Below are 143,191 nucleotides of genomic sequence, written 5' to 3' on the forward strand. Positions count from 1 at the left end.
AGGGTTATCAAAAAAGGACTGAAGATTTTATACATAAAACACTAAAACAGTGCCTAGTCCCCAAGAGGCCCGCATAGTAGAGCATCAAACCTTTATTAAGGCAGATTTGACTTACTACTCTTCATTAATACTTCAGATTAGTTATTTAAGTAGCTCTCCTGTTTGTTATTTTTTGGTGTATCTTTTTGTGCCAGTGATAAGTAAGCCTTAATTTAAAATGAGGCTTTAATATGGACGCTTGCTATGATCAAATTTTTTTTCTAAAGTTTTCATTTCACTTGGCTTAAAGTATTCAAGAGGAGAAAAGTCTCTGGAGTTCAGGCTACTAAAGAAGTTACTGAGCATGTTTTGCGTGCGGCTGACTGTCACTTCGGTGGGTAAGATTTCACGTAAGTGAAAAAATGTTTTCAGACTAGGGTAATAAATACCTCACTAAGATGTTTTATTCCCAGTAAATGTGGATGATTGAAGACATTGGGGTCAACAAAGCATTGTCTGCTTTTGAAATGTTCTGTTAAATGAGTAACGGAAAATGACTTAGTCCAGTATTAGGGAACAACAGAAAATAGATCCCCAGACCAAACTGGAAATATCATATAAAGACTACAGATAAACTTAGGCAGGGCAATTTTTTTTTTTTATTTTTTTTTTTTTTAGGGCTGCACGTGCAACATATGGAAATTCCCAGGCTAGGGGATGAATTGGAGCTACAGCTGCCGGCCTAAGCCACAGCTCACAATGCCAGATCGTTAACCCACTGATCAAGGCCAGGGATCGAACCCGCATCTTCATGGATCTTAGTTGGGTTCGTTACCACTGAGTCACAACGGGAATTCCAGCAGGGCAATTCTTTTTTTTTTTTTTTTTTTTTTTTTTTTTTTGTCTTTTTGCCTTTTCCAGGGCTGCTTCCGCCGCATATGGAGGTTCCCAGGCTAGAGGTCGAATCGGAGCTGTAGCCACCAGCCTACACCAGAGCCACAGCAACGCAGGATCCAAGCCGCATCTGCAATCTTCACCACAGCTCACAGCAACGCCGGGTCCTTAACCCACTGAGCAAAGCCAGGGATCGAACCCTCAACCTCATGGTTCCTAGTCGGATTCGTTAACCACTGCACCACAACGGGAACTCCAGCAGCAGGGCAATTCTTGAAGGATAATTATCTTTTTTGGGAAAACTTAAGTACAAAGAAATGGGGCTCTTTCTGGTTTTTGGCTTATTTAATGAAAGCCATGTTCCTTATTCAGCTTCCAACCTGTAATTTTATTGCAAACTGCTGTTTTTCCAGTCTGGGGTTGAATACCTGCCTAGCACTCAAACAAAGTGTGATATCCTCAGCTGCCCCATCCTCCATATGAAGCCCTGCAGTGGCTATAAGTGAGCAGGTGACTGATGTTTAGAAACAGTGAGGAATCTCTTCCAGTGATTCAGCAGTCACGGAGTTCTGTGTCCTTGGCAAGAATGGCAAAACCTGCCCAGGAAGCTTGTAAATGTTTTCATACAGCTGGGTAATGTGGAAATTGTCCATCCCCTCCCTGGTCAGTCCTGCAGTTCCTTGCAGAGGCCTATCCCCAAGGCTGAAGGCACAGATCAGGTCGGCCAGTCCCCTATTAGAACGAAGAGTCCCCAACATCAAGTAGAAGCAAGACATTTTGCTGTGATTTAGCAATGTGTCAATGCACACAAATGACAGAGCCCTTTTCTCCACAGGATTTCATCTCCAAACTCAGAGTGTTTCGTACATTTAGTAAATTTGTGACTTGTGCAGGGTCACATAAGAATGGCAGAGCATGAGCTCTTAAAATCTAGAACTCTTTCCAGAGCACTCTTAACATCTAAAGGTCACTCCAGGAGTTCCCGTTGTGGCTCAGTGGTAACAAACCCGACTAGGACTCATGAGGATGCAAGTTCCATCCCTGGCCTCACTCAGTGGGTCAGGAATCCGGTGCTGCCATGAGCTGTGGTGTAGGCCAGCAGCTGCAGATCCAATTCAGTCCCTAGCCCGGGGACTTCCGTATGCCTCAGTTGTGGCCCTGAAAAATACCCCAAAAAAAGAAAACTCCTTTTAACATAGCATTGTAAATCAACTATACGTCAATAGAATTCTAAAAAGAAATACTTTAAAGGTCACTCCGTAGCTGAAACAGGCATCCACAAATTCTGACCACTCTGGAATCCAGGACTTCATGTGGTGGCCAGAGGGGGATAATGGTTCTGTGAATGGAAACAAAAGGCCTCGATAGGCTTGGCTTAAGAATCTGAGGGCTCACACCGAAAAGCTAAAAAGCACAGACAGAGAAAACAAACTTGTGTTACCAAAGGGAAAGAGGGAAGAAAGGGTAAATTAGTGTAGTTAGCAGATACAAATTCCTGTATGTGAAATACATAAACAAGGTCCTACTATATATAGCACAGGGAACCATATTCACTATCTATTCAACATCCTGTAATAAACCATAATGGAAAAGCATGTATTTTATATATTAATATACAATATATACTTAATTTATATGTCTGTTGAATTAATATATATCGTATATAATATATATTCAATTTTTATATATTGTAAATATATATATTCTATATATATATAAACTGAATCACTTTGCTGTATACCAGAAACTAATGCAACATTGTAAAATCAACTATGTTTCAGTTCAAAACGAAACAAAGAAAACTGGTATCTGCTAAGCTAAGCTAAGGTCTGTCTTTTTTTTTTGTCTTTTGCCATTTCTTGGCCAGCTCTCCGGGCATATGGAATGGCTAGGGGTCGAATTGCAACCATAGCTGGTGGCCTACACCAGAGCAATAGCAATGGGGGGTGGGGCGGAATCCAAGCCGCATCTGCAACCTACACCACAGTTCACGGCTCACGGCAACGCCAGATCCTTAACCCACTGAGCAAGGCCAGGGATTAAACCCGCAACCTCATGGTCAAATTCGTTAACCACTGAGCCAGGACGGGAACTCCTAAGCTAGGCTCTTTTGATGAGACCATAGTCTTAGTCATAGTCTTAAAAAGTCATAGATCACTTTTGAATCAGTTGTATTCTTTGTTTCCACAAGAGGGCAGCAGCTTCAAACAGCCAGACCCTGGCTGACCGCAGCTCCAGAAGTGGAGACACTTTTCATCTGCAGAAGGGCAATCAGGATTCACTGCGTCAAAGGGTGGGTCTTTTGGAGCCACATGTTCACCTGGAGACTGTAAAGGACCATGCTGTAATATGCTAAGTAGACCAAAACAAACCAAAGTTGGTCCAAAGAGTCCTGGACTGTAGAATCCAGAGATCTGGGTTAGCAGGATTATAGACATTATCTAGCCCAACTCTCCTGATAACTAAAGGCCCTTTTAAACATCTGAAATAGTGAGATCCAGCTTCAGGTGGCTCTGGACCTGTCTCAGAGGCAGTCCACTCCAGGGATGGACCTCTGAGGGTTGGAATGTTCTTCCTAAATCAAGGTAAGACTCATCCCCCTGTAACATCCTGTGGCAGCATCCTTGGCCTCTTCCCCGAGGGCTCTTCCACGTGATAACCCTCCACCACTTTGAAGGTAGTTGCCACTTCTTCTAAGTCTTAAGTCTAAATATTTCCAGTTCCCTTAACCATCCTTCTTTTATGGGTGGTGGGATTATCTACCCCTTCAGCAACTGAATAGGACCAGGACGCAGATCTAACCTTCCAGAGCAGCGATCTAACCTTCTAGAGCAGTTCGTAGCTTTATGCTGTCCATAGACGAAGGTCTCTAAAACATAGAGCTTAGCCCATGGAAATCAAGTTCTCTCCCAAGCAGGGAGCTGGACCTGAGGTCAAGGAAACATTGTACGAGGTCTGCAGGAGGCCAGGACTGTGACTCAAGCTTGGGTTCCTAGAAACCTCAACGTGCTCAGAGCTAAGACATCCTGTGCTCTGGCTCTGTTGTACTTGTCCCCAGAATCTGCTCTTCAGTAGCAGTCAGATGTAATCCTAGCACTAAGGAAATTTCACTCATGGTTTACTTAATAAACACAATTCTCATTGTACAGATAAGTACAAAGAAATAATCCCATAATCCTATTGCTCAGGAAACTTAACATTTTTGTCGTATAGAATCCCTTGACAATCACGGCTTTGCCAACTGTGACTTTGCCCACTCATTAAGCCAAAGCCCACGGCAATTGTGACTTCTCCCTCCCACTGACCATGTATACAAAATTGGACTCAGGTCAACAAGAGATGTGCTTAAGCTATAAGCTCAGTACAGGAGTTCCCGTTGTGGCTCAGTGGTTAGCAAACTCGACTAGCATCCATGAGGACACGGGTTCGATCCCTGGCCTCACTGAGTAGGTTAAGGATCCGGCGTTGCCATGAGCTGTGGTGTGGGTTGCAGACTTGGCTCGGATCTGTCGTTGCTGTGGCTGTGGCATAGGCTGGCAGCTACAGCTCTGATTCAGCCCCTAGCCTGGGAACCTCCATATGCCTTGGGTGTGGCCCTAAAACGACAAAAAATTAAAAATAAATTTTAAAAATAAATAAACTCTCAATACATACACTTGGAAAACAGTGAGCCTTGTGGTTAAATCAAACTGCTGTCAGAGTTAACACTGCTCATGAATTTTTTGAACAACCATGAAGGGAATTAGGGTCTCCTAGCAGTATTTTCTTTTTTTTTTTTTTTTTTTTGGCAGTGCTCATGGCATCCTGGGCCAGGGATTGAACCTACGCCACAGCAGCAGCCTGAGCCACAGCAGTGACAATGCCAGATCCTTAACCCACTGAGCCACCAGGGAACTCCTAGCAGTACTTCTTAAAAACCCCTTATCAGCGGACCAGTTCTGCGTCTCCTTCAACTGCTTTGATCAAAACCTCAGAGAGGGTTGAGGAAATCATTGTCCATCATGCCTCTGCTGTGTTTCCCTTTCTTTTGCCATCATGAGACCTCAGAAACCGGAGTGGGAGGGTGAATGTTAGGGGAAGGGCAAGGAGATCAGGCTGAGGTTATCAGGAGATCTAGCCAAGCTAGAAACCACCCACATCCCCACTTGAAGGCAGGGTTAGGGTAAAGGCTGAAAAGTTTGTGTGTTCATTTCCGGGCCATCAAGAGAGACCCTTGGCCTGGAAGGTGTAACCCTAAGTGCTTCAACAGCCTGTGGGAAATACCAGGCACAGTTATCTGTGCTTTATGCCAAGGGTTCCTTTTTTTTGTTTTGTTTTTTGTTTTTTGTTTTTTTAGGGTCACACCCAAGGCATATGGAGGTTCCGAGGCTAGGGGTCAAATTGGAGCTGCAGCTGCCGGCCTACACCACAGCTTATGGCAATGCCAGATCTTTAACCTACTGAGCAAGGCCAGGAATCAAACCCACGTCCTCATGGATGCCAGACAGATTCCTTTCTGCTGAGCCATGACAGGAACTCCTTGCCAAGGATTCTGAAAGATCCAAGAACATGAATGCGAGAGATGTTTTAAGCCAGTAAGGACTGACATGGAGAAATGTAATCACAGCTCAGTCCTCGTGCCATGGTTTCCAGGAGAATCTGCTTGACAAATGATGACCAGAAGCACTCAGGGTGCCCTGGAGCATGGCAGCAGGTCTTACAAGAGAGCAGTTACTACTGTGTAGATTTCTTAAAAACAGCGGCTTTATTGAGATATCATTTATATGCCATACAATTCATCCATTTAAAATGTGCCTTTCTGGAGTTCCCGTTATGGCTCAGTGGTTAACGAATCCGACTAGGAACCATGAGGTTGTGGTTCAATCCCTGGCCTTGCTCAGTGGGTTAAGGATCTGGCGTTGCGGTGAGCTGTGGTGTAGGTCACAGATGCAGCTTCGATTCCACGTTGCTGTGGCTGTGGCGTAGGCCAGCGGCTACAGCTCCGATTAGACCCCTAGCCTGGGAAACTCCATATGCCATAGGAAGTGTCCCTAGAAAAGGCAAAAAGACAAATAAATAAATAAATAAAATGTGCTTTTGTTGTTTTTTGGTATAGTTATGGAGTTGTGTACCCATCACCACCATCAATTGTAGGTTGTTTTGATATCCCCTTCCCCCCCAAAAAAAATCCTGTACCCATTAGAAATGACTCCCCATTTTATTCCTAGGCAACCACTAACCTCTCTGTCCCTCTGATTTGCCAATTCTGGACATTTCATATAAACGGAATCATATAATAGGTGGTCCTCTGGCTGCTTCTTAAACTTAGCCTAACGTTTTCAAGGTTTATCCATGTCAAAGCATGTATCAGTATATCACTTCTTTGTATTACCAAACAATATTCCATTGTATGGATATACCATTATTTATCCATTCATTGGGTGTTAGACACGTGTGGTTTTCATTTTGGAGCTATTATGAATATTACTGCTAGGGACATTAGCGTACAGGTGTTTTTTTTTTCATGTACAAATTTTTATATGAGCATATGTTTTTATTTCTCTTGGGCATATACTTAGGAGTGGAACTGCCAGGCCATATGGTAGTCTATGTGTAACCTTTTGAGGACCCTCCAAACTTCCAAAGCAGTTGTATCATTTTTACATTCCCATCAGCAGTATGTGAGGGTGGGAATTTTATTGCCAAAGAATTTAGTTTGCTTGGGAAACAAGATACTTCTAGAACTATTTTTTTTTTGTTTTGTTTTTTTGTTTTTTTGGTTTTTTTTTTTTGCTTCTTAGGGCCTCACTTGAGGTATATGGAGGTTCCCGGGCTAGGGGTCCAATTGGAGCTGTAGCCACCAGCCTATGCCACAGCCACAACAACGCCAGATCCGAGCCACGTCTGCAACCCATACCACAGCTCACAGCAACGCCAGATCCTTAACCCACTGAGCAAGGCCAAAGATCAAACCTGAAACCTCATGGTTCCTAGTCAGACTCACCTCTGCTGCACCACGACAGGAGCTCCTCACTTCTAGAACTCTCCATCACAGTGATTTAAAATTTTAGATAGTCTTGGAATTCCTATTGTGGTGCAGCAGAATCCGAGTAGTATCCATGAGGATGTGTGTTCAATCCCTGGCCTCGCTCAGTGGGTTAAGGATCTGGCATTGCCATGAGGTATGGTGTAGGTTGCAGACATGGCTTGGGTCCCACGTTGCTGTGGCTGTGGTGTAAGCCGGCAGCTGCAGCTCTGATTTGACCCCTAGCCTGGGAACCTCCATATGCTGTGGGTATGGCCCTAAAAAAATAAAGCAAAAAAAAAAAAAAAAAAACCAACAACAACAAAAAACTTGTGACTACTTATGGCACCCCCGCTCAGTATATGAGCGTTCATTTCACTGTGGCTTCTCTAGCCCGGGGTGTTCTTATTAAAAAAACAATCAAAACCAAAACCTTAATTTTAAGAAAACTGTAACATAGAAAATTACACAAAGCATTAATGTCTATACAGCTTGATGAGTTTTCTCAAAGTGAAGACACCTGTATAAATAGACCCAGCAGACAGGACACGTCAGCACCTCAGAAGTTACCCTCATGCCACTTCCAGGAACCAAATGTCTTCACCCTGCCCCAGGGAAGCCACTGGCCCAACTCTTACCTTATGGGGAAAAGGGCTGATAATATAATGCATGAAAATGTTGAAGTTCCCATCGTGGCACAGGGGTTAAAGAATCCGACTAGGAACCATGAGGTTGCGGGTTCAATCCCTGCCCTTGCTCGGAGGGTTAACGATCCGGCGTTGACATGAGCTGTGGTGTAGGTTGCAGACGCGGCTCAGATCCCACGCTGCTGTGGCTCTGGTATAGGCTCCAGCTCCGATTGGACCCCTAGCCTGGGAACCTCCATATGCCACGGGAGCGGCCCTAGAAAAAGCAAAAAGACGAAAAATAAATAAAAAAGAAAATGTATATTATGTTAGGCGTACCCGTTGTGGCTCAGAGAATTAAAAACCCAACTAGGATCCATGAGGATCCCCGCCCTCACCCAGTGTGGCCACAGCTGTGGCGCAGGTCATGGATGCGGCTCGGATCTGGTGTGGCTGTGGCTGGCCACCATGGCTCCCATTCGACCCCTAGCCGAGGAACCTCCATATGCAGTGCGGCCCTGAACACACACACACACACAAAGGATTATGTTAAAGTAAACCAAGTTACCACAACATTCCTAACCCTTTTTGCAGTTTGTTTATTTTGGTAATCCAGGGCCTATACTTTGCCAAAATAGGTTTATTTCAGGGTCCCCAGCTGGTAGGAAAAGAGGGAACTCACATGATTTCTAATCCCAGGGTCTCAGATTTGACCCAGCCATTGGCCAGGCTTGTGCCCAGTCTGCATTTTGGGAATCCATGAGACTTCTTCCTTACTGTCTTGTGTAGGTAACAGGGCTTTTTTCCGCCCCTCCTAAATGATCAAACCAAACCCCAGAGGATGCCACTGTAGGATCCTACGGCAGCAACAGAACTTTCACACTGTGAGTGAACAGTTTTACTCAAGGGAAGACTGATGCTACACCCACGGCTCTACTATTGATCCACTTTTCTCTTGGAGGTGAGATCCGTTTCTAGAACAGGAGAGAACAAGTACCTTAGGAAGCCGTCATGCTTTCCCCACACACCTGGCAGAAGCCTGGAATGGGGAAATTCTTGTTTTCCTAGGTCTGGTGCACAGGGCACTTCTCTTCAGCCTGTTCCCTGGTCTTCCCCTTACACTGAAACCTGAGAACCTACATATGGGAAGCAATGTCACTGCAAATTCAGGGAGCTTTGGGTCTCTGCTGCCACGTAAACAGAAGAAATGTGGGACAGAGTCTCTTGGAAGATATCAGCTGTATCATTGTTCTCAACCTATCCCCCAAACTCACCTCAGCTCACCACATGATACTGTTGCCTACAAAAATCCCAAGGTAGGGCAGGGTCATGCTCAACCTTTTACCGGAGAATCATGGCGGTCAAGTAATTGCCCTGGATCTGATGGCAGAACTGGGGTTGGAACGTGGGGATTCTGACATCGAGTTGAGCGCCTTTTTGTCACTCTGTACCTCTGCTGTGGGTAGAAGTCTTCCGACTGTGGTGCCTAGTGGGGAAAATCATGGGCTTCAGCGAACCACAGGCCTCAGGTGAAGTCTACACTTTAACCACTAAATGACAAGAATTCAGACAAGCGATTTACCAACTCTGAATCTGCTTATCCTACACATGGAGACAATATCTGCTCCAAACTATTAAAAATTAGGTGAAAACACTACAAAATACCTAGCAGAATAGATGGGTTTGAACCCTGACATTGCCTCTTTCTGATTGTAGGAAAAATGGCTTAAGCTCTGGATCTCCATTTCTATATTTGTAATAATGTATCTTTTTAAAAAATCCTTATTTTACTGATGATAAACTGATCCACAGTTTATCCACATTTTTTCTCTATGAAAAAGTCCCATGCCTGCACCTCGATGACTGAGCCATTTAACCTTTGTTTTCTCATCTGTAAAACAGTCTGAGCAGAGATCACCATTAACCTGAAAGGTGGTGAGAGAAATCAAAAGTTGTGGAAGACCATTTTAACCTGGGAACTTCCACATGTGGCCCTAAAAAGACAGACAGACAGACACACACACACACCCTCCTTGTGATTCTTACTGCGTTTCCAGTATTCACCACAAGGTGGCAGTGGGCTACAGGAAAAGAAGGTCCTCTTTGTAGCCCATCTGTCTGGGAGGAGGGGCCCTCCTTTGCATCTTCTTCCCCCTCCTCTCATGGGAATCATCCCAGGCATCTCCTTTCCCATCCCAGCCCTCCTTCCCCCTGCTTCTCACCACAGTTCCAAAGGTTCTCACCCAGAGCTCCCTTCTGTGTTCTTTCAAGGATGCATGCTGGGACCGACCGGGTAGCAATGGGTGGAATTTATGTATTTCCTATGTGCCAGGCAGAGTTCTAAACATTTACATGAATCATTTGATTTAATTATCAAAACAACACGATGACGCAGGCACAAGTCACCCTGTTGTGCAGATGAAGTGGGCGAACGGAGATTAAGAGCAGCTTTCTTAGTCACGTGGCTCAAAAGCCCTAAGCACAGGCTTTACCTGAGGCAGGTTCCTCAGAGAACAAGCCCCAGTCACGTGGTAATCCACCTCTGCTGGTGTCCTCTTAAGTCACAGCAAACCTCCCAGGAGTTCCCAGTTACCACAAAACAAAGCCCAAACGCAGGTTGGCTCCCCATCCCTTCCAAGGTGGCAGATGGGCAGAGTGACCCTGACTGTTCTGGAAGCAGCCTCCTTCCCACATTCCAGGCCTCGGGACCCAAGCCCTCAAATTTCCTTACCTTTTCCCAAATGGGATACCTCCAGGCTCTCTTGTCTTGGCTTTTACCATAATACATGGGGATGACGCTTAACTGGTCCAAAGCTTCTGCCCTCCAGTCCTATTATGGGATGAAGGCCATCCACTCAAAAATTCATAGATTGAAATGCTAACCCCCAGAGCCTCACTGTGTGACCTTATTTGGAAATGGGGTCATTGCAGATGTAATCGGTTAAGATGAGGTCATACTGGAGTGGGGGCTGGGCCCTCATCCAATATGACTGGTTCTTATAAAAAGACGGCCCTGTGAAGACAGGGACACAAGGGCATGTCACAGGACGACGGCAGTGAGGCAGCTACAAGCCAAGGAATGCCAAAGATGGCATCAGACCACCAGGATCTCGGAGAGATACAGGACACGGATGCTCCCACACTGCCCGCAGAGGCAACCAACCTTGCAAACACCTTGATTTGGGACTCGATTTTGACAGATTGCGTTTCAGACCTCCAGAACAGTGAGGCAATACATGTCTGTCATTTAAGATACACAGCTTGTAGCCCCTTGTTACGGCAGGCCTGAGGGAGTTAATACGAAACCCAGTTCTGAGGCTTCCTCTTGAGAGCCTGCAGGGGCTTCTCCATTGTGTGGTCAGGACTAAGGCCTCTGGGACCCAGGAAGGCCAGAAGCAGGAATTAGCTCTGGGCAGCCTTTACCCTGCAGGCTCCAGAGTCTCAGTGGCACAGCCCTGTCCCCTCCAAGAGAGGTGCCCTACAAGGGGACACCTTGGCGGCACCCCCAGGTAGCAGCTGGGCACACCCATGAGAGGGACCCCCCCTCCCCGCCAGCTTCCCAGCTCTGGCTGGGTCCTTAGACTCCAGGCCAGCCAAGCTGCTCGTGGTTTGGTCATTGGTGATGTCGAATGTCGAGGGCCTTGCATTTCAGCTGACGCCTGTCTACTTTTGGGCTGAGAACTATTCAAGCTCAGTGTCCTGTTAACCTCAATCAAAACAGATCCAGACTGGGGACCTGAATGAGGCAGGGGAACTTGTGAAGTGGTAACATGAGCAAGGCCAGGCCAACAATGTCATGGAAGGAGGAAGAAGGATAAGCAATCTTTCCTCGCTTGGTCTCACACTGAGGATCGCCCTGGAGCCGCACTCCTGCTGTTCCCCTCTTCTCACTTACCCACCTTCCAGGGAGCCGTGCTGAAACATAACTGTTCCTGAGGCCCCTCAGGTTCTAATGGGAAAAGAGCCTGTTAAAAATGATTAATCTGAGCTTTGTGGAGTTCCCGTTTCGGCTCAGCGGGTTAAGAACCCGACTAGAGTCCATGAGTTTGATGCCCGGCCTTGCTCAGTGGGTTAAGGATTCCTCGCTGCCATGGGCTTAAATGTGGGTCAGACGTGGCTCAGATCCCAAGTTGCTGTGCCTGTGGTGTAGACTGGCAACTGCAGCTCCAATTCGACCCCTAGCCTGGGAACTTCTATATGCCTCAGATGTGGCCCTAAAAAGGAAAACATTTGAGCTTTACATACACATTCTTATGCCCACCCCCGAATGCCTCCCTATTCAGGAAGCATTGTGATCTCCATTTTACAGATGAGAAAACTGAGGCTTGCATCTCATAACTTAGCCAAAGTCTCAGGGAGGCTGAGCACCAGCAGCAGTGACCCCATCTGCTCCGATTGTTAAATCCTGGCTTTTGGAGAATTCCCCTTGTGTTGAGTGTAGGCTGTGGTCCCGAGGTGGGGGGGGGGCGGTTTGAGGTGCAGCCACACGTTGTCCCAGGAGTAGCCAGCTGGGACCCCTTCTGCCACACAGGAGCTCTGAGCCGCCTTATCACCAAGCTCACTCAATGATTCTCATCAAAACCACCAAAGGCCCCGTCCCAGTCTTGTGACGAGCCCAAAAGCCCCCAGGGCGGCCTGGAAGTCAGCTGCCTTGAAACAAAGGGCCACTCGTGCAGTCCTCCCCTCCCCCATCACAGCCCCGCGGGGACAGCAGGTATTTCAGCAAATGGGCAGCTGCCGCCCAGCACGGGCAACTCGCAGTTTTCTTAATTCCCTTTCCCGCTAAGTGGTGATTACGGCGACTGCCTGGGGCCTGAGTCTTTCAGCCACCTGACTTCAGCCAGGAGGTCTCAGGGACAGCGGGACGGCGGGAGCAGCTGGCGGGGCGCACTTCCGGCGGGGCGGACCCGCCGCAGCAGATGCCGGGCCCTGATTATTGCGGGAGGGGCCGCATTTGCACTTCAAAGGGGGTCGGGCCATCCCCCCCCTCTCTTGGGACCCGGGTCTATTCAGGGGAAAATCAAGTTGCTTGGAGTGAATTACCCACCCGGGTCCACCCGCTTCTTAACGCGAGGGCGGGTGTAAACAAGCCGAGGAGTTGCCGCCCCTCTCAGGGACCCGCCTTCCAGCCGCTCCCCATCGGGTGAGGTCTGTTCCAGGCTGAGGGGCTCTAGACTTTAGCCCTTTCATCTCTGTCCTCCCAACACCCTTCTTTTTAAAGTTTTTTAATTAAAATTTTTTTTAACTTTTTTCTTTCCTTTTTTGGCTGCCCCTGGGCATATGGAGGGAACTATGCCCCAGGCAAAATCCTTAACCCATCCTGCCCAGCTGGGGATCGAACCGGCATCCCAGGGGCTCCAGAGACACTGCGGATCCCATTGCACTACAGTGGGAACTCCCACTTTTTTTTTTCCTTTCTAATTTTATGGCCGCATCCACAGCGTATAGAAATTCCTAGGGCTGAATCTGATCCGCAGCTTCAACTTACACCACAGCTGTGGTAACGCCCGGATTCCTTAACCCACTGTGCCCAGGGAGAATCAAACCCACACCTCTGCAGCCACCTGAGTTGCCACAGTTGGATTCTTAACCCACTGTGCCACAGCAGGAACTCCTTTTTTTTTTTTTTTTTTTTGGTCTTTTTGCTATTTCTTGGGCCGCTCCCGCGGCATATGGAGGTTCCCAGGCTAGGGGTTGAATTGGAGCCATAGACACCGGCCTACGCCAGAGCCACAGCAACGCGGGATCCGAGCCGCGTCTGCAACCTACACCACAGCTCACGGCAACGCCGGATCGTTAACCCACTGAGCAAGGGCAGGGACGGAACCCGCAACCTCATGGTTCCTAGTCGGATTCGTTAACCACTGCGCCACGACGGGAACTCCTTTTTTTTTAACTTTTTAAATTGAAGTATAGTTAGTTTACAAAGCCATGTTAGTTTCAGGTGTACGGCAAAGTGATTCAGTTGTGCATACACATATCTACTTTTTTTTTGGATTATTTTCCCTGATGGGTTATTACAAAATACTGAGTATGATTCTCTGTTCCCAACACCCCTCTTTATGGGGTGAAAGGAATCGTGTCCCCCAAAGAGCTATGTTAATGTCCTAACCCCCAGGACCTCAGCACAGGAACTTCCATGGACACAGGATCACCTTAGATGGAATTTGTTAAGACGAGACAGACCTCCGATCCAGTCTGACTGGTGTCTCTACCAGAAGAGGAGAGAGACCAAGAGATGCCAGGTGAAGGCCCAGAGACATGGGAGAGAAGACACCAGGGCAGGGGCGGGCAGGCCGGTGGGGGAAGGTGTGGGCAGAGGTGAGAGGGAGGCTGCTGTAAGTCAGGGGACCCCTTGGGGCCAGCAGAAGCTGGGGAGGTCAGGCGCAGGTCCCCTAGAGCCTTCAGAGGAAGCCCCATCTTGCCAACGCCCTGATGTCGGGCTTCTAGCCTCCAGGGCTCTGAGATCATAGATTCCTGCCCTAGGCCACCTCTGTTTGTGGCACTTGTCAGGTGGCCCTAGGACACTAAGAGACCCCTGAAAAGTAGCGGGGGGGTTATCCCTATTTAGCTAAAGAGGAAACAGGCCTGGAGAAGAGCAGTTCACAACCCACATTTCTTGGCGGAGGGTTAGGAGACCCTGGCTGCAGCACCGGAGTGGTGGGCTGTGGCTGGGGAAGCCCAGCCCAGGTCCCCCCCCTCCTTCCCCCAGACCAAGTCCTGAAGTAATTGAGGTGTGACCAGAACCCTGAAACCACACGAGGAAATGGAGAGAAGCCTGGGCCAGGTGCAGAATCAGCCCTCCTGCATCCCGGTCCATTTTCCCTCCCGAGGCTCCTGGGCTGTTTGCACAGCCAGCCTGGTCATTACTCACGTGTGTCTCTCCTTGGCTGGGAACAGGGTGTGTCAGTAAGTGTGACTAGCTTTGGCTTCTCCTGTTCTGGATAGTGGGTGGGGGTTGGAAGGAATCAGTGCCCTCAAGGGGCTCAGGGGCTGGAGAAAACTGTGGGGGAGGGTGTGTCCAACTCCTTCCAGGCCTGTGGGCAGCAGGGACACTGCAGTGCCAAGCCCTGGCCTGGCCCAGACCCTAGGCTCCATTCTGTCCCCACTGCAAAAAAGCTGCTGGGCTGGTTAGCCTTTGTGAGATGGGGCTGGGACAGCCAGGCCCACCTTGGGTGTGGGGGTCTTTACATGCTGTAAATGCTGCTATAGGCAGATGAAATGGGGAGGGGAGAGCAGAGAAAGAGAACCAGGCATGGCTTTCTTGACATAAGAGAAGCCACTTGAGGGGTTCCTGTTGTGGCTCGGCGGGTTAAGAATCCAACTGGCAACCATGAAGATGCCGGTTCGATCTCTGGCCTCGATCAGTGGGTTAAGGATTTGGTGTTGCCTCAAACCGCAATGTAGATCACAGATGTGGCTTGGATCTGGTGTTGCTGTGGCAGATGGAGTTCTGACTGGACCCTTGGCCCGGGAACTTCCATGTCCTGGGGGTGCAGCCCTAAAAAGAAAAAGAGAGAGAGAAAGAAGCCATTTGATCTCAGCCTGGCCATGACACTGCTCTTGAATCGGTCTCAGTAATTAAAGAGCTGAAGGAAAGTGGGAGTTCCCATCGTGGCCCAGTAGTTAATGAATCTGACTAGAAACCTTGAGGTCGTGGGTTCGATCATTGGCCTTGCTCAGTGGGTTGAGGATCCGGCGTTGCCGTGAGCTGTGGTGTAGGTTGCGGATGTGGCTCGGATCTGGTATTGCTGTGGCTGTGGTGTAGGCTGGTGGCTACAGCTCTGATTAGACCCCTAGCCTGGGAATCTCCGTGTGCCGCAGATGCGTCTCTAGAAAAATACAAAAAATTAAATTAAATTAAATTAAATTTAATTTAATTTAAAAAAAAAAAAAAGAGCTTAAGGAAAGTGAAGGAACGCAGGGACTGAGAAAAGGCCACCAAACCGTAGTGCAGTAGTAGCACAGACAGTCCAAGCTCCTCCTTGAAGACTGTTCATACCAGTCTGACACCTGTCTCAGTTCTGCAGGAATCGAGGCCCCCACCCAGACGGAGGACGGAATGATGAGGTTGACCTTTCGACTTCAATCAACCACAGCCTGGACTCTGTCGACATTTGCCCCAATTCCACGCTGAATTCTCTGCTCAAGCCTCTTCCTGAATATGCTGTAGGAGAAACTGTCCTGATAAAAAGGTAGAAAGGAGAGACCCCGGCCATGATGACTAAGCAAAGTCCAGCCAACGGCCCCACCACCCCTCCCCACACATCCGCTTCTGTAAATTTGTTTCCGCATCTACTCCCTTGCCTGACCCCACTCCGGTCTGACCAGCCAAGCACGGACCCAGCAGAGGTAGCCCATAGAAGCCTTGGGAAACCCTTCTTTGGGGCTCAGACTCTGGAGCGCGATCTCTTCTGAGCCCACCTGCGTAATAAACCTGAGTTCTCCAACTCTCCGAGGGCTGGCTTGGTTCCTCGCCGGGTGAAAGAGCTGGTACACTGCAGGCACAGAGCTGCTGGAGCTGGTACACTACTGCCACAGGGCTGTCACTAGAGCTGATACACTGTGGCGCAGGGCTGCTGGGCAGCTGCTGTAACATGCACGTACCCTTAGTGTAAAACTTCCCCGCTTTTGCTGTCCAGGGAGACACTGCCTTGGGAAGAGTCCCCAGTGTTCTTACCTGCCATTGGTAATAAGTCCTTCCTTCTTCTGCTCGTGGCCTTGGTTGTCTTTGAACTTGACTCCTTGGCAAGAGGCGAATGCAGTTTTTGGGTAACACTGTGTCCTGGAAGAGCCCACCCCATCCTGGCAGGGGGTGACCTAACCGGTGGGGAGGTAACCCCACCCACGACCCAGGCCCCCAAGTCACGACAGGACTGCCCTCCTCCTGGTCCTCCCATTCCAGAGACCCTGGCCATCAGCTTTCCAGGGAATGGATGGTCCAGCTGTCCTCGGTCTCACCAAGGCTGGCAGATGCTGCTGGCACCTTAGTGGGGAGGGGAGACTGTAGCGGTGACGCTTCTCCTTGGGTCCCAGTGGCCTCAGGAGGTGCACATCAGAGTGGTGGTGGTGGTGGGGGGGTGGACAGCCAGGTGACAACCAAGGGAAAGCATTGTTCCAACAGTCAATCAGGGTGAAGGTGACCCTTGGCAAGTGTCCTGGTGGTTCAGGGTGCCCATGAAGTGGGAAAGCTTGTCTCCCAGAGCAGGGTCGCTGTGGATCCTGGGGGACAAGTCCTGCAGCCAGATAACCTGTGTGCTTTCTCCACAGGGTCTGGAGTAATCGGCCTCCTGCCTCTCATGGCGGAGGGAAAGGACGGCCAGTCACTGTGCACACCCTTAGGGGGACATAAAGCTGGGTGGGGGCGCCCCAGCCACCTTCGTGATCTCTGCTCGCCTCACTAGGCTGTAGAACGGACTGCCTCAGCGCTCCCAGGCCAGCGTCCCCATTGTCTGGCCATTTGGCTCCTGGCCTTCTCCCTCTCCTCTGTGGACAGCACAATAGACTGGAAGTGGCCACTTCCTCTGTCATTTACTGCCTGGGCTGGCAGCCCAAGGGGGAGGGCCTTCGCCAAGGACCCTCCTGGTCACTGTGGCCGTGGGGGTGGGGGACCCGGACCCTTGGAGTTAAGGGGTTTGCTCAAGGTCACCTGGTGAGAAGTATGACCGCCACCCAGAGCCCTCACTGAGCACTCACCGTGGCCAAGGGGGTGCCTGGCCAGCTTCAGGAGCTGGCCCAGAGGTCACCTATAGCTGAACTGCCTGGTGGGCTGGCTTCTGGGCAACCCTGAGAGCAGCACGGCACAGTGTGCCCCCAGCCCCTTCTGTTGCTGGCCCCGATCCTCCACGTACCTGAAGTCCCGCCACCGGCAAGCCCAGCAGTCCTACCAGTGGCCTTCACCAGGTACATGGCACCTCTTCACCAGCCTGCCTTCTCTTCTCTGTAATTGGCCCAAATCCATGAACAAATGTGGTTCTTGGCAGTGGACTCACGGAGCATCTGCACAGTCGTACTTCGGAGGCAGGAAGAGAGGAGCTGTGGATGTAACCTGCGCCTGCGCTCTGCCCAGGATGCTGGGCTTGATCTCGGTGGCACCCCTGAGGGCGTGGAGGCTGCGGTAGCGAGAACTAGGATGGAGGCCCCGTCCATCAGGCTCTGATTGGTGGAGGAGGGCTCAGAGGTGCTGAGGGCGGGCACTGATGAGGATGCAGAGGGGAGGGGAGGAGAGAGTAGGGAGGTGGTGACAAGGTGGACGCCACGGTGGGTGACCCAGGCCCCCCCTCCAGAAGGAGACTCATCCTCCCACCTGTCTGGAGGGGAGTGGCTGCAACTCTCAGCCGAGTCCTCCTCTGAGTCTTGTCCCCTGGTCCGCAGACATACCTGGTTCCAGGTGTGGAAACAGGTGTAACAGTCCAGCCCCCCCCCTCCCCCGCCCCCCCCATCAGTGGAGCCTCAGGGTGAAATCCTTCCTTTAGGCAACCTGGCGGGTCGGTGTCCTTCCCTGCTGCATGGTCAGGAGATTCCTCCAGAGAGGCCTGTCTTAGGGGCGGCCTCCTGGGGAGCCTCACCTGCATCAGAGGCCCTTTCTGGAAGTTGTCCTGTGCCCTAATGAGGAGGAGGGGGGAGATGGAAGAAATGCACTGCCTCAGCCCACATCCACAGACACATCTCTTGGCCCAATTTTTTTTTTTTTTTTGCTTTTTAGGGCCGCATCCGTGGCATATAGAGGTTCCCAGGCTAGGGGTTGAATCAGAGCTACAGCTGCCAGCCCACACCACAGCCGTAGCAACACTAGATCCAAGCTGTATCTGAGACCTAGGCTGCAGTTTGTGGCAACACCAGATCTTCACCCACTGAGTGGGGCCAGGAATCGAACCTGTGTCCTCACAGATACCAGTTGGGTTTGTTTCTGCTAAGCCACGACAGGAACCCCTTGACTGGTTCTTGCAGGCGGGAAGGTGGGCACAGCAGAGCAGGCCATGTGATGGGGACCGGGGTGTGGTGAGCACGCCAGGAAGGAAGTCATGCGTTACAGGGCTGGGAGCCTGACGACTCCATCGCTGCATCAGCCCTCACTCCATCAGTGCATTTTATGTACCAAGTAGCTGTGGCTCAGAGAAGCCAGGCCCCCAGTTCGTGAGGCCTGACTGTGGCCACTGCCGGGTTCTCCCTCTGACACGAGGCTGCCTCTTTCTTCCACCCTCTGACAGGCCCCAGATCCCACGGTCAGGTCCAGGTGGCTGACAAGCCATAAAAGGCTGTGTTCTGAGCTCCTCTCCCCACCTCCCCACAGGCTGAGAGGCCCCACCTCCCCTCCACCGGGCCCTTCCCTCAGAGTTCTGAAATTCCACCGTGAGCAATGCCCGTCCTAAGGCTGAGCTTCCAGAAGCATGAATATTCTGGGAGAGGTGACCCATGAGGAAGGGAGTTGCTTTCTGAAGTATTTCCCAAACTGGAGAAAAGTGGGGTCACGTGAGATTGCTGGGCTCCAGAGAAGGGGGAGCCGGCCGTGGGTACAAGGGAGTCAGCTGCTTAAGGCCACCTCGTCTTTCCCCCAACTCCAGTCTGAGTGACTCAAATTCCGGGGGGCCGCCTGTCCCCCAGTCCCTGAAATGACCTTCTGACCAGCCTGGACTTGGCCTGCTATGGTCCCTGCTGTGGTCGCCACCAGACTGGGGGAGAAGGCGGCCCCCCCAGAGGCCTGGGAGGTGCCTCAGGACCCTCCATCCAAGCCCTTCACTTCCAGAGAGGGGGCCTGAGGGTGCCAGGCCCACCCTCGGAAAAAAGAAACAGGAGGGGTCTGAACAGCTTTGCCTGCCCTCCAATCTCCCCAGCCCCCTGCACTAGCCTCCCCAGCCCGGCCCCTGAGAGAGCAAATGCTTTCCAGGGAAATTCTGGCTCCGGCTCCCATCTGGCTGGGCCTCAAAGACTATACTTAGAAAGCAGGAGGGGCCACGGCGATGCCAACTGGCCAGCTCCAAGTGAGGGCTGGCACCACGGAAAGACACGGCTTTGGGAAAACCAAAGTAAAATGCCCCAGCCCTAAGCCTGTCTTTCCCAATCTGGTGATCACCTTCCTCCGCCTGCTTCCTGGGCGAGAAAAGCAGAACAAGCCTGAGAAAAGCAAAACGTTCTCAGGCTCGATCTCACGCTGCCATCTTTAAAATACCTTCGTTCCATAGGGTATCTCTACCTACAGACTCCCAGAGGGCAAAACTCTATCAGAAGAGGAAAAAGTCTGTTAAACTAATGTACTTTTCTCTCTCTCTTACACACACACACACACACACACACACACACAGAAGGTAACCCAGCAAAACCAGACTGTGCTCCTTTTCTCTAGTTTCTAGATGTTTTCGAGCTCGATGTTGAAAATTTAGGGTCAGGATGGCTCAGCAGGTTAAGAACCCAACGTAGTGTCCATGACGATGCAGATTCAATCCCTGGCCTGGCTCAGTGCATGAAGAATCCAGTGCTGCTGTGAGGTGTGATGAATGTCGCATGCTCGGCTTGGATCCAGTGTTGCTCTGACATTGGCTGAGGCCAGAAGTTTCAGCTCTGATTTGACCCCTAGCCCTGGAATTTCCATATGCTACAGCTGCAGCCCTAAAAACAAAACAAAACAAAAAAACCCAAAACAAATAAACAAAAACAAAACAACAACAAAAATAATTTTTTTTTTTAAAAAAAGAAAGAGTTCCCGTTGTGGCTCAACAGGTTAGGAACCTGACTAGTATCCATGGGGATGTGGGTTCTTGTCACAGGCAGGCTCAGGCCCAGGCCCAGGTTTGTTCCATCACACCCCCTAGAAAATCCGTCTTTGTCCCTTTCTTCCTCCAGTTGCACTTTCACTCCGAAGGGCTCCCCGCCTAAGCCAGCCTTCAGAGTTGAGATCTGGGGACAAAAAGCTGGGGTTGGTGGGGAGACAGCAGACCAGAATAAAGTCAGCTGTTCCCCGAGGAGGGGGAGCTTTGCTGAGACTGCTGGAGCCTGGACACCACTGCAGTTTATCACAGCTTGAAGCAGTGACACTGTGTTCACAAATAATAATAATTATGGCAGCGATAAACTGTGATAGCAGTAATAAAAATAACACCAACACTTGAGTTAACTTCCATTGGGCATTGTCTCTTTTAATTGTCAAAACTACCCTCCGAAGCACTGGTCCAACATCATACAGCTCAGCAGCATGGGAGGCTGGAGGTGAACTTGGCTGGATGAGTCTGCACTTGACCCTTTGCTGCGCTGCTCATATGTCTCAGGGCAAACACAGGGCTGAGCAGCAGAGTCGGTTTTCTTGTATAAAGACTGTGACTGGGGGAGTTCCCATTGTGGCGCAGTGGTTAACGAATCCAACTAGGAACCATGAGGTTTCGGGTTCGATCCCTGGCCTTGCTCAGTGGGTTAAGGATCCGGCATTGCTGTGGCTGTGGTATAGACTGGTGGCTACAGCTCTGCTTAGACCCCTAGCCTGGGAACCTCCATATGCCGCAGAAGTGGCCCTAGAAAAGGCAAAAAGACAAAAAAAAAAAAAAAAAAAAAGACTGTGACAGAAGAGAGGAATGTCTTTATGTTTATTGAGCTTAGTTGATGGTAGTTGTGATGTTTTAGGGACCATGTTTGACACCTAGTTAGAGTCAGGTTTGCTGAAGTAGGTACTGGAACCAAAAAACCAGCTAAGGGGATGGAACTTTATTCTGAAGTTAGTGGCAGGGGCCACTGAAGGTTTTGAGCAAGAGAAGGGCATGGAGGGAGCAGAAAGGGGTCGGACGTAAACCTGAATATTGTGTCAAAGAAACCAGTGGGGGATTTCCCTTTGTGGCGCAGTGGAAACGAATCCTACGAGGAACCATGAGGTTGTGGGTTCGATCCCCAGCCTCCCTCAACGGGTTAAGGATCCAGCATTGCCGTGAGCTGTGGTGTAGGTCACAGACACGGCTCAGATACTGCCTTGCTGTGGCCGTGGCATAGGCTGGCAACTGTAGCTCCAATCTGACCCCTAGCCTGGTAACCTCCATATGCCATGTGTATGGCCCTAAAAAGACCAAAAAAAAAAAAAAAAAAGGTGCCTAAAATGTTATGGACATTCTATGAGTTTTAGGAGGACCTCACCTGGGCCAGTAGACGTTGGAAGAAAAGAGGATGGAGGGAGGACTTTAAGGAGTGGATTCTAGGAGTTCCCATCGTGGCTCAGTGGTTAATGAATCTGACTAGGAACCATGAGGTTGCGGGTTCGATCCCTGGCCTCGCTCAGTAGGTTAAGGATCCAGCGCTGCCATGAGCTGTGGTGTAGGTTGCAGACTCGGCTCGGATCCCGCGTTGCTGTGGCTCTGGTATAGGCCGGTGGCTACAGCTCTGCTTAGATCCCCAGCCTGAGAACCTCCATATGCCCAGGGAGCAGCCCAAGAAGTGACAAAAAGACAAAAAAAAAAAAAAAAAAAAAGGAGTGGATTCTACAGGATCTAGAATCTGATTTGCTAGACAGGGTGATGGACTGGCTGGTGGGGGCAGGAATGATGGCTGGATAGGGACACAGTGGGAAAACAGTCTGGATTAGGCCGTAGACTGAGAGGATAATCTTCTCCCTGGGGACCCAGTAAGGCAGACCCCTCCCACCAAAAACAAAAACAAAAACAAAAATATATGGAAGGATAAGTTCTTTAAAGCTGAACTTTTCTCTATCAAGTAATTTGGAAGGATGCTATTTTACCTTTAGCATCTATATAAGGATTGTGCCGTTTCGCCCCATGTGGAAGAACAGTGTTTGAAGCTTCATGCTTCTCAAGGGTCTTCATGGGAATAGCTGGACAGAATTGTTTTTGAGGGAGAGGAAGGTGAGGTTATAGGTGGCTCAGGGCTGCCGCAGGGGATGTGCAGGGAGGGGGTTGGGGGGGCGGGGGGGACAGATAATAACAAGAGATGCTGAGGTTACAGGAGCTGGAGCCACATCTGCCAAGAAAAGATCTGCTGAGACACCCAGGCAAGGTGAGATTTCCAGGAGAGAGAACTTGGGGTGGAGAGGAGTCCAATTTATTTTATTCATTTTATTTTACCTTATTTTGCTTTTTTAGGGCCTGTGGCATATGGAGGTTCCCAGGTTAGGGGTTGAGTTGGAGCTACAGCTGCCGGCCTATGCCACAGCTATAGATAGCCACGCTGGATCCAAGCTGCGTCTTCGACTTACACCACAGCTCATGGCAATGCTGGATCCTTAACCCACTGAGTGAGGCCAGGGATTGAACCTGCAACCTCATGGTTCCTAGTCGGATTTGTTTCCATCGTGCCATGATGGGAACGCCACAACACCAGATTCCTAACACACTGAGCGAGGCCAAGGATCCAACCTGTGTCTTCGTGGATACTGGTCAGGCTCATTACCACTGAGTCACAACAGGAACTTCCAGGAGTCCCATTTAGGCAAGGACAATGACAGGCATGGTCTCCCCAGATGTTGAAATAAGACGGCAGTTTGGTCCTCTGAACTTCCTTCCCTGAACCCAATCCCCCGACTTCCAGATACCGCCCAGCCCGTGGCCCGCCAGCTACACCATCCTGTAGCTGGCGGGCCGCTCAGAATGGAAAACCGTCGGATTTGTTCGTCTAGTTCAGCATGTAAGTTCCATCAGGAGAAAGAGCCTTGACTGGTTCACCTCTGTACTGATTCTAGTACAGGCTCGGCATATAGCAGGGCCTTGGTCAGAATGTGAACAGATCTGTGCATGGGCAAATGAGTAAAGGCAGGGTGGGTATTTCAGGCCTTGAGGAGTCCGGGCTGGGGAGAAATCTGGGGAGCAGGACCTTCCTCATACAACTTGGAAAGCACCTGCTGCGAGGGGCCTGGGGACCAGCTCTGGGCTGCCCCCCTCCTGATGGGCACAGCACGCAGTCCACCTGTGTCTCCATGAGACACCCTGCAAAACTATGTATGTATATATATATATGTATACATGTATATATATGTATATACACAGCTTTTTGTTCTATTTTTTTCCAAAATAAAAAGCAGGTTTGGGGCACTCAAGGAAGGATAGAGGCCTCACAGCCCTTCAGAGTGGGTAGGGTGGGGAAAGCCTTTGCCCCCCACTTTACTGCCCCTCCTGCTGCTGAAGCAGTCTTCCCAAGGCCCCACCTGTTTCCAGGCACCCTGCTTTTCTAGTACCCCTGGACTTGTGGCTGGAGAGAGGCTCATTGGGGCGGAAAGTGTAGGGGTTGCTGCAGGGCTTTTGGGTTTTTCGCTACGCCACATAAAACTCACCCTGGATTTATTAAGTGGCTTAAAACCACTGCCATTTAGGAGTTCCTATTGTGGCTCAGTGGGTTAAGACCCTGACATAGTGTCCATGAGGATGCGGGTTTGATCCCTGACCTTGTTCACTGGGTTATGGATCTGGTATTGCTGCAAGCTGTGGCCAAGGTTGCAGAAGCAGCTCAGATCTGGTGTAGCTGTGGTGTAGGCCGGCAGCTGCAGCTCTGATTTGACCCTTAGCCAGGGAACCTCCATATGCTGCAGGTGCAGCTGTCAAAAGGAAAAAACAAGCAAACAAAAAAACTCAACCCACTGCCATTTAATGTGCTCATGGTCAAGATTCTGGAAGGGCAGAATGAGGGGAGCAAACCTCGGTTCCAAGGGCGTTGGCTGGATCCTCGCTTAGCTGGAGCCTTGGTGGGACAGCAGGACACCCCCTGCTCCATGGGGTCTCTCCAGCAGACTTGAGGGGCTTCCTCTTTCTTTCCCCCCTTTTTAGGGCCACACTGCGGCATATGGAGGTTCCCAGGCTAGGGGTCGAATTGGAGCTGTAGCCAATGGCCTACACCACAGCCACAGCAACGCCGGATCTGAGCTGCATCTGCAACCTAGGCCACAGCTCAGGGCAATGCCAGATCCTTAACCCACTGAGCAAGGCCAGGGATCAAAGCTTCATCCTTGGAGTTTCCGTTGTGACCCAGCAGAAACGAATCCAACTAGGAAACATGAAGTTGCAGGTTCGATCTCTGGCCTCGATCAGTGGGTTAAGGATCCAGTGTTGCCGTGAGCTGTGGTGTAGGTGGCAGATGCGACTCGATCTGGCATTGCTGTGGCTGTGGTGTAGGCCAGTGGCTACAGCTCCAATTCAACCCCTAGCCTGGGAACCTCCATAGGCTGCGGGTGCGGCCCTTAAAAGCAAATTAAAAAAACAAAACAAAACAAAAAACCCCTGCATGCTCATGGACACTATGTCGGATTCATCACTGCTGATCCACAATGATGAGAACTCTGCGCCTCACATTTTTAATTCCCTCTTTACGTGTCCCTCCTCTCCTGCAACCCGAGCAGAAAACCCCTTTGAGCCTCGGATCTGAGCCCAGAGCGGTAGGGAACGCTTGTTGGGGTGAATGAGGAAGGCTGGCACCAAGAAGTCTGGACAGATGGCCCCTGTGGTGACTGTACCTTCCCAGCTGGGAGGCCCCGGGTGGTGGCAACAATGGCCACTCTGGTCTCCTGCCAGAGACCATATGCAATAGGCCACGAAGTGGGCTGGTGAGGTGAGCAGCTGGAGAAGTGAGGCAGAGGGGCCTGAGTTTGGGGGGGGTTGGGGACAGGTCACTTCGGGAGGGGGACCTTCTGCCTTTGCAGAGGGCCATGCACTTTGGGCTCCTTCACAGATAAGGTCACAGGGTGAATGATGGGCAGGGACCAGCTGGGGGTCTATCTGAGGCCAAGGCCCCTGCTTTCCTACAAGCCAATAATACCCTCCCTCATCCAGGCTGTCCCTGTGTCTTTCGCTGGTGGGAAGGCCATCACTTCTCTTGCTCCAAGTGCAGAGGCCCTGGGGAGCTGCCAAGCCACAGCCAGGGGAAAGAGGGTTGCTTGGGAGGGCGTGAGAAATGGCATTCTTTATTCATAAATAAAAACATAAAATTACCAGAAATAGTTTACATGGCCAAAAGAGGGCATCAAAAATAAATCAAAGCTGTCAAAAGCAGAGCAAACCAAACAACAAAACATAACCAAGAGAAAAACAACTCTGTACACATTCTTCCAAAGGCCAGCCCATCCACAGCCAGCCAGGGGCCGGGGTTCCCGCTCTGTCCCCAGAGGCAGCATGAGGGCGACCACGGGAGCGGTGACGGGGTCACAGCATCTATGTGCACAGGGGCACAGCTTCCTTCCACAGCCAGATGCTGAGGCTCAGCAGGTGCTTTCAGGGGTGGGAAGGCTCCCCAGTTCCCACGGAGCTCAGTGTCCACTGGGGCTGAGTGTGTCAGGCAGGAGTTACTGGGGATACAGCGGCTGGAGGGGAAACCCAGGGCAGGCGCCTCGTGAGAGTCTGGTCATTCCAGGGCCCAGTGGCAGAGTCCTCTCTTGGCGAGGTGGTACTGGATGCTGTCTCTGCAGACAGGGGAGCATTTCTTCATCTCCAGGGAGCCAAAGTGTTGGCTTTGACCCTGCAAGGAGCAGGCTCGCCAGCAGCCGTGCTCAGAGGGAGGGGCGGTGAGCTCCCGCTGGCCTGGGGCCAGACCGCCTGCTCTGAGGTCCTCGTGGCCGACTTCCCCAGTCCCTGCTGAGCCTCTGCTGCTCAGAGCCTCCTTCTGGATTGGGCAAAGTCCAGGAACAGCAGGGAGGTTTTTATGCAGGTAAGGGAAGAAAAACCATATGGCGGTGAGGTCGCTCTGTTACAGGACACTTGTACTCTGGTGCAAGGGGTGCCACTGTGGGCCGCCCTGGGGCCTTGAGCTGGCAGCAGCCCAGGGAGGTCATCCACGGTTGGCCTGAGGCAGGGATGCGATGGTGCCCCTTTGCCCCTGAGCGCCCTCTCCCAGGCTTAGCAGCTACCTCTTGGCAGGCGTGGTCTTGAGGGCAGAGCAATGAGCTTTGGGCTGCTCTTTGGGCAGAGGGGTCTCCAGCCTGGGGAGGCGGCAGCAGCCCCTTTCTTTATTCCTTGGGGGCGGTCTCACTGGGAGGAAGGACTCGAACAAGACAGAGCCTGGTGGAGATGGAGGGACCAGAGACTGTGGTACCAGGAATGAGACCTCTTGGACTTGGGGGTTTGCACGTGCCCAGCAGAGGGGACTGGCCTCCAGGCCTGGAGGGGGCTCTTGGCCTCTTGATTCCAGGTTTAAATCGAGCCTAAGAGCAATGGCTTGAAATTCCAGAAAAGCTCCTCTGTCACATAAAGGCAGGACAGGTGCGGCTTAATGCAGGACTGAAGGCAGTGCCAACAGCAGAGGAGGTGGTGGCTTTGCTCTCAGCCCAGACTCGGGGAAAGAATGTGGTGGCCCTGGAGGAACAGGGGACAGGAGGAGTAGCTCCCGGGGCCTGGAAGGGCCAGCAGTCAGGGACAGAACTGGGGGCACTGGTCTGGAATTGCTGCCATCCTCATCTCTCCTACCTCTGTGAACTCCTCTGGGCCCACAGGCATGAGGCCCAGGAATCCAGCAAGGGCTGGCTGTCCTAAGAACAGCAGCTGCGGCTAGAGGCAAAAATAGAACACGGAACAGCCTGGCTGCCTGCAAGATCTGGCTTGCCTCTGAAAAGACAAGAAAGGAAAAAGAAGGAAGAAGACGAAAAGAAAATTCCCTGAACCAAGAGGCTGAGAAACTACCTTATCTCTTCTCCCCACCTTGGCACATCCTCAGAAGAGAAGCCCAGCCCCCTGCAGGCCCTGGGTCCTTAACAACAAGGATCACATGGACTTGCAGTTGGAGGGCCCAGCTGGTGGCCCTGGGGCTGTTCGGAGGCTGTGTGGGTGCCTCCTACTCTTCTCAGCCCCTGGCACTCTGCGGACCCTCGCTGACCCGTAAAGCCTCTGTCTGCCCTTAGCCCTGGAAGTGAGAAGGGAAACAATGGGCAGCTGGATGGAGCAGGGTGCCAGCCCGCCCGGCACCATCTCAGTGGACACAGGTTATTCTGGATCTAAGCCAAGCCTTGGTTCTTGGGAAAGAACAGCTCAGAATAGCTGCTGGTCAACTTGAACCAGGTGGGGAAACCTGCACCTCTGGGGGTTATGAAGAAAGATCTGGAGGCTCCCCTGGGGACAGCTGGAAGTCAGACCCTCCATCTTTCCTTCCCAGCATCCACCCCAGGGACTGGGACCGATGGCTTTTGGAAGAGCAGTCAAGGGGGTCAAGCCACTAGCCATCCAGAGGTTGCCCATCTCGGTCTGGCCGCTACCACCCAGCTTCTCCCACAGGCCCCCTCCGGTCTGGCTGAGTCTAGACACGCCTGGGCTGCCTCAGCTCACCCCTCCTTTCTGTGACCTGCCAGGGTCAGGAAGCTCTGATGTGGCTCAGCCAGGTTCTTCACACCCCACTCCAAACCCTGCCTCTCAGCGGCTGGGGGACGGGAGGAAATAGCTCGGATTAGGACCCGGTCAGATTCCAAAGCTTCTGGTCCCAAGTGACTGCATCCTCTTCGCAAGGCATCCCAATTGTGGAGGGTGGGGGCGGGGTGGGGGGGAGAGGTTGTGGGAAGAGAGATGGAGGGGAGCTTCCGTCCTGGGGAAGCCGCTGGCCTTCACGGTAGTCTCCACCCTCCCTGGGAGAGGGTATTTTGAACAGAGGTCAAGGTTTAAGGAGCCCTTAACGAGATGATGGAAATCCCAGGATTTATCTCTTAGCAAAGCTAGAGGTCTGGTGGGCCGCAGGGACGAGAAGCGCTGGGACACGGGAAAGGCGGGGCGAGGCCCCGGAGCAGCCCCGCCCCTCCGGCCCCTCCCCTCTTCTCCCTTCCCCTCCCCAGGCCGGGAGGTTTGCGCTTCTTCCAGAGGCCTGAGCAGGGGAGATCGCCAGGGAAGCCCCCATAGACCGGCTCAGCACCCCCTCAGCCTCCCAATGCCAGGTCCCCGGCTCGCTCCCGGGAGCCCCCTCAGATCTCAGTGGCGATGATGTCCTCGTAAGGAATGTCGGCCCCCTCAAGGTCAATCTCCAAGTGCTCCCCCGCACCGTCCCCGCGGGCCAGCTGCTGCAGCGCCTTCTCCAGGCGCTGGTTCCGCTGGTACATGGCCAGGTAGCTCTGCTGCAGCTGCTTCTGGTACTGGATCACCTTCTCCTTCTCCTCCTTCCACACCAGCCGCTCGTGCTGGAAGCCCGAGGACATCTGGTCGTGGCCCTGCCGCTCCTCCTTGAGCTCGGCCCTCAGCCGCTCCAGCTCCCGCTGCAGGGCCGGCACATCCTCGGCGGAGGCGGGCCCCAGGGCGGCCGCGTCCCGGCTCCGCTGCAGGGCGGCCTGGGCTCGCAGCTCCAGGAGCTCCTGCTCCAGCAGGTTCACCTTCTCCCGCAGGAGCTCCGCCTCGTTCTTCTTGCGCTGCAGCTCGTTCTCGCAGACCTCCAGCTCCAGGCCCTTCGTGCGCAGCGCGCTCTCCAGATCCTGCGTCTTCAGCTCCAGGCCCTCCAGCCGGCCCCGCGTGTCCTTCAGCTGAGCCTTCAGGTTGAGGATCTCACTGGCCTTGGCGTTGATTTCGGTCTGGGACTCCTTCAGCTGCTGCTTCAGGAGAGAGATCTCCCCGGACTTCTGGCACACCTGCCGCAGGGCGGGGCGGGGACAAGAGAGAGTGCCAAGCAGTGAGTCTATGTGTGGGGTCGGGGGGCGGGGTGGTGGCCAGAGGGGACAATTTAAAAGAACCAAGCTGGTCCCAAACACCTGCCTGGAGAAAGTCCCCAGCAAGGTGGTCTAGTGACCTATGAAAGTCAAGCCCCACATGTAAGGTTAACCTGACCCCCTTGCTGTACAGTGGGAAAATAAAAAAATTAAAAAAAAAAAAAAAAGAAAGAAAGTCAAGCCCCTTCATTTGAGTCTAGCTAGGTCTGTCCACATACCTGTCTCACCTCCAATTCAGTTTAAATTTCAACCAGTTCCCGTCGTGGCACAGAAGAAGTTGTGGGTTCCATCCCAGGCCTCGCTCAATGGATTAAGGATCTGGCGTTGCTGTGAGCAGACTAGGCTGGGATCCTGCATTGCTGTGGTTGTAGTGTAGGCGGGCAGCTGTAGCTCTGATTAGACCCCTAGCCTGGGAACTTCATATGCCGCAGGTGAGGTCCTAAACAGCAAAAAAAAAAAAAAAAAAAAAAAACCAAAACCTCAACCAGTCCCCAAACCCATAGCTATGTGCAAATCAAGGACATAGGTTTGTTTATATTTATTTAGTTATTTATTTTATTTTTACAGCTGTACCTGCGGCATATGGAAGTTCCCAGGCTCGGGGTCGAATTGGAGCTGGAGCCGCAGCTGCTGGCCTATGCCACAGCCATGGCAACACCAGATCCAAGCCACATCTGCAACCTGCGCTGCAACTTATGGCAACGCCGGATCCTTAACCCACTGATCGAGGCCAGGGATCAAACCCGAATCTTCATGGACACTACGTTGGGTTCTTAACCTGCTAAGTCACAACAGGAACTTCCAAGGACCAGTGGCTTAATCTGTCTGCGGCTGGTCGCTCCATCATCCACATTCAATCAGTGATGTCCCCCGGCTTCCTTTTGGCCACACCCAAGACATGCGGAAGTTCCAGGGCCAGCTGTGCCTTCTGGTTGAGGATTGTCACCATACACAGCAGCAGACTGAGCCGCTGCAAAGCCTGCTGCATCACAAGGGAACTCCATCAATGATGTCCATGCCGGCTTCTGCCAGATTTCCATCAGCCGTATTTATCCCACACCCTCTGGCCTCACCCCTGCACACCCTGTTCACCTCTCCTCCCTCCTGGAGTGAAAACTATATTCACACAATCATGGCTGCATCCCAGTGGCCAGCCTAGCTGGGAGACAGCCTGATGGGTTATCCGCCAAACAACAGCTCCAGTGTTCTCCCCCACCCACTCCTCCACCATTTCTGCTCCTATTTCCTATCAAAAGTCCACCGAGAGCAGCAAACAAAACCAAGGGCACTGACTCAGATCCACGTGTCCCTGGGGTCTTGGCCACTGGGGGTCATGGGTAGCTCAAAAGAAGACCAAGGCCAATCTGGCTGGCTATGTCACAGAGCATTTTCTGTTGGCCTGTGGGAAAACTGGCAAAAATGAAGGCCAGGGCCTGGGCCTCCACAGGATGGATTCTTGTTTGCTTCTTTGTTTTTTTAGGGCCACACCTAGAAGCTCCCAGGCTAGGGGTCGAATGGAAGTTAGAGCCACTGGCCTACACCACAGCTACAGCAACACCACATCTGAGCTGCCTTTGCAACCCACACCACAGCTTATGGGAACGCCAGATCCTTAACCCACTGAGTGAGACCAGGGATCGAACCCACATCCTCATGGATACTAGTCGGGTTCATTACTGCTGAGCCACCATAGGAACTTCGGAAGCCATCTTAATATTGCTTCACTTTTCCCCTCACCGAGGAAACCACCTCTTGCTCTCATGAACCACCTATGAAGAAGGCGCGGCCCCACCCATGATGCTTGGTTGGGACCAAGTCTGCCTTCTCGATGCTGAGCCTATACTTGTTTCATGAAAAGACCAGCAGAGCCACGGCTGAGGCCTGGGCCTGGCTTTGAATTCTGGCTCAACCGGGGTGACCCGGCTGATCCTGGATCTATTAGCGAAAGGGTGAAGTGATTAAAGCTGTGAACTCTGGGGCCTAACCCTTAGAATCAGTTTCTGGCTCTGATACCAGTTAGTGGTGACCTTGGAAAGTCATCTAATGAGTGCTTTGCTATTAAAACTGCTCTCTCTGTCTCATGCTCTTAACTGTAAATTGATGATTCGTAATAGTATCTACTTCATAGGGTTGTTGTAAAGATTTGATGACTGAACCTACAGCCTGCAATTAATAAACATTTTATGCATTATTATCATTATTATAAATTTGTTTGTAATATATTTCTGTGTTATTGTGAATATTTTTATTTTATTTTAGTTCTGGTTTTACTATAGAGCCTGACAGGACAACCTGGGAACAAGGTCAGAGCAATTGACCTTGCTGTGAAGGTCTGGATTAGACAAATGAGGATGGATGTACAATGCCAGCACTGGCCTATGTCTCTGAGATGGCCTGAAGTGTCCCTGAAACCTGGCTGAGAAACGATGGCTGGGGTAGGGTCTGCGGTGCCAACACTGATGGGAAAGAGGAAAGGCACTGGTCCCACAGCTAAGACCCTTTTCTCGCTGGGAAACCCGGCAAACAGAAAGTGACTCTCCCTTGCCACCTGTCTGGTGCCTCCATCCATCACTTCCACAGAAAGACTCCTTTTCTTCCATGCCCGGTAACACCTGTCACTCTAATCCCCAGGATAAGTACAGGCAGCTCAGTGCAAAGAGGTGGCAGGGAGGCTGAGGGTTTGTCACCCCCATCTGGGGTGGCATTGGTCTCTCCAGATACGATGGCCCCTCAGCCCCTTCCCAGGTAGGAGACTCTGGGGTGAAAGCCATGAGCCTTCCAGTTCCCTGCACCACCTCCCAAGGCATCTCAGGTGAGAAAAGGGAGAGGGGTGTGGGGGTTAGGGGGTTAGGCTCTCCAGACAGGCCAGGCCCGGCCCATGTGCCCCCATCTCCAGGTGTGCCTGCGTGAGTGGGTGCATGTGTAAGGGAGCCCCTTGCTTCCTGTCCTCCGTTTCCATCCCAGCCCAACCAATAGAAACCTCATACACACTTGTGTGTGGCGCAGCTAATTCTGTCCCTGAGACCTGCCCGGCTGCAGCCACTCCTACCGGTGGGCGGAGTCCCTTCCCTCAAAAGTCCCAGAGGAATCCTATGAGCTCTCATCTCGTGGGCTCTGGGACCAGCGTGACCTCAGGGTGGCTTGTGGTCCTGCAGAGCCTCTGGGGGAAGATGCAGTGCATCTGCCCTCAGACAGCCTGGCTGGAACTCGTTTCTCTCATTCCAGTTTCTCAGTCAAAGACTCCCTTATTAGTAAATTCAATTCTGGCCACGAGGCCCTGCCGAGGGTGAGGAAAGGGGGAAGCCCAGACTAAGCATCCCCGGCATGGTTTAACCTGGAGCTGCTCCTTTAGGTCAGGAAGCTGTGACCAGGTAGAGCCCTGCGGGGCTTCTGGACACAAAAGACTTTGTATGTCCCATTTCTTGTTTTTAGGAAATGGGCCTCTTTCTGCCTCCATGGTCTTCCCTGAGCTTGAGGGCCCTGTGCTTACAAAGCCGGCAGGTCAGCTCAGTTTCCCTGTGGAATTTGTGTTCCCACCATTGCCTCGAGCCCCAGGAGACCTGCAGAAGGGAGGCGCTGGCACTGAACCCCTGACCACCCCCCTGGGCCCATGCCCGCTGCCTCACCTCCCACTGCGTCTCCTCCAGCGCTGGAGCGAAGCTGGTCTTCTCCTTCTCGTAAGACCTGAGCTTGGTCTCCAGCAGGTCCTGCTCCTTCATGAGGCTCTCGAGCTCCTGCCGCAGCTGCCGCTTCTCCTGCTGCAGCTGGAGCACCTGGAGGTGCAGCACCTGCTGTGCACGCTGGCTCTTCTGCGCCGCCGCCTTCAACTTGCTCTTGGGCTCCAGCCCCTCCAGCTCGTCCTTGCAGCGCCGCGGCCGCTCCTCGTAGGCCTGGCTGGTGGCCAGCTCTTTCTCCTCGAAGCTGCGGTGTAATTTGTGGAGCTCGCCCTCCCTCTCCAGCAGCTTCTGCTCCAGCTCCTGGATGGTGCACTGGTCTGTGGAGATGGGGGAACGCACTGAGCCCTTGTCTGCCTTGCTGGGGTGGCCCAGCTTGCTCCCCCCGTCGGAGAAAGACAAGGCCTTCAGGCTCATCATGTTGCTGTCCTGGAGGATGACGCCCTGGGTGATATTATGGGCTGAGCCCCCAAAACGGCTGGCCGGCCCCACGGGTGTGACCAGCGGGTCCAGCTGGTAGCTGCTGCTGGTGCTGTGTGTGGGCAAGCTGGACATGGAATTCCGGCCGGAGTCAGACAGCGCCCCAGAGCACAGGCTGGGCTTCAGCTCCTGCTCCTTGGGCTTGTCTGGAGGCGCGGGGTGCAGCTGGTGGCTGGCGCTCTCGGGGGATGAGTGGAGGAGGGCGCCTGACCGGGGCAGCACCGGCTTGAAGGCTGTGGGTCTCACGGCACCCTTCTCGGAGCCCTGGGGAGGAAAACAGCCAGTCAACCCTGTGTCTCCCCCCGATGCACCCCCAGCCAAGTGTATGTGCCAGCAGGTGGCACGTGGCGCCTTCCTAGTCGGGAGCCACAGGGGGTGACTCTCTCTCAAGAAGGAGAAATTCCTCTATGCCTAGCAACAACCTTAAGGATCACAAGGCACTTTGTTTTGTGAACTGCCAACCTGTCATCAGCTAGTCCCATCCTCCTGAGATGACAAATTGCCTTTTTTTTTTTTTTTTTTTTTTTTTTGTCTTTTTGCTGTTTCTTGGGCCGCTCCTGTGGCATATGGAGGTTCCCAGGCTAGGGGTTGAATCGGAGCTGTAGCCACCGGCCTACGCCACAGCCACAGCAACTCGGGATCCAAGCCGCGTCTGCAACCTACACCACAGCTCACGGCAACGCCGGATCGTTAACCCACTGAGCAGGGGCAGGGACCGAACCCGCAACCTCATGGTTCCCAGTCGGATTCGTTAACCATTGTGTCACGATGGGAACTCCCAAATTGCCTTTTAAGGTTCACTGGCTGAGACCCCTCCCCACGCCAGGTCTCTGGCTCTGGGCTTCGTGTGGTGCAGGTATGGATGCTGGACGTGGTGTACCCGGAGAAGCCCACCCCTGGTACAGCTTCACTGCCCCTTCCCACAGGCCAGGAGCAGGGACACTGGCTGTGATCTCCCCCAAGAGTTGGGGCGAATCTCTTGAAGTAACAGTCCTTTCCCTAAAGTTGTCATTTTCACTGTTAGATGACTTCATAGTTTATAAGCCCTTTATTTTGAAAAACTCAAAGCTGTATGTGGACCTAAGGGGCCACCCCTAGCATGTAAAAGCTATAGATCCATTCCCCCAGGTGGAGCCAGGGCGCTGAATGCAAACAGTGTTTTCAGTGTCCACTGGCAGGAACCATGAGAGAATTGAGCTGGCATGAGGGCTAAATTTCCTTTTTTTGGGGGGGTGGGGGCTGCACTCACGGTGTAGGGAAGTTCCCAGGCCAGGGGTTGAATCAGAGCTGCAGCTGCCAGCCTACATCATAGCCGCAGAAACTCAGGATCTGAGCTGCATCTGTGACCTACACTGCAGCTTGTGGCAACACTGAATCCTTAACCCACTGAGTGAGACCAGGGATCGAACCCGAATCCTCGTGGATACCAGTCAGGTTCTTAACCCACTGAGCCACCATGGGAACTCCCTGGATTTCTGAGCATGTAGGACTCCTTACCCTCATCCCTAATTGATGATGATGATAGCAAACAGCCTTATCCAGCAAAGATGCTTTGGGGCTGGCTTGAGCAGGAGTTGCTGCCCACCAGAGCAACAAAGGAGGGAAAACCCCCCTCCACGAGTCCACTAGCAAGAGAAGCCGCTAGCTCTCTCCAAGTGGGCTCTCCACCTGCTCTTCCAGACAGTAACTGAGACCCTTCTCCTTCCTACGAGCTTGAAATTGCTGCTATTGGTCCTGCCTTTGCAACCCAAAGTTACACCCTGGCAGAGCTCAAAAAGTCTTTCATTTTCCCATTGCTCTTTGCTCAGGGGTCACCACTGCGCCTTTCCCTTGTCTAACCTTTGCTCAATGGCCTGTCTGAGCACTCCTCCCCTCACCGAGTCACCCAGCCTCTTTTAGCCCTCCATGGCCACTCCCTGCCCCCTGTCCCCGCCGCTTCAGGGCTCTCTCCTGCTTTCCCCACCCACCCTGGAGTCCCCGCTTACCATTTCCAGCTGATTGGAGAAGGGCATGAGCTTGGGTGGGGTGGACGGGCCGAAGTCAACCCCAGCCTGGCCTCCTAGGTCCCCACTGGACAGTGCGGTGTAATCGGGACGGTGGGAGCCCCGAGCCTTCTGGCTGACCTTGATGTAGAAGAAATCTTCACTCTTGCCCATTTTGGAGCTGGACTTGCCATGGCCTGAGTCCTGAGAGAAGCCAAATCTCAGCAGCCCGTCTGAGTACCGATTGAGTTTCTTCAGGTGCGAGGATTTCCGCAGCTTGTATTGGGAGGCCCGGCAGTGCTTGCTGTGGAAGCCGTGGCCGGAGATGAGGCTGCTGACGCTGCCCATGGTGACACGGGGCTGAGGACAGGCGGGGCAGAGCAGGGACCTGGCGTGGCTGTGGCAGCAAGGGGCAGTGCTGGCTCTTTGAAGAGACTGCGGTCATAGCAGAAGCCTCGCAGAGCCCCAGGGAGCCGAGATCTGGAAGGAGACACAAGGCAAGGTCAGCCTGGGGCGGGTCACTGCTCTGTCCCCACCAGTGACTCACAGAGGAGGGATTCTGACCACTAGATTTGAGCAGCAGAGAAATATGTTTCTCTTGACAGAAGCTTGGCCCTGTGTCTGTTTCTGGGCTCTCCACTCATTCTTCCTTTGTCTGCTAATTCAGCAACTATCCTCCAAAAGCCTACGTGGGGAATGGCTCTGTCCTCAGCACTGGGATACAGGAGTGACTGGAGCAGTAACAGTTTAGTATAGTGGGGACAGGCCACAAACAGATCAGTGGGTCCAACCCCCAGCGACCTATGTGCTGCGGGAGGAAATAGAGTGAGTCAGATGGAATTCTGAGAAGTGGTTATTATTTTTCTTCTTCTTTTTAGGGCCACACCTGCAGCACATTGTGCTAGTGGCTGAATCAGAGTTGCAGCTGCAGGCACCGGTTCTGAGCTGCATCTGCAAACTCTTTTGCAGCTTGAGGCAAGGCCAGATCCTTAACCCACTGAGCCACGGTGGGAACTCCAAGGGAGGTGGTTATTTTTTTGTAGGGAGGACGAGAGAGGCCTCTCTGTTGGGTATTGTTTGAAGATACCTCAAGAAAATGATGGAGCAAGCCACATGGAGCTCTAGAGGGAGAGAGAAGCTCAGAAGCAAAGCCCTTGTGTGGAGTGTGCTGGGCTTTTGAGACCAGCAAGGAGACCAATCTGGCTGGAGAGTAGTTAGTAATGGGGGGAGGGGGTGCACAGGGGCTGTAGACCTTGGAAAGCTGGCAGGTGCCAGGCAACAGAGAAACTGGGCAGCCATAACGACCTCTTCTCCACCAAGCTTCTGATCGAGATGAGAAGCCTTCAGATGGCTTTTAAACAACCGGATATGACTTAGGCTGTGGCAGGTTCCCTGGGCTGCTTGGTGGAGAAGAGGTCATTGAAGGTCACGGCTGGATGTGGTGGGTCAGTTATGGCCGGCGAATGACCAGCACAACCAGGCCAGGGTGGTGGCTGTGGATTCAGTTTTAGATGTGAATTTAAGGTCGGGCTGATAGGATTGTTAAAAGATGGGAGGCAGACAGCGAAAGTGAGGCATCCAGGATGACTTCGGTGTTTTTATCCAAGCAACTAGAAGAAGTTGTCATTTATTGAGATGCAAAAGACCACAAAAGGAGCCAGTTTGGGATGAAGTGGGGGTGGAAAATAGGAGTTGAAGACGTTAGGTTTGCAAAGCCTCTCAGACATCCGAGGAGTGATGTCGAGTAGGCAGTAGGATGGGTGTGGAGCGGTGGGAGCTGCCGATTTCCATGTGCAAGTTGTGCAGAGAAGCTAGCTCTGAGACTAGATGAAAAAGCAAAGGCATACAGACAAGCAAAATGTGAGGACTGGATCGTGGAGGTCAGGAAGGTGAGGAGGAATGAGGAAGAGACCCTGAGAAGGCTCGACAGCGATGCAGGAGACCCAGGAAAGACAAGGATGAGGATGGTGCCAAGTGCTGCTGAAGCAAGATGGCGACTGAGAGTCAGTCAATGGATGTGGCCATGTGGAGGCACCAGTGACCTTGACATGAGTGGTTTTGGTGGGGTGGAGGGAAGAAAGGCCTGATGCAGAGGGTTTTAAGAGAGCAAGAGAAGAGAAACGGTAATACTGAATATGAAGAAGTACATGAGAGACTGGGTTTGGATTCCCAGTTATGCTCCCTGCTGGCCATGAGGTAGGCGGTAAATTCTCACATCTCTCAGCTTCAGTTTCAGACTAATTCCAAGACACATTTTAAAAGTCTCTCTTTTTTTCGAGTAATAGGAATGCATCTTATAATCCATGCTGAAAACAGTAACAATGACCTTGACAATCACCAGACTGAGGAAAGCACCAGACAGCAATGCGGGCACTCTGGCGGAGGCAGGCGAATCACAGAGCATAGGTCACGTGACTTTCAGAGGTAGGAGAGGCTGGGTGGTTGTCATGCATTGAGAAGGATTATTTCTTAGTCCATCGAGAGATAGATGATCCAATGAAGGGAGAGAAAGACTAAAGTAGGAAATGCTGAAGGAACCCTCATTCTTTATTCTCTCTAAATTATCCTGTCAATCCTACAGGGGTGAAAGGCACCCCACGTGGGTGATGAGGGTGTGTGGGCATGGCTGAGGGAGCCAGAGGACTCCTCACACTCTGAATGTGAAGGCTCAGGTTCAAACTTGCATTGTCATCCTGAAGAATAAAGTGGTTGTGGTATGAAAAAATACATTGTACATTTCAATCACAAAAGCGCAACACAACAAAACGTTATGGTGTAAGCATCACGTATGTTTTTCTGTGAAAAGCTTTGATTGAATTGATGGCCTCTTAAAATGAGGGAAAAATCAAGGATGCCCACCTCATAGGGTCATGTTGAACGGTTTATTGGATACCACCAGAAGCTGAGATGTCTGGCACATTTATTGAAAGCCTCTCAGACAGAAGGCATTCACTAAGTGAGAGGTATATTCACTGGTATCTATGATTTATATTGTCATCATTGTTCTCCCCAGCATTTATTGTCCTTAGGCTACCTTCAACGGCTGTATTTCATTTTTCATTATTTTTTATTTTCACAGCCATACCCAAAGCATACAGTGGTTCCCAGGCTAGGGGTGGAATTGGAACTGCAGCTGCCGGCCTACGCCACAGTCACAGTAGCACTGGATCTGAGCCACATCTGTGACCTATCCCACAGATCGAGGCAATGCCGGATCCTTAATCCATTGAGCAAGGCCAGGGATCGAACCTGCATCCTTGTGGATACTTGTTGAGTTCTTAACCCACTGAAATACAATGGGAATTCCCTATTTTTAAGAACTAGTTCTGGAGTTCCCGTCATGGCTCAGTGGTTAACGAACCCAACTGGCGGCCATGAGGTTGCAGGTTCAATTCCTGGCCTCGCTCGGTGGGTTGGGGATCCGGCATTGCCATGAGCTGTGGTGTAGGTCGAGGATGTGGCTTGGATCCTGCGTTGCTATGGCTTTGGTACAGGACAGCAGCTGTAGCTGTGCTTCAACCCCTAGCCTGGGAACTTCCATATGCCACAGGTGCAGCTCTAAAAAGAAAAAAAAAAAAAAAGAAAGCATGGAAGGAAAATTAACCTGAGGTTTCTTGGTTTACAAAATGGAAATAATCACGATTCCACAAGATCCATACGAGGATGAAGCAAACTCACAGAAGTCAAGGGCAATGCTTGGCCCATGACAGGTGCTGTCCAGCTGTGTGTGTGATCAAGAGAAGGATGGGACTCAGGTGGCTTCAAGAAGCATAGGGCAGCTGGAGCAGGACTATGATATGGGGCAGGCATGTAAAATGAATCTGCTTGCAGCTCTCCTGCTGCACCCCTATCTTGAGACCACCTGCAAATATGTCTTTTCTCAATCTTTTCATCCTAGGCATCTGGCGGGTCACAGTCGCCATGCTCCCCGGTGAAAACCTTTGAAGGCTTTCCATTGTGCTGAGAGCAAAGCAGACTCCTCGTGAGTCCTGCAGGCCCCGGCAGGCCCCGGCTTTGCCCACCGCCCCAGGCTCCTCCCCGCAATGACAGCCACTCTCTTTTCTCCCTGTTGGCTGAACACACCAAGCCTTCTCCCAGCGAGGAGCTTCCGCCCCTGCTGCTGCCTCTGCCAGCGACAAGCCTCTTCCCTTAGGCCCTCCTCATCACCGATTTCCCTTTCTCATCCTTCAGTTTTCAACTCAGGATGAGAGCCCCCCTGTGAGGTGGCTTTCTCTGGTTGCCCTTGTAGAAATCCATCTCCCCGTTCCTCTCTGTTAGGCCAACCTATTTATTTTCTTCGTAACACTTCCTTTAACCTATAATAATCTTTTTTTTTTTTTTTAAATATAGAACTGCACTATTTATTTATTTATTTGGCCCTACTCACAGCCTGCGGAAATTCCTGGGCCAGGGACTGAACCCGTGCCACAGCAGTGACTACATCAAATCCTTAACTACTAAGCCACCAGAGAACTCCTATAATACTTTCATTTTAAAATAGGTTTATGGGAGTTCCCATCATAGCTCAGTGGTAATGAACCCAACTAGTATCCATGAGGACTGGGGTTCGATTCCTGGACTCGCTAAGTGGGTTGAGGATCCAGCATGGACGTGAGCTCTGGTGCGGGTGGCAGACATGGCTCGCATCTGGTGTTGCTGTGGCTGTGGTGTAGGCTAGCAGTTGCAGTTCTGATTGGACCCCTAGCCTGGGAACTTTCGTATGCTGCAGGTATGGCCTTAAAAAGACAAAAAAAAAAAAAAAGTGTTTATGGTGTGCATAAGTTTTTGTCTCCAGAGTTTCTAGAAGAAGAAAAAAAAAAAAAAATGAAGAAAATCAGGCAAAAACTCAGAGCGGTCAGATGACGTGGCCCTGGTCTTTCCACTGGCCAGGGACCAAGGTGGGGTTTGAACCCAGATCCAAATTTCATGATCTCCACGTGAAAGCACATTGCTGGGGGCTGTAGCTGAGGTTCAGAGATGTCAGGGATCCTGTCCTGGAAGCCAGGTCAGTTGGCAGAGAGAAAGCCTGGAGGGGGAATCAAGCTCCTGGCCTCTGGCGGTAGCTTTAGTTCCCTTTGGGGAAGATGACAAGGCTTTAGGTCCAGGTAAGCTTCCGCCAGTGACCTCAGCATCAGCCAGGATGGTGTGTGACGCACAGGCAGTGCTGGGCCCTGGGGGACTGAGGGCAAAAAGACAAAGGATGCAGAGCAGCAAAGTCGAGGAGTGGGTGAGGCACGCCGGCTCTGATCCCGAGCGCATTCCTGTCCCTTAGCCCCGGTCCCCTGCTCTCCATCCCCCAGGTCTGAACACACAGAGGTGCTTTGAAGTTTGAGATTATCGCCAGATCCACTTGAGGCTAAACTAATTACCTTCAAGTGTCTAGACTTGTTCGGTTTTCAACTTGCAGAGAGCATCACAGAAAACTTGGCTGTGATCCACCCTAGTTCCCAAACCCTAGATCCCCCCACCACACCCCCACGCCACCAGACTGGCTGTCTCTATCCTCAGAAAGGACAAGGGGCAGGGCACATTTTTCTCCCGAGGAAACAAATCCCCACTGGCCAGGAGTACGTGCTCGGGGTGGTGGTGAGCAACCACACAGATCTTGGAGATGCGAGAAGCAGAAAGGAAGAGGCAAGAAGATGCAGAGAGGAAAAGGCAAAGGAGCCACAGGCCCTCACGCCGAGCAGGTCAGCGTCACCTGCTTGGACTCCCACTGGTTTTCCAGAAGAAATCCAACGAGAATTAGAGTTTAGGTCTTAAGAGAGGAAAAGAGAAGAAATGGCCAAAAAACAGCTGGCGGAAAAGGACCTCCTGACCTATGCTTCTCAGAATCGGATCCCCTGGGAATTCAGGACATTTACCCCAGAACCAGTGCCAGCCTCCCCTCCCCCATGCGACCCCCTCCCCACCCCCAGAGTGTCTGCTGCCCCAGGACAGGCAAGGACCAGGGGATCCTGGGAACTCCCAAGGCCAGGAGCTGCTGAGACTCCCACCGCAGCTGCCACCCCCCCATCCACTCTGCACCCTCCCTCCCCAAGGGAACCGGGGCTCACGCCAGGGTGACACATTCCTCTGATGTCCTTTTCTGGAATATGGAGATAGAGGCATGGTGTTGAAAAGGGGGTCTGTCTGTCTGGAAGGTGAGAAATACTATTGCTCCCCCTTCCGTCCACACCAGGGGGAGAAGCAGTTGTGGCCACAGTGTGAGCTTCGGGGTTTCGGGAGAAACAAATAACTTGGCCTTAGATTACTGACTTCGCTAATGACTCCCTGCTTCCTCCAGGGACTGGGAAGGAAGGGAAGCTAAAGAAATTGTGTGTCACCTCAGTGCAGTTCCCGCCCCCAACACTCAGTCTTTGGGGTCCCGCAGCCCTAATTCCCAAGGCTTGGACAGACTTGGGCCAACTTCAAAGGGAGTTCTGTTGTTCCCGTCTCGGTGCAGCGGAAACGAATCCGACTAGGAACCATGAGGTGGCCCTGGTCTTTCCACTGGCCAGTGACCAAGTGGGGTTAAGGATCCGGTGTTGCCGCGAACTGTGGTGTAGATCGCAGATGAGGCTCAGATCTGGCATTGCTGTGGCTGTGGTGTAGGCCAGCAGCTGTAGTTCTGATGTGACCCCTAGCCTAGGAACCTCCATATGGCGTGGGTGCAGCCCTTAAAAAAAAAAAAAAAAAAAGAGTCCCAAGGTGAAAGGCTGGCCCCCAGGGGGCAGGTGCAAACCCTAGAGTGAACAAGGCTGCCTCTGGCAAGGTTCTCCCCAAAGCTCACCCCCGTTCCTGATGGACCACTATTAGAGCTTTCTCCTATTTAATTCTTGTTTTAATCGACTTTGAAAATATTGCAATACCACCAAAAAAAAAAATCAATTAAAGATTCAAACTATTGCCTTTGGAATGGATTAGCGATGAGATCCTGCTGTGCAGCACTAAGAACTATGTCTAGTCACTTATGATGGAGCATGATAATGGGAGAAAAAAGAATGTATACATGTATGTGTAATTGCGTCGTCTTGCTGTACAGTGGAAAAAATGTATTGAGGAAATAAAAATTTAAAAAAAATTTTTAAAAATCAATTAAGTAACTTGTACAGAATTGACAATTGTTTCAGAAATAAAACATCTCAAAGTGGAAACCCCCTTTCCCTACCCCATCTCTCCCTCTCCTGGGGTAATCCCTATTGTGAATTTTGTGGGTATGTTTGTTTATGGTTGAACATTTTTTTTCTTTTTATGGCTATACTTGTGGCATAAGGAAGTACTCAGGCTGGGGACTGAATCGGAGCTGCAGCTGTTGGCCTATGCCACGGTCATGACAACACCAGATCCGAGCCACACCTGTGACGTACACTGCAGCTTGCGGCAATGCTGGATCCTTAACCCACTGAGCAGGGCCAGGGACTGAACCTGTGTCCTCAAGGACACTGAATCAGGTTCTTAACCTGCTGAGCCACAATGGGAACTCCTGGATGAATATATATATATATACATATATGTTATATATATGTGTGTGTATATATATATATATATATATATATATATATATATATATATTTAATTTTTGTCTTTTCAGGGCTGCACCCATGGCATATGGAGGTTCCCAGGCTAGGGGTCCAACTGCAGCTGTAGCTGCTGGCCTACACCATAGCCACAGCAATGCGGGATCTGAACTGAGTTTGTGACCTCCACCACAGCTCACAGCAACACCAGATCCTTTACCCACTGAACAAGGCTAGGGATCGAACCCGCCACCTCATGGTTCCTAGTTGGATTCGTTTCCACTGCGCCACGACAGGAACTCCCTGGCTGAATATATTTTTAGCATCTAAGAATACGTATTGGTTTGATTTCTACCTTATAGAAATGGTATCCACTTGTGTGTACCACTCTGCAACCTCGATTGCTTTATTCAATATTTTAGATTCGGGGTCCACCCGTGTACATTCTTTGCAGTGATCCTCACATTTTCTTCCGTCCACTCAGATGTTCCCATTTTGTTGCAAGAACCCTCCTATAAAGAATTACTTCTTCACATGTGTGGGAAGTCTTCTAAGATTTATTTTCTTTGTATCTTGGAAGATGCCTAGTTTTTAAAGCTCCCTCCCCACGAATGGAAACCCCCGCAGGGAGAGGCGGCATCTGAGACCCTTATTGGCCAATATATCAGAGGAGGACAGCAAGAGCAGAAAAAGGATTCCCAGATCACCTGCCACGAGTTACCCTAGCTGGGGGAGGTGCCGCCTGAGGAGCCGCAGAGGCGGGTGGGAGGAACCTGTAACCCGAGGGCTGGAGGAGCTTCTGCCCAACAAAGAGGCTGTCCAGCTTCTCGTGGTGGAGGACCTCCCCGCCATGAGGCAGCCTGGACACTGAAGGCACCATCCCTCATGGTCAAATCCCATAACTGGAGCCACGAGGGACCTCAGATCCTTTACTCCAGTGACTCCTTCACTGCACAGAGGGGACATGGAGGCCCAGAGCAGGGAAGGGCCTTGCCCAGGTCACATCACTACTTCTAGGTCTGAAACTAGTATCCCTTCCATCCTACCAACAGCACAGGGCCAACTGGAATCCATTTGCCAGATTTGGGGGTGGGGGAGACCAGTTCCCAGATCTATGTGGGTCACGTGTATAAGGAGGGTGTGTGTGTGTGTGTGTGTGTGTGTGTGTGTGTGTGTGTGTCATGGGACTCCATCCTGTGGACAGGCAGCACTGCTCCATTCTAGTATCATCAGCCCCTGGGTTCCATGCCTGAGAAGGCAGAGGAAGCTGCTGGGGGGCTCTGCGTGGGCCCCAGCCATGGCGGGAGAGCTGGCCAGCCTCCAGGAATGGCTGGTGGCTGCTGGGTCAGGCTGGAAGCTCTGCCTGCATTGCCCGTCCAAGACAACTTCTACACTTGGCCATGGGCACCACACCTTTGTGTTCCCATGTTCAATTCCATCTGGGGAACTCTGAGCACTTCACACTCACTGTTACTCACCCCCATAGTCCTCAGGGTAGACCACGTGCGAGCACTTTATCAGTGCCAATGAACTCGAATGTGGTCGTGGAACATCAGCTTCCTTTTAAAGGAAGAAAACGACCCTCTTCCAGGCCTGGCTCTTGTCTTTCTACTGCAGGAAACCCAGCCAACTACAGGAAGCCCCTCCTCTGGGCCAGCAGTTGCTACTCAGCTCACTTGGCACTCAGCCGGCACAGCCTGCAGTCAGCTCTTGTCTTATTATTGAGTTTTTCAAGAGTGAAGGGTTACCTCTCCAATGAACCTCCTTGAAGGCCAGGAGGGGGCTGAAGCTTCCTCCTATCTCACGTGGTATTGAGCATAAGGCCAAGAACACAATAGGAGCTCAATACATGTTTGTTTGTTTGTTTAAATAAAATCAGCTCACAGAGAGCACAAGCATTACTGGCCAAGTTCTTGGAAGGGAGGACGTATGACTTCAACTGCGATCCCACACATGTAGGTCAGAAGCCAACTCTACGAAACCAGAATCCCAATCTGTTTTCAACCCAAACGTGCATCTCTTGCACTTCGTTTGAGTCAGTGGGTCACCTTGGGAAGAAGGAAACTGACCCTCTCCTTGACCTTCCAGTCCTGTTCAAAGTCCAAGACAAAGACACATAAGGCAGAATCCCTGTTTTCGGTGGGATGGTTGAGAGACGAGACAGACTTAAAAGGAGTTAAAAGGCAGCACCAGTTTAAGATAGAAGATGAACTGGCGGGAGCTTGCTGGGTTAGAGCCAGCTCTCTGCCTCCAGCGCGTGGAGGTTTTTAATTGTTTCTCTCATATAGAACTGAGGTAAAGGAGGTCCCGTCATGGCTCGGCAGTTAACAAACCTGACTAGCATCCATGAGGACATGGGTTTGATCCCTGGCTTCACTTAGTGGGTTGAGGACCCAGCGTTGCTGTGGCTGTGGTGTAGGCTGGCGGCTATAGCTCCAATTTGACCCCTACCCTGGGAACCTCCACATGCCGCAGGTGTGGCCTTAAAAAGATAAAAAAAGACCCCCCACCCCAAAAAAGGAACTGAGATAAAGATCCTCACTCTATCGTCTGTCTATGGACTGAATGTTTGTGTCCTCCTAAAATGCATCACCAATGTGATGGTGTTAGGAGGGAATTCGTTTTAGATGAAGCTGTGGGTGGGGTCTTCATGACTGAATTAGTGCCTTTATGAGACCAGAGAGGTCCAGGTTTTTGATCCCTTCCCTCCTGGCCCCTTCCTCTCCTCACTCCCACCCCCACCCCCACAATGTGAGGCCACAGTAAAATGACAGCCATCTACAAGCCAGGAAGAGAGGTCTCACCAGAGGCAAAATCTGCCAGTGCCTGACCTTGGACTTCGCAGCCTCCAGAACTGAGAACGTGTTATTTATGCTCCTCAGTCCGTGGCTTTGTGATAGCAGCCCAAGTCTAAGGAGACACTGCACTCCCTCTTCCAGGCACCCTGGCAGAAGATGCTGGTGTCAAGTCACCTGGTTCTGGGGGTTATCCTTTCTTATACATTCTTCCCTCCTGCTTCTCGGGTCCATGGGGTGGTGCCAATAGCCATAGAGTAAGCACACCTGCCATTCCTTGTGGGGAGCCCTACAATGGCTGGACCCTTGGCGGGAAGTCAAGGGACTCAGAGCTCTAATCCTGGTTCTGCCTCCCATGCTCTGGGACAATTTCTGCCCCATCTGCTGTGACCTGTTTGCCCCTGCAAGCAAGTGCCCCAAGGGCAGTGCTTTTGCCTGCACAGCTCTGGGTCCACAGGAGACCCCAGAGCTTCATCAGACCCCTTCCATAGACTGTGCTCTACCTGCGTGATTGCATTAGGCCTTTGACAGAGAATCACAGATTGATGGATCTGTTTTGTCATCTGGCAGAAGGTTTAACCTTTCAGCATCTCTATTTCCTCACGTGTTAGCTAAGCACAGCTGATAGCCACCTCACAGAGCAACTGTCAGGATTAAATGAAATTGCATCTATGAAAATGCTTGACCACAGTCAGAACAGTACACAATGGATGAATTCAAACCAAAGCGCTGGTTGAAATTACGAAGCAGTGGGGAAAGATGCTGGAATTAGATCCTTCCATATCTTGAAGTTAAAAGAGCAGGTCTTTGGGGGAAGGCTGACACCCCCACCCCCTCCCTGTGGGGGCAGGGCTAGGGTTGCTGGGGACTTGGCAGCCGCCAGACCTGCCTTTCAGCCTCCAGAAGGGCAGCTGGGGCTTACAGAGATGTGAGAGCGGTCCGTCCAGTCCCGTGGCATCTGCCAGCTGGGGCTGGGGAGGGGGGGCTGGCTGCACCCGGCTGGTGGGCGGGCACCCAGCCAGATCCCCAGCAGAGGTCTCTCTGGGGCTAAATGGGGCGCGTGCCCAGGATTAATTGACTCCCCTTTCAAGAGGACTCTCCCCTGACACTCTGCTCCTCCCCCCAGCACAGTGGCCCTACTCCGTTTCCTTATCTGGGATTCCAGTGCTGGTGTATTCCTGTCCTTGACCTCTCCTGCCATTTGCCGCTTAAATGAGGGTCAGGCAAGGGCTGGGGCCAGGGCTAGGGCAGGGGTGAACCTGGGAGCTGGTTAATCATCTCAGTCCGGTCTGCTAACCTCCCAAATCTCTGGAGGGCTCCACGTGCAAAGCTCAGTATATATATATATATATATATATATATATATTTTTTTTTTTTTTTTTGAGTGAATGGATGAATGGAAGAGAGGAGAGAATGGAGGAGGGAGGGGGCTGGGAAGCGTGGGCGGCAGGCGGAGAGGCTGAGGGTGCCGAGGTGCGAGCAGGGGCCCACGCAGCTCTCAATTAAGTGCACTCAGGTTCGGTGGAAAGGCAGAGAGTGAAAGGGAAATCGCTGGCAGGCTGAGTCATTCCATGGGGTGAACAATCGGAAGCAATTCTGCTTCCCACGGCTGGGGAGGAATGAAAAGCCATTCTGCCCCGCAGCCTTTTGTGTGCAAGTCCTGGGGTTCAGCTGCTGGCGGCGCCTTCCTCCGGCGCGGTGGGCAGCCTGTGTCTCAGCAGCGCTGATTGACGGTTCTCCTCAGGAACACGATTCCCCAGCAATCCCAACCTGCCCCTCTCCCTTCCAAAAATAAAGCCACAGTTACATGCAAAGCTCATGCAAATTTAACCCCACAGCTGCTAGTGCAGCGGCGGCTCCCACGTGAGGGAGCAGAAGGCGAGCTTTATGCACATTCATGACTTGGGTACCACCAGGCATCAGGAACCTGGGCAGTGCGGGTGAGGGGAGCCAGTGAGGGGAGCGGGGGGCGCTTCTCCTCCTGGCAGAGGGACAGCATCTAAAGAACTGCAGCTCGGATCTTAAACGGGGGAGCGGATAAGACATCCAGGAGGGCTGGGAATCTGGCTGGACGTCTTCCCATCTCCTTTGGTCAGAAATAAGGAACCCAGGACCAGTTAGGGCTTTGGAGGCCAGAATGGAAGGGGACAGATGGCCCTCCCCTGTGTGCCAATCCCTTGCCACCCCAGAGTGCAGACTGAGTGGGCATCTCCTGGAAGAGTGAATCTGAAGATACCAGGTCTACATCAGAAACAGCAGGGTCTCAGACAGGGATTCAAACTTAGGTTTGCCCTATTTGCCATCTCTGTGGCTTCCTAAAGTATTCTGAGGTCAGGGTCAGGTTCATTAGGGAAGAATTTGTGTTAAATGTGGGCCATGGGCTTAGGAAAGGGCAGTGGTGACACACTATTAGCGACAAGACATCCCTGGTCCAGGTACCAAAGTTGGTACCTGGTTAGCCTTTGGCAAATCAGACAACCTAGCATCTTTTTTTTTTGTCTTTTTGCCTTTTCTAGGGCCACACCCGTGGCATATGGAGGTTCCCAGGCTAAGGGTCTAATCAGAGCTGTAGCCGCCAGCCTACGCCAGAGCCACAGCAACGTGGGATCCGAGCCGTGTCTGCAACCTACACCACAGCTCACGGCAATGCCAGATCCTTAACCCACTGAGCAAGGCCAGGGATTGAACCTGTAACCTCATGGTTCTCAGTCGGATTTGTTAACCACTGAGCCACGACGGGAACTCCAGACAACCTAGCATCTTGAATTGAGTGGGAGATGTCTCAGGTTCCCTCAGGATCCCCGATGCTGTGAAATGCCTTCGTGGCTCCATCTCTCCAGAATTCTGACTCTTCCCTCCCTTGTCCCAGCTCCACATATGGGTCGTCTTTACTCTCTAGACCAGGTTTCCTGGTCTGAGGAAAATCCAGCAGGGGAGTGACCTCACATTTCATTTCATACCAGGAGCCAGGGATGGGGAAAGGCAGGGAGCCTCTGAACTATGCGGTGCCCACCTGAGCAGAAAAAGGACTCTCTGTGATGCCATGGAAGGCAGCACAGAGATGCCCACCTAATGAATCCGCTTAAAAGGGTAAGAGACCTGGGGCCATGAGTAGGGTGGGAAACAAGTTGGTACCAGGTCACAAGTGAAACAGAATGAAGAAAAACCCAGAGATGCTGCTTCAATCCTCCCTGATAAGAAGCCACTGGGGCCCTTGGTGTGTGACTTGTCCAAGGCCACTCAGCAAGGCAAGAGCAGGGCTGGGGCTGGAAGCCTGGCCTCCTGGCTCCCTGGCCAGCTTTCTTCCCACTTAGAACCTTCTTTAACAGGAGAGAAGGAAGGGCTGGGGTGAAAATATCTTTCTATGCTGAGAGGGACTGCTTTAAAAAGACTGAGCTCACAGGAGCCGGATGGAAGCTGAAATCAGCATCAGCCATGAACTGGGGTGGAGGGCGGTAAGTGGTATTTCTGCATGAAAATCAGTGGCAAACTGGCACTCATAAGTTTGGTTGGTGAGGGGGTGTGACAAGGACAGGTAGCAAAAGAGAGGAGAAAGAAGCAGGCAGGGTAGAAAGCCCTCAACCGCCTCCAAGGCCCCTGAGAGAGCTCTGCTTTGGGAATAGAAGAGGAAGATCTTACAGCAGAAGGAGGCGTTGAGTCTTCCAGAAGGCAGGTAGGTGGAGGAGAAGGATGGAGGGTGGATCAGAGAGGGGGGCACTTGTTCTAAAGATGCCCCCCTCCCCTCCTCACCCACACCCCTTATTCCCACCACAGAGTGGCTTTTATACCCACTGAGTGTATCCAGTATGTGTGAGTTTGTGTGTGGGGCTGGGTGGGAGCTGGGGGAGAGCTGGTAGGCTGCAGAATTCAGAAAGTGGCTGGAACTGGGGAAGTCCTTGCTCTGTATGCTAGAAGTGACCTAGAAGAACCACCTCGAAGAACTTAACCTGGCCCCTTAGGGAGTGTGGCCTTGGGTATTTGGAGCTGTCGGTGCGCCTGATTGTGTGTGTGTGTGTGTGTGTGTGTGTGTGTGTTCAAAGGCATGGCCTGTCTGTTGAGATCTCTGAACACAGCAGGGGAAATCCACAACCATTCCTGACAAGTCTCTACGTGTCCTGCGTTCAACCTCTCTTGATAGCATCTGACGTGTGTGCCTGGGGAATTTTGACTTCTGTGTCACCTCTGCCCCACTTCCTTCTCCAGGGCATGTTCTTGGTGGTAAACTAGAAACCTAACATCTCGAAAAGGAGCCTCTCGGGAGCATCAAGCAACTCCCCTTCCTTCCCGGAGCCTGCATCCCTCGCCAGCGAGATCATTAACCTCTCGTCAAAGCCCAGGGATCCCGCAGGGCTGGCCCACGACCGCCCCCTAAGGCCCTCATTCCTGTCTGCTCCACCTCTGTGATACTTTACCTGGTAGGGGTTCCTACCTGCCAGAACCACGGGTGCCTAAAGAGGCTCTCAAGTGCCACGTGGAGACATGGGGCCTTGAAGGTCCCTCCAGCTGTGCTTCTGTCCCTCGCTGCCCTTCATGCTTCAATGATGCTGAATAGCTCGTGGTTTCCCAAATTGCCTCTTGGTGCTTTCTTTCATGCTCCTCCCTCTGCCAGGATGAGCTCCCTGACCGTGGCTGCTTCTGGGGAAAGGTGGGCAAGCACCCCTCCTTCCCCATTGCCTCCCTCCCTCCCTCTCTGCCACCCTCCCAGGGGGACACTTGGGGGCTCAGGAAATTGACAGTGAGTATAGTGTAGGGATAGAATATCAGGGAACTCCAGATATCTCAGGGCTTGGACCCAGGGTATAAGATACCGTCTTTGCCCCAGGACGGTTGCAAAGACTTCTCGGGCTGAGCAGTCCTCTTCCAATAGAAAACCCAGGCACGGGATGCTGGCCCTCATTCCTAGCACACGGATTCCTTCCAGAATACCCCTGAGTAGCCTGCATATTGTAATCCATTGCACTGCAGCCGGATGGACTTCACCATCCCCACTGTACTGGCTACGGGGCTCCTTCCCCGGGTCCTGCAGGCAGTGTCACTGAAAGGTGGGAATGGGGGTGGGGTGACTACAGCCAGGGAGACATGCATGCAGCACAAATACGTCACGGAGCCAACCTGCCAGCCAGCCTTGGTTCTCTCTGTGTCCCATTAAAGCCATGATTTGCAAACACAATCTTTCCCAGGAACACAGAAGCTCTGAACACAGCACAGGCTATCAGTAGGGTGACTATATAATTTGGAGACTTTAAGAGTAAATGGCAGTGGTGGGTGGCAGGGCTGGGGGGGGGTGTCCCTGGTGGCCTATTGAGTTCAGGATCTGGAGTTGTTACTGCTATAACATCTCACATCTGCTGTGGTGTGGGTTCAAGGATCCCTGGCCCAGGAACTTCCGCGTGCCTCAGGCACAGCAAAAAATAAAAAATAAAAAAAAAAATACATAAATAAAATAAACCGGATTATACCAGGACAGCAGACAAACTGAGATGTATAGTTACCTTATGTATTAGCCACATTTCTTCCCACAAGGGACAGGTGGGGGATGAGGATGTTGGGGAGGGAGGTTTGACATCTCCTGACCTCCCTGTCTCCTCCCCTCGGCCGCTTAGCTTTTTATTTACTTATTTATTTTGTCTTTTTAGGGCCACACCTGAGGCATATGGAGGTTCCCAAGATAGGGGTTGAATCCGAGCTGCAGCTGCCAGACTACACCACAACCACAGCAACGTGGGATCCGAGTCGTGTCTGCGACCTACACCACAGCTCACGGCAACGCTGGATCCTTAACCCCCTTAGCGGGGCCAGGGATCAAATCTGCTTCCTCATGAATACTAGTTGGGTTTGTTACTGCTGAGCCACGACGGAAACTCCCACTCAGCATTTTGTTGACCACAAGAGACAAAGAATGGGAAGCAGCTAGGAAGTGGTGAGTCCTGGGTCCAATGGACCACCTACCAGGTGCTTTGAGTACAGCGGTCTGTAGGGAGCTGTGGCCCCTTATACCTCAAGCACCTTGCCTTGGGTCCTGATCTCACTTGTTCTCACAACACCTCTGGGCAGGTACTGAAAGCAGAGTCCAGGGGTCACAGCTAGAAGTGCTGATTCTAGAACCCAGAACTGCAGGGCATAGGCCTGGGCTCATCCACTGCCTCACACAGCCTGGGGCGAGCACACAAAGGCAGGACTGTCCTGGCGGGACAGACACAGCTGCATTCACTTCCCAGTACATGGGTGAGCAGTTGCTGGGACCGAGGTGAGCTGCTGGGAGCCCCTGGGTCTTTGTTTAACACCCACAAGTGGCTGGTGAGCATTTATCCTGTGCAAGCATCATCAGCATCCTGCAGCAGTGAGCAACGGGGGTCTGCCCTCGCCGACATGTAAAGTCAGAAAGTGACAAATCCAGCTTGCATTCAAGGCTAACCCCGATCTCCCTTCTCACTTCACCCCCAATATGGTGCTTCCCAATTGGTCCCCAGTACTCAGGGTCACTGACACTCAGGGTTGCATCTGACTTCTGGAGACCTTGCCAGCATCAGTACCAGCTCTCAGGACTTTCCCTTCTCTATGCCTTTGCTCATGGGGCTCCTTCCCATCTGGGAAAACCTACGCTCCCTCTCCCGGATCCAGCCCTCCCTGGTTTCTCCTGCTCAGTAGACTCTGTACTGTGGGCAGTGCTTTTATCAACTAGAGCGTGAACTCCTTTTGAGCCCAGATTCGGAGGGACACACTAAAGAATCAAGATCTCCCAGCAAGCCTGGGCCAAAGCCCAAACTACTGCCTTTGGAACTTCTCAAGTGGTATCTGTTATACCTACTCCACTCTAAGCCCTGTGCACCTGCATCTTCCCCCCTGCAGGTAACTTCAGGCCCACTGGGAGGAAACTCCCTCAATTTCTTCAATTCCTAAACTTCTTGCAATTGACATGATTCCTGCCCCTTTGTGCCTGCCTGTCACAGCGAACCATCCTCACCTCATGCTACTCCTTCCAGCCATGATGTGATGCCATCAAGTTCAGCCTTCTCAGAGTTCTGACCCTAAGAATTATGTTCTTTTCCTTCCAAGCTCTTGCTTCCTATGATTCTCCCCCAAGACCGCTAAGCACACGCACACGTCCATCAACTCAAAAGCATCACAGCAGCTCTTGAATTCCATTTTCCTCTCTAGGAACCACTGTCTTTCCTCCTGTGCACAGCCAAGCTTCTTGGAAGAGAAGGCTCACCTCTCCTTTGCCACCTGCCCCTTCCCCACGTGTCCTCAGGCCACAAAAGCCTAGCCTCGGTCCCTACCAATCCCCTGCTCCCTGGGAACGCCGCTCATTCAACCAATACTTTTTTTATCCTGATCTTTTTAAAGCCACACCCATAGCATATGGAAGTTTCCAGGCTAGGGGTCCAATCAGAGCTGCAGCTGCCGGCCTACACCACAGCCACAGCAACGCCGGATCCTTAACCCACTGAATGGGGCCAGGGATCGAACCCACGTCCTCATGGATACTAGTCGGGTTTGTTACCACTGAGCCATGACAGGAACTCCACAACCAATACTTTTTAATCGTTTTCAAACTTGACCTCCTAGTCACTCCATATTTTTTTTTTCCACTTCACCTTTTTGGAGACACTCTTTCCTTGGCTTATAAGATACTCTGCTCTCTTGGCGCTCCTCCTGTCACCTTAGGCCTTTCTTCTGTCACCTTTACTTCTTTTCCCCTGCGACATCAGGGTGAAAGCTTCTCCAGGCCTCCACTGTAGACCGTGTTCTCTGCTCCTGGTCAGCCTGTGTTTTCCCATGGCTTCAGCTGTGTCGACACAGTGGTGATTTTAGGATCCATGTCTGCAGCCTAACCTTCTCTCCTGAGCTCCTGACTGGAACCCTGAACGGGCTGCTGGTCACCTTCACTAGGTTGGGCCCACACATCAGAAACGAACATGTCCAAAAGGAACTGACCATTCTCTCTTCCCGCCATCACCCACCTTCCTCCAACCCCTCCCAGCGTCTGGGCTCCTAGGCCTGGAGAATGGCACAACCAAGCCAGAAATCGGATTCTAAGAAATCTAACCAGGCGAGAAATCCTTGATGCCTTCTTCCCCCTGGCTCTTTTATCTGATCAATCACCAAGTCCCATCTTATTATTGATTTTCCTCAAAAACCAGCATTTCCCTCCAAATTCTCTGCTCAGAGTCTAAGTTTCTATTGCTTCCCTGAGATACTGTCAGGCCTGTTTTTCGCTCTTTTCCAAGCTTTCCTCGGGATTCCCTGTTGTCCAAAGAATAAAGTCCACATTTCCTAACATGGCAGAGAAGGTCTTCATGATTTGGACTATTTATCTTGTAACTTCATGTTTTGCTTTTGGGTTTTTTTCTTTTTGGGGCCACACCTGTGGCGTATGGACGTTCCCAGGCCCGAGAGCGAATCTGAGCCTCAAGCGGTGACCTACCCTACAGCTGTGGTCACACCGCATCTTTAACCCACTGTGCTGGGCTGGGGACCATGGGGATCAAACCCATGCCACCACAGAGACAATGCCGGATGCTTAGCTCACTGCACCACAGCAGGAGCTGCTGCAGCTTCCCATTATATGGCCCCACTGCCCTCCCCCCTCTTTGGCTGACTCGAGTTCTGCAAATGTGTAGGAACTTCTGCTGACCTTCTCCCAGCCTTTCCCACGCTGCTCCCTACACCCAAGTCCTCAGGACTTGGCTGAGACAGGCCTTCAACTCAGGCCTGCCTCCGCGTCCTCAGTGTCCCCTCTGCTTGTTCTTGTTTCTTTTTGGTTTTTTTGTTTTTGTCTTTTTTGTTGTTGTTGTTGTTGTTGCTATTTCTTGGGCCGCTCCCTCGGCATATGGAGGTTCCCAGGCTAGGGGTCGAATCGGAGCTGCAGCCACCGGCCTATGCCAGAGCCACAGCAACTCGGGATCCGAGCCGCGTCTGCAACCTACACCACAGCTCACGGCAACGCCGGATCGTTAACCCACTGAGCAAGGGCAGGGACCGAACCCGCAACCTCATGGTTCCTAGTCGGATTCGTTAACCACTGCGCCACAACGGGAACTCCCGTGCTTATTCTTGTAACAGCATCCGTCACCCCACAGTGCAGCCCCTCCTCATTCACATCCCTTTCTCAATGGACTATGAGACTGTGTTTTATTCCGAGCTGTATCCCTAATATCTTTCTTTCTTTCTTTCTGTCTTTTTGGGGCCACACCTACTGCATATGGAGGTTTCTAGGCTAGGGGCTGAATTGGAGCTGTAGCTGATGGCCTACGCCACAGTCACAGCAACGCTAGATCCAGGCTGCGTCTGCAACCTACACCACAGCTCACGGCAGCACTGGATCGTTAACCCACTGAGCAAGGCCAGGGATCGAACCTGTGTCCTCACAGAGGGTAGTCAGGTTTGTTTCCACCGAGCCACGACAGGAACTCCTGAATCCCTAATTTCTAGCAGAGTACCTGATCCAGAGCTCCATAAATGTCTGTTGAATGACTGGATAAGCATGTATTTAAAATCACATTCTATTTCAGGGGGAATGGGTTCTGTGAGCCGTGACACCACAAAACACTTCACAAAGGTGTTTATAAACATTTTCGTTCCTAAGCTCCACCCCAGGGGCTCCCTGGAATGTACTGGGCAGCCTGGAGCACAGCTGTGACCATCCCCATCCCACCACGTCTAGACAAGGCTTTTTTGTGTGGCACTAGTGCCTCAGTGGCACCCTAGTCTGAGTGTGTGGTCCAGGGCGGGCATGTGTTGGAGTTTGCAGGCCTCTGTGTTAGACCTTACTTATGTACTAATAGACAGCTAAATGACAAGCTATAATGACCAAAATATGGAAGCAATCTAAATGTCCATCGCCAGATGAAGAGATAGAGAAGATGGGGTGTTGGGAGTTCCCGCCATGGCTCAGTGGTTAATGAATCTGACTAGCATCCATGAGGATGCAGGTTCAATCCCTGGCCTTGCTCAGTGGGTTAAGGATCCAGCATTGCCGTGAGCTCTGGCTGTTGTGTAGGCCAGCGGCTACAGCTCCCACTTGACCCCGAGTCTGGGAACCTCCATATGCTGCACGTGTAGCCCTAAAGAGAAAAAAAAGAACAAGATGTAGTGTATACATATAAAACGGAATATTAATCAACCAGAAAAAAGAATGAAATAATGCCATTTGCAGCAACATAGATGGAACTAGAGGTTCTCATAAGTGAAGTAATCGGACAGAGAAAGACAAATATATATCACTTAGATGAAGGAATATAAAAAAATCATACAAATGAGCTTACATACAAAACAGAAATAGATTTATAGACATAGAAAATGAACTTATGGGAGCTCCTGTCGTGGTACAGAGGAAACAAATCCAACTAGGACCCATGAGGTTGCAAGTATGATCCCTGACCTCGCTCAGGGGGTTAAGGATCTGGTGTTGCCGTGAGCTGTGGTGTAGGTCGCAGACACGGCTCGGATCCCGGATCCTGCGTTGCTGTGGCTGTGGTGTAGGCTGGCAGCTGTAGCTCTGATTCGACCCCTAACCTAGGAACCTCCATATGCTGTGGGTGGCCCTAAAAAGACAAAAATCAAAAGACAAAACACACACACACACACAAAAAAAAACCATGGTTACCAAACAGGAAGTGGGGGGAATAAGTGGGGAATTTGGGATTAATAGATACACATTACTATATATATATGCACATGGAAGTTCCCAGGCCTGGGACTGAATCTGAGTTGCAGTTGCAACCTGTGCTGCAGCTGCTGCAACGATGGATCCTCTAACCCACTGTGCTGGGCTGAGGATTGAACCCATATCTCTGCAAGAACCAAGCTGCCACAGTTGGATTCTTAACCACCGCACCAGAGCAGGAACTTCAAAACTGAATCACTTTGCTATACAGCTGGAACATTGTAAATCAACTATAATTAAAAAGAAAAAAGAATACAGCTGAATGACTTGACCTGATGGACATAAGTATGTGCGTTTCATTCAATGCCCCTGTTGGCGAGAGGTTTTTCAAAGTCATCTGCACGCCAGGCTCTCTTTTGTGAAGAGAGCTTGGGACTCACAGAGCAACCACCTGTTCTTTTTTTTTTTTTTTTTTTGTCTTTTTTAGGGCTGCACCTGCGGCATATGGAATTTCTCAGGCTAGGGGTCACATTGGGGCTGCAGCTGCCTGCCTATGCCACAGCCACAGCAAAGCGTATTCTGAAAGTGTGCAGCTTATACCACAGTTCACAGCAATGCTGGATCCTTAAGCCAGTGAGCTAGGCCTGCCTCCTCATGGATACTAGTCATGTTCATTACCGCTGAGCCACAATGGGAACTCCGAGCAACCACCTGTGCTGATGCACTTGGAACTGTGGGGATTCCCGGGACGTACGATTGCAGCACTCAAACGGAGAAAGTCCCAATAAAACTGGGATGAGCTGATGGTCTTATCCAGTCTGAAAGTTGGGATTAGTGCGACAGAAAATTGAATTGGTCCTGGTGACTGACACCCTGACCGGCCCCTTGGCCCCTTACTGAGTTGGCTGCCTGGGGTGATGGGAGCCAAGGTCCCACGGCTGTCTCTATACACCTAGGGCAGTGACCTCAGGCTCGTGGAGGGGAGTGTCTGTAGGCCCGTGAGAAGAAGGTGAATGGAATGGATGGGTGAACCATTAAGTTGGGTGGAAAGAAAGGGAAGAATTGCCTACGATTAGCCTCATTCCTATCCTACCGAGGGACCCCAGAGAGACAGGTGAGCAGCAAGTGGGGGGAGGGCCCGAGCAGGAGGCAGAGATCGAAGAGAATCTGGAGGGGAGGGGTCCAAGAGGGTGAGAGGAAATCTCAGGGGAGGGAAGGAGCGTGGAAAGAAGAGGATGGAGAGGGAGGAAGATGGGAAGTGCTAGCTGGTCCAGTCTGCCGCAGCAGCAGAGGGAAGGATCAGACAGGGATGGGGGGGGGGCTTCATTGTGATGTGAAAGCAGCGATGGGAAGGAGGAGGGAGCTGAGGGAGGAGGGAGGAGGGTGCAGGGCGAAAACAGCGGTGCGGATGAACGCATGAATGCAGAGATTATATCATAGCTGCTGGTTATGGAGATCTGATTTCTTTTGTGCGGATGTCACATGCTGGGTGAGCTGTTATTAACTAAAAGAAGTCAGGGCTTAGCAGAAAGGAGATGTGCGGCTGAGTGCATCTTAGCATCGTGGAAGAAATCCTGTAGCCTGCAGAAACGAAGGCAGCTTTCAGGGGCTCGCTGCATTTTGACAGGAAGAGCCATCTGTAAAGCTAATAGCTACTGCTTTTTCTCCCACAACTAACAAATCTTTTTTTAAAAATAGTAATAAATATATAAATTATAAAATCAACATTAAATTAACAAAACCCCCCAAAATTAAAACAAAATTTTAAATTAAAACATAAATTAAAATAAATAATAAAATCCTGGGGTAGATCTATTTTATTCCTTTTGTCTTCTCCTTTTTTGGACTCACCCTTAGTGTATGGAAGTTCCTGGGACAGGGATCGAATTGGAGTTACAGCTGTGACCTACGTCACAGTTGTGGCAATGCCAGATCCTTAAGCTGCTGCATGCACTACAATGGAAACTCCTTGTTTTATTCATTTTAAAATACAATGGCTTGGGAGTTCCCTGGTGGCCTAGCAGTTAAGGACCTGGCCTTGTCAATGCTGTGGCTCCAGTCACTGCTGTGGATGGATTTGATCCCTAGCCCAGGAACTTCTCCATGCCACAGACGCTGCCAAACAAACCAACCCCAGACCAACAAAACAAATACAATGGCTTGAAGAGTGGATGACAATTAAAGGTGTTTCCAATATTGGACATCTGGAGTGAAGGTAAGTATTTTTTTTTTTTTTTGTCTTTAGGGCCGCACCCGTGGCATATGGAGGTTCCCAGGCTAGGGGTCAAATCGTAGCCGCAGCCTACACCAGAGCCACAGCCTACACAGATGCACAGCGACACAAGATCCGAGCCGCATCTGCAACCTACACCACAGCTCATGGCAACACCAGACCCTTAACCCACCGAGCAAGGCCAGGGACTGAACCCATATCCTCATGGATACTATTCAGGTTTGTTAACCACTGAACCATGACGGCAACTCCAAGAGGGGTATTTTAACAAGACACAACCAAGATAAAAGTGGTTTAAGCATCAGTGGGCTTCTAACTGAGGATTTTCACTCCTGAAGGTCACTGTCTGAGCCTTTAAGGGAGGAGCAACCCCAGATGGCAAACTCTCCTAAAAGCACTTTTATCTTGTTTCTACCCACTGCAGGGCAAAGTCTCAAAGGACAGATGTGTTGGGGCCATCTGTGTCTCTTGCCAGTCCTGGTGTAGTGCAGAGTCTGGGGATGCTGGAGGGAAGCTGGCAGTAAGGGACTGTGTGTGAAAGTCCCTCCATGCAACCAGGAAGATCCCAGTGCCTCAGCAAAGAAGGGAGAAAATAGCCCCACTGACCGAGTCCCTCTAACTGTCACCACTGCATCATGCAGCACAGAGCCTGGCACACAGCTGGAGCTCAATAAATGGTCAATGAATGCATCTATAAAACAGATAATCAACAAGAACCTATACTCAGTATTGTGTAATAAACTCTAAGGGAAAAGAATATAAAAGAGAATATACATTTTTATATGTATAACTGAATCACCTTGCTGTACATCTGAAACGAACACAACGCTGTAACAACTGCTTCAATACAAAAGTTTAAAATAACATATTAGGAGTTCCTGTCATGGCCCAGGGGGTTAAGAACCCGACATAGCGTCCCGGCGTGGCTGTGGTGTAGACTGGCAGCTGCAGCTCTGTTTCGACCCCTAGCCTGGGAACTAGGGGTTGAATCAGAATACGCAGCTGGTGTGGCCATTAAAAAAAAAATTTTTTTTTTAGATGTTCAATGATTACGTAAATGAATGATTGAATGAACAAATAAATGAATTTTCTGTCTCAGCTCTCTCCATAGGCAAATGGAGGTTCCCCTTTACAGCAGCTGGGGGTTACATGTTTCTTTTTTTTTTTTGCCTTTTCTAGGGCTGCTCCCGCGGCATATGGAGGTTCCCAGGCTAGGAGTCCAATTGGAGCTGTAGCCACCGGCCTACGCCAGAGCCACAGCAACGTGGGATCTGAGCAGCGTCTGCAACCTACACCACAGCTCACAGCAACGCCAGATCCTTAACCCACTGAGCAAGGCCAGGGATTGAACCCGCAACTTCATTGTTCCCAGTCGGATTTGTTAACCACTGAGCCACAACAGGAACTCCTACACGTTTCTAAAATAAAGACCTGATGGCTTCAAGTTGAGATCCCTTACAGCCTCTCCCCTTTGCAACAACTGTCTTAAATTCCCTCCCCAGAGACCTGCACTCCCAGGGCATTCCTGATTCCATAGGACCTGGGTCCCAGCCCCCTTCTTTCCAGCTCTGTTCTACCCTTCACCCTCCCCTGGTGGCTCACCGTTTCCTCCAAATACCTCTCAGTACACAACGCCCTCAGAGCCCTGTCCAGGCTGTTGGTTCAACTAAGACTCTCTTTCACAACTTGCCCCTGTGACCCCAGCCTTCAGCCTGTGATAACATACTCTTTGAGGTCCCACTCAAATATCACTTCCTCCGGGAAGTCTTCCTCTGTCTCCCCTGCTTCTCTGTGTGTCATTTCACAACAGGGGGCCTGGAGCTATCGCAGCACTGATTTCATCCTGTCCTCTAAGTTCCTCGTTCTTTACCTATCATCTTGCAATAGATTTTGAATGCTGGTTTTTTTGTTTGTTTGTGTGTTTTCTTTTTAGGGCCTCACCCACCGGCCTATGCCAGAGGCACAGCCACAGCCACAGCAATGCCAGATCCAAGCTACATCTGCGATCTACACCACAGCTTGCGGAAACACCAGATGCTTACCCTCTGAGTGAGGCCAGGGATTGAACCCGAGTCCTCAAGGATGCGAGTAGGGTTCGTTACCTCTGAGCCATGACGGGAACTCCTTGAATGCTGTTTTATGAGTCTTATAGGATGGAGGGAGGGAAGCCAAAGAGGCTCAAAGAGGTTGGAAGAAGAAATGCTAGTGGGTTGGTGTTAAGAAACTTTAAAATGGCAGATCCCTAGCTTACTGCTGCAGAAATTGCTGTGGTCAGCACTGACTTGCCTCTTCCCGATTCAGCTTCCATCCCAAGAAGAAGGATTGCTACTGAAAGAGGGGAGCTGGGGGAATTCTCGGACCACCTTCCTATCAGGGTGGGTAGAGAAGACACTCTCATTCCCTTAGGCACCCCGTCCCTACCGAGTTTCATCTGAGAAAAGGGGAGGGCGGGTTCCCCTCCTTTTCTCAGTTCTTTCTTTCCAAGAATTAGCCCTGATCTTCTTAGAGAAGCCCACAGTCAGGCGGCGCCCTTCCTCCCGCTTTAATCTGCCCGGTAATCGTGCTAATTGGAGAGACTTGGGCTCCTTCTGCAGCCTTGTTTTGTCAGGCGTAAAAGTCCTCTCTAATTTTCTAGTGCGGATACTGTTCCCGCTGGCACCCTTCCTGGGGAGTTCAATTGTGGTTCAGGCCTCATGAAAGGCCCCTTACAACTCTCTCATTCACTGTCTCTCATTGTCCCTGTCCATTCATTGACATTCATGGTGATAATGGCTCCCGCTGCCACAAGCACGGAGGCGCGTGCACATGTGTTCAGACCCCACGTCCCATTAGCAGTGAGGACCCTTGAAGAAAGGGCAGCGCCGCCTGAATGTGGACCCCCCCTCCCGCCCCCAGCCCCTCACCCAGAGCTGGGGAGTCCACTGTGCTCATGTGATTTCAGCAAATACCGGGAGAACCGGTGGCCTTGGCAGAGCAGGCAGGGACAGTCTGCTTTCCCCACCCGTTCGCCCACCTCCACTGAACCAGAACCGGACCCAGTCTCTGCCTTCTGCCTGGCTCCGGCACCTTCCAGGACTTCCTCCCCACCCCCACCCCCGCTTTTTAGAGCCGCACCCATGGCATATGGAGGTTCCCAGGATAGGGGGCTAATCAGAGCTATAGCTGTCAGCCACAGCCATACCCTCGCCAGATCCGAGCCGTGTCTGCGACCTACACCACAGCTCACGGCAACATCAGATCCTTAACCCACTGAGGGAGGCCAGGGATGGAACCTGCAACCTCATGGTTGCTAGTCGGATTCGTTTCTGCTGCACCACAATGGGACCTCTGCTTCCAGGCTTTTCTACTACCCCCTCCCAACACTGAATTCTACTCCAACCAACCAGCCAGGTCTGCTTCTACGCTCTGTAGTTCACGGCTTGGCTTATATATTCTCTGCGATCACTGCTTAGGGACCGGGCAGTTGCAACAGCAGAATAGTTGTTCTATCTCAGCAACTCAGCAAAAATAGCAAGTGGCATTAACATCTTTTAAGGTAATGGTAAGACGGTTGTTAGGACTACGGAGAAAGTCACTAGAAGAAGCAGAGCAAAAGAAAGTCCCTGAAATAGGAGATCTAACAGAAACCAGTGGAATGGTGATGCTTTCGTTATGGTCTAGCCTACCACCAGCCCATCAAACTCTAGCCCCAACCCTGCCCTGATCTGGCCCCAGAATCAGGCTCATTTCTCCCAGGCGTTAGGACCCCAATTCTCCCCTGAGCGCTGAAATCCCGCTACCATGCCTTCCAGGACCTACTCTTGTCCCACCCTCCACACCTCCAGACAGCTCCTGATCTCCATGAGGGCCCAGAGTCCGTCTGATGCCCACGGGTTTCTTGGGATATCCTCAACAGACCTCTAGAAGGCTCTACACATTCACACATCATAAGATTCAGACAAGAGCCCCGATTTCTGGAAGGAAGAGGCAGGAGCTCACATCTCCCTAGCCACTCCCCCACAAGCACCCTGTGGAAAGTCTTCACACCAGCAGCTGCTCCCTGGGCTTCGGGCCTGCATTGCAGATTGCTGTTTGCTTGCCTAGTGAGAAACAATGACATTTGTCCTACCAGGACAGCTAGGACCTGGTGGGCTGTTGCTCTCGAATGGGGGTATTTCAACTTTCCTTTCTTTCTTTCTTTTTTTTTTTTTTGGTGTTTAGGGCTGCACCTGCGGCATATGGAAGTTCCCAGGCTAGGGGTCTAATCAGAGCTGCAGATGCCAGCCTACATCACAGCCACAGCAACACCAGATCTGAGGTGCATCTGCAACCTACACCACAGCTCACGGCAATAATGGATCCTTAACCCAGAGAGCGAGGCCAGGAATGGAGCCCACATTGTCATGGATACTAGTCGTCAGGTTCCTTATCCTTGAGCCACAACAGGAATTTGGGGGGGGGGGTGTTTTGTAAGTGAAAGAGCACAGGCTTTCACGTCAGAGCGATGTGGGCTGTATTGTCGCTGGCTGTTGACTACTAGCTACAAGGCCTTGGGGAAGCTACTTCACTGCTCTCAACCCCAGTTTTGCTTTTTGTACTTGTAAACTGCAGCTGAAGTTCTTGGGCAAGATATTTATAAGCAGCAGTCCAGCGCATGGGAGGAAGTTTAGCAGCGACCTGGGCCTCTATATGCTAGACACCAACTGTACCCACTCTTGGCCTCCCTTCTCCTGCCCAACTGTGACAATTAAAAATGTTTTAGGTGTTAGGGGTTGCCGAACATTGGCTGGGGGGCAAAATGGATACCAGCTGAAAACCGCTAATATATAAGTCCTGCGGTTGTTCTGAAGATTAAATGATGTGATAGCAAATGTAACGTATGTGCACAGAATAGGTGCTCAATACACGTTTGTCCCATTTTATTTTTTTAAGTAGATTTGGTTTCCCTCCTATCCTCTAGGGCTTCAGAAGAAGTGGGTGGAATGGGGATGGCTCTAGAGAAGAGCTTGGTGGAGGCTGTCTGAGCCCAGGGACCTCACCGGTGGTTTCACTGGTCTCTGAGGAGACCATGGATACTCAGGTGGGTCTTGGAAGTGCATGATGGGAAAGGGATGGTGGAGCTGGAGGCCCAGAGAGGGATGCAGAGTCAGCAATTTCCTCAGAAGACTTTCTCAAGCAGGCAGCCTGTTTCTGCTTCAATTCCTCCTCTCAGTTGTTCTGGGGAGACACAAGGCCCATCCCAGATGAGGGACCGTGGCTCATGCAGAGAAGCAGTTCATACCGGGAAGGAGAGAGTATGGAAGGACCGCTGAGACGCTAGCTTGGCTGGGGCACAGGAAGGGGAGACTTGGAGCATCCTGGCTGGACCACAGGTCCCAGAGGACAGACTGCCGGCCCACCTTGCCCTCAGTGCATCTGGCCTGTGCAGCTGCCAAGTACTGCCTGCCCAGTTCCAGATCTTTCCGCTGGGACAGGAAGACAGAGGAAGGAGAGAGCTCTCTCGAGGTTGTACTTCCTTCTGGACTACAATCCATGGCAATCTTCCAAGTGCACGGGTGGACTTTCATGAGAGGCAAAACTGACCCAAAGTAGGAAATCTCAAGAGTTTCCCACTCTAGTCACCACCCCCAGCTCATGTGTGTGTTTTTTTACCTTTTTTTTGTTTTTTTTTTTTGTCTTTTTGCCTTTTCTAGGGCTGCTCCTGCAGCATATGGAGGTTCCCAGGCTAGCGGTCTAATCGGAGCTGTGGCTGCCAGCCTACACCAGCGCCAGAGCAATGCGGGATCTGAGCTGTGTCTGCAACCTACCCACAGCTCACTGCAACACCGGATCCTTAACCCACTGAGCAAGGGCAGGGATCGAACCCGCAACCTCACGGTTCTTAGTTGGATTCATTAACTACTGAACCATGACGGGAACGCCTTGCTTTGTTTTTTAATGGTAGGATAGTAATGACAATGGACAAGAAGCTGGAACTTGCTCCTCTGGGCCACTGACTTGTTGTGTGGTCTAGAGTGAGTCATTCTCTCTGGGGCTCCCTTCCATCACCTGCTCTTAGGCAGTGTGGTAACTGCTCTCTCTGATGCAGGCACTTTGAGAGGCTCTGGTGAGATCAGTGGCCAAACATCCTTTGGAAGGAGAGACAGGATTGGTGGCGTACGCCCACTGCCAAGTTCAGCCTCATGCTGCAAGTGCATGGGCCGTAGCAGCGTCACCTTAAAGGGAGTCCCAGGAAGAAAGGACTGAGCTAAAAGGAAGAAAGGACAGACCCGGCAGGCCATCCCGGAGAGGCTGCTGCAGACTGTCCTCTGAAGATTAATGAGCCCCGTATGTAACAGAAACTGGGAACCCGCAGCCCTTGGCTGGGGGAGGGGGTCCAGCAGAGCAGATAAGGCAGTGTAGCAGAGCAGTGGATGAGGGGGAAAGAGTTTACTGTGTTTTGGCTTGGTTTTAGTCAGAAGAAAGGGTAAAAGACACGGACATTTCACCTTTTTTTTTTTTTTTTTGTCTTTTTAGGGCTGCACTGGCAGCACATGGAGGTTCCCAGGCCAGGGGTCGAATCGGAGCTGTAGCTGCTAGCCTACACCACAGCCACAGCAACATTGGATCTGAGCCACGTCTGCGACCTATACCACAGCTCATGGCAATGCTGGATCCTTAACCCACTGAGTGAGGCCAGGGATCGAACCTGCAACTTCATGGTTCCTAGCCGGATTTGTTAACCACTGCGCCATGACGGAAACTCCTCACCTTTTTTTTTTTTTAATGGGAGATGAGCTCCAGAAGCCCCAAAGCTGTGCTTATCACATGTATGTGTCACACATGGGGCACTGTGGACCTGACCCAGTGAGTCCCCAGCCCATCTGTGGTTCCTCACTCTGTACCTGCTCTGTCCTCCCTGGGCACGTGCATCGTGTCCACGAAGCTTGTAGCTGCGACCTTCATGAGGCCTGCCTCTCTTCCCACTAACCCTTCTGCACAAAGGTCTTCTAAACACAGATTTCAACACCGCCTCACTTATCTTCCTGATAACCCCTTCCTGCTCCCTGAGCCTCTCTCATCAAGACCCACAGCACCATCTAATAGTGTCAGCAAACCTCGGCATGAAAAGGGAAAATCAAAAGGCTTTCTTACCACAGACTTCCTCACGGACAACACTTGGCGAAGACCCTCAACTCTCGGAGCCCCTTTCTTAACTCTGCAAAGGGCATCAAGATCTTACATATGACCTCAGAGCTGTGCACTGAGGATCAATGACACAGTGGATGCGAAAGGGCTCTACAAACTGTAAAGTGCAGTACCAACATTCCATTCCATTCAGGTCTCTGGAACCTCTCTCAAGGCCGATTCAAGGTGGTTTTCTTGGGGTTCCCGTGTTGTTTCTCTCCTACGGATTCTCCCTCCTTTAATGGGCCTGGCAAATCCTACCTTTGGGGCTTGCTGAACTTCCCAGCTGGCATCCTCCTCCTTTTACTAACCGCACCCTTAAGGCTGAGTCCCTGACCTGCCTGATCTCTTCTGCACACAGATTAAGGAGTTAGCAAGCCCCAACAATGTGCTTGAGGTTTACCCCTTATTGAGTCCTTGCAATATATTTAGCAAAGCCTCCAAGTCCCTTTGTGGCACAGTAGGTTAAGGATCCAGCGTTGTTACTGCAGCAACTTGGGTCACTGCTGTGGTGCGGGTTTGATCCTTGGCCCTGGAACTTCCACATGCCACAGGAGCAGCCAAAACAATTTTTTAGCAAAATCTCTGGATATAAGGTCATACAAAAATGTAATTGCACTTCTATATACTAACACTAAATACATTTAAAAAAATTTTTAAACATACCATTTAAAAATGGGAACAAGTGAAGGTATACACGACCTTTGCGCTGAGAACTATAAAGAATTATTGTGATAAATTAAAATCTAAACAAATGCAGGCATATGTCAGTTTTACACATGAGAAGACTCAATGTTCCAAAGATATTAATTCTTTCCAGATTGATTGATAGAGTCAACACAACCCCAATTAAAAACCCAGCCATTATATATATATTAAAATGTAAGAATAATCAAGACCATCCTAAAAAAGAACAAAGCTGGAGGGTGTACGTTATCAGATTTCCAGACTTATGAAGTAACAGTGATTAGACAAGGTGGTATTGGAATTCCTGTCGTGGGGCAGCAGAAACGAATCTGACTAGGAACCATAAGGTTGTGGGTTTGAACCCTGGCCTTGCTCAGTGGGTTAAGGATCCAGTGTTGCCATGAGCTGTGGTGTAGGTCACAGACACAGCTCGGATCTGGCGTTGCTGTGGCTGTGGTGTAGGCTGGCAGCTGTAGCTCCGATTAAACCCGTAGCCTTGGAACCTCCATGTGCCACGGGTACAGCCCTAAAAAGCAAAAAAAAAAAAAAAAAAGGGGGGGGGGTGGGTATTGAAATACAGGCAGATAAACTGACAAAGGGAACAGAATAGAGTGGAAACTGTTCCGCACATAAATGACCACTTGGTTTGTGACAACAAAGGGGACAATAAAGCAGTGGGAAAATGAAGTTCTTTTTATTAACTGCTGCTGGGTCAGCTGGTATCCACCTCCAAGAGCAGCAAATCTTAGGAGTTCCCATCACCTCTCAGTGGTTAAAGAACGGGACTAGCATCCATGAGGATGTGGGTTCGAACCCTGGCCTCACTCAGTGGGATAAGGATCCGTTGCTGCTGTGAGCCATGGTGTAGGTCTCAGAAATGGCTCAGATCCTGCATTGCTGTGGCTGTGGGGTCGGCTAACAGCTATAGCTCCGATTCGACCCCTAGCCTGGGAACCTTCATATGCCATAGGTGCAGTCCTAAAAGGACAAAAGACAAAAAAAAAAAAAAAAAAGAAAAAAAGGGTGAATCTTGACTCCCATCTCACACTGTATACACTTAACTCCAGGTGAACTGTAGATATAAAAGCAAAAGGTAAAATACTAAAGCTTCTAGAAGAAAATAAATAGAACAACTCCTTGGCCTTTGGAAAGGCAAACATTTCCCTAGCAGGACCTAGAAAACACTAACCATCCAGTGAAAATATTGAAGGTAAATTAAGGTTTAAAAATACTGAAGAGAAGAATTTATCTTCATCAAAGTTCTCCACTGAGAGCAAAAAGAGCAGCCGGAGAGCAGAAGATGTTTACCGTACACTCAAATGATGAAGAACTCCCATCAGAATACCAAAAAGAAGTCGTGCAAATATCTAATAAAAAGACGGAAATTAAATTTAAAATGAACACGGGATCTGAATTAGGCACTTGGTGAAATAAGATATGTAAATGGCCAAAAATGGATAAGCAGGCGCTTCACCATGATCAGTGGCCAAGAAAATGCAAATTAAAACCAGTTTAATATCTCTAAACAAGCGCTACAATGGCAAATGAAAAAGCCTGCCCCAAAACATCAAGTGTTAATGGACGGACAATATAAAGCTCTCCTGCACCGCTGGTGGGAGGACAGATAACACTCAACCACACTGGGAAAATGTTGGCAAGGTCTATTCAAGTTGAATGTATGCATACCTTATTTTATTTTTATTTTTGCTTTTTAGGGCTGCACTCGAGGCATGTATGTGGAGGTTCCCAGGCTAGGGGTCTAATCAGAGCTGCAGCTGCTCGCCTACACCACAGCCACAGCAACGCAGGATCCGAGCTGCATCTGCAACCTACACCCTGGCTCATGGCAGCGCCAGATCCTTATCCCACTGAGCAAGGCCAGGGATGGAACCTGAGTCCTCATGGATGCTAGTCAGATTCAGTAACTGCTGAGCCACGACCAGAACCCCTATGCATACCTTACAACCTAGCAATCCTACGTCTAGATGTATACCCAGTAGACATATTCACCTGGGGTTTATTTACTTATTTATTTATTTTTCCTTTGGCCACACCTACAGCATATGGAAGTTCCCGAGCCTGGTGCTGAATCCCAGCCGCAGCTGTGACCTACTGCCACAGCTTCGGCAACACCAGATCCTTTAACCCACTGTGCCATGGCGGAAACTCCCACGTTGTCTCCTAAAAGACCTAGCAGCATTATGTGCAAGAGTCCCAAACTGGAAATGCCTGGAAACCTAAATTCTATCCACAGTAGAATAAACGAGGCATTTTCTATTGATACAGCAGAATATTATAGGACAATGAGGATGATGGAACTATTGCTATATGGACAAGTCGCTCAGAAATAAACACATGCTGTATAATTGTACGAATAGGAGTATAAAGAGGTACCACTTATGGTGCCTGGTGAGGGATGCAAGTGGTTGGTAGGGGAGCAGAGGAGTTTCTGGGATACTTTCAATGCTTTTCTTTCTTTTCTTTCTTTTTTTTTTTTTTTTTTTTGGTGCACTCACAGCATGCAGAAGTTTCCAGGCCAGGGATAGAACCCAAGCCACAGGGGTGACCAGAGCCACCTCAGTGACAATGCTCTATCCATAACCTGCTGAGCCACCAGAGAACTCACTTAAGACTCTTTTAACTTGGGTTCTATTTACACGAAAATTGTGAAATGCATTGAGCTATTCATTTATGATTTGTGCACACTTATGTATATAAATTATATGTCAATAAAATTTTTACTTAAAATTATTCTCACGATAACCCCCCCCCCCCCAAGGTGGTTCTTTCTTTCCAACTTACCAAGGAGGAAATGAGGCTCAGAGGGAAAAAGGAACTGGTGTGTAGTCACGTGGGGAGGAGAGGCAGAGGAGGCCTCAGATCCACCCTGCGTGCATTCCTAAACAGTGTCTCCTGACTTTACTGGTAGTGCTGTCCTCAGGGAGCTCAGTTCCTCACTGGGGCTTTGCACCCTCAGAGGCAGGACCTTCACACCTACTGGCTTTGTGCTCCCTCTGCTGACAGCGCAGGGCTGGACACTGCAGCCCAACAGCTGCTCAGTGCTATGGATGGAATGTTTCTGTCCCCCAATTCCTATGTTGAAGCCCCGACCTCCCATGTGACAGTGTTTGGAGGGAGGCCTTTGGCAGTGATCAGATTTAGAGGAGCTCATGAGGGTGGGGTCCCCACAATGGGATTAGTGCACTTATGAAGGGAAAGTGACCAGAGCCCTCGATCCACCACTTGAAGACACAACAAGACAATGGCCATTTGCATGCTAGGCAGTGAGCCCTCATCAGACACAAGCTCTCTGGCACCTTGATCTTGGACTTAGCCCCCAGAACTGTGAGAAGTGAATGTTGATTGTTTAAGCCACCCAGACTATGGTTTTGTTACAGCAGCCTGAGCTGACTGAGGAGGAGAGGAAGGCCAGAAGCTACATCTACAAACATGCCCACCTACTCCTTTTCCCTCCCTCCATACTCTCCTTCCTTCCTGGCTCTCCAACATGTTCTTTATTTATTTATTCATTTTTTTTTTGTCTCTTGAGGGCCTCCCCACAGCAAATGGAGGTTCCTAGGCTAAGGGTCTCATCAGAGCTACAGCTGCCAGCCACAGACACAGCCACAGCAATGCGGGATCTGAGCTGCGTCTGCAACCTACACCACAGCTCATGGCAATGCTGGATGCTTAACCCATGAGCAAGACCAGGGATTGAACCCTCGTCCTCATGGATCCTAGTCGGGTGCGTTAACCACTGAGCCATGACAGCAACTCCTCAAAAGTGTTCTTGAGCTTGCCTGAGTCTTGACTCGACAACCTAATCTTTAGGATGAGGTTGACAGAGTGGCTTTGGCTGGCCATGCTAGGTCCAGAGGTGGAGTGGGAAGGAATGAAGGGGAGCAAGAATGCTGTCCCAGCCACCTTCCACTCCCGCAGGCCCTCTGCTGAGCCACCACCAGGCAGGGCGGGGCCACCTCCACCCAGCTGCTCCTGGAGAGGTCCTCAGGGAGAGGGGGCTGGACAGTCCTGCTCAGCTCCCAGCTCCAGGGCTTGGCCACACTTCCTCCACCCCCAGCTCAGCCTCACAGCTCTTTGCTCCTTACCACAGAGAAGAGGGAGTGCAGCTGTCTGTGATGGCAGATCACTAAGCAGGGCTTCCTTCCTGTCGTCTCCCTCCCTCCTCCACACAGCTGGGGGAGTCTTAAGCTCTGCCTCCCTGGAGAATCAGGACCTGGACGCTGTCAGGAGCCTCCCCTGAACAGGCTGATTGCTGGCGACCCACAGCCCGGGGAAGGGGGTCACCATCGATGGGGCTGGGGGGGGACAGCTGCCCTCCCCTCCCATCTCTTCTGGCCAGAGGAGGATGCCTAAGCTTAACAGCAGCACCCGGGGACATCAAGCAGGGGGCCAGAGCTTCCTCAAGCTCCCATCCTTAGGTATTGGACTAAGCACTGTGATCAGGTTCGAGCTGCACCCCAAGGTGCCCTGAGAGGGGGCACTGTAATTATCCCCATCTGACACATGTAGAAAATGAGCCTCAGGTTTTATATCCAGCAAGGGGCAGCACTTGGCTTTGAACTTGGCTGCGATCAAGGTGTGACCAAGGTCTTTACCTCCAGCAGCCAGACCTCACCACCTGTCAGAGACACTGGCTCCCTCTCGGACTCTCTGGCTCCTCCAGACCTCACCCTGACTCTGCTTCGGCCTTTACCTCTCCCTGTGCCCTGGGTTTGGTCTGTGATCCCTTTCACCCCTAGGCTTGGGCTCCTGCTAGTCTCCTCGAGCTTCTATTCCTTGTCTGTGAACTGCAGCTGGCAGTCCTACCTATTTCAGAGGGTTTCTGTATGTACTGAGTAAAGTTTTATTTGTAAATGAACCGGGATATATAATTAAGAGCTCAGTCGATGGCAGCTAGCTATTGCTTTTTTTTTTTTTTTTTAGTTAACATATGTGACTTGGTAACTCAAGACCCTACTGCTCAAACTCTTGATATATTTTTCTCCAACTTTGCAGGTCCCTCGGCCCTATTTCTTTTCTTTCATTATCTAAGAACTAGGGACACTTCCATTTGGGATTTTTTTTTTTTCCCCCAAAGATGTGTAATCATCTATCAATTGTTAGTCAAAATTGCTCTAAAAGTGCTTAGAAATGACGAATCTGACCAAGAAGCAGTAAACTCCCTGAGGACACTGATTCCTCTGAGATGAGCATGGAGCTGCCAGCAGGAAGAACTCAGGATCTTCAGGGAGAGAAGACAGTGGCGCGGTACGTCCAGCCTCTGGTCCCGGGGACACAGAGGGTTAGAGGCTGGGGTATAGCTAGAGCTATCGCCTTGTGTCCCCTGTAAGCGCTCTGAGTCACAGCCCGATAACAGCAGCTCAGCCCCAGGTGCAAATGAGATCAGACGCCTCTTCTGGAGGCATTTCTATGGGTCTCTGGCTCCAATGTCCACACTGGCCTCCTCTTACTTCTTGCCTCCATGGTTCAGCCCACACTCTCTGCCACCACCTCCCTGAGGAAGACTGAACAGGAGCACCCATGGGTTTCCTGTCCACCTGAGTCCCAGAGGGAGGGCAGGGGACAGAGCTGGGGGATGCAGGGTCCCACCTCTGCTCAGTGGCTCGGGTCAGGGAGAGTGAACAGGAAGCAGCACAGAGGCTGGATGGTACCAAGTGACACATAGTCTCACAGTGGATCGGGTACATGCTGAACAGCCTGAGGTTTTCTGGCAAAGGAAGCCTTCGCAGTCACCACTCTCAGAAACCAGACTCTGCCTTCTATCCCTCAAAGTGGAAACACATTTGCCGGCAAAGACCGAGATCCTAAAATGCCTTTCTGGTCCTCAGAAGTGGCTGATCACTGGGGTCCCTCTGTCATCGGCCCCCGCAGCCTCGGAGGCGCTGTGCAGCCAGGACAGGCCTGGTCGAGGCAGGGAGCCAGCGCTGCAATTAGACTGGCTCCGCGGTGGGCTCCTCCTAGCACCCGTCTCGGCCTCCCTGACTGTCCCTGAGCTGCTGCTGGGTCAGGCAACAAAGCATGGTCCTCCTTTCTCACAAAAAAAAGGCCAAGGAGGGGAGGGAGAGCAGAAGGGTGCTGGGTTTGTGTTGCCATCTCTTCACCCTGTCTTGGGACATACCTCCCTGGGGCCCTGCTGGGTGGAGGCCTCTTCAGCAGGGACCTCAACATACACCATTATTTTTGACTCTTGGCAGGCTTCCCTAAAACTACTTTAGCTGATGAGAGGGATGGAATTCCAGGCTGCCCTGTGCTGCTTTCACAGGTTCCACATCTCTCATCAGCTTCTGCATCCATGCAGCATGGTCAAGTGGGAGTTTAATAGCTGCTGTCCCAGGGGCTGTGCAGAGGGCAGCCCTTTGAACTCTGTCTTGAAGGTGGGAGGTTCCCACCACGCCCTAATTTAAAGGGGGAGGGCAGAGAGGGCCTCGAGGTGAGTCCAACAGCTTCCTCTGTTCTGCGCAGCTCCCTGAGGTCTCTCCAAGCTCTCCTTGTCCTAGAATCTGATGGCCCTCACCTGAGCCAGCCACCTTTCTCCCCGATGTCCCTAAAGGCATCAGCTTTCTCCTCCAACAGACCCCAGCGTGCTAGAACGGAGAAACTACTGGACTCTGAAGACAGGATCTAATGTCAGATCAGGTCAGGAAATCACCTCCAGTCTCTGGGTCATGCCGTCAGTTTTCTCCACCAAACACACACACACACACACACACACACACACACACACACACACACACACACACACACACAACCACAGAGGATGAGCAGAAAGAAGCCAACTCTCCTGGAAGGAGCATTAGACACTGGGAGGACTCCAGTACGTGATCCTGGAAGGGAATGCGTGTCCCAAACTCCAACAGCTCCTCCTGGGTCCCCACTCTGCCCCCTCCCAGGCTGCCTGCTCCCATCTTGCTGAAATGCCTTTTTAGCAGCCCTTCCGACTTCCAATGCGGAATTCAACTTCTCCACCTTTTGCCTTCTCTGAGGGCTGCGTCAGCCAGACCGGGGCGTCTCGCACCTGTACATCTCCCATGAACTGAATGCAGAGAGAGAGAAGTTTCATTTCATTTGTTTTTCTTTCTCCCCATTTCCTGACCTTACGTGCTACGTAATCCAGAAAATGATCCAGATGGGAAAGCCATTGGCTTTGAAGCAAGAGACAGGAGGAAGGAAGGGAGAGGCGCAGCCTAAACCCCTTCCATCCAGCCGTTCACCCCAGGGAGAAATCCTCCCCCCTAAACTCTGTGCTCACGATGGCCTTGTGGGGGGCTCTTCCTGAGGCAGAGGAAAACCCTGCTTAAGGGCAGGGCCCTGAGCCCCCTCCCCCTCCTGCACAAGCATTTGGAAGAAGCCCATGGGAACAAGAGATCCACTTTGAGGGCTGAGTCTTCACATCAGGGTATTCAGTGATGTCTTGCTCATCTGTTCTACCTAATTTCATAAGTCAATTTTAATTCAGTTAAATTGACAATGAGGGTGGAGTTCCAGAGTGACAGGGGTGGAAGCGATGCCCTCCCATATGTTTTTCAGTCACTCCCCCTCTGCCCGAGTAAACAGATAAGAGAATGGCTGTCACAGGCAGCACTGCCTGACCCCTTGGACAAGTTCCTGGACCAAGGGCTCATGACCTTCCTGCACAGATAACTCAGCCTCATGCTGGGTTTCCTCCCACTGGAGCTGATGGGAAGAGGATGAGACTAACATACACTGAGCTCCCGCCAGGTTTCACATGATTTTACTTGTATCAGCACCCGTAATTTTCATTAAAATTCCATGTGGGGCACAATATATTTTACAGATGAGACAACTGGAGCTCAGAGAGGTTAACTGGCTTGCCCGAGGCCCCACAGCTGTTAGGTAGCAGACCAGAGATCTGAACACTGATCTGATTCCCAAACACATTCTTTCTGCTGTCTCCACTCAACCTTGCCCACAGAACTGGCAAGCATGAAAAAGCTCAGGCCTCACCTTTGGGACTCACCTGCTCTCTACTAGGGCTGGAGGCTGCCATCCAGGTAAGGATGAACCACTCTGGGAGCCTAAGGGCGCGTGGCATGGGCTGGAGTGTTTCTGGAGGAGGAACTTGTCTCCAGGTGTCACCTCCCTGGAGACTTCACAGGACCCGGCCACAGCCCTGCCCCTCCCCTGGCTAGCCAGTCTCTTAACAGGCAAGAAGGATGCTTTGGGGCAGGTACCTAGCTGAGGAACCTTCCAGAGGAAGAGGGGGAATGGTGTTCTGAGAGCTTCAGAGATGTGGGCAGGGAACCCATGGCACCCTGTGAGATGGAAGGAGAGCCCCACTTTTTTTTTGGTCTTTTTGCCTTTTCTCGAGCCACTCCCATGGCACATGGAGGTTCCCAGGCTAGGGGTCTAATTGGAGCTGTAGCCACTGGCCTATGCCACAGCCACAGCAACGCGGGATCTGAGCTGCGTCTGCAACCCACACCACATCTCATGGCAATGCCGGATCCTTAACCCACCGAGCAAGGCCAGGGATCAAACCCGCAGCCTCATGGTTCCTAGTAGGATTCGTTAGCCACTGTGCTATGATGGGAACTCCTGAAGGAGGTCCCTGCTTGACGAGACTTGCCTCTCCTGGCATCAGGATGCACAGTTGCCTCCTGTTTGGGAACTTCTCCTGATGTGGCATCCACGCCCTGGGTGGGGGGTGTGGCTGGTGGCACCTGCCATCTTCCCGTTTTATCTGAGTTTGCTCTAAACCGAGCACATGTGAGACAGAGGCACAGACCCTGCTTTTCACGTTTGAAAGGTGCCAACTGGCCTTGTACAGCTTCACTGTCATGTTAGCCAGGAGATTCTCAGAACCCTTAGAACGAAGGAGCAGGCAGAGGGAAAAGAAGGAAATAAAACCTCAGGAGCACTCAGCAAAACAGGAATGAAGACAAGAGAGAAAAATGGAGCCCATGGGCATCAGCTGTCCCTGGAGGGCGGGGACTCCTTGACTTGGGTGAGGAGAAAGCCAGAGATAGAAAACATTCCACTACAGACAAGCTCACATATGTCCCCTGGGGCAAACCTGCCTAACACTCCAGCTTTGAGATCTGATGATTCTACCAGCCCACAGTTAGCAGTGGGAGAGTTCAAGGAGTCTGATGCAGGGGCTCTGATCTTGCTTCTGCACTAACCAGCTGTGGGACCCTGAGCACTAAGTACCAGTCTGGGCCTCCGGGCCTCCATCTACTAACCACACCTCCCTGTGACTTCTTCCAGGTCCAAAGCTGGGAAGTATTCCCCATGTATCCTGTTATAAGTCCTAAGTCCAGCACATTGACCCCTAGCTTTTGATCTTGGACTAAGAACTTCCCTCTTCTTGAAGCTTTGGCTACCCCAAGTTTCCAGGCTGCGTGAGATCTCTGGGAACGTGTGCTGTTAAGTAGAAGATGGGAGGCGGATAGAAAGGTGTTCTAATAAATAATGCTATTTCTAGAAAGCCTCTCCACTTCAAATCCATCCTGTACTCCACTGCTAGACTGACTTCCTGTTACACGCCACCCCTCTGCCTGTGAGGACTTCAGTGGCTCCCTACTGCCTGCCAAGTCACAGGCAAACCCCAAGCGGGGCACGAAAGGCCCTCCTCAATCTGACCCAACTTGCCTCTGTTTCCCTGCCACTTCTGGTCCCTTATCTGTGTACCCATTCCTTCCATCTCTTCAAATCACACCCAACCCATAGGGTCCTTCTCAAATTCTGTATTTTCCAAGAAGACATTTCAGACCATGGACTTTGTACAGTGATTTTTTTTTCCTTTTTACAGCTGCATATGGAAGTTCTCAAGCTAAGGGTCAAATTGGAGCTGCCGCTGCCGTCTACACCACAGCCACAGCCACACCTGATCCAAGCCCCATCTGCGACCTATGCCACAACTTATGGCAACATCGGATCCTTAACACACTGAGCGAGGCCAGGGATCGAACCTGCAATCTCATGGACACTATGTCGAGTTCTTAAGCCCCTGAACCACAATGGGAACTCCTGTAAAGTAATTTTGAGAAATGTGTCTATCTCCTGCCCCAATATCAGCCAGTGATGCCCCCAGGATTCAGTGGAGTATTTGACGGAACCTAGTATTCTATCCCTTTCAAAGATTGAACTAAAAGAGAATGAACTGGGTTCCTGGGATCTAAAACAGTAGCTCTTGAAGATAAGCAGAAAAGACTTGAGGAAGAAGATTTTTGAGGGAGACAGAATGATATTTAAGGATCTTTTCCACCCCGAGATTCTGTGTGTCAAGGCAGAGTACAGTGCATCTTTAGAGCAGGCTCTTTAGTTTCCAGATAAATCCTGGAACCCTGGCCTTCGAAGTCCTGTTATAGCTGTAGCATACAGGCCAGTCCATCATCCAGAGAAGTTTTTTTCTTTTTTTGCTTTCTAGGGCCACACCCCTGGCATATGGAAGTTCCCAGGCTAGGGGTCGAATCGGAGCTACAGCTGCCGGCCTACACCACAGCCACAACAACTGGGGATCTGAGCCTCATCTACAACCGACACCATAGCTCATGGCAATGTTGGATCCTTAACCCACTGAGCGAGGCCAGGGATTGAACCCTCATCCTCATGGATAACAGTCAGGTTCAATGTTGCTGACCCACAACTGGAACTCCCAGAGAGGTTTCTAAGTCAGCAGATGGCTGAGGCACTGCTAGAAGCCCAGGGAGGCTGAGAGCCTGGTGCTCCAGGTCATCCTGCTAGAGAAGAGGGAGAAAAGCCAAGCATCCTGCCCTTACCCGTCCTGCAGCAGTGGGTGCCCAGCCTTTGAACGGGGCAGCTGCAGCCCGGCGGGGGCGGGGGGTAGTGGGCAGGCAGCTGGGACTCCTTCCTGGCCCCTTCAGTGGAGCCCTCCCTTCCCAGTGCAGGTGGAGGCTGGGGGCTCTGCCCGCAGCTCTTGTTCTCCCCACCTGCCTGCAATGCGGTTTGTCTGCTGGCGCCACTGAGGCGTAGGGGCTGGGGAATTTGATCAGCAAGGAGGGGGAGGTTGTCTCCCCAAGACGTGAGCACAGACTAATCCCTCCCTCCCTGCTCGCTCGGGTGCACTGCTGAGATGCCCTGCTAAGGGGAGGGGCAGAAAGGAGCCTGGGCTGAAGTATCTGAAGGTTGCAGTAAATCAGGGAGGTGCCCTGAGTGCTTAAGTGTCCTTCAGAAACTCTGCTGCCCTGACCTCCCAGCTGAGGTGCTGGGGTGGACACAGCCCAGGCATCCTCCAGCTGCCTCTTAGCGACTGGCAGAAGGTCAAGAGCAGCCTTGAGGCTCCTTCCCCAACTTGGGACCCCCTTGACCTTCTCAGCGCTGTTCCCCAGAGTCCCTGCCTCCCTCGCTGTGTGGAGGCTTTCGTGCTCAGGGTGTCCCCATTATCTTCCTTGAGAAATGGGTGGGAGGGAAGGCCCCCCCCCCGGGGTCAGGATCCACTAGGTTTCACACCAACATGGGTTGGCACTGAGTCCCTCCTTCCAACCTCTGCCTGGGAGACCGAACAAATGTTATCGGTGACTCAGAGAACCTCCTGTCAAGGTCACTCTGTTCTGCCTGATGCTGTCTCTTCTGCTGTCTGACATGAAAACTGACTCTGTCCACCACCCCCTCCCTGCCAGCCCCAGTGCCCTGCCCACACTCCAAGGCAGCCCCATCCCCTGGGCTGGAGATCACTGGAAACTTCAGCTCCTGGCACAAGGTCTCTAGGTTTCTGCTTCCCTAGCTGTTTCTGCTCCTCTGTGATATTAACCCTTTCCCTCCCTGAAGCCTCTCACCAAGATAGCAGACCAAGATCTGAAAGGTCCCCTGTTTTGTTTCATTCAGGGCCACACCCACAGCCTGTGGATGTTCCCAGGCTAGGGGTCGAATTGGAGCTTCAGCTGCTGGCTTATACCACAGCCACAGGAACGCGGGATCCAAGCCACATCTTCGACCTACACCATAGCTCATGGCAACACCGGATCCTTAACCCACTGAGAGACACCAGGGATAGAACCCACGTCCTCACAGATACTAGTCGGGTTCATAACCCGCTGAGCCACAACAGGAACTCCCTAAAAGATGCCCTGTTATCCCTCCTCTCCTTGTGTGCCTGGGATCCCAGACACTGTGGTCCCTGGGTGACACGGGGAGCGCTGAGCTGGCTGGGTGGGAAGGGCCAACTCGGGCTGCATCACCATCAGTCTCGGCCATCTGGGGCTGAGCCCTGATTGTACCTAGAGCTGGTTGCTATACCCCGGAGGCATAACTCATTTTCTTTTAGGAAGTTTATCATCTAGGCAAAGGGGAAGGATAGGGGTGACCAGCTCAGTACTAAGGCATGGGAACAGATGCTCAGGGGTGTGACTGTACCTATTAGAGGATGTAAGGAACAGGGAGCCGGTGAAGGACGGAGTCTTTCTCTCCCCACAGCTGATGTCATTTTTCCCTCCCGACCAGGGAGGTGCAACCCCAGCGGTGAGTGTAACTCTCTCACCCTAGAATGCCTGGGTCTCCTCCTCCTGGGCCAGAACGTACTCATCGGTGGCTCACCGCCCCACTGCCCCACCGCCCAGGGTAGCTGGGGTCACTGGGGACAGGTGCTGGCAAGCCCCAGCTTTGCTTCCCTGCCTCCTTCGCTTTCTCTTACCTCCTTCCCTCTCCCCTTTGCTCGCAGGCCTATGCTCAATTCTCTCTCTTCAGCAGGAATATAATGTTCGGCGGCTTTCCACCCACTCTCTGAATGCTGCCAGCGAATAATGACTAAGGTGGTGGGTGGAAGTACAGCAAGTTGAGACCAATTTAGCAGTCCAGGGTGCCAGGAGGAGGGTGATTTAGCAGCAAATAGCTTTGCAAACAGCAAGGAGAGTGAAGATGCCCCCCAAACCAACAGACCAGCGGAGCCAAGTGCACAGCCCTGCCCTGGTGCCGGGGGCAGGGATGGCCTCAGCCATCTGGCAGTCTGCACAACGAGGTTAGGTCATGCATGGGGCAGGGTTGGTCCTGAGACGCCAAATGATCTTCAGAGCCATGCCCCCCACACCGGATCTCAGCTCTACTCTGGACCCTTTGAGGGGCCCCTCTTCTCGTGGATGCTGGGGCCTGGGAAGGTCTATGGCAACTTGAGAGACTGCCCTGGGCCTGGCGGAAATGGAAGGTCTCTGATGTCGGGGAGGGGGGCTGCACAAGCACACTGCAGATCCTGCCCCAGAGACAGGCCAACCCAAGTGGACACAGGCGTGGAGCTTGCAGGACCTGCCATCCAGGAGTCTGAAAATTCGGGTTATGGGATGTGACTGTGAGTGTGGGTATCAGAAGAGAGCTTGCTGGAGATGGAGAGGTGATGGGAATGAATGGGGGGTATGTGCTCGTGCACGCACACATGAGCACACGCATGAGCACACACAGGTGCACCTGCTGGAAGCCATCATGAAGGCAGTTTATCTTTTCCCACAGTGATAAACTTGTATGGAGGCAAATCTGTGGGTGATCTGGGAAGGCCAGCTCTTTACTGCCTTTGTTCAGACACTGGACAAAGCCCCCATCACATCTGTTTGGACACCAATTTGGCCTGTCACTTAGTAAGAAAAATCACATCTCTGCTGGATTGATTAGGACAATTAGTTTTAGCTATTAGTGCTAGTGTGCGCTCGCGAGCACACACACACACACACACACACACACACACACTCACGCTCTCTCTCTCTCTCTCTCTGTCCTGTCTCTTCCACCTTCCCTGTGCTCCCCACTGCACTCTCTCTCCATCAACCCTCCATCGAAATCCTTCCTTATCTGGGAGGTAGCCTCCACGTGTGATCACCTCCAAAGTCTGGTTTCCACACAAAGCTTCCATTACCGGTGAAGAGACTGCTAATCTCATTTTAGTTGGAACTTATTTGCATATGGATAAGGTGGAAATACGGAAATACATTTTATGGAATGAATTTGGTATTCCAACGGAATGCCATTAATTCAGATTCTGTGAAGACAAAATTTGCATAATTTCAATGTGGGATGGACTCAACCTTCTGAGCTGACTAGTTCTATAGAGAAAGAACCAACCTAAGAAATGTTTCATTCCTTAAAGTAAGTCTCAACTACAGATCCCATCATGCCAAATACTTCCTAGTTGATCTTTTGAGCTTAATCTACATGCATAACAACTGCTTAGGGAAGGAGACACAGAAAACGGAAAAAGAACTCTAAAACTCTCATGAAACTTGCAGTATAATATTAATCAACTGAGTTCTTAAAAATTTTTAAAAATCTCTTTTTTTTTTTCCTGTACATTAAATACTTGCAACAATTCATGAAGTTAAATCCATTCACTTAAGGAGGCCTAATGGTTGGGAGTCAGGACAGCTTGGTTCAAATTCCAATATTCTTAGGGGTTTGGGGGATGTACTGAGGGTTTGGGATGGACATGCTGTAAAATTTAGTTGTGATGATTGTTGGACACCTATAAATGTAATAAAATTCATTAAGTAATAAAAAAAATTCCAATATTCCACTTAAAATCTTGGGTGAAACTCCTTTATCTCTGACAGGCTCACTCAGTTTTCTCATCTGTCAAACTGGATAAGGACTCTCAGAGTTGTAAATAATAATAACAACATTCCCTTTATTATTATTATTATTTTCATTATTATTATTTTAGGGCTGCATCAGTGGCATATGGAAGTTCCCAGACTAGAGGTCAAATTGGAGCTGCAGCTGCCAGCCTACACCACAGCCACAACAACGCAGGATCTGAACTCGTCGTTGACCTACACCATAGCTCACAGCAACACCAGATCCCTGACCCAATAAGCGCGGCCAGGGATCAAACCCATATCTTCATGGATACTAGTGGGTTCATTTCCACTGAGCCACAAGGTGAATTCCAATAACGTTCCCTTTAAAGTCCTATACACATAAAAAGGGCTATTAAAATCATGGTCATAGGAAGCTTAGGGATGGTTAGGCCTTCCGGCAGGAGTCTGTCCTGCAGGAAGCAAGAAAGTGAGAGAAGCAGGATGGAGACCCATTACAGCAGCTAGAAGCTGGACTTATGCACACCTGACTTTGGCTGACACATCCCAACTCACTTGCTGTCCAAGGCCAAGCTACACACTCACTGGGCTGGAGGCAGTTCTGAGAGGTGAGTTCCTTCCCACCTTGCATTCCCCATTTCTGACTGGTTTGGTGGCTGGCCAAGCTGGGCAGAAGGAGGGAACAGGCTCCCCCTGGGGCTCCCCTTGGAGAGAGAGAGAGAGACTCATCTCAGCTCTCAGTTTGCTTCTGGGAGCTATGACCTTGCTACCGCTACCCTTCATCTCGAAGGGATAAATACTGCTCCACCCTAGTCTTCTAGCTTCCCTCCCTCCTGGTGAGCAGCTGCTGTGTTCAAAGTTAGCACAATCCAGTTTTCCATGCTACTTGTCACGGATTGGTGTGTGCTGTTTCCTCTTCAAGCCTCACCACAAATTTCAGTCTTAAACTAAAATTTTGCTGTTCTGTTTATCCCCATTTCCCTAGCACCTTGCACGGATTTCATAATGAGGGATGATCTTTGAAAGGAAAATGAAAATCATCAAGGATCCCTGAGAAGGCATGAGAATTCCTGATATGAGAAATCGGGGTGGTGCAAAGAGCATGGGAAGGGAGTCACCAGACTCTGAACCCTGTGACCTTGGGCGAAATCACAGCCAGATTACCTCTCCAAACATGGTAGCATTTCACACTCCTAACAGCACCACCATGCTGTCCATTTCAGACCAGGGGTTTTCAAACTGGAGCAGCACAAAGACCTATTCAAAAGCAAATGCAAAAAGGCCTTCCATGTAAATCATCTAAAGATTTCCCCAGGCAGTTGCATACTTTTTTGTTGGCCAAACCTCAGAAACACCTCATCATTGCCCTGGAACCACTGCCTCCTGGGGTTCCAAGCACAGGATTTTAAAACCCCCAATCTAGATCACACCTAGTACTGCCCACTGGTATAATTGCACTTCTCTCGCTTGATTGACCTGGAGATAGAGTGCGTGGGTTGGCAGGGTGGGTGGAGGCTGGGTTTTCTTTAGCCTCCCAAACTGTTGGAGGCAGGAACTGGAATGGAGAAGCTGTGTCTAGGCAGAAGAAGCCCTGAAGGGCCTGGCCTAGTAACAGAGGCAGGGAAGTCAGTGGCCCTGCCAGCAAAGTGTCCTCAAGCAGAAATGTGCGGCTGGGAAAAGTGCTCCCACCAAGAGTCTCTGACAGCTCTTTTCTCTCCCATTACTTTATTAAACATTCATTTCCTAAGGGCTTCTTTACAGCAGCCACACACTACCCTGAGCTGGGAATTCATGACACAATCTCTGCCTCTAGGAACTTTGCAGGCCCTGTAGGAGCCAGGCGAGCAGGGAATGATGGCAGGAACTCAGAGGAAGGCACATGACCCAGACTTTAAGGAGAGGGGAAGGTTTCTTGGAAGAGTTGATCCTTATGGTTAAAACCAGAAGTGCAAGTGGGAGCTAGTCGAGCGCAGAGAAGAAATGTGTTCAAAAGTAGCAGGAGCCAGGGGAAAGAGCCAGGGGCTGAGCTGAGCTGAGTTCAAACTCTTACTTCTCTATCTCCCATCCTGGCAAACTTATTTATGTCTCCTCGTCTAATAATCATACATACTCTGCGGGCCTGTGATGAGAATGAAAGGCGATAAAGAATAAAAACTCCTGGACATGCAGGGTACTTAATGAATGGTATTACACTAGTCTGCAAGCTGCACAACCAAAGGTTTGCCATTGTCACCTCATTTGTCTTTGGAGACTCACTTTCTGGCCCAGAGCCTTGCATTTTGTAAGCACCCAATGAATATTTATTAAATGGATGTTGAATAAGTGCAAAGGCATATATATACATTTTCGGGATTAGAAAACCGTTTTTCCAAAGCTGGAGCCCATTTACCTCTGCATCCATACAGGCAGACACATGGCTTCTCAAAACAGCACAGCAAATCTTTCCTTCACACAGTCCCAAAGCTTTGGTGCTCCCCAACCCACACCTATAGAGCGGCTCCCCTTCCCGACACACATCTAATGCGACACACATGGGCAGATGAGGGACTCCTCCTACAGACAGAGAGATGCACAAGCTGAGCTATTAAAACAGGTTCTACCTTGTGAGCACGCAGAGGCTGCCATAAATGTTAAAACAACCATCTCGAATGTCCCATCCCTCTTGCTCACACACTGGTGCCTTCCAAGAGATGTCCTTCTTTCCCCACCAGTTTTTTCCCACCTCCAGCACAGCGAGTGTGCCCCAGGCTCACATCTACCCAGCTGAGCCCTGGTGTGTACTTGGACTCCCCCTGGCTACACCTGACTTTGCTCCGATTGGCTGTGGACCTCAGGGAAAGCCCTGCTGCTGCTCCGGGCCTCCCTTTCTCACTGGTAGAACACAGAGAGTTGGCCGTGCTTCATGCCAACCTGGTAGTTATGTTGTGAGGGTAAAGGAGATACCAAATGAGATAACGTCTGTGATGGGCAGAAAGCGCCTCAAGAAGAAAGGCGGTGGATAAACACAAGGTGTGAATGCCACCCCTGATGACTGCGTAGGCCTCTGCCCACAGACTCTGCTCTCCTCCACCCTTGAACGCAAACACCCTTCCTGCCTACTGTAAACGCGGCCTCTGATACCCACCTCCGTGTGGGTACATATACACACATACTTCCATCACCTGTATTTCCCCCAGCATGCCCAGGGAAAACTGTTTTTGAACTTAGAGGGAGCTCAGGTTACAAACCCTCTCTCGCCCCTACCCACAGGCTCCTCTCCAGGGTCTCTGGTGCGGGAAGAAGCACCAAGCAGACAGCTCCTCTCTGTGGGTAGGCATCTTGGTTCCCATGACTAGGCTGCACCGCCAGCAGAGCAGGAGACCCCTGTCGGGTCCAGCTCCTGCCAAGAGCCCTCCAGAGCTTGGTACCTCCTCACTAGCGGGCCAGCATCCGAAGAGACCAGAGAAGACAGGATGATGGCAGCAGGGTTGTGTGGATAGAATGGAAGAGGAAGGACCCAGAAACTTCAGATGCTCAGGGCCCAAAGCCCTCCTGGTTCCTGGGAGACTTAGGGCCAGGAAGCTGAGTCTGGAGCACTTTTCTAGGACTGACACACTTGTGAGGGAGCAGAATGCTCATTTCTTCCATACTTTAATCTTTTCCACTTGGAGTGGAAAAGGGAAAGCCCTTGGTATCGTGATGCCTATTGCTGCTGAATTGTGTGCTCGGAAGGCTGGAGTTAAGCGTGTGGAAGGCTGTGTGTGTGTGTGTGTGTGTGTGTGTGTGTGTGTGTGTGTGTGTGTAGGGAAGGGGAGAAAGTGGGGGGTTGGCTGCCTGTGGTAGGTGAGAGGAAGAAGTGAATGTGGTGTGTGTGTAGGTGTGAGACAGTGTGTGTGTGTTGCTTTGGCTGAATTGCTCCAGGGGGGCCTCTTAAATACCCAGGTTCATCCCCCAATACACCTCAACCCTTGTGACCTATTCCTTCAGTGAAACAATCCAAACCTCTTACTGCATCTGAGCCCCCGCCACCAGTGTGGACACAGCCCACCTCCAAAGTTCCAGACGGCAAAGTTCAGTGGCGGCGCCCCAGCTGTCAGACCCACACGCACACCTCCCGCTTCCTCAGCTCTGGACATCGGTGTCACCCAACGCCTAGGACCTCCCCAGATCAGATTTGAAAGTAGGTAAAACCCGTCTGCAGGAAACTGGAAACAAAGACGTAAGGACGGACGCACCATCCTTTCTTCCGGGCTGGGACCAAACCAGCCGCACGCGCCCTGGCAGAGGGGAGACCCTGACAGTTACACGCAGAGACAAAGACACCTGGACAGACAACGGCACAGACAGACAAAGACCGACGGACCCGCTGGCACGCCGTGGGGAGCGCAGATTCCCCGCAGCCCGGGCGCCCTGTCGCGGCCGGAGACCCTTCTTTGGAGGGAGCGAGACCCTCGTCCACAGCACCTTACCTGCCCCTGAGCCTGGGGCTGACTTGAGGGTTTTGTTTTTTTTTTTTTTTCAGTGTGTTTCTCGATGTGCTCCCGACTCTCTTCTCCCAGAGCTCCGGGCCGGGCGGGTCCCTCTGCTGCTTGCGACTTCGGCTCACTGGACTAGGCGGGCAGAGAAACTTTCGGCCTCGCCGCCCGCCCGGCGCCCGCCCGCCAGCTCCGGCGCGCCGGCCTCCGCGCGGGTCCCCGAGCTGCTGGCTGGCGGGCGGGAGGGCAGGGCGGGGCGGGCGGGGCGGGGTCGGCATCGCTCATTGGCCATGGTGGGCCGGGGCGGGGCTGGGCGGGGCTGGCGCCGGCGCTGCTCATTGGCCAAACTCGGCCTGCTGCTGGTCCTTGCGGCTCCGCGGCCTTTGTTCCCAGCTGACAGCTGCGGCTGCTCTCGACCTCCTCCTCTTCTGCATCCGCCTCCCGCGAGGGGTCCCTGCTCCCCAACTCTCCACTCTCACAACAGATCCTTCCTGGGAGCCCTATCTGCTCAATCTTTCTCTCCCCCCCTTTCTCTTTTTCAATTCCTTCTTTTTGTCCTTTTCTTATTTCCTCCCTTCTTTATCACCCCTTCTTCTTACAAGTTTCACTTTCTCAGCACCATCTCCTCACTCCAACCCCCAAACTCTGCAGAAAGACTGATTGCTAGGTTCGAAGTCCACACTAGAAGCCCAGAGAGGGGCATTGGTTCACCATGCCAGGGTTACAGACTGGAGCCCAGACCACTGGCACCCCCACTCCCAAGACAATTCAAAAGCAAACGTTTCCAGTTCCCTCCCAGGGCCTGAGTTTTAGGTGGAAGCTGAGGCCTTTTATAGTTAGTCATCTTTCCCAGTACCTTTCTAACACTATCATTTTCTCTACCACCCTCATTTCAATTTCAAGCATTTTTTTTTTCTTTTTTTGGCTGCACGCACAGCCTGTGGAATTTCCCAGGCCAGGATATAACTAGCACCATAGCAGTGACAACACCAAATCCTTAACCACTAGGCTGCCAGAGTACTCCCACTTTCTAGCATTTGAGCTAGGAGGGGACCTGAACCTACAAGCTTTGGTTGGACAAAGGGCCTGTTAAGTGCAGTTCCAGGTGTCACATGAGGTTGGGGTCTGGAGGGTGCACTGAGGCTAATCCTTTAAAACCAGGCATCGTTCTGCCCAGGGAGTGTCAGAGGGGGAAGACTGAGGTGGCTGACTTCTGGTTATAAGTAGAGAAGGGGGAGGCAGCCTGAAGGGAAGCATACCATTTTGTTTCCGCCACCTCTCTACTCAAAACCCTGGAGGGGATCCTCATTACCTCCAGTTCTTGACACTGAAGACTCCAACTCTCAATTCTAGGCTTCCTGGGAGGCAGCAAAGCACGAGCTCTAAAAAGTCAGGCGCTGGTGCTCAACTGTGACACTGAGCCAGTGCCATTAACCTTCTTATATCTCGATGTTTTCCTTCATGAAGTAGGGGGTAACAATTCCCAGGATTTGGAGTTCCCCTTCTGGCTCAGCGGTTAACAAATCTGACTAGCATCCATGAGGACACAAGTTCGAGCCCTGGCCTGTCTCAGTGGGTTAAGGATCCAGCATTGCTGTGAGCTTAATGTAGGTCACAGATGTGGCTCGGATCCTGCGTTGCTGTGGCTGTGGAGTAGGCCGGCAGCTACAGCTCCGATTCACCGCCTACCCTGGTAACCTCCATAGGCCACAGGTGCGGCCCTAAAAAGCGAAAAAACAAAAAACAATACCCAGAATTTAAGCTCCCCGAGGGCAGGAACTGGCTTTCTCTCGCTCTCTTTTCATTTTCAAAAGTTTTCTTGAGGTATAGTTGATTTACAATGCTGTGATAATTTCTTCTGTACAACAAAGTAATTCAGTTAGATGTTTACACACATCCATTGTTTTTCAGATTCTTTTTCCACATAGACCATCACAGAATATTAGATAGATTTCCCTGTGCTGTATGGCAGTTCCCCTCTGGCCAATCTTTCCATCTCCTTCAGTGTGCACAAGCCATTCCCAAGCCCCAAGTCCACCCCCCCCCCCACCTGTCCCCTTTAGTAACCACAATTTGTTTTCAGAGTCTGTGTGTCTGTTTCTGTTCTGTACATAAGTTCATTTGTATCCTTTTTTTTTTTTTAGATTCCACATAGAAGTGACATCCTATGATATTTGCCTTTCACTGTCTGACTAACTTTACTCAGTATGATAATCTCCACATCCACCCATGTTGCTGCACATGGCATTATTTCGTTCCTTTTTATGGCCTCTTTAGTTCATGGCTGAGAGACTTGGCTTGGTTCACAGATGTATCTTCAACACCCAGAACTTGGCTGGCACATAATAGGCCCTCAATTAATATTTCTTGAATGGATGAATTTTTTTTATAGATTTGTTGTGAGGATTAAATAAGAATCCCTGGTGTGTGGTAAGTACATACACATGGTAGCTATTATAAGCACTACTATAGGAGCTCCCGTTGTGGCTCAGTGGAAACGAACTTGAGTAAGATCCATGAGGAGGCAGGTTCGATCCCTGGCCTCACTCAGTGGGTTAAGGATCCAGCGTTGCCGTGAGCTGTGTGTAGGTTGCAGATGAAGCTTGGATCTGGCATTGCTTATGGCTGTGGCGTAGTCCAGCAGCTACAGCTCTGAATCAACTAGCCTGGGAACTTCCGTATGCCACAGGTGCAGATCTGAAAAGCAAAAAACAAACAAAACCTAAGTACTACTACAGCTTCTATGTGTCAGCTCCAAAGTAGAATGATGGCTCCTTTCTCTAAAGCCATCAGTTTTCTCATGGGCAAAGTGGACAGTCTGGATGAGACTCTTTTTTTTGGCTTTTCTAGGGCTGCACCCATGACATATGGAGGTTCCCAAGCTAGAGGTCTAATTAGAGCAGTAGCTGCCGGCCTACGCCAGAGCCACAGTAACACAGAATCTGAGCCACATCTGCGACCTACACTACAGCTCACAGCAACGCTGGATCCTTAACCCACTGAGCAAGGCCAGGGGTCGAACCTGCAACCTCATGGTTCCTAGTCAGATTTGCTAACCCCTGAGCCACGATGGGAACTCCTGGATGAGACTCTTTAAGTGTCTTCCTTCAGCACTGATGGACTGTGGCATTTTAGGTAGATATTCTGGAGCTTGACCTACAGCCCTCTGAGAAGGACTGAGCTAGGCAAAGGGTCTAGGCAGAGTATTGGGGGGTGTGTGAGGAGTAGAATCCAGAAACAGTCTGGAACAATAGAAACACCCTGGGCAGGGAATCTTCAGAGATAGAGTGGGGTGTACTGAGGGTGGGGATGGAAGTAAGCAAGCAGAATGGCAGAGGAGAGCTGTGATGATACAGCGTGTGTGTGTGTGTGTGTGTGTGTGTGTGTGTGTGTGTGTGTGTGGTCATAAAAGCCTCAGGAATGTGGTCCCAAAAGTACAAGGCCACAATTAGCTTCCTGATTCAGCTGTTGGGTATGGTAATGTAATGCCTGAGAGCGTCTGCCCCTAAACCCCCTGGTCGGATTCTCACTGGGGCTCCTCTTCCTTTGTCTCATGAAGGGGTGCTGCCCTTCCCAGGCCCTGGGTATTCCATTTGGACCTCCGCATCACTCAGGCTCTTCCTTGCCTCAGCTGAGTCTGGGAAGCTGGGTCACAAAGTATGTTCTTATGAAACAGTCTCTGCTATCCTCATCCACTCATTATCTGAGACTCAAGCAGCTTACTGTTCTAGCTTACCATTCTGTTATTTATCTCTAGGACCTCAGTTCGCACACAGAGGACCAAGCCCATGGATCAGTTAACCCTGTAGCTTATTTGAATTAGAAACACCACTGCTTTGCTCAGTGGTGTTTCTATTGCAGTTTAAATAACTGTTTGGCTTCTTCTCTAAGTTTCTTGTTCAAAGACCAATGTCTTGCAGTTCCCATCGTGGCACAGTGGAAAAAAAAAATCCGACCAGGAATCATGAGGCTGTGGGTTCTATCCCTGGCCTTGCTCAGTGGGTTAAGGATCCGGTGTTGCTGTGAGCTGTGGTGTAGGTCGCAGATGCAGCTCAGATCTGGCGTGGGTGCAGCCCTAAAAGGACAAAAGACTAAATAAATAAGTAAATAAAGAGAGAAATATTCAGGGCCTTGTGTTGGGAAGTAAGAAAGGCTGACCCTTGTGGCTCAGCAGATTAAGGATCCAGTAAAGTCACTGCTGTGGCTCTGGTTACAGCTGTGGCACTGGTTCGATCCCTGGTCCAGAAACGTCCTCATGCCATGACTGCGCCCTCCCCAAATATATATATAGTCAGCCTTTCTCCTTTTTTTGGTTGTGCCAGCAACATGTGGAAGTTCCCAGGCCAGGGATTGAACCTGTGCCACAGCTATAACCAGAGCCACAGCAGTGACAACCCCGGATCCTTAACATGCTGAGCCAAGAGGGAACTCCAAGGCTGACTATATTTAGCTGAGGTTGAGTAATCTCCAAAAGTAGATGAGAAAATATTATAATGTTAGATCATTGAGAAAAGCCTTAAGGGATCAGCAGGTTGCCTCTACTCTATCTCCCAGCTACCCCAGGAAAGTAGAGGCAGACTGGTTTTCCCAGAAGCTGAGCCGATGCCACTGATCTCAGAGGATGCCTGACCAGCGTCCTGTCCTCCTCCACAGGAGAAAATAGCTACCTTGGAGTTGCTCTGGAAGTGAAGCTCTTATAACCTGAATTTACATTTCTTACAACTGTGTTCCTGGGCTTTATTTTTATTTTATTTTATTTTTTTGCTTAGCTTTTTAGGGCTGCATATGGAAGTTCTCTGACTAGGGGTTGAATCAGAGCTGCAGCTGCTGGCCTACACCACAGCCACAGCCACAACCACAGCCACATGGGATCTGAGCCACGTCTGTGACCTACACCACAGCTCATGGCAACACCGGGGCCTTAACCCACTGAATGAGGCCAGGGATTTTTTTTTTTTTTTTTTTTTTTTTTTTGTCTTTTTGCCTTTTCTAGGGCCACTCCTGTGGCACATGGAGGTTCCCAGGCTAGGGGTCTAATTGGAGCTGTAGCTGCCCGCCTACAGCACAGCCACAGCAACTTGGGATCTGAGCTGCATCTTCAACCTACATTACAGCTCACGGCAACGCCAGATCCTTAATGCACTGAGCAAGGCCAGGGATCGAACCCGAAACCTCATGGTGCCTAGTCGGATTCGTGAACCACCGAGCCACGATGAGAACTCCACAGGCCAGGGATTGAACCCATGTCCTTACTAGTCAGGTTTGTTACCACTGAGCCACAAAGGGAATTCCCTGTTCCTGGGCATCTTGCACCTCTTATTTCTGGCTGTTACTAAACTCTCCTTTGCTTTGGGAAGGACATCTCTCTCTCTCTGGCCTTGCCTTTGGCATGCAGAAGTTCCCGGGTCAGGAGTTCCTGCTGTGGTACAACTGTAACTCTGTAGCATCAGGATGCAGGTTCAATCCCCAGCCCAGTGAGTTAAAAGGATCTGGCATTCCTGTGGCTGCAGCGTAGATTGCAGCTGTGGCTTGGATCTGATTCCTGGCCCGGAAACTCCATATACCACAGGTTGGCAAAAAAAAAAAAAAAAAAAGTCCCTGGGCCAGGAATTGAACTCTAGCCACAGTGACAACACCAAATCCCTAACCGCTAGGCCACCAGGTACTCCATGGAAGGAACATTTCTTCCTTGACTTCTTTGAGTGCTATGAAGACAAATTGGATAAAATCCAAGTAGTGTTTCTCCTTTCCTAGAAAGTACTACATGGGAGTTCCCATTGTGGCGCAGCGGAAGCAAATCCGATTAGGAACCATGATGCTGTGGGTTTGATCCCTGCCCTCATTCACTGGGTTAAGGATCTGCTGTTGCCGTGAGCTGTGGTGTAGTTCACAGAAGTGGCTCAGGAGTTCCCGTCGTGGCGCAGTGGTTAACGAATCCGGCTAGGAACCATGAGGTGGCGGGTTCGGTCCCTGCCCTTGCTCAGTGGGTTAACGATCCGTTGTTGCCGTGAGCTGTGGTGTAGGTTGCAGACGCGGCTCGGATCCCGCATTGCTGTGGCTCTGGCGTAGGCCGGTGGCTACAGCTCCGATTCAACCCCTAGCCTGGGAACCTCCATATGCTGTGGGAGCGGCCCAAGAAATAGCAACAACAACAACAAAGAAGACAAAAGACAAAAAAAAAAAAAAAAAAAAAAAAGAAGTGGCTCAGATCCCAAGGTGCTGTGGTTGAGGTGTAGGCCAGCAGCTGTAGCTCCGATTCGACCCCTGGCCTGGGAACCTCCATATGCCATGGGTGCGGCTCTAAAAAGCAAAAAAAAAGAAAGTACTGTGTGACTTCCAGAAATTGTTTAGCATTAATTGTTGTGACGATTATCATCGTTATCATCAGTGACATTATCAGCTATAACTTTATTCTAGTACTTAACCTATATTCAGGTTCAGGAGACTAGGGAATTTGTAGAGGGAAGAAACACTCCCAGATGCCCTGGGGAGAACTTGCTGACTTCAGAATTCCTCTCCTAGGATGACTCATCACCCACCACTAAGATTCACAAGTTACCTTAGAGAATGTGTCCATACCACTCTGTCATTGAAAAGAAAACCGAGTCAAAGAGCAAGATAAGGAACTTCTCTTGTGGCTCAGTGGGTTAAAGATCCAGTGTCACTGTAGCAGCTTGGGTCGCTGCTGTGGCATAGGTTTGATCCCTGGCCCAGGTACTGCATGCTGCAGGCATGGCCAAAAAATAAAAATAAATAAAAATAAATAAAAAAGGGAGGAAGATCAGAAATCATCCCAGCTTCACTGGAGCTGGGACTCCTGGATCTTAAGACTTGGGTCCTGTATCTGCCTGGGCAACGCTGTGACTGATACAGTGCCTGCAGTGCCTGAATGTGGTTTAGTTTAGGCAGTGTAGACCACAGGCAGGCACTTTAGCTAATGCAAAACCAGGGTTCAGATGTCACTAAGGAGCTTCTAGTGTGATAAGGGTTGGTTCAGCCACCAGCCAACTAGGCTCATAAGACAACCTTTCAGCAGACCCACCAATGTAAATGCACTGGATTATGGAAATATGAGAAGGTAGTGTTCTGATTTGACTCCTCCCACCCCAGTACGATTTTCAGTAGGATGCAATAGGCTATTTCTTTTAAAAATTTTTTTTCTGGAGTTCCCATCGTGGCGCAGTGGTTAACGAATCCGACTAGGAACCATGAGGTGGCGGGTTCGGTCCCTGCCCTTGCTCAGTGGGTTAACGATCCGGCGTTGCCGTGAGCTGTGGTGTAGGTTGCAGACGCGGCTCGGATCCCGCGTTGCTGTGGCTCTGGCGTAGGCCGGTGTCTATGGCTCCAATTCAACCCCTAGCCTGGGAACCTCCATATGCCGCGGGAGCGGCCCAAGAAATAGCAACAACAACAACAAAAAGACAAAAAAAAAAAAAAAAAATTTTTTTTTCTAATTAAAGTAGTGTTGACTTAAAATGTTCTATCAATTTCCGCTGTACAGCAAAGTGACCCAGATGTGTGTGTGTGTGTGTGTGTACATACATTCTTTTTCTTGTATTATTTTCTGCAATAGGCTATTTCTAATCCAACATCCTCTCTCTGAAAGGTTCTGGGCTATCACCTGTCATGGAGTCTATCTCTTCCAGGGTTTGGACTAGTTCATCTAAAACTGTGAAGCAGGCAAATGTTTCCACCTACCAGAAAAGCTTGAATCAAACTGGCTTAAATAATAGGAAGAAGTCTCATGAATGAATGAATGAATGAATGAATGAAGAGATAGCTCCCAGGTTAGTTCATACCTTGGCTTTGCACTCTCATGAGAGATCATGTTTCTCCATCTCTCAGTTTGCTGTCCTGAGTAAGGGTTTTGCCCTAAGGACAACATCAGTCTAGTTGTCATACCCAGAAGCAGCAAGAGTCTGAGGATTAAAGACCTTTGTTCCTGCATCTTTCTTTTTCCCCCCTGGGATCAAGAAAACCTTTCCTGGGAAGTCCCCACTGTGGCTCAACAGTAACGAGCCCAACTAGTATCCATGAGGATGCAGGTTCGATCCCTGGCCTCTCTCTCAGTGGGTTAAAGATTAGGCATTGCCATGTGGGCAGCTCGGATCCCATGTTGTTGTGGCTGTGGTGTAGGCTGGCAGCTGCAGCACCAATTTGACTCCTAGCCTGGGACCTCCCATATGCCACGGGTGCAGCCCTTAAAAAAAAAAAAGAAAGAAAGAAAGAAAAGAAAACCTTTCCTAGAAAGCTCTCTGCTGACACTGGACAGGCTTAGCTGTATCATCAGGCAATCATTGGCAAGCTCAGTGAGATTATTTTGGCTTTGACCAAAGGGTTAGGTGTGGAATAGATATTGTGACACACCTGTCTCTCTCTCCTTGTCTTCAAGAGAGAAGGGGGAAGTTGTGGAGAGAGTTAATAATCATTGCTTGTCTATTAAAGCACCTCCATGTTGCTGGACACTTTCTCTATAGCCTCTTATTTAATAACTGTAGAAATAATTATTTCTATTTTCCAAGTGAAGGAATTGCAGCTCAGAGTGGTTAAATAACTTCCCCCTTGTCCCATCATTAAGTGGACGAGAAAGGGCTGAAACGAGGCCCATTTGAAGCCTTTGCTCTCTCTTCCCAGTTATTTCTGTAGAATTGACTCTTTTCAGGTCTGCTCAAGACTAGAGACCCCTAATACAAATTGGAGCTTTCCAGGACCACTGGAAGCACAAGAGATAAGTAGCTCCCTCTGCCCCTACCACGATCAAGTTTAAACTTCTCTTTTTTTAGGGTCGCACCCCTGGCATATGGAGGTTCTCAGGCTAGGGGTTTAATCGGAGCTACAGCTGCCGGCCTACACCACAGCCACAGCAACACAGGATCTGAGCTGCATCTGCAACCCACACCACAGTTCACGGCAACACCGGATCCTTAACCCACTGAGCGAGGATAGGGATCGAACCCGAAACCTCGTGGTTCCTAGTCAGATTCGTTTCCGCTGAGCCATGACGGGAACTCCCAAGTTTAAACTTCTTTGCTTTGCACTTCCACAGTGTGCCTCTTCATTTAACCTGTTCATCTCTTTTTCTCCCTCTGCCCAGCAGGTATGTCTCCTCATTGGCACCGGGCTTCCCCACCCCCATCAAGGCCACTTCCACCTCCATGCTCTTTTATTTTTTATTTTTTATTTTTGTCTTTTTGTCTTTTGTTGTTGTTGTTGTTGCTATTTCTTGGGCCGCTCCCGCGGCATATGGAGGCTCCCAGGCTAGGGGTTGAATCGGAGCTGTAGCCACCGGCCTACGCCAGAGCCACAGCAACGCGGGATCCGAGCCGCGTCTGCAACCTACACCACAGCTCACGGCAACGCGGGATCGTTAACCCACTGAGCAAGGGCAGGGACCGAACCCGCCACCTCATGGTTCCTAGTCGGATTCGTTAACCACTGCTCCACGACGGGAACTCCCACCTCCATGCTCTTGACTTCCTTCAAGCCAGCATGGAAGTGTCTTCATGGCCCTCCCCAAGCCCTGCCCCAGCCCTCCTACATTCCCTACTCCCACTCAAGTCCTGTCAAATAACGCATCCACAACCTGCTGTTTTTCTTTCCTGGTGCACTTTGTAACTTGTGCTCTATTATTTCAGACGAATGAATCTCATTTTCCTCCTAGACTTTTAAGGGGTCAGCTCCATGCTTGGCCCATGATAGGCTTTCAACAAATATTTAATGACTCAGTGAGGGCAGAGACCACCTCTTATTTTTCTGTCTCCCTAATAACACTCAGCCTGCTGTGGCACGTGGGTGGTGACTAATGGACTAATTGGCTTTGGGCGCATTTCTCCCCAGGGCTGAGGAGCGATGAGCAGACAAAGAAGTTGGCTTGACCTTTGTCAGTTCTGAGAGAGGCCTTTGGTAAATGGGCCTGTCAGGCTCACATTTGCTTATAGCCCTAAACTCATTTAAACAAATAGAGCATGTGAGACTATGACTTCTGGGAAATCATTCAGCTCCCCTATGGCGAATGCTGGCACGCTCACTTCCTCCCCCCCTGGGACGGGGGAGGTGGGAGAACAAAATAGCAGAGAGGTTTTTTGAGACCCTGTGTGCTGAAATGGAATTTACACATTAACTCTGTGATTTTTCAGGAAGCAGCACCAGGAGTCCTAGGCTGAAAGCTGTCCCCTAAGAGTTGCTGGGATCAAGACTGGGTTGTCTGATGGAGTTCCTGTTGTAGCTCAGTGATTAACAAACCTGACTAGTATCCATAAGGATGCAGTTTTGGGTTTGTGTGTGTGTGTGTGTGTATGTGTGGGTGTGTGCGTCTTTAGGGCCACACTGGTGGCATATGGAAGTTTCCAGGCTAGGGGTCGAATCAGAGCTACAGCTGGCAGCCTACACCACAGCCACAGCAACTCGGGATCTGAGGTGCGTCTGCAACTTACACCACAGCTCACAATAACGTTGGATCCTTAACCCACTGAGCAAGGCCAGGGATTGAACCAGCAACCTCACGGTTCCTAGTCAGATTCATTTCCATTGTGCCATGACAGGAACACCAGAGGACTCATGTTTGATCTCTGGCCTTGCTCAGTGGGTTAAAGATCCCGCGTTGCTGTGGCTGTGGTGTAGGCTGGCAGCTATAGCTCTGATTTGACCCCCTATCCTGGGAACCTCCATATGCTGCGGGTGGAGCCCTAAAAAGCAAAAAAAAAAAAAAAAAAAAAAAAAATAGAGGAGGTGGGGAGTAGGAGACGTGGCAGGTGGTTGTACCAGGTAATCTCTGAGGTTACTTCATTTTCTGACTCTTTTTTTTTTTTAAAGCCACAGCTGCGGCAACGCTGGATTCTTAACCCACTGTGCCTCAGAGGGAACTCCCATTTTCTGACTCTTTTTACCTAAGGTTGCTGGGAGCAGCAAAGAAGGACAATGGAAGCAGCCAAGTGTGGCATTGTAGCCAGAAGAGGCTCAGCACTAACCCTGGACTAATTTTGCCTCAAGGGTATAATCGGGGTAAGTGTGAAAGTGCTTCCATTTGCTAGAGGGTTCCTGGTACTATCCCTGCCTCCAAGAGTGGAAGGGAGGGTTTAACGGTTTAACGAGTCAATACTTGTGATGTGCTGGGCACAGCACCCATCCTATGGGAAAATCCTTCAGTTGCTCTTGTTCTCTGTGCCACCTCCCCTCCCCCAATCAGAAACCCAGGGCCTTTTCTACCCTATTTCTTCCAATTAGAAGCAACCTCATGATCTGGCCTGAAGCCCATTCAGCATGGTGGAGTGGAAAAAAAGAACTGCAGTTTGGGAGTTTCCGTCGTGGCGCATCGGAAACGAATCAGACTAGTAACCATGAGGTTACGGGTTTGATCCCTGGCCTCGCTCAGTGGGCTAAGGATCCGGCGTTGCCATGAGCTGTGCTGTAGGCTGGTGGCTACAGCTCGGACTCGACCCCTAGCCTGGGACCCTCCATATGCCTCGGGTGTGGCCCTAAAAAGCAAACAAACAAACAAAAAACCAAAAAACAAACAAACAAAAAAACAAACCCCAACAAAGAACTGCAGTTTGAGTTGGAGACTTGGGTTTGATTTAGACTTGCCCTTAGTGACCTTGGCCAAGTCTTTTGCCCCCAGATTGCCCCCTTGTTCCCAGCACTTTTGAATGATAGTAACATATAAATCCACAGGAAGGGATGCAGGAAAAACAGTACAGGTGATTAAAATAACATCTATAATTCTAGGGGTACCATGATTGTTAACGAAGAGCATTTCAGGAGTTCCCACTGTGGCTCAACTGGTTAAGAACCTGACTCTGTCGCTCTGAGGATGAGGGTTCGATCCCTGGCCTCTCTCAGTGGGTTAAGGATTCTCGTTGCCACAAGCTATAACGTAGGTCCCAGAAGGGGATCCGATTCCACCCCTACCCCAGGAACTTCCATGTGCTGCAGGTGCAGCTGTAAAAAGAAACAAAGAGCTTTCACATTAGGGCAAATAGAACTCCCTGAAGGCTGAGGGCGGCTTCCTTTCCTGCTCTGCGTCCCGCCCCCTTCCCTTAGGTCTGAATTTCTTCGTAGAAGATAAACCATCTTAATCTGAGGCAGAGGGCACTTGGCTGGCTCATGCAGGAGGCAAAAGAAGTACTGGGGTGGCCCATCCGAGGCTGGGTTCTGAGCAGAGCTGCAATGCGAGTCGGAAAGAAATAGCTGGAAGTTAAGGTGGAGGTGGGGGGGTGGGTACAGTCAGGGGAACGGGTCCAAAATGGCAGCTTGAGAGGAAGTAGCCGGCTGCCTGTTCTGGAACCTCTCAGAGCCGTGTTTAGAATGTTCTCTCTCATTAATCCTATTTAAAGCCTGGCTGCTGGGAGGGGAGGCGGGAGTCCTGTTTCAACTTGCTGCGGTGAGGTTCCCGCCACCCCCGCGCTGCGGGGCGGAGCCCAGGGCGGGAAGGGGGCTGGGGCCCTCTGGGGCCACCTCTGCGGGCTCCACAGTTAGTGGAGCATCTCAGGCTTCCCCTCCCCTTAGACCTGCTTCTGATCGGCCCGCCAGGCCCTTATGTGTGTGGAGGGACAGGCCGCTTGCTGAGAAGCCTGGAGGTGTGGACTGGCTGGCCGCTGCCCTGGTGTGAAGGGGTGTCCCCCAAGGTCAGGACGTCTTCACTGGGGTGTGTGTTTTGGGGGGAACGGGATCAAAAAAAGTGGGGGCTCTTGTGCAAGAGTGCCTTCTGGGAAAGCCCCTCTCCCTCTGAGCCCTGGGGAGGTCTCTCTTTTAAAATTTTTTTTTTTTTTTTTTTTTTTGCTTATTATAGCCACACCATATGCAGGTTCCCAGCCTGGGGGTCTCATTGGAGCTGCACCTGCCGGCCCACACCACAGCAATGTGGGATCCGAGCCACGTCTGCGATCCACACCACAGCTCCCGACAAGTCCAGATCCTTAACCCACTGAGCGAGGCCAGGGATCAACCCTGCGTCCTCATGGATACTAGTCAGGTTCATTACCACTGAGCTTCAAGGGGAACTCCCTCTAACTGGTTTAAAATCTAAGAGCAAACATGCCCAGTGTCTCTCTTTGGGATTCTCCCAGAAGAGCCACATCCAGGGAAAAGGGGCCTCCCTGGCCTTGAAGGGGAAAAGGGTGAGTGGACCTACCATTAATAACCTAGGGTCAGCCTTTTGCAGAGAGAGAATAATGGACAAGGTAATCTTATTTCTGGGAGACCAAAAATAGACTTCCTAAATATATCCCTGTAAATGTGAGTCAATCCTTGAGATTCATATATGGACAAAACAGAATCTTTTAGTGTCGCTGTCCATAGGCCAGAAGTCACCGGTAGTTCTTTCCTAGCTCATGGCCATGGATGTCATTTAACCTCAGCTGATTATCTGTGAAGGGGAGAGACCCCACTCCCCCCACCAGCCCATCTGACATACATCTCATTGAGGTGTCACCCAGACCAAATCAAGTGACAGGGTGGGGAGTTCCTGTTGTGCCTCAGAATTAAGAACCTGACTAGCATCCGTGAGGATGTTGGTTCGAACCCTGGCCTTGCTCAGTTGGGTTAAGGATCCCATGTTGCCACAAGCTTTGGCGTATGCAGATGCAACTGTGTTGCTGTGGCTGTGCCCAGGCTAGGTGTCTCCAATTCGACACCTAGCCTGGGAACTTCCATATGCCACAGGTGCAGCCCTAAAAAAAAGAAAAGTGACAGTGTGAAAGTGCTTCTTTTTGGCTGTGCCTGTGGCATGCAAAAGTTCCCAGGCAAGGGACTGAATCCTAATCACAGCAGTAACCCAAGTCACAGCAGTGACAATGGTCAATGCCAAGTCCTTAACCTCTAGGCCACCAGGGAACTCATGAAAGTACTTTTAGATTGGAAGTCACTGTATACACCTGGCAGGTATATCCCTTTCACCCAGGGTCTCCTTCCACCTCAGGTAGACCAAGCCCCAAGCCCCTAGCTTTTATTTGCCCCCCAATATTCTGATAAACTTGAAGAGCCAAACCCTGAAGTTTCGCAATGGAGACAAATTTGCTCTCTTAGCTACTTCCCTTTTTTTTTTTTTTCTTTTTTAAGTCCCCAGGCTAGGGGTTGAATCAGAGCTGCAGCTGCCGCCTACACCACAGCCACTGCAACCTGGGATCTGAGTTGCATCTTGGACCTACACAGCTCATGGCAATGCTGGATCCCTGATCCACTGAGGTGAGGGATCAAACCCGTGTCCTCATGGATACTAGTGGGGTTTGTCACAGCTGAGCCATGCTGGGAACACCTCTCTTAGCTACTTCTTCTTGTGCTGAGGATCCTTTCTTGACTGGGTTCCTGAAGCTTGTCTGAGAAGGTGCCATGAGTGCCGTAAGAAAGCTCAGAGCCTTTCCTAGCAAGATTGGCCAGGGTTGAAAGATCTGCATGCCATGCTCCTAAGAGTGAAGTAGGAGCAGAATCAAGCCATGGGGAAGGCGGGATCATCCGAAGGTGTCTGATGATGTAGTAGCCAGCATACCGTGCCGATAACAGGAAGCCAAGCTTGTAAGCCTAGGTCCAGCACTGACGGGGCTGGGTAACTTTATAAAGACACTTAAATGTTTTGTATCTTAGCTTTTCCTCTCCGTTAAATAGGGGTTATAAAACCCATCTTGTGTTCCCATTTGGCTCCTGTGAGGGTGACAGGAGATTGTGAATGAGAGGCTGCAGACAAGATGCTGGGATCGCCAGGCTGTCCTTGATCAAGGCTCATTTGGCGGTGCTCTTGCTGTCTTGAAGGAGAGCCAGCTTCACTAGGATTTGCATGAACCTCCCACAATGCCAGGCCCCCTTCTCCTTGCTTGAAAGCATTAAAGCAGTCGGGTAGAATATGCTATTTTTAGGACCTAAAATTGAAAAGCAAAAAAAAAAAATCAATGCGAGCATAAAGGGATAATTTAACAGGATTGTGCTCGTGAGCAAAGGGGAGACATTATATCTTAATGTCTCGTCAGGTGCAACTTGACATGTATGTAGCAAGTGAAATCACCACAACTAAAAAAACAAGTTAACAGGCTTATTCTCACCAGGCAGGGAAACAGAGGCGCAGACTATCTCTGAGATGTCTAGGGGGATTTGAGGGGAAACACTCTTGTTTTAGACTGACAGAATCTTGGCAGGGGCATCAGAAGACGTGGTCCTTCACGTTTTCCTTTCTTTCAACAGGGCAGAGGCTTAATATATTTTTGTAGAGCGCTTTATAATTTTGAACTCCAAATATTATTTGATCTTTGCCACCCTTTTAATGTAGGAAGGGTATTATTTTTGCAAAAATTTATTTCAGTGAGGTATTAATTTCTGCCGTACAGCAAAGGGATTCCGGTATACACACAGACATTCTTTTTCATATTCCTTTCCATTATGGTTCTCACAGGATGTTGAATATATTCCCTGTGTTATATAGTAGGACCTTATTTTCTTTTTCTTCTCTTTTTGTCTCTTTTTAGGCCTCCACACCTGTGGCATGTGGAGGTTCCCAGGCTAGGGGTCTAATCGGAGCTGTAGCCACCAGCCTATGCCAGAGCCACAACAACTTGGGATCTGAGCCACATCTGCGACCTACACCACAGCTCATGGCAACGCCGGATCCTTAACCCACTGAGCAAGGCCAGGGATTGAACCCGTGACCTCATGGTTCCTAGTCGGATTCGTTTCCACTGTGCCATGATGGGAACTCCAGGACCTTGTTTTTTATCCATTCTATGTATAATAGTTTGTCTTGGCTAATCTCAGACTCCCAGTCCACCCTCCCCTCTGCCCCTACTTGGCAACCACAAGTCTCTTCTCTATGTCTGTGTGTCTGTTTCTGTGGTGTAAATTAGTTCATTTGTATTATATTTTAGATTCCACATATAAGTGATATCATATGATATTTGTCTTTCTCTTTCTGACTTACTTCACTTAATATGGTCCTCTCTAGGTCCGTCCGTGTTGCTGCAAATGACATGATTTCATTCGTTTTTATGGCTGAGTAATATTCCATTGTATATGTGAACCCCATCTTCTTTATCCATCCATCTGTTGATGGACATTTAGATTGTTCCTGTGTCTTGCCTATTGTAAACAGTGCTACAATGAACATTGGCATACAGGTACCTTTTTGAGTTGTAGTTGTGTCTGAATATATGTCCAGGAGTGGGACTGCTGGATCATAAGGCAGTACCTTTTTGAGTTGTAGTTGTGTCTGAATGTATGTCCAGGAGTGGGACTGCTGGATCATAAGGCAGCTCTATTTTGAGTCTTTTGGAGGAAGGGTAAGTATTATTATCACCACTTAGCTGATGAGGAAACTGAGGCTCAGTAAGATTAAGTCACCTACTTAACAAGCCACAGCGTAAGGCAGAAGGGACTTCTTTGTTCACATTCTTGGCGTTCAGATCCAAACACTTAGCCTGTAATTAGAACTTTACAGAATATGATGAGGGTAAAAGTCATCCTATCCAACAACTCACCCAATACAAGAATCCTCACTGCAGCGCACACTGCAGGTGCTGATCCAGCTCGGCTTGAAGTTCTGTATCTGTGGAAAACTCACTACTTTATGAGATGGACCATTCTATTTCTGACATCTGTAAATGTTGGGGAGTTTGGTGAAATTAAAATAAAAATCTCGGAGTTTCTGTCGTGGCTCAGTGGTTAATGAACCTGACTAGTATCCATGAGGATGCGTGTTCGATTCCTGGCCTCGCTCAGTGGGTTAAGGTTCCGGCGTTGCTGTGAGCTGTGGTGTAGATCTCAGGTGCAGCTCAGATCCCACATTGTTGTGACTGTGGTGTAGGCTGGCTGCTGTAGTTCTGATTCAACCCCTAGCCTGGGAACCTCCATATGCAGTGGGTGCAGCCCTAAAAAGACAAAAGACAAAAATAATAATAATAATAATAAATTAAAATCTCTCTCCCAGTAATATCTACCTACCCATCATTAATTAATGGTTCATTAAATGTTGAAGGCTGAACAGAGCTTAGAAATTAAATGATGGCTCAGGTCTAAGTGGTGAGTCTAAGTGAGCTCAGGACTATACTACAGACCAGCATTCTTTTTTTTTTTTTTTTTTTTTTTTTTTTTTGTCTTTTGTCTTTTGTCTTTTTTGTTGTTGTTGTTGTTGTTGCTATTTCTTGGGCCGCTCCCTCGGCATATGGAGGCTCCCAGGCTAGGGGTCTAATCGGAGCTGTAGCCACCAGCCTACGCCAGAGCCACAGCAACGCGGGATCCGAGCCGCGTCTGCAACCTACACCACAGCTCATGGCAACACCGGATCGTTAACCCACTGAGCAAGGGCAGGGACCGAACCCGCAACCTCATGGTTCCTAGTCGGATTCGTTAACCACTTCGCCATGATGGGAACTCCAGAGACCAGCATTCTTATCCCTTCCACACTGTGCTAATTCTGCTCACTTGAACAACCCTAATAAACCTAGCCTCTCCTCCACCTGAAAATCTGGCAGATTTTTGAAAACCACAGTCTGGTCCATTTGAGTTTCTCATTTCCACATTTAATGGTGCCATCTTACTTCACCATTTTACTCATGCAATGTGATTTTCTCATTTTTTTCAACAAGTCTGTCAAGACAACCAACCATGCTCCTCACTTTGCAGGTACTAGCAATGGAGCAGTGAACAAGACAGACATGTCTTTGTCTTCATGAAGCTTACAGTCCAGTAGGAAATGTGGTCAGTGAGTAAATAAAACAAGGTGTAGTTAATGCAGTACTATAGGAGGCGAGGTGCTGTAGGAAGTACAGGGGTGTCTAGGAACTATATTGTAGAGGGCACCTCATCTTTGCTGCCACTAATCATCCTTGCAGCTGTGTGCTTATCCACTCTCTAGTTACAGTCTCCATAAAAAGTGGGGCCCAGCACTGTAAAACCAACTCTAATGGAAAAAATAAAAATCACTAAAAAATAAAAAATAAATGTGGGGCCCAGAAGAGGTCACTTTATTTTTTTATTTATTTATTTTGCTTTTTAAGTCCATGTCTACGGCACAAGGACGTTCCTGGGCTAGGGGTCAAATCAGAGCTACAGATGCCTACACCACAGCCATGCCAGATCTGAGCTGCTTCTGCAACCACCACAGCTCATGGCAATGCCAGGCCCTTAACCTACTGAGTGGGGCCAGGAATCAAACCCAAGTCTTCATGGATCCTAGCCAGGTTCGTTACCACTGAGCCACGACTGGAACTCCGGGGGTCACTTTAATTCAAATATTTGTTTAAGGAAGAATGCAGCCATTCTTCTCTCTCTCTTTCTCTCTCTCTCTACACACTAAACTTCTGTTAAGGCCAGCTAAGACTGAGTTTGTTTTTTCACCAGATGCAGTATATCACTGGCTCCTAATAGACTGAGGTCCCCTTACATTTATATGATCTACTGTCTAGTCAGATCTGATTAATTTGTTTTAAATTTTTTTAAAATTGTGGTTGATGGACAATAGTATATAAGTTACAGGTGTATGGTGTCATGATTCACAATTTTTAAGGGTTATATTCTATTTATAGTTACTAAAATATTGGCTGTATTTCCTGTGTTGTACCATATATCCTTGGGGCTTATTTTATACATAGTAGTTGGTACTTTTTAATCCCCTATCTTGTCCTTCCCCCTTCTCTCTCTGCACTGATAACTAGTTTGTTCTCTGTATGTAAGTCTGCTTTGTTGTTGTTTTTGTTATATTCAGTATTTTGGGGGGCATTTTTGTTTTGTTGTTGTTTGTTTTTGGCCTCACCATGGCATTTGGAAGTTCTCAAGCCAGGGATCAAACCTGTGCCATAATAGTAACCCAAGCCACAGCAGTGACAATGCTGGATCCTTAACCTGCTGAGAGCCACCAGGAAACTGCAGTTTGTTGTATTGTTTTCTTTGGCTGTGTCCGCAGCATACAGACATTCCCAGTTCAGGGATCAAACCTGTGCCACAGTAGTGACAATGCCAGATCCTTAACCCACTGAGCCACAAGAGAATTCCTGTTGTATTTTTTAGATTCCACTTATAAGTGATAACATACAGTATTTGTCTCTTTCTGACTTATTTCATTTAGCATAATGCCCTCCCAGTCCACTTATAGCACTGCAAATGGCAAAATTTCATATTCTTATGGCTGAGTAGTATTCCAGTGTGTGTGTGTGTGTGTGTGTGTGTGTGTGTGTGTGTGTAAAAGATATATATATATCTTTACCCATTTATCTATTGATGGACACTTAGGTTGCTTCATTTCTTGGTAATTGTAAATAATTAAATAATGCTGCTATTAACATTGGGATGTATGTATGTTTTCAAATTAATGTTTGTTTTTGTTTTGTTTTTTTTTTCAGTTATATGCCCAAGAGTGGAATTGCTTGGGTCATATGGTAATTCTATTTTAGTTTATTGAGAAATGTCCATACTGTTTTCCAGGAGTAGCTGTACCAATTTACTCTCCCACCAACAGGGTAAAAGTGTTCCCTTTTCTCCACGTCCTAACAACATTGTTATTTGTGTTATTTTTGATAATGGCCATTCTGACAAGTGTGAGGTGATATCTCAGTGTGGTTTTGATTTGCATTTCCCTGATTATGCGTGATGTTGAGCATCTTTGCATGTGCCTGTTGGCCATCTGCTGTCCCCTTTGGAAGAATGTCTATTCAATTCTTCTACCCATTCATTAACTGGGTCTTTTTTTTTTTTTTTGATGTTGAGTGGCATAAGCTGTTTATATATGTTGGATATTAACCCTTTATCAGACCTGATTAATTTTGAAATGGAAATGAAGCCGTTCATAGTTTCCCAGTTTGGGCCCAAGATTCTTGCCTGTAACAATGTCTTCTTGTCTCTGTGCCTGTTAACAAAGATGTGTTTGCAAAAAGCTAGAAACTTGGTCAGGTTATGTCCATCTGTGGGGGTTAACTGTAAGGACAAGAAAAGCTTCTGCAGCCCCGCAGTGAGGGCTGTCAGAGGTGGGCAGGGGAGGGGACCACAGTGGTGCTCAAGGAGAGCAACGCCGGGCATCCACCTGCCACTTACCTGTTCTTACGCCTCCACCTCTCCTTCCTTCTCTACGCTCTCTCTTCTCTACTTCTGCCTGTGGTTTTTTTTTTTTTTTTTTTTATTCTTGTTTTTTTTTCCTGTTGCCTCTTCTCTGTGTCTTTCTACTTCTACCCCATTCTGTCAGGCGCATTTGCCACTTTTGAGCCCCCAGAAGATCTGGTTAAGTCAGCTCTCTCAGAGTTCCCGTCATGGCACAGTGGTTAATGAATCCGACTAGGAACCATGAGGCTGCGGGTTTGATCCCTGGCCTTGCTCAGTGGGTTAAGGATCCAGCATTGCCGTGAGCTGTGGTGTAGGTCGAAGATGCAGCTCAGATCTGGCTGTTGCTGTGGCTTTGGTGTAGGCTGGCAGCTACAGCTCCGATTAGACCCCTAGCCTGGGAACCTCCATATGCTGCAGGAAGTGGCCCCAGAAGAGGCAAGAAGACCAAAAAAAAAAAAAAAAAAGTCAGCTCTCTCAAGAATCGTGTGCCCACATAGCCCTGGCTACTTGGATCAGGCATTCTTCCTGATCCAGTCAGCTGTGGGCAGGACTGGCATTCTGTGGGAGCAAGTGCTCTTACCTACACATAAGGAATCTCTCAGAAGAGGCATGTGGATGTGCCAGCCCCAGAGCACAGACTCTTGAAGACGCTGAAAGTGTCTGAGTGCTTCGTAATTATCTCCTTACTTGCCTAGGGATTTAACTCACTCTGTTTTCTGGGTTTCATCAATTTGTGTCTCAGGTCCAGACTTGGTCCCTCCCTTACAATATGCACACTTTCACTTTTCCTCGTCATATGCACCCGCTGAAAGCCAGAATCGTCATCCCAACCACTCACTCGTCCCTTGAACCAGTGATTTCTTACTATTCATCTAAACGATGAATGAATAGTAAGACATGCCTGTTATAACAGGCATGTCTTATGCATCAACAAAGATATTGTCCAAACTTGTGGTAAAATTGGCAGCCATTCTGTTTCTTTTCTTGTCACTACATCCAGCCTTTGAAGGACAGTTGGCAATGGAGTCTCAGAGGCTAGTTCTCTGAAAGCCCAGAGTCATGTGCATTTGCGGTCCAACACTTTTGGTTTGTCTGCAGAATGTGAAGGCTGTCATTCAAAATGGTACCTGACCCAGTGTTCGCTGGCTACTGCCTGCTTCAGACATGGGATCCGTTTAATCCTTCAGCTGCTGACAAGCAAAGAACGAAGGTGAAGTGAACTAGAGGCTGACCTTTATAAATGTTGAACTTGGAGTTCCCTGGTGCCTTGTGGTTAAGGATTCAGCGTTGTCACTGCTCTAGCCCAGGAATTTCTGCATGCTGTGGGCATGGCCAAAAAAAAAAAAAAAAAAAAAAAAAAAAAAAAAAAAAAAAAAAAAAAGAGCTGTGCTTGGTCATAAGATATTATACATATGTTAAGATCCATAGGGCAAGAGAGGTCCTTTACGAAATTTAAGTGTTAGCCAAGCATAGACATATCTGTGGGATCAATATACTCTTATTGTTTGTCCTGTCATTTTCTGAGGATGGGAATTTATTTGAGACGCAAATTCTTCAGGTGCCATCTGCACCTACTGAATCAGAAACTCTGAGGATGAGCCCACTGATTTGTATTTAGTAGATGCTTTGGATGCACCCTCAAGTTTGAGAACCACTGCTTTCAGTCTGACAACTAGGGTCATTTTTATTTTTGCAAATATCCCTAGCCAAGATAAGATCAAAATAGAGAGACATTCTGGATGTTTATAATGGCAAAAAATGAAAAAGTGTACACGCGTGCGTATGTATCATATGTGTATATATATAATTTTACTTATCATATATTTATTACACTTATATTCACCATAATATTTCTTACATTTATTTCATATATGCCAACATATGTTTTCATGTTTATGAATTATTTTGCACAATAGATGGACCTGTATAATAAAATATATTTTATCGATAATATTTATAAAAATGTCGTCTTGTATAGTACACAAAAATGTGTCTATGTTTACATATGTGAAATAGCCTTGTAAACTGCTAGGCAATTTGAAGATGATATTCTTTCGGGGGTTTGAAAAGCACCATTCTTTTCTACTTCGCATTCACAACCAATTGTCAATAAGACAGATACTGGATGTGGTTGAAAAATCGACATACCACCTTTATTCCTACCAAAGAACAGACTGGAGGATGTGGATTGAGTCAGTGGGCAGATGTACTTCTTCATATACCAAGAAACCTTCCTTTGGGGAGATGGAGAAAGCACTTCCCCTCAAGTTGAAGGAACTATTAAGAATGGGGACTAGTATTTCTTGATAACAACTCTAGATGTTTAACCCACGGGGTTTAGCCATTAAGCCAAAGTCAACCAAGAATATGGCCTCGCCCTCAAGGCTGGAAATCAGCACTAAATCGGGGCAGTGGTGCTCCCCCACCTCAGTCGCCTCTTCCCAGGGACCAGCTATGGCTTCTTTGAGAATCTTCCTGGGACCCATGGAAGTTTATTTTATTTATTTATTTATTTCATCTTTTTGCCCTTTCTAGGGCCACACCCATGGCACATGGAGGTTCCCAGGCCAGGGGTCCAATCGGAGCTGTAGCCGCCGGCCTATGCCACAGCCACAGCAATGTGGGATCTGAGCCGCGTCTGCGACCTACACCACAGCTCACGGCAACGCCAGATCCTTAACTCACTGAGCAAGGCCAGGGATCGAACTGAAACCCCATGGTTCCTAGTCAGTGTTAACCACTGAGCCACGACGCCAAGGCAGTTTAGAGTTTTTCCCCCCGAAGGCTCCAAAATGGGTCAGGAGAGTCCAGAAGTCGAATAAACCCAAGGCTACTCTGTACCTGTGGTTGCAAATTGACTCTCTTTCCCATCCCAGCTTATGTCTAACCACATTTTCCAGCAAAGCATCTCGGAGGTTCTTTAATGAAATTAAATCATCCCTAAGAACTTATAATTATAAGCTGGGGGAAAAAATTCAATAATAAAAGGTCAACAATTTAGGAATGTCTCAGATTTGAATATAAATGCCCCTCATTATCAAATTCCCTGAGAGAATTTAAAGTTCAAAGTTGAAATTTCCTTCAAGTTCGGAGAAGTCAAAGTTCAAAGAAGCTAATCTCCATAATCAAATCCAATTGCTTGTATAGTTAAAGATCAAGGAAATTAAAGTCTGAAATTCATCCTCTTCTATTTCTTTTTTCCTTTTTTTTTCACAGCAATGCTGCTGGATCCTTAACCCACTGAGCAAAGCCAGGGATCAAACCCACATCCTCATGGATGCAAGTCAGATTTGTTTCTGCTGTGCTGCAGTGGGAACTCCCATCCTCTTACTCTGCTTAGACTTAGCCAGAGAACTTCCTGGTGGTGGGGGCTGGTTAAAGAAGGATTCCTTCAGCACCTGAACCCTGGGCTCTCCTGGGATGGGGTAAGTCCCTTAGGGCCTCAGTTTTGTTAATCCAATGCCAAGCCACAAATGCCTCACTTCTAAAATGCTTGCTTGCTTAATAGAACACATAGATTATCATAGGGCAGACTTCACGTATTCCCATCTCACTAACAAAGATTCATTCCTTGACCAAACTTTAATCTGTCTCCTCTGAGCTTCTTGTCAACAAGGCCTGGTCCTTGGACATACTCTCAAGAGCCCAATTTTAGCAAGAATCCACTAAGTCTGTTTAACCAGAATTTCCCATCCTCGATGTCAGATCACCCTAGCCAGCTTTCAGCAAGAATATTGTCAGGATGATTTAAGCAAAATCTCCTCTTACTTCTTTTTTTAATTTTTCTTTTTCTTTCTTTTTTTTTTTTTTGGTATTTTTAGGGCCGTACCCACAGCATATGGAGGTTCCCAGGCTAGGGGTCTAATAGGAGCTGTAGCAGCTGGCCTGCAGCACAGCCACAGTAATGCCAGATGTGAGCCACATCTGTGACCTATACCACAGCTCATGGCAACACCAGATCCTTAACTGAGCAAGACCAGGGATGGAACCTGTGTCCTCATGGATACTAGTCAGTTTCCTTTCCTATGCACCACGATGGGAACTCCTTCCCTTACTTCTAATGTTTCCTCTTAGTAATTTTTCGTTCACTGACCACCCCCCATCTTACCCCATCCTGCTCCTTGGCTATAAATTACCATTTTTTCCCTTGTACTTAGAGTGGAGCCCAGTCTCTCTCCCTGACTGCAAAACCCCATTGTAGTCATTCCTGTAACCAATATTGTAATGGCTCCTTTGAACAAAGTCTGTTTACCATTCTTTATCAAGATCAGAATGAATATTCTTCTTTAACATCTCCCATTAAGAAAACCAGTCAACCTCCAACAGTTGCCCAAGATGAAATTCTGTTTTCAGAGCAAGGCCCTGGGACCTTAGGTGTCTGTAGAGGTTTCCATTGAGCTAGTTGGGTTTTTACCATTGTACGGCTCAGTACAATGGCATCTCTTTCCTACCTCTGCTCTGATGCAGATAAAGGCGAAGTCACAGGTCACGGCTTATACCTAAGGGCAAGTGTGTTTCCTCATTTCCCACATTAGACACACATACCTGACCAGCCACAGAGATGCCAATCTGAGTGAAGACTCCCCACCCCTCCCCTCCTCCTCCCCATGACAAAAGACCTCGTATGGGGCAGAAAGGAATTGCAGTTCCCAAGAGGAAAAAGGGAAGGATTGAGCTGAGATAAACATACCCAGTTTATTCTCTTTAAGCTCATTAATCCAATTAAATGAATACTTGTTCCCTTGGGAAGTAAGAAATGGAGATGAAGCATGTCACACCTCCCCCTGGAAGAAGCATCTGGAATCAGGGGAAAGTGCCCATCCCCATCCAGTGACAGACGTTGCATTGTGTAGACATAATGGTGGTTAATGAAGATACCACACAGTGTAGTTCCTAAACGGGGAGTCCATTAAAATAGAAAAAAAATCCTTTATATTGTTGTGTTTTTGTTTTCTTTTTTTTTCTTTTTTAAGTCCGAACCTGCAGCATATGGAGGTTCCCAGGCTAGGGGTCAAATCAGAGCGACAGCTGCTGGCCTATGCCACAGCCGCAGCAACGCAGGATCCGAGCTTGGTCTGTGACCTACACTATGGCTCACTGCAACACCGGATTCTTGACCCACTGAGCAAGGCCAGGGATCGAACACGCATCCTCATGGATCCTAGTCGGGTTTGTCAACCGCTGAGCCACGACGGGAATTCCATTCCTTTAAATTGTTATGTCTGTGTTTTCTAAGCGATTGTAGTTACACTGTCTCTAAACCTCCTGCCATTCTTACTCATGCTTAATTTGTCTCTGAAATATGTAGTTATCTGAATGTTTTTCCTTAAATCTAACATCAGCAATACCTATCGCTACCTCAAGGCTCTTACAACTTCTTTTTTTTTTTTTTTTTTTTTTTTGTCTTTTTGCTATTTCTTGGGCCGCTCCTGCGGCATATGGAGTTTCCCAGACTAGGGGTCGAATCGGAGCTGTAGCCGCCAGCCTACGCCAGAGCCACAGCAACGCAGGATCCGAGCCGCGTCTGCGACCTACACCACAGCTCACAGCAACGCTGGATCGTTAACCCACTGATCAAGGCCAGGGACCGAACCGGCAACCTCATGGTTCCTAGTCGGATACGTTAACCACTGCACCACGACGGGAACTCCACAACTTCTTTTTATTATTTAGTTGTAAAACCTATTCTGGATATTCTGATACCCGATATCAAATATACAATTTGCAGTTTTCCCTTCCCATTCTGTGCGTCGGCATTTCACTTTCTTGACGGTGCCATTCCAACACAAAAATAAATCTATTTGTTTTTTATCTTGTCACTTTTAGTTTAATATCTAAGAAATCGCTGCCTAATCCAAGGTTGTGAAGATTTACACGGATATTTTATTCTAAGAAGTTTATAGTTTTAGTTCATATATTTAAATCTGTTATTTCCATTGCATTCCTTTCTTTGATGTGCTGTGAGGCAGGAGTAAAAATCCATTCTTTTGCAAGTGGCTATCTAATTGTCTCAGAAAAAATCATTGCAAACACTATTCTTGCCCTCATTTAGTGCTTTGCCATACATGTGGAAAATCTATCACCCAGTTTACCATCTTTTTTTTTTTTTTCTTTTTTTTTTTGCCATTTCTAGGGCCGCTCCCGCGGCATATGGAGGTTCCCAGGCTAGGGGTCCAATCGGAGCTGTAGCCGCTGGCCTACACCAGGGCCATAGCAAGGCAGGATCCAAGCTTCGTCTGCAACCTACACCACAGCTCACGGCAACGCGGATCCTTAACCCACTGAGCAAGGCCAGGGATCGAACCTGCACCCTCATGGTTCCTAGTTGGATTCGTTAACCACTGAGCCACAATGGGAGCTCCCCAGTTTACCATCTTGTTTGGGAAGTGGGTTATATGACAGAAAAGGACAGACATTCCCTCCTCACTTTGTGCTGAGCAATGGCCCTAAAGCCGCCTCTAGAAAACCAGACCTGAGGCTCTTACCATTTTGAACCCAGAGCGTTGGCCCTTCTCCCTCTTTCTCGCTGCCTCCATCATCAGCTTCTCCCCACCTCCACCCTCTTCTTAGAGTTTTCAGCTTCTTTTCTGCCGAGTGGGATCAGGTACAGAGCAGCACAGAATTTGAAGTCAGAAAACCCTGCACTGGAATTCCCATTGTGGCTCAGTGGTTAATGCACCCGCCTTGGATCCATGAGGATGTAGGTTCAATCCCTGGCCTCGCTAAGTGGGTCAAGGATCCGGCATTGCCATGAGCTGTGGTGTAGGTTGCAGATGTGCTCAGATCTGGCATTGCTGTGGCTCTGGGGTCAGCTCCAATTTGACCCCTAGCCTGGGATTCTCCATATGCCTCGTAAAAAAAAAGACCAAAAAAAGAAAACCCTGCGTTAGCGCCTGCCCTCCTTCTCTTGTTATCTGTGTAAATTCTGTGAAGTTACTTAACTCCTCTGAGCTTTTATTTTCCTCATTATTAAGTAGAGATAATGGGGTAGGACCACTTCCTGGGGCAGGAGGTGGGGGTGCACAGATTGATGGTGGGGTGCTGGTTAAAATGAGATAATGTAACTAAGGCATTTAGCTTAGTGTCTGGTCCCTAGAAAGTGGTCCAAAATTGGTCGCAGCTGTTATGGGCTGGGCCAAAAGCTCACCCAAGATAGTGGTATGGAGATGCCCTAGGGCAAAAGTTCTACAGCCTCTTGTCTGTGCTGTTTCCAGGGGGCTGGATTTGCAAAATCATCCTTCTCTTTCTTTATGCATTAGCCCCCTGTGTGCTCTGACAGGGAAGAGGCCACTGGCCCAACCCTTCCAAACATGCAAAACAATGCCTTCGTAGTTTGGGGCTTCCAGGCTTGTTCCTGGGGTTGGAGCTGGAGGAGAGCAAGAAAGGGCTACACAGCCATCACTGCATACACTTCTGCTGCTTAGGACACTCGTCTATACCCTCTGAATAATCAAATCTGGAGAAGAATCATCCTTCTCTGGGACGTGTTTAAATGCATTCATGCATCAAGGCCCCTTGGTCCCAGGCACTTTCTAGCAATTTCCCATCCCAGGCCTCTCTCCAACCCCACATCCTCTAACGGCCAAAACATTTCTTTCTCAGGGCTGGTGGGATCCTCACAGAGTCCCCGAGCAGCTCTGAAGCCCTGGGCTGGAATGTGTCTTCTTGTTTCTTTCTGCCACGCAGACTTCGGGCAGTGCTCAGTAAATATTTCTGGACTGATTCGTCAGCCTGGGCTACTTTCCTTCTCTGAGAGCCCAGCGAACATGGAATGAAAGGGAAATGAAATAAACATCTCAGGCCCTGCAGCCCACTGGGGTCAAGATATTCACAGAGCTGTTGTGAGTCAGAGTTGACCCTCCCTTGTCATCTACTAAAGCACCACCGGAACTCCGAGCATAAACAGAGACAGAAGAGGAGGAGAGTTTTAGAACGGGGTGGGGGGTGGGGGGTTGTCCCTGGGCAACACTCTATCAAAACCCAGGCTTTCAACAATAAACTTCCAAGAGAGACACTCTCTAGGCCAGACTCGTCAGTGAGCTTTTGCAGACAGCGTCACATGAAATCTTTGTACTGCATTAGCGAGGGGTGGTTTTTGATGAATAAAAATGCAGTTGGAGAAGTTCCTGTAAGCTTATCCAGCGGCTTATGAACCCGACTAATATCCATGAGGATGCAGGTTCAATCCCTGGCCTCGCTCAGTGGGTTAAGGATCCAGTGTTGCTGTGAGCTGTGGTGTCGGTTGCAGACAAGTCTGGGATCTGGCGTTGCTATGGCTGTGGTGTAGGCTGGCAGCTGCAGCTCTGATTCAACCCCTAGCCTGGGAACCTCCATATGCCTCAGGTGCAGCTCTAAAAAGGAAAATAATAATAATAATAATAATAATGATGATGATGATGATGATGATGATGATAAAGATTCAGTTGGAGCCGTAATCAGGTCCCCTAAGTGATCTTCCTCTTTAGCTTACGTTCAGAGTTTCACTGCATCAGAGATGGAGGTATGTGATCTGTCTAGTCAGATATGTGACCAGGGTTGGAAAAGGGGAGCAGATGTTTCGCCATTAATTGTGTGTTATTAGACAGTCATGGTTTAAAGTTAGGTTTTCAATTTTGCCCATAGACTTTTTTTTTTAATTTTTTTTTATTTTTAGGGCTGAATTTGTGACATGTGGAAGTACCCAGGCTAGGTGTTAAATTGGAGCTGCAGCTTCGGCAGCCTTCACCACAACCACAGCAATGCCAGATCTGAACTGCAGCTTCAACCTACGCCCCAGCTTGTGGCACTGCTGGATCCTTAACCCACTTAGTGAGGCCAGGGATTAAACCCATATCCTCATGAACCCTATGTCTTGGGTTCTGAGCCACAACAGGAACTCCTGCCCATAGACATTTCATTTTATTTTATTATTTTTTTATTTTTTTGTCTTTTTGAGATTTCTTGGGCCACTCCCTCGGCATATGGAGGTTCCCAGACTAGGGGTCGAATTGGAACTATAGCCACCGGCCGACTCCAGAGCCACAGCAACGCGGGATCCGAGCCGTGTCTGCAACCTACACCACAGCTCACGGCAACGCCGGATCGTTAACCCACTGAGCAAGGGCAGGGACCGAACCCGCAACCTCATGGTTCCTAGTCGGATTCGTTAACCACTGCGCCACGACGGGAACTCCCCCATAGACATTTAATGGAGGTTTTTAAGGGCATTTCCTGGGGGCTCATAATAAATGTTGTTGAATTTAAACCTTGTCTTACCCTTTTGGTTTATAGATGCCCTGCATCTAGGATTATCGAGGTTTAAGGGACTTGCTCAAAGCTCTGCGAGAACTGAGGGCCGGTGGTGAGACCAGAACCAAGATTATCTGATTGTTCCCAGGTCACAACCCTTTTCAACTCATCGGACTGGTTGCTCCCCCTGAATGCACCTTATTTTCCCCTCAAAGGCTGTGTGCAAAGACTATGGAATGCTTGCTGGCCTCTCCTTGGTGGGAAGGGGGTGATGAGGGAGTTTAAACCTTAGAGCCCCATTCACTGTTGTTCAGCCTTGGAAGTGGGACAGACCTTCAAGAAGAGAGACTCAGTCACCTTGAAGGTGACCCTTTTTTTTTTTTTGGATATTTTATTTTATTATTTTATTTATTTATTTATTCTTCCAGTTGTATTGAGTTATAATTGACATACCTTAGTTTTTTTTTTAATTGACATACCTTAAATAGCATTATGCTCTTCACCTTAAACTGCAAAAGTTTAAGGTGAACAGCATAATGATTTGACTTACACACATCATGAAATGATTACCCCAATAGTTTCAATGAGCATCTATCATCTCATATAGATACAAAATAAAAAAAAAAAAATCTTTTCCCTGAGTTCCCATTAGTGGAGCGGAAACGAATCTGACTAGGATCTGGGAGGATACGGGTTTGACCTCTGGTCTCACTCAGTGGGTCAGGGATCTGGCATTGCTGCGGCCGTGGTGTAGCCCAGCAGCTGAAGCTCTGATTTGACCCCCTAGCCTGGGAACTTCCATATGCTAGAGGCGTGGCCCTAAAAAAGAAAAAAAAAAAAATCTTTTTCTTTGTGAGAACTTTGAGATTTACTCTCTTAACTTTCCCGCATAGCATAGAGCTGTGTTAATTATAATTCATCTTGTTTTACTTTACATCCCTAGCGCTTATTTATCTTATCACTGAAAGTTTGTACCTTTGGACCACAAGGTGAGCTTTGATGAACACTATGTCCAAATTTTGGCAAATGGCTTAGAAACGTAGAGTTCTGTTGATCTGGTTATGACCGATTTTCTGGATCACATAATCCCATGCGATAAATGATTCTTTGGGTCCATGTCTGCATAGCATTTTATAGTGAAATACCATGTAAAATAGCACTTGCATCTGAGGAGACACATTTGTACTTATTCACTACCTGCGTATGGTTCTTAATGTTGCCTGTATATTGATCTTGGTTTGCTGTTCAGATAACTTTCTTGACTGCAAGAACTATTCCTTAAATTCCTTTGTAATTCTGCAATACCTAGCAATGCTGGACGTTACGATTTTTGTAGTGTCAAGTGCTAGATTGTGTTGCAGAGTAGATGCTACACTAACATGAATTAAATCAATTATAAACAGAGCTGAGGCGTGCTGTCTTCTGTCTCTCTATCACCTTGTGCCAATAATTCAATTACCCTTATCTCTCGCCACCTCCGACATGGCAAACAGCGGACTAGCCACTTACAGATCAACTCGAAAACCATGAGCTAGGTTGGAGGAGGAACAAGAAAGCTTTTAGCTACATAGGGAGATTTAATGACTGAGAAAATGTTAAGAGTTAACATTTTCTCACCGTAGGGATCATTATTTTGAAGCGTCTCAGTTTCTTCTCCTGAATAAACATCTCCCCAGGAATGGTACATAGCAATTTCTTTGAATGTGTGTGCTTTTTAAAAATCATGTATTGATGTCTGCAGCCTCACTCCATCTACTGGTCCATAAGGCCAGTCTCCAAGCAACTTTCTTACCTGAACTAAAGCATGGCAGACCCCTCGCCCAGGGCAAGTCATGCACATGCTGTCGATTGGGAATTCAGATTTTAAGTGAAAACTGACCAGGAACCTAGAAGGAAAAGCCCAGGAATTCCTGCTGCTAAGGCCTTATATTTGCCCTTACCAAAGCACCTATCCTTACCAAGATCACCTTGTTCAGATGATGGGATTCTCTGATATCTTGTCAATACTTCCCTTTTGTACTTAGCTACCTTGATTTGAGTGGACATCTATTCTTTTGCAGGGACAAATTCTTTAACAGAGATATATGTTTCCTATGCAGTTCTGTTTTCATAAATTATGATTTCCTTTTTATTATATTTTTTTATTTTTAGGGTTACACCCACGGCCTATGAAGGTTCCCAGGCTAGGGGTCACATCAGAGCTGTAGCCGCCATCCTACACCACAGCCACAGCAATGCTGGATCCTTAACCCACTGAACAAGGCCAAGGATGGCACCTGTGTCCTCATGGATGCTAGTCAGATATGTTTCCGCTGAGCCACAATGGGACCTCCCACAATGATTTCTTTCTTTTTTTTTTTTTTTTTTGTCTTTTTGCTATTTCTTTGGGCCGCTCCCGCGGCATATGGAGGTTCCCAGGCTAGGGGTTGAATTGGAGCTGTAGCCACCGGCCTACGCCAGAGCCACAGCCACGCGGGATCCGAGCCGCGTCTGCAACCTACACCACAGCTCATGGCAATGCCGGATCGTTAACCCACTGAGCAAGGCCAGGGACTGAACCCGCAACCTCATGGTTCCTAGTCGGATTCGTTAACCACTGCGCCATGACGGGAACTCCTCCCACAATGATTTCTGACATGTTAATTTAATTTGTGAAATCCTTTGCCTTTAATTAATAGATAGCCTATGATTTTCCTAGTGTAATACACTTTCATAAAAAGTAGTTCATAAATAAATGGGGAAGAAAATGTATTGGACTGACTTATTTTAAATCGCTGATAAGAGGCTATTTTTGGGCTTACAGTAATTTCATGTGGTTCGAGCTAATATGTGTTAAATTAACTGGAAGGAACAGCAAGGGATATATACAGGCATCCCATCAATCATTCCCCCCTCAATAAACATTTATCGAGTATCCTTATGTGCAATTCAGTCCATTAGAAGCTTAAAGAACCACAAAAAAGGAATGACATACATACTTTATGCTCAAGGTGTTTACTGAGCTGGTTATAGTATAAAGCAGACAGTGATACATGCAATAGATGAGGTTTAGATTAAATACAATGAGAGAGGCAAGAAAGATTTCTTCTAGGAATATTAAAGTTTTCATGAATGTGATTATGTTAGAATTGGGCTTTAAAAGATAGGTAACAATTTTGTATTCAAATATTTTGGGTAAAAAAAAGTATTCCAGAGAGAGGAAAGCAAGCATGAGCTAGGACAGACAGAACAAATCTGAGCAATGACTGTTTTTGGTCAGGAGTCAGAAATAAATGTCATAGAACACAGAAAAGGAGGGAGTTGTAGCTCAGCTGTAAAGCACCTGCTTAGTATCCATGAGGATGTGGGTACCACCCCTGGCCTTGCTCAGTAGGTTAAGCACCTGGCATTACCGTGAGCTGTGCTGTAGGTCGCAATCTCGGCTCCAGGTTGAACTGGAGTGGAGATGACTGGTGACAGTAGTCCAGAAGCAAGATGATGGGGAAGCACTAGGGCAGTGGCTGTGACATGGACTCATGAAGCTTCGCCTAGTGTAACTAGGCCAAGGGGACCACACACAATGCTGATTCTCTTTGATGCTTCAGAAATGAAGCTCAGTCAGTCATATCTCCTTCATTCCATGGGATTCCTAGAGAAGGGAATTGAAGGGAACTGCCTCAGACAGGCACCTTACGTTAATCCGAAGTGAGAAGTCAGTCAAAAGGACTTGTGTTGGAATTCCCATTGTGGCTCCGCGGGTTAAGGACCCAATGTAGTCTCTGTGAGGATGTGGGTTCAATCCCTGGCCTTGCTCAGTGGATTAAGGATCTGGTGTTGCTGCAAGCTGTGGCATAGATCACAGATGTGGCTCAGATCCAGTGTTGCCGTGGCTGTGGCATAGGCCGGCAGCTGCAGCTCTGGTCTGATCCCTAGCCCAGGAACTTCCACATGCCGCAGGCACAGCCATAAAAACAAAACCAAAAACAAACAAACAAAAAAAATCAAAAGGACTTGGGTCAAGCAAGAAAAAAATATGAATTTGGAACTCATTTTATTATACATTTAAATATGTATTTAAATATGCATATATATGCATATATGTAAATTTTGAATTCACATCCCCATAGTGAAGTCTCAGTTCACTTCCTCTATTTGCTCTTGAGCATTTGTAGTCCAGTGCTTCTCAGAGCTGTGAAAACCAAAGAGTAAACAGAATTCTAAAGTTTTAGCCCAAAAAAGTTCTCTAGGTGAAACAGGGTGACAATAAAAGCAGCCCTGAATTTTCCCCCTATACTTCATCTCCTTGGGAGGTGTCTCATATTTAGCCCTGTTGGTAGAGCCATACTGGATCTTTGGATGCTTGTTTTGGAGCTCTTTGTTGCTCAAAGCTAGGAAGATTGTACGGCTAAGTTTACAAAGCACAAATAAAACTTCCACATTGGTCCATGCTGGAATAACTGTCTTCATGCTGTAAGCAACTAAAAACTGGAAAAAAAATGAGAATAATTTTTGTACATTGGACAATAGGTAGCACAGGACTGTGGTCCAAGAGAAAGAAAAAAAAAAAAAATAAGGTGAGCTCTAAGATTGGTCCAACTTTCTGCCTGGGGACACTTTCTGGAAGTCAGCACAGGGAAATCATCCCAAGCAAAGCACAATAATATTTCTTTTTCTTTTTCTTTTTTTTCTGGCCACATCTTTGGCATGTGGAAGGTCCTGGGCCAGGGATCAAATCTAAGCTGCAGCTGTGACCTATGCCACAGCAGTGGCAATGACAGATCCTTAACCAGGGATTGAACCTGTGCTGCCACAGAGACAATGCTGGATCCTAAATCCACTATGCCACAGTGGGAACCTCCACTAATCTTTCTGAGTGGAAGAGAGAACAGAAATTGGGAAGGCTAAGGTAGTTGGAATTTCTGGAACAGTGTGCTGCATGGCAAAAGAGCTGCATGGCAGAAGAGACCCAGAAATCTGCATAATAGTTTCCTTAAATCTGTTGCTCAGCGTGCATAGGTTAAAACTCTACCGGGACAGTCAAAGGACAATTCAAGGAAACACTGAACTGAACAAAGTCTGGAGATGTTTGAGATCTGACCACTTGGTATTGAGAGCCCTCACTGAATACTCAGAGCTTCCTGTGCAAACTCCAGACGTGTCCTGTCTTAATTTTTTTTTTTGGGGGGGGCTGCACCCGCAGCAAATAGAGGTTCCCAGGCTAGGGACTGAATCAGAGCTACAGCTGCTGGCCTATGCCACAGCCACAGCAACACAGGATCCAAGCTATGTCTGCGACCTACACCACAGCTCACAGCAATGCTGGATCGTTAACACACTGAATGAGGCCAGGGATCCAACCTGCAACCTCATGGTTCCTGGTCAGATTCGTTTCTACTGTGCCAAGATGGGAATTCCTGTTCTGTCTTTATAGTGGTAGTGTTAAACTAGTGACAGTGTAAGGGCTTCTCTAAATCCACTCTAGTCAAGTTTAAAAACAAGCTTTGAAAGAATCAAGCAGATCCACAAGGAACTTAACTCTCTTCCAGAATAAAGGCCAATACTCCCAACACTTTAAAAAAAAATCCAGCACATGATATAAGACATGATTTCTAACATCTAAGTAGAAATTACTAGACATGAAGAAACAGAAATGTGTGACCTATAATCAGAAGAAAAATCAGCCAATAGAAATAGACACAGGAATGACAGAAATGATGGGATTAGCTGACAAGGATTTCAAAACAGCTAATGTAAATATGCTCAAGAATTCCAAGGAATATACAAGTAAAAGAAAGAAATCTATTAGAAAAGAAACAAATGGGGGAGTTCCCATCATGGCTCAGCAGTAACAAACCCAACTAGTATCCATGAGATGCAGGTTCTATCCCTGGCCTGGCTCAGTGGGTTAAAGATCTGGCGTTTCTGAGAGTCGTGGTGTAGGTTGTAGACATGGCTTGGATCTGGCATTGCTGTGGCTGTGATGTAGCCCAGTGACTACAGCTCCAATTAGACCCCTAGCCTGGAAAATTCCACGTGCTGCAGATGCGGCCCTTAAAAAAAAAAAGAAGAAGAAGAAGAAAAAGAAAAGAAAAAAGAAATGGAACTTCTAGGAATAAAAAAATAAAATATGAAAGCGAAAAATCCACTTGATGAAAGTCACAGAAGTTTAGAGACTAGAAAAGAAAAGATTAGTGAACTTGACATAACAACAGAAGCAGCTCAGTCAAATGAGCTGGACTTTCCACTTAAGAAGCTAGGGAAAAATGAACAAATCAAACCTAAAGTAAGTACCAAGAAGGAAACCTAAAAAGCAGAAGTCAGTGAAATAGCAAAAATAGAGATTTAAAAAAAAAACACCCCAAACAGAATAAAACCTTATTCATTGAAAAGATGCATAAGATTTATAAATCTATCTCTAGCTAGACTTATCTCAAAAAAATAAAAAAATAGAAAATATCAATTAATATCAGGAATGGAAGAGTATATCCTTGTAGATACTGACAAAACTGACACCTTTCCCTGTTTGGTGTGTGGGTTGAGAAGGTGGTACAGGTGATGGAGATGCTAGAGGTCTTTGTAGAGTGAGAGAAATTTTTTTTTTTTTTTTTGTCTTTTTGCCTTTTCTAGGGCTGATTGCACCGCATATGGAAGTTCCCAGGCAAGGGGTCTAATTGGAGCTGTAGCCACCAGCCACAGCCACAGCCACAGCAATGCAGGATCCAAGCCTTGTCTGCGACCTACTCCACAGCTCATGGCAACGCTGGATCCTTAACCCACTGAGCAAGGCCAGAGATTGAACCCACAACCTCATCGTTCCTAGTCGGATTCGTTAAGCACTGCACCACGATGGGAACCCCAAGAGTGAGTGAATCTTAAGATCATCTCTGCCATCATGAGAAAGTAGGTTCAGGGTAGAAAGAGTGGACACCAATATTGGGCAACAAGCAGAATTCCCTAGTGGCTCGGTGGAAACTAATTTGACTAGCATCCATGAGGACGCAGGTTTGATCTCTGGCCTTGCTCCGTGGTTTAGGGATCTGGAGTTGCCCTGAGCTGTGGTGTGGCTCCCAGTTGCAGCTCAGATCTGCTGTTGCTGTGGCTGTGGTGCAGGCCGGTGGCTACAGCTCCTGTTAGGTCCCTAGCTTGGGAACCTTCATATGCCATGGGTGAGGCCCTAAAAACAAACAAAAAAAAGTGGGCAACAAGCTAAGAATGAGTTAGCTATATCTTAGATAACTCTTGTAAAAATCTTAACTTAGGGGCTCCCATCATGGCGCAGCAGAAATGAATCCAATTAGGAACCATGAGGTTTCGGATTCGATCCTTGGTCTCGCTCCTTGGGTTAAGGATCTGGGATTGCCGTGAGCTGTGGTGTAGGTGGCAGATGCAGCTCAGATCTAATGTTGCTGTGGCTGTGGCGTAGGCTGGCAGCAACCGCTCCAATGAGACCCCTAGCCTGGGAACCTCCATAGGTAAATCTTAATTTACATAGTCTAGTCGTGGAGCTACGTCACATTTCAAGACAGGCAGGACATCAGATGCTTACTGGTGTCTCCTACGGGATATAATAGAGTCTGTAGACTCTCTTATTATTAGCTTCTCCTTGCCTCACCTTTTTGCTAGCATTCAGCAATTCCTGGAAGCCTCTAAATCACTTAGCCTAGGAAATCATCTTACTTTCCCTGCTTTCCTGCCTCCGTAAGATCGCTCTCTCCACCCTCTCCCTCAATCTGGCCGTGTTCTTCAGAAATACGAGCTTCAAATACTTGACCCCTCTATCCTCCCATGCAAAGCTCCCTAGGGAGTGCATTTCATCTTCATTTGGACTGCTTTTTATTTTGGGAGTTCAATTGTTTGGATTTTGTCCACATCTCTCTCTTAAAATAGAGAAAAAGATGAAGCCTATGGTGGTGGTGCTAATGATGGGATACGTTTTTGAATTCCCACACAAACATTTTTAATTGTCATGTTGTAAAGCTTGGCTATTTAGTTTGGTATTATTTTAGGCTTTTCTTTTCTTTTTTTATTCTTAAACTTTTATAAATGTTTTGCTAAAAGTTTTATGTTTTATCCTTTGTGCTATTAGAAAAAGATTTTGTAGAAGAAAAAAATAGCATAGTATATGAAACCTTATGAATAAGCAGACTTTTACAATTGCATTTCTGAGAAAAGATCTTAATGAAAGCATTATGAAATTAAGCAAAAAAATCTAGCTACAAGGCTATTTCCACAATGATATTTATAAAAAGTGATACATTAACAAGGACTTGATGTACAACCAAGTGGAAAAAGTTTAATGAAATTAATTATGATAGGCATCAGCTAAAATAATGCCATGGAATACTTCTTCTTCTCTCTCTTTCTCTTTTTTTTTTTTTTTTTTTTTTTTTGCTTGTTAGGGCTGCACCCATGGCATATGGAGATTCCCAGGCTAGGGGTCCAATTGGATCCACAGCTGCTGGCCTACAGCACAGCAACGCTGGATCCAAGCTGCATCTGTGACCTACCCCACAGCTCACAGCAATGCCGTATCCTTAACCCACTGAACAAGGCCAGGGATCCAGCCTGCGTCCTCATGGTTACTAGTTGGATTCATTTACACTGTGCCACAAGGAGAACTCCCGGAAAACTTCTTGATGGCAAGGTTTTAAAATACTCATAACACACTGAGAACTATGTCTAGTCACTTATGATGGAGCATGATAATGGGAGAAAAAAGAATGTATACATGTATGTATAACTGGGTCACCATGCTGTACAGTAGAAAAAAAATTGTATTGGGAAATAACAATAAAAAAATAAAAAAAAAACTCATAACATATTTGGTTAAATAATTATGAAAAACAGTAATTAAAAGATCTCATTTTTTTTATTGAAGAATGTAGTTTGTTCTCATTCAGGTTGGAAGTTGGATCACGTGCAGCAAAACACCATAGAGGTTAAGTGGTTAGGTGACAGGGGGTTTTTCATCTTTGTCCTTTTCTCTGTCTTTGACAATGCACATGGATGTATATCAGTTAGGAATGCTCTTGGCTGCCTAAAAATTATAAACACCTGACTTCAGCGATTAATCAAATAGATTCTCCCTTCTTTTATTGGAAGCCCTAATATGGATGGCTTCTAGGCCTGGTTCAACATCTTGGCAACTTTGGGGAGGACCAGCGTCTTTGAGATTCTTATGGCCTTTTTTCACATTGGTCACCTGAGCCACAAAAGGGCTGCTGAAGTTGTAGCAGTCATGTCTGCATTACAGGCAGAAACAAAGAAGAAAGGGAAAGTGGCAACACAACAGATTCCCACTTCAGTTTAATCGGCCAGAATTAGAATGTGCGTCCTCGGCTCTGCCTTAGTCTCAAGCAATGCTGCCAAATTGAGTGTCTCAGTTTTTCCAACCTCATAACTACAAAGAGACAAGGGATAATTGCCTAGGAATGTTTGGTTAAGCCAACCTCTGGTGTCTGTATTATTTTGCATGTAATATGTAAGTTGTTAGCATGTATTACTTCAATAAAGAGATTACATTTTATGTCTCTTTTGGGGGGGCTGCATCCACAGCATATAGAAATTCCCAGGCTAGGGGTCTAATTGGAGCTATAGCTGCCAGCCTACATCACAGCTGCAGCAACGCCAGATCCAAGCTGAGACCTACACCACAGCTCATGGCAACACCCGATCCTTAACCCACTGAGCCAGGCCAGGGATCAAACCTGTGTCCTCATGGATACTAGTCAGATTGGTTTCTGCTGAGCCATGACGGGAACTCCGGAGATTACATTTTAGAAAGAGGTTCCTGAAAATCAATACATCTTTGAATGGAGGCTAAATAAATAATATAGAATATAGCATGTGATATCATTTCAGTGAGTTTTGCTGATAATACTTGTTATGTGAACATCACTATGCAGCATTGTGTGGAGAAAAAGGACATTTCTGACCCAGCGGGCCACTGAAGGACTTATAATCTCATCTAGGAGGCATGTCTTATATTCAGAAAATAGTCTCATATAGACTACAGCAGGAAAAACGTGTCCAACCAGGAGAAGCAAGTATTGCCCTGAGATGTCAGGAAGGAACGAGGTACGGCCAGAGAAACTCCTAGAGGAGTAGCACCTGAGCTGGATTTTACAGGATGCGAAAATTTTATTTTATTTATTTATTTGTCTTTTTAGGGCTGCACCCAAGGCATAGGAAGGTTCCCAGGCTAGGGGTGGAATCAGAGTTGTCGCTGCTGGCCTACACCACGGCCACAGCAATGCAAGATCCTTAACCCACTGAGTGAGGCCAGGGATTGAACCCATATCCTCTTGGATACTAGTTGGGTTTGTTACCGCTGAGCCACAGTGGGAACTCTGGATGCAAGAATTTAATTTTATTTTTTATTTTTATTTTTTTGGTCTTTTTGCTATTTATTGGGCCGCTCCCGCGGCATATGGAGGTTCCCAGGCTAGGGGTCGAATTGGAGTTGTAGCCGCCGGGCTACACCAGAGCCACAGCAACGCGGGATCCGAGCCACGTCTGTGACCTACACCACAGCTCACGGCAATGCTGGATGGTTAACCATGAGCAAGGCCAGGGACCGAACCCACAACCTCATGGTTCCTAGTCGGATTCGTTAACCACTGTGCCACGATGGGAACTCCTTTTTTTTTGGGGGGGGGGAATGCAAGAATTTTAAAAGGAGGGTATAAGGATGGGTTCCTCAAGCACAACAACATCCCTGGGTAAGACTCAAGATAGCAATGAAAACGTCACATGGGGGTCTGCGTAGGGGGCTGGGTGAACTTTCAACGAAGAATAAGGAGTACTGCAGTGAACCCGAAAAGGTTTTCAAACAGCTATTAGAGTATTTTTATTCCAAGGTGATGGGAAGGCCATGTCACCCTCCAGGGAGCCCTTATGTCATCCCTGTGACACCTGTCTTGCTGACTCAGCATCTCTGCAGGCTTGTTCCTTCTGTTTCCAAGGGGCTTGGATGCCAGGAGCTGGTTCCTGCCATCAGGCACCCGCCCCCACTTTCTGTCTCATCAGGGGCTGCCCAGCTTCGGCCTGGGCCTCCTGGCCACACACACCTACTTTGCCAACTCTGCCAACTCTGGTTTCCTATCACCCACCAGGAAGACATCTGGCCAAGACTTGGTGAGGCTACCTCAAGTGCCAGCCTCTGGGTCTGTACTCCGTGCTGCGTCCCTAGGACCCTTTATAAGATGCTTGGAGAAGGTGATTTAGGGCCCCTTGGAATGAAGACATGAACATGAGAAGGACATAGAATTGACCCAGGGCGTCCTCTCGGTGGCAGGGGCATTGTCAGAACTGTGACTGCTCTGCTGTGGATTTAATACACATTCATGTCGGTCCCTCCTCAATTAATATTTCCTGGCTCCGTACTGCCCCTCAAGCTGCTCCCAGCTCGAGGAGGCAGACACATTTGTCAATATCATAACAGAAAGAGTGAGACGGCAAAAAGTTAGGTCGGGGACCCGAGGTGCTCAGTGATGCAGGAGAGCTTCCACAGGGAGGTGATGTCTGAGCCTCGGCTAGTGTGAGGAGTAAAACAGAGCAGCGATCAAATCTATGTGACAGTTGTCACCTAAAATAGCTGCCAGGGACACGGACCATTGACCATCTGCTCCCTGTGAGTGGCTCTGCCTCTGCCTCTGCCTCTGACTGTTTTACTGAAAATCACTAAATACTACCTCTGCCCCTGGCTTCTTTCCCACACAGGGGAGTGGGAAGAATATGAGACCTGGAGGCAGCAGACCTGGACTCTCATCCCAGCTACTAGTCGCTGATGATGTCACCTGGGGCATTTGCTCCAGCCATCTGGGTCACAGGTGCCTCTGCTGTGGAATGGGTGAAGGAGTGGAGGGATCCAGTGCTGGATCCTTAACCTACCGAGCAAGGCCAACGATCGGTGGAGGGTTGCTATTGAATTTCTTCTTCGGTTGGAGAATTTCCCACCCAGAGCATCTTGGTCAGAAACACAGCCCACATCTCACTAAATACAGTAAAATATATATACATATATATATATATGCACTTGTTTCTTGCTTTCCTTTGCAGCTGGAGTGGAGATTGGTGACCTGGGCTCTCCCGGTCAGATGTGCACCAGCCAGAGTCTGAATCCAGAGGAAGCAAGGACACTTCTGCGGGTGGTAGCTTCACAAACGGGGCTGGGACCCCAGGCAGCAGGGGCCACAGTGAAAGCTGAGAAGTCCAGGGTCCAGAGAGCAACAACAGTTTCCTCACCTGACGTGATACTGGGCTTTGCTCCTAGAAGTAGTGCTCCAGGCCTGGGTCTCCAGCTCTCTCACTATCCTTTTATTTTGTTTTGTTTTATTTTATTTTTTCTTTTTAGGGCCATGCCTGTGGCATATGGAAGTTCTCAGTCTATGGGTCAAATTGGAGCTGCAGCTTCCGGCTTATGCTACAGCCACAGCCCCAGCAATGACGGGTCTGTGCCACATCTGTGACCTTATGCCACAGCTTGTGGCAATGCCAAGGCTGGATCATTAACCCCCTGAGTGAGGCTGGGGATCAAAGCTGCATCCTCATGGACACTACGTCAGGTTCTTAACCCTTTGAGCTGCAATGGGAACTCCTCACAATCCTTTATTTTTTCTTTTCTTTTTTTCCTTTTAGGGCCCCACCTGTGGCATATGGAGGTTCCCAGGCTAGGGGTCCAATCGGAGCTGTTACTGCTGGCCTTTGCCCCAGCCACAGCAACGCCAGATCCGAGCCAAGTGTGCGACGTACACCACAGCTCACGGCAACACCGGATCCTTAACCTGCTGATCAAGGCCAGGGATCAAACCCTCAACCTCATGGTTCCTAGTCGGATTCGTTTCCACTGCACCACGTCGGGAACTCCCTCACTATCCTTTTAATCAATTCCTTTCCTGCCCCATTAAGCCTGTGTCAGAGTCTGTTGCTTGTCACTAAATATCCTAATTGATACCAGGGCTTGGACCAGATGGTCTCCCAGGTCCTTTCCAGCTCAGTGTTCTGTGATGCTAGAATTTGTCTTCAGAATGGCAGGTGTACTGCTGGCTCCTTAATTCATGCTTAATTCTTTAATTTGGTCAAGGAACCAAACAGGCCCAGGATCTCAGCCACAGATTTTCCCTTGTCCGTGCTCTTCACTATCTGATCTCTGAGATCCCCACATGGAGGCAGCAGGAGCCACATCAGCACCAAAGAGGAATGCTCTTCCATGGTGCCCTCTCATTTTATTTATTTTTTTGAAACATCAGTCAACACGGAAGCCCTGTCTCTCTGCACAGTGATCATCCCACAAGGATGCAGAGGATGGGGAAGGCACATTGCCTGTCCCCAAGAGCTACTAATTAGGGTGATGAGACTAGCACATTTTAAACATTTGCTGCTAAGCAATGTGGAGGAGGCATAAGGACCCAGAAAATGGAAAAATCAGTGAACAGATAGAGGGAAAAAAAAAGGTCAGAGTAGAGAGCAGTGTGAAGGTTTGAGTAGGTTTTAGATACACAGAAAGGAGTTCATGTTTGGTGGGGAATGTAGCATCAGCTTGAGTCGGGGGGAGGGAGGGATCCCAAGAGGTGAGAGTGAGTCAGAAAAGGCTGCAGAATGCATAATTCTGGGACAGAGAGGTCACGCTCCTGGATGGCTGGACTAGAGGCGAAACCTTGTTTCCAAGGGCCTTGATTATCAGCAACCTTTCGGGAGAAACACATTTTACTTTTGTTTTTTGCCTTTTTAGGGCCGCACCTGCAGCATATGGAGGTTCCCAGGCTAGGGGTCGAATCGGAGCTGCAGCTGCCGGCCTGCACCACAGCCACAGCAACGCGGGATCTGAGCTGCATCTGCGACCTACACCAGAGCTCACAGCAATGATGGATCCTTAACCCGCTGAGTGAGGCCAGGGATCGAACCCTCATCCTCATGGATCCTAGTTGGGTTTGTTTCTACTGAGCCACCATGGGAACTCCTTTTTTATATTTTTAAAATTGAAATACAATATTGATTTACAATATTGTGTTGAGTTACCTTGTGGCACAGCAGGTTAAGGATTCAGCATTATTACTGCTGTGGTGTTTGGTTTGGTCCCTGGCCCAGGGACTTTCCCATGCTGCGGGCACAGCCAAAAAACCCCACAATATTGTGTCAGTTTCAGTTGTACAACAAAATGATTCAGATATATTTATATGTGTGTGTAAACATACACACACATATATACATATGAAGATATATATACACACATACATACATACATAGATACCAAAGAATATATGTATATGCTCTGTTTCAGATTATTTTCCATCATAGGTTATTTCAAAATATTGAATATTGTCCCCTGGTCCTTGTTTATCTATTTTACATCTGTTTTATATACAGTGGTGTGTTTGCTAATTCCATACTCCTAATTTATCACCCCCACTCCCTTTGCTAGCCATGAATTTTTTTTATGTTTGCTTCTACTTCGTAAATAAGTTCATTTGTAATTTTTTTTTAGATTCCACATATAAGTGATAATATATATCTGTCCTTCTCTATCTGACTTACTTCACTTAGTATGATTATCTCTAGGTCCATCTATGTTGCTGCAAATGGCAACATTTCATTCTTTTTTATGGCAGAGTAATATTCCACACATATATATATGTATATATATGTATACATATATACACCATATTTCTTTATTAATCACTTAAGTTGCTTCTATGTTTCAGATATCATAAATAGTGCTGCTATGAATATTGGGGTGCATGTATCTTTTAGAAATATGGTTTTCTCTGGATAGATGCCCAGGAATGGGATTTCTGGGTTATATGGTAACTCTATTTTTAGTTTTTTAAGGAGCCTCCTTACTGTTCTCCAAAGTGACTGCACTGATTTACATTTCCCCCAAAAGTATAGGAATGTTCCATTTTCTCCAAACATTCTCCAGCATTTACTGTTTATAGACTTTTTAATAATAGTCGTTCTGTGTGAGGTGATACCTCATGGTGATTTTGATTTGCATTTCTTTAATTAGCAATGTTGAGCATCTTTTCATGAAGCATATTTGCTTATATATTTTACTTATAGGTTTAAAAAACAAAAAAAGAAAAGCAAATAAGTAAAGAACATATACAGAAACAAAAAAGGAAATCACTAGGCCTGGTTCAGAAGGAAATTTTTCAGAGACTAAGAGAGGAGAATTTAATTTGATTCTAAAAATATTTTGAGTGCCTACTATGGGTCAGGCATTGCTCTAGGTACAGAGATATAGCAAAAACCAAAATGAGACTGTTTTCACGGAGATTGTATTCTATCAGGATCACATATATCTCTCTCTGTCTTTGTCTCTGTCTCTCTCTCACACACACAATATACATATTAGGAGGCCATGGGCATCTGGAGAATATGAAGTCTTGCTAAGGGTATTCTAGAATGCCACTGTGAGGGTAGAGTGACTTGTATATGTGGGGGTCAGGTCACTTCTCTGATAAGGTGACATTTGAGCAGAAACAAAAGGAAGAGAATAAGTAATTTGGACATCTGGAGGGAGACTATTCTAGACAGAGGAAATGGCAGGTGCAAAGGCCCTGAGGCAGGAGCATGCTGTGTTCAGGGAAGTCTAGTGTGGCTGAAGCAAAATGAGCCAGGGCCAAGTGGCAGGGGTGAAAGTCAGAGAAGTGGGGATGGGGGGGGTGTGGGGTGGGGAGGGCTGGATACTGACAGGCCATGGAAAAACACACTTTGTACCCACCCAAGGTGTACCAGACTGACCCCCTCTGCATTTTGGTAATTCCCATCCCGTGTGAGGTCTTCCTCAGAAAGCCTCACATTTTTTTTCTTTTTTGCCTTCTCAGGGCCACACCTGTGGCGTACAGAAGTTCCCAGGCTAGGGGTCAAGTTGGAGCTACAGCTGCCAGCCTACACCACAGCCACAGCAACGTGTGATCTGACCTGTGTCTGCAACCTACACCACAGCTCATGGCGACGCCGGATCCTTAACTTTCTGAGCGAGGCCAGGGATCAAACCTGTGTCCTCATGGATGCAAGTCAGATTCGTATCCGCTGAGCCACAACGGGAACTCCAGAAAGTCTCACTTCTTTTGCACTTTTACCTTCTCAGTGAATCTCAAACCATCAGGCCCAAAGCTGGCTTGGGCTTGTGCTAACTCTGGTCCTGTCCTTGTTTTTTGGTTTTTTTTTTGTTTTTTTGTTTGCCTTTTCTTGAGCTGCTCCTGTGGCATATGGAGGTTCCCAGGCTAGGGGTCTAATTGGAGCTGTACCCACCGGCCTTCACCAGAGCCACATCAATGCGGGATCCGAGCCGCGTCTGCGACCCACACCACAGCTCACAGCAACGCTGGATCGTTAACCCACTGAGCAAGGGCAGGGATCAAACCCGCAACCTCATGGTTCCTAGTTGGATTCGTTAACCACTGCGCCATGACGGGAACTCCTCCTGTCCTTGTTTTTGTTAGTGTGAAATGGGGGCTGATTTTCCACGAGTGATCATAGAACCACCAGCTGGTAAAGCTTTCTTCAGGAATTATTGCTTTGACAATCTAGTTGGGCAATATTAACAATTTCCACGTGCACATAGGTTTGCCTGTGATCCTATAGGCTCTGTGTCTAGTCCATTTCACACCTTCCCGTTGTCCCAGTCATAACTGATGGCGTCGCTCTGCATCAGGGCACGACAGTAACTACACCGAACATGACTTCAGACACAGGTCTGAGTTTCTCTGCTTCCCCTCTTTAAGGGCACCCACCAGGGCCTTGGTTCCCCGTCTCCCTATGGTGTGATGGGCCCCTTGCCTGCAACTCCACTTTCCTCAGCAACTAATCCTCTGTAGATCCATCTTCTGATACCTCTCACATCCTCATTGGACTTTCTGCTTTGCTTTGCTACTACACACCCACAAGACAGAAGAAACAGATTTTTGCAGTTATCGTGAGGCTATCTGAAGGAGATGGTGGGATCTTTGGGGGGTCTTACAGGATCAGAGTAGGGTGGAATTGCATAGAAATGTTAAAGGTGGGTTTTGGAGCCATTGGGGGTTTCTGTGTTGGGGGCCAGGCTAATCTCAGGCAGGCAGGAATCCCAGGCTGCCTCACAGAAGCCGTGTATCAACTGACTACAAATGACAATTCACAGGAGTGGCTTGAGATGTCCTTGGAAGGAGAGGGGTCTCAGGGAAGAGGGTGGGCCCTGACAGAGATGCTGGCACTCTTCAATCGTTCCCCCTCACCTGAGTGCGGCAATGCCGTTCCCTGAGTCTCTCTACCCTCGGGCATCCTGCGACACTGACTGGAGTTGCAGTCCAGAGAGTGGGATGCTTAAGCACACGGATGGCCTGGCTTCAATCTGACTCTAGCTTACTAGTGTGTGACCTTCGGGAGCAACTTAACATCTCTATGCCTCAGTTTCATTATCTGCAAAGTGGGCATAATAATAGCCCCCACTTCAAAGAATGGTATATCCATGTAAATACAGGTACATCTCTTAGACTCCTTGACAGTATCCAGCACTTATTATTGATATAAATGGCTCCAAAGCACTTGTTGGCGCCAACTCAAGGTTGGTGGACCAGGCTTGTGGCCATCTCTGGCCAGAGTCTCCCAAGCAAGAATTATGCTTGGCCGATAGAGGTACTCTCCTCTCCTTAGTGAACAAAAAGATAAACGAACGAACATGGAAAGCCTCGGCTCTTTAAGCAAATGGATGAGTTCTTTGTATCCATCACCTTGGAGCTATAGGTTCATTTCTTTTTTTTTTTTTTTTTGTCTTTTGTCTTTTTTGTTGTTGTTTTGTTGTTGTTGTTGTTGTTGTTGCTATTTCTTGGGCCACTCCCACGGCATATGGAGATTCCCAGGCTAGGGGTCCAATCGGAGCTGTAGCCACCGGCCTACGCCAGAGCCACAGCAACGCGGGATCCGAGCCGCATCTGCAACCTACACCACAGCTCACGGCAACGCCGGATCGTTCACCCACTGAGCAAGGGCAGGGACCGAACCCGCAACCTCATGGTTCCTAGTCGGATTCGTTAACCACTGCGCCACGACAGGAACTCCTCATTTCTAATAATAGGAGAGTCAGGGTGAGGGAGAGTGCAAGAAAGTGGCCTTATACAAAGTGAGATGGCTCAGATAATACGCGTTGCAGATAATTGGCTTTGCGCTAGGCCAATATGGGGGGGGGGAGACTTAAAAATAAAGTAGATATGATTACTGCCCTCTAAGAACTTATAGTCCTATTAAAGGAAAAGATGAAAGAAAATGAGGTGTTGAATCACAGTGAGAGTTTATTTATTTATTTATTTATTTTTTTGTCTTTTTGCTATTTCTTTGGGCCGCTCCCACGGCATGTGGAGGTTCCCAGGTGAGGGGTCTAATCGGAGCTGTAGCCACTGGCCTACACCAGAGCCACAGCAACAAGGGATCCGAGCCGCGTCTGCAACCTACACCACAGCTCACGGCAATGCTGGATCGTTAACCCACTGAGCAAGGGCAGGGACCGAACCCGCAACCTCATGGTTCCTAGTCGGATTCGTTAACCACTGTGCCACGACGGGAACTCCACAGTGAGTTTAGAGGCAAATATGGGTGAGATTTAGGATCATCTGGGAGAGGGTCTTCACAGCTGACCCGGGCGTGGTGGATGGGGACATTTGAACAGGTAGAAGCGAGATCATTTTGGGGGAGAGCAGGCACCAAGGCAGGAATGAAGACATATTTACTCGCGAAGAAAGCCAGGGAAGCAATTTTATCTCCCAAGGATGGACTGAATCTATGGGAATAGGCACCACTAACATGACTTTCTGAGCCTTCCTCCTAGTTTGGGGTAGACCAGAAGTCTGGGTCTAGAGAATCATCGAGAATTCTTTACCAACCCTCAGACTGTAAACATAGTATGAAGAATGGGTCATCAGGGCCATTTCAATAGTAGATTATCTCAGAGTTCCCGTCGTGGGGCAGTGGAAACGAATCTGACTCGGAACCATGAGGTTGCAGGTTCCATCCCTGGCCTCGCTCAGTGGGTTAAGGATCTGGCGTTGCTGTGAGCTGTGGTGTGGGTCGCAGATGTGGCTCAGATCTGGTGTTGCTGTGGCTCTGGTAAAGGCCAGCGGCTGCAGCTCCAATTAGACCTCTAGCCTGGGAACCTCCATAGGCCCTAGGTGCGGCCCTAAAAAGACAAAAAATTTAAAAAAAAATGTAGGAGTTCCCATCATGGCGCAGTGGTTAACGAATCCGACTAGGAACCATGAGGTTGCAGGTTCGGTCCCTGCCCTTGCTCAGTGGGTTAACGATCCGGCATTGCTGTGAGCTGTGGTGTAGGTTGCAGACGCGGCTCGGATCCCTTGTTGCTGTGGCTCTGGCGAAGGCCAGGGGCTACAGCTCTGATTCCACCCCTAGCCTGGGAACTTCCATATGCCGCGGGAGCGGCCCAAGAAATAGCAAAGACAAAAAAAAAAAAAAAATGTAGATATCTCATACTTCTCACAATGATGATGACGTTGGTTTTTCTGTGTACGTATATTTTACAGATGGACATCCAGCCGCAGAGCTGGCGAATGTCAGAACTGAGGTTTGAAGCCGGTGCTCTGCTTGCATGTTCTTCCTCCCACACCTTGCTGCCCTATGGACCCGGCCTCTGACTCCACTTGTGAAGGAGAGAGTGTGAGTAGGCCTTTAGGGGTGCTCCCTCCCCTCCCCGATGGGCAGCCCTTGAACCCTCTGGACCACCTCTCTTGGCCTCCTAGCTGCCCTTCTTTGCAGGTTAGGCACAGGGAATGAGAGGCATGGAACCACAGGGGTAATAGGTTCAGGCTGAGCAAGCTTGGCAGTGACTGTTGACACAAAAAGAGGAGGAAAAGCTGAGCTTGGGAGTCAGGAGAGACGGCTTCTTGTCCTGGATCTGCTGTGCACTGTGACTGCCATCCTCATTTCTGAGCTTCAGTTTTCCTACCTTTAAAATAAAAGGCATGGACTAAAGGAGCTTGTGATCTCTTTTTTTGCTCTAGACTTTTTTTTTTTTTTTTTTTTTTTTTTTTTGCTTTTTAGGGCTGCACCTGTGGCATACGCAGGTTCCCAGGCTAGGGGTCAAATTTGAGCTACAGCTGCCAGGCTACACCACAGCCACAGCAATGCTGGATCCGAGCAGTGTCTGTGAACTACACTGCAGCTCACGGCAACACTGGATCCTTAACCCACCGAAAAGGTGAGGCAAGGAGATGTTAATAATAAGAGAGTCTACAGACTGTATTATAGCCTGCACAAGACACCAGCAAGCATCTGATGTCCTGCCTGTCTTGAAATGTGACGTAGCTCCACGACTAGACTTTGCCAGTTAAGGTTTTTGTTTTGTTTTGTTTTGTTTTTGTCTTTTGTCCTTTTAGGGCTGCCCCCACAGCACATGGAGGTTCCCAGGCTAGGTGTCTAGTCAGAGCTGCAGCCGCTGGCCTACGCCAGAGACACAGTAATGTGGGATCCAAGCTGCATCTGCGACCTGCACCACAGCTCATGGCAACGCTGGATCCTCAACCCACTGGGCAAGGCCAGGGATCGAACCCAAAACCTCATGGTTCCTAGTCGGATTCGTTAACCACTGAGCCACGATGGGAAATCCTTTTGTTGTTGTTGTTGTTGTCATTTTGTTTTTGTTTTTTGTTTTTTGTCTTTTTAGGGCTGCACCCGTGGCATATGGAGGTTCCCAGGCTAGGGGTCAAATTGGAGCCATAGCTGCTGGCTTACACCAGAGCCACAGCAACACCAGATCCGAACCTCATCTGCGACCTACACCACAGCTCACAGCAATGCTGGATCCTTAACCCACTGAGCGAGGCCAGGATCGAACCTGCAACCTCATGGATCCTAGTCGGGTTCATTAACCACTGAGCCACGAAGGCAACTCCTTGCTTTAGAATTTTATGGCAGGTGCAGCTGTGCTCTACGGTCTGACACCCCCTTTGTCCCATTTGGGCCCTGGAGGCTTTGTCCTGGTTTCTGTTCCTTGCCCTTCATTGCCTGTCTCCTGTTTCAGCAGCCTGAGTTGTCTGGATCCCCCAGGAGCTGTAGCATCAGTTGCCAAAACTTCTTTCCTGCCCTCGTGCAGTTGCATTTCCGCAGGGTGGGGTCCAGGACACCAGAGTGACTTGGCCTCAGGCATCTGGTTCAGGCAGGTGAGGGAAGGCAGAGAATGGCTGGTTATATTTGGTGTCAGGGGATTTGGGGGGAGGGGCTGGGGGCCTTGGCACAATTTCCTCACAGCTTGGAGGTCCCTGAAGGCTGGGGGCACAGCCTGCCCAATTCCCAGAGCTCAGGCACAGATGGCTCCTGTCAGCCCTTGAATGGGGGCGGGTTCTCACTCCAGTGAGTCGAGGGGAGGGGTCTCTGGAGGCCTGTGCCCAGCTGGCCATCTCCTGCCTGAAAAGGTTTAGTGCAGGAGGAGGAGGGAGAAAGACCAGATGGGCCCCAGTCTTTGGGCCTCAAGGTGCAAACTCCATCCCAATCTCCGCTCTGTTGGGGAAGGGGAGGGGAGACACCTCGTTATTAGGCAGCTCTTTGTTTGGCAATTAACCTGGGTGCTTGGAGGCTTTGGCTGTAAGGGAGGCGATGGACGGGGAGGGAGTGGGTGGGTCTCAGGGAGAAAATGAAGCATATCTAGGGCTTTGGATCTTTCTTTCGTGCCCAAGAGCTGAGCAAACTTCAGCAAGTTGCTTCAATACTCTGAGCCTTCATGTTTTGAGAGAAAAGGCTGTAATAATACCTGCCTGCTTTGATTTGAGGATTAAATGGGTCCATATACATAAATATGCTAGGTAAACTCTCAGGTCCTATAAAATGTTGTTTTTGGTGTCGTGTCATTTATAGCTAAGAAGAGAAGAGAAGATTAGGGTGTGTTTGGACCCAAGGTCCTGAGTGGGATGGCCAGGACGGGGTGGCATAGCACTGATGGTGATGGGGGGGGGTGTTGGAAATTACAATAACTCTGGCTCGGTTGTCAGTGTCAGAAAGTGAGACACGTGGACAAGGAGACATCTCGACAAAGCTCTTTACTTCTGCAGAAGGGCTCGGGCACTCCAAAAAGAGTGCGGGCTGAACAAAGGACCCTCCCCTGTTTATCCCTAAGGGGGCAGGTGATGTACCTGTCCCCTTCCCGTTGGTCAGGTCAGGGTGCACACTCTTCCCGGTTGGCTAATTTGAAACAAATTGTTACTGGGAGAAGAGGGAAAGGGGAGGGGTGGGGGTGGCAGGAAGGTGAAACCAGAGCAAAATGGAGTAACTGAGATTTCCTTTGATAGAAAAAACATTATGTTACTTTCTACAGGTGTGAGTCTAGCTTGTAATAAACAAGAAAAAAAAAGAAAAGCAAAAGCTGCTTTGCAAGGACCAGATGGCTCTGCTGGTTCAGCAGGTAGAAGAGACTATGGGGTGGAAAGCAGTGTCCTCAGCTAGTCTGAACCCCTGGGGACTTCAAGGTGAATTATTTCAAGGGATTTTCTAATTCAGAGGCACAAGGAATATTTTCGTCCGTGTAAATAAATGACAGTTCCCTGTGAAACTGTTTTTCAAAGGTGCGTAAAGACTCTTGTGATTATTAAAATGTAGATGAATGTAAACGCATCATGGAATTTCCTGTTGTGGCTCTGCAGGTTAAGGATCCAACCTAGCATCCAGGAGGATGTGGGTTTGATCCCTGGCCTCACTCAGTGAGTTAAGGATCCAGCGTTGCTGCAAGCTGTGGTATAGGCTCTGAGCGAGGCTCAGATCTGGCGTTGCTGTGGCTGTGGTGTAGGCTGGCAGCTGCAGCTCTGATTCGACCCCTAGCCCAGAAACGTCCATATGCCACAGGTGCTGCCATAAAAATAAAAATAAAACCAATAAAATAAAAGCATCAAGGAATTCACGGTGGGTTTTCGGTTTGATGGATGTTCTTAAACAAGAGAGATTATTTGATGGGGGGCAATGGATAGATGGCTTGTTAACTCTTAAAGGATGGGTAGGGACCACTTGCTGCAGGGTGGGGTTTCTCCATGGAGATAAGACAAGATGCATTTAGGGAGAGAGGGGCAAAGGACCCAGTGTCTGGGCTGGGGGGTGATGGTGGAGGCTGGCTGGTGGCCATGAGAGACTCATTCAGCCACACCCAGGGAATAGTCTGGGCTCAGGGATCAGCCGGGGCTGGATTCAAATCCCAGTTCTGCACACACACCCACACCCCAATCCCTTTATTGGCCTTTGGTAATAAACAAACATATGCTGTAATCCTCAGGCTTTATAGAATTTATGAGAATCAAATGGAAGATTATTTTTTTATTTAGTCTTTTTAGGGCCACACCTGCGGCACATGAGGTTCCCAGGCTAGGGGGCGAATCAAGCTACAGCTGCCAGCCTACCCCACAGCCATAGCAAAGAGGGATCCATCCTCATAGATTCTAGTCAGGTTCGTTACTGCCAAGCCATGATGGGAAATCCCAAATGGAAGATTATTTTAAAGCTATACTAAAATCTCAAAAGTGTGAACTGAATAATGAAAAGATGGCGTCCTCTCTTGGACAGAGTATTTTCCTTATATTTTCTCTAGTCCACCGGTTCCTAGATTCGGATCCCAGAGAAGCAGGTGTGAATTTGGAGAGTTTAATGAAGAAGACAAATAGCCTAAGATGTTTATTTTTTCTCTAGGAAGCAGAAAAGGGGAGAAAGTCCATTATTTAGCCCCTGTTTCCTTGAAGGAAAGAGCCACATGGTTATCAAGGGTTTTCTGGCTCCCTCTTGGGCGTTCAGTTGACAGTGCTGGTCGTGTGGGTTCAAGGCCCAGGTTAAACATCTTTCCCACCATCAGGAGCCCATGAGGCTGCAAGTGGTTCAGGACCATCAGAGCATCTCTCTGTGCCCTTCATCTCTGGCGCAGTGTTGGTGCAGCTGACGGATGAGCAAACGAAGGAAGAATTGAACGGTCAGCTCATAGCTTGTCCTGCCAGGGCAGCGGCCAGAATTTTTGAAGGGTTCTCCTCCTTCTCCTGCCCAAGTGGTCACCCAGGCCCATGTCAGAATCCAGTCTGGGATCAGGAGGTCTTCTGAGTTTCCTTCTTTGAGGTGGTCAGGCCCCAAATGCAGGCCATTTGGAAGTAGCACTTTCGTCTTTTCGTCTTTTTAGGGCCACACCTGCGGCATATGGACACGTGCCCAGGCTAGGGGTTGAATTGGAGCTGCAGCAGGAGCCACAGCCGCAGCAACGCTAGATCTGAGTTGCATTTGCAACCTATGCTGCAGTTTGGGGCAACACAGGATCCTTATTCCAAGCAAAGCTAGGGATCAAACCCACGTCCTCATGGATAGGTGTTGGGTTCTCAACCCTGCTGAACCACAAGGGGAGCTCCTGGGAGCAGCACTTTCGCTGTGCCCTCTGACCCTAGGACCTGAATCTCAACCTTGTTCCGTGACAGCAGGAGAGGGGATGCCTTTTTTCTGAGGCAAACTGTAGTGTGAGGGGGCCACCCAAATCACTGGCAAAGTCTGCCCCTCCCTCTTCCTCTCCGCACTCCTGTCCAACCAGACAGAGTGCCATTAAAAACAAAAGAGACGTTGGACCAGGTCACGTCACTGATATTAAGGTGCTAATAACTTGTGTGAGACCTCCAGGGATCGTTTACTCTTTAATAGACTGTGCTTAGGGGGAGTTCCCATTGTGGAGCAGTGGAAATGCATCCGACTAGGATCCGTGAGGTTGCAGGTTCAATCCCTGGCCTTGCTCAGGGGGTTAAGGATCTGGCATTGCTGTGAGCTGGATCCGGCATTGCTATAGCTCTGGCATAGGCTGGCAGTTGGAGCTCTGATTTGACTCCTAGCCAGGGAAATTCTATATGCCATGTGTGTGGCCCTAAAAAGAAAGAAAGGAAAAAAAAAAAAAAAAACAGACTGTGTTTAGGGCCTGGCGGGAAATTTTGTGAACCAGAGTCTGGAGACATGGTTTTGGTCCCCAGGGTACAAAAGCCCTTCAAACTTGGATGAATGATCTCCCTCTGGGTTCCTCTCTGAATCCCTCTCTCCCCCAGTTGGTGAATTTTAAAAAGTTGGCCTAGAGAAAATACCCAGTAGAACAGAGCATGGGTTATCCTGCACATTCTTTATAACCAGGTTATGAGAGATGTACTATTGTTGCTGAAACTCGGCCTCTGTTGGCCAGTGCCAAATAGGAAGGTGGAGACAGTTTTGCAAAGGAGAAAAAGAATGGCTGTATTCCTTTGCCAGGCAAAAGAGGCCACAGCAGGCTAGTGCCTTAAAGACTGTGTCCCCCTTGGGAGAGATGAAGAGGTGGTTTTATAGTTTGGGGAGTAGAAAAGAGGGCCACAGATACGGATCAGGGTGGAGGCAAGCTTGCATTGTTTTTTAAAGTGGGTGTTTAGTGGCCCCAGGACTGGTTCTGGTGGTCCTTCTTCTTTCTGGAGTGAAGAATGCTCCATCAAGTAGTTAACATTTTCCATTTGTTGGAGGTTTTCGTTCTGCAGAAGAGCTCAAAGATATTGTTATGTATATTCCTTGAAGAGGAACCCGAACCCTGCCCCAAGGCTGCACTATTGTCTCTTGACTACCCCTCCCTGGTCTCTGCATCCCCTCCCTTCCCTGATTAGCACCTGTTTGAATGTGTTTTTGGAAATCAGGGAAGGTCAAGGAGGCTGAAGCTTATTTCCTAAAACAAGAAATGAGGGCTGCAAATAGTCTTGTGTGTCCAAGAGCCCCACAGGGCCCTGCTCCATTACACTACATATATATATATATATATATATATATATTTTTGTCTTTTGTCTTTTTAGGGCCGCACCTGTAGCATATGGAGGCTCCCAGGCTAGGGGTCCAATTGGAGCTGTAGCCGACAGCCTACACCACAGCCACAGCAACACTGGATCCTTAACCTGCTGAGCCAGGCCAGGGATCGAACTCTCGTCCTCATAGATGCTAGTCAGGTTCATCCACCATTGAGCCATAATGCGAATTCCTAATTCTATGTGTCAATAGGTATCAACCCAGAGAGGCCACGGTGCCTAGATGGTTGGTCAAATGCCCGTCTAGATGTTGCTGTGAAGGTAGCTTTTAGATGAGATTCCGTTTAAATCACTGAACTTTTGGAGTTCCTGCTGTGGTGCAATGGGATAGGCGGTGTCTCTGGAATGCTGGGATGCAAGTTTGTTCCCCAGCCTGGCACAGTGGGTTAAAGAATCCTGTGTTGTCATAGGTGTGACAGAGGTTGCCAGTGTCACTTTGATCTGATCCCTGGCCTAGGAACTCCATATGCCAACGGTTGGCCAAAAAAAAAAAAGTCAGTGGATTTAAAGCAGATTAAGCTCCATCATGTTGTGGGCCTCATCCAATCCGTCAGACACTTAAAGAGAAAACAGATTGAGGTCCCCTGAGGAAGAGAGAATTCTGCCTCGAGCCACAACATCAACTTTTCCCGAGGTCTCTAGCCTGCCAGCCGGCCCTGCAGAATTCAGACTTGCCAGCCCAGACAGTCACATGGGCCAAATCCTTGAGACACACACAACACACACACCATATTGGTTCTACTTCTCTGGGGAGCTCTGACTAATACACCCCCATATTAGCTTGGGCCGCTGTTACAAAATGCCAGAGACTGGGGGGGGGCTTAAACAGCCGGCTGTGATTTCTCACAGTTCTGGAGGCTGAAAGTCTGAGATCAAGATGCCAGCAGATCCTGTTCCCAAGGAAGCTCTTCTTGGCTTGTGAATAGTTGTCTTCTCACTCTGTGTCCATGTGCTGGAGAGACAGAGACAGAGAGAGAGAGGCAGAGAGAGGGATACAGAGAGACAGAGAGAAAGAGACAGAGAAAGAGAGACATGGATAGAGAGAGACAGAGACAGAGAGACAGTGACAAAGAGAAGAGAGAGACAGAGACAGGGAGACAGTGACAGAGAGACAGAGACAGAGAGAGACAGAGAGACAGAAAGAGACAGGGATAGAGAGAAAGACAGAGAAACAGAGAGAGAGACAAAGAGAGAGAGACAGAGAGAGAGATAGAGACAGGGAGACAGTGATAGAGAGACAGACAGAGACAGAGACAGAGAGAGAGAGAGAGACAGAGAGACAGAGATAGACAGGGATAGAGAGAGACAAAGAAAGACAGAGACAGAGAAGAGACAGAGAGAGACAGGGAGACAGAGAGAAATAGACAGAGACAGAGAGATAGTGACAGAGACAGACAGAAACAGAGACAGAGACAGACAGAGACAGAAACAGAGAGCTTGATCTGTTTTCCTCACAAGGACACGTGTCCTCATGGGGGTGCCACCCTTGTGACTCATCATCTAAACTATCTCCCCCAAAACCCATCTGCAAATCCCCCAATCTCTATCACTTTGAGGGTTGGGGCCTCAACATATGAATTGTAGGGAGCCATAAACCTTCAGACTGGAGCATCTTTTTCTCCCATCCTCAAGTAACTTGCATTTATCAAGTGCTATACGCTTCCTAGACCTTGTGCTAAGCACTTTCTAGGTACTCAGCCATTTGATTTTCATAGAGGCCATATGAACTAGTATTAAATCATCCCTAATTTACATTTGATGATGCTGAGGCACAGAAAGGTTAGGAGATTTGTTCAACATCACACAGCTAGTGAATACCGCTAGAGGCTACTTTCTTTCTTCTTTCTTTCCTTCCTTATTTATTTTTTTCCTGTCTTTTTAGGGCTGTACCCACAGCACATGGAGGTTCCCAGGCTAGGGGTCTAATTGGAGCTGTAGCCTCCAGATACGCCACAGGGATAGCAATGCAAGATCTGAGCCACGTCTGTGACTTACACCACAGCTCACAGCAACGTTGGATCCTTAACCTGCTGAGCAAGGCCAGGGATTGAACCTGTGTTCTCATGGATACTAGTCAGATTTGCTTCTGCTGAGCCACAACAGCAACTCCCCCTTCCTTCCTTTTCTTTTTAGGGCCTCACCCGTGGCATACGGAAGTTCCGAGGCTAGGGAGTGAATCAGAGCTGCAGCTGCCGGCCTACACCACAGCCACAGCAATGCCAGATCCGAGCTGCATCTTTGAACTATGCTACAGTTTGCAGCAACGCCGACCCTTTTAACTCTCTAAGCAAGGCCAGGGATAGAATCTGCATCCTTGGAGTTCCTGTCGTGGCGCAGTGATTAACGAATCTGACTAGGAACCATGAGGTTGCAGGTTCGATCCCTGGCCTTGCTCAGTGGGTTAAGGATCCGGCGTTGCCGTGAGCTGTGGTGTAGGTCGCAGACGTGGCTTGGATCTGGTGTTGCTGTGGCTGTGGCGTAGGCCAGTGGCTACAGCTCTGATTAGACCCCTAGCCTGGGAACCTCCATATGCTTCAAGTGGGCCCCAGAAAAGGCAAAAAGACAAAAAAAAAAAAAAAGGAACCTGCATCCTCACAGAGACAATGTTGGGATCTTAACCCACTGAGCCACAGTGGGAACTCCATGAGGGGGCTACTTTCTGAACCTCTTAGGTTCAAGCCCACTTCCTGGACATGGACTAGGTACTCATGCCAACACCCCAGGGGAGTGCACAATCATCTGAGCCACAGGGGGGCACTCGCACTGCTGGGAATTGTCCCCGTGATGTGGAGACTTTCCTGCTCAAGGTAAATCAGCTGAGACCCCTCTGTGTCTCTCCTGCTGCCCTGGCTCATGGTGGCTGGACGGTGCCTTGCATGGACACTGGCGTTCACGGGTTGTGGTGGCGGCGGCGGGGGGCAGTTAGGTGGGTGGCCTGACCTGACACTGCAAAAGCAAACCAAGGTGGTGCCTCTTCTCAGGGCTTCTAGGGGTGGAGCAACAGGAGATTTACCTAATCTTAAACAAAA

General features: G+C 49.2%; 1 protein-coding gene and 2 long non-coding RNA genes across 4 annotated transcripts; 2 read left to right on the forward strand and 1 right to left on the reverse strand.

Moving 5' to 3' along the window:
* Positions 1 to 25,358: 25,358 nt before the first annotated feature.
* On the reverse strand, positions 25,359 to 85,349 carry LZTS1 (leucine zipper tumor suppressor 1). Its single transcript, XM_001925505.5, has 4 exons — positions 85,150 to 85,349; positions 35,220 to 35,696; positions 32,707 to 33,498; positions 25,359 to 29,002 (listed from the first exon to the last, which is right to left on the reverse strand). Exons 2-4 carry the CDS (start codon positions 35,562 to 35,564, stop codon positions 28,349 to 28,351), a joined length of 1,791 nt encoding a protein of 596 aa, XP_001925540.1. The 5' UTR covers positions 35,565 to 35,696; positions 85,150 to 85,349; the 3' UTR covers positions 25,359 to 28,348.
* On the forward strand, positions 80,440 to 85,364 carry LOC146396415 (uncharacterized). Of its 2 annotated transcripts, none has more exons than XR_014826435.1 (2): positions 80,440 to 84,455; positions 84,569 to 85,364. It is a non-coding gene; the product is annotated as an uncharacterized LOC146396415 (long non-coding RNA). The 2 variants fall into 2 exon arrangements; XR_014826436.1 differs by having other exon boundaries at positions 80,440 to 84,445.
* Positions 85,365 to 97,599: 12,235 nt separating this feature from the next.
* Positions 97,600 to 110,095, forward strand: LOC110256784 (uncharacterized). The gene is made up of 2 exons (XR_014826199.1): positions 97,600 to 97,798; positions 106,261 to 110,095. It is a non-coding gene; the product is annotated as an uncharacterized LOC110256784 (long non-coding RNA).
* The last annotated feature ends 33,096 nt before the right edge of the window (positions 110,096 to 143,191 follow it).

Source organism: Sus scrofa, chromosome 14, assembly GCF_054392235.1.
Source record: "Sus scrofa isolate SSC_HxYL_T2T_F1_AM1 chromosome 14, Sscrofa_HxYL_maternal_Yorkshire_Landrace_v2.0, whole genome shotgun sequence".
NCBI lineage: Eukaryota > Metazoa > Chordata > Mammalia > Artiodactyla > Suidae > Sus > Sus scrofa.

Coding starts and splice junctions, on each gene's coding strand:
- LZTS1 (XM_001925505.5), bottom strand. CDS start 35,564: ATGGGCAGCGTCAGCAGCCTCATCTCCGGCCACGGCTTCCACAGCAAG. Junction 33,499..35,219: donor TCTCCAATCAGCTGGAAATG/GTAAGCGGGGAC, acceptor TTTCCTCCCCAG/GGCTCCGAGAAGGGTGCCGT. Junction 29,003..32,706: donor TGGAGGAGACGCAGTGGGAG/GTGAGGCAGCGG, acceptor GCCCTGCGGCAG/GTGTGCCAGAAGTCCGGGGA.